The 144,179-nt window shown below is 36.5% G+C and overlaps 2 protein-coding genes across 9 annotated transcripts; both read right to left on the bottom strand.

Moving 5' to 3' along the window:
- Nucleotides 1-8,616: 8,616 nt before the first annotated feature.
- LOC103499359 (kinesin-like protein NACK2) lies at nt 8,617-17,014 on the bottom strand. Its single transcript, XM_008462341.3, has 15 exons — nt 16,860-17,014; nt 16,323-16,572; nt 16,144-16,233; nt 15,946-16,046; nt 15,733-15,846; nt 15,552-15,633; nt 15,244-15,311; nt 14,027-14,086; nt 13,827-13,951; nt 12,743-12,941; nt 12,070-12,204; nt 11,731-11,781; nt 10,738-11,646; nt 9,715-10,019; nt 8,617-9,126 (listed from the first exon to the last, which is right to left on the bottom strand). The coding sequence occupies exons 2-15, from the start codon at nt 16,543-16,545 to the stop codon at nt 8,799-8,801; spliced, it is 2,790 nt and encodes a 929-aa protein (XP_008460563.1). The 5' UTR covers nt 16,546-16,572; nt 16,860-17,014; the 3' UTR covers nt 8,617-8,798.
- A 28,525-nt stretch (nt 17,015-45,539) lies between these two features.
- LOC103499357 (phosphoinositide phosphatase SAC4) lies at nt 45,540-107,649 on the bottom strand. Of its 8 annotated transcripts, none has more exons than XM_017047089.2 (17): nt 106,890-107,639; nt 106,006-106,210; nt 105,744-105,909; nt 99,520-99,742; nt 99,012-99,088; nt 87,171-87,358; nt 86,999-87,096; nt 86,697-86,830; nt 86,439-86,543; nt 84,011-84,374; nt 69,832-69,953; nt 60,936-61,049; nt 56,829-57,020; nt 50,656-50,829; nt 50,410-50,509; nt 47,882-47,917; nt 45,540-45,930 (listed from the first exon to the last, which is right to left on the bottom strand). In XM_017047089.2, exons 1-17 carry the CDS (start codon nt 107,079-107,081, stop codon nt 45,811-45,813), a joined length of 2,610 nt encoding a protein of 869 aa, XP_016902578.2. In that variant the 5' UTR covers nt 107,082-107,639; the 3' UTR covers nt 45,540-45,810. The 8 variants fall into 8 exon arrangements, with proteins under 8 accessions (XP_016902578.2, XP_050946802.1, XP_050946798.1 ...); XM_051090842.1 differs by lacking the exon at nt 45,540-45,930 and adding an exon at nt 47,265-47,424; XM_051090845.1 differs by lacking the exon at nt 60,936-61,049 and having other exon boundaries at nt 106,890-107,649.
- Between the last annotated feature and the right edge of the window lie 36,530 nt (nt 107,650-144,179).

Raw genomic sequence — 144,179 nt, 5'->3', positions numbered from 1 at the left:
GCGAAGTTCTTTCTTCAAGATGTCCCAAGTATCTATTGTGCAACGCCCTTCCTGTATGTCCATGTATCGGGACCTCCACCACATCTTGGCATCCTCACACAGATACATCGTTGCCAATGTCACTTTGGCTTCTTCAGTGACTGTGTTTGTGGCTTTGAAGTACTGTTCGAGATCAAACGTGAAGTTCTCTAAGGCCTTTGCATCTCTCACCCCACATAAGGGTTTGGGTTTCGGAACCTTCACCTTAGTAACAGGAACTGCTCCTCTAACCGGAACTTGGTTTGCCATTGCTCACATTGTGAGACTCAGTCTTGTGTTCACATCTGCGATTTCATTCCTAACAACATCGAGGGTAGCTCGAAAATCCATTGACATGCCGTTTATCATCTCTAAGAGCGTCTTCTGAGAGCTATCTAGCTCGCTGACACATTCTTCCATGTGGATAGCAAAGCCCGATGAACTGTCCCCCCGCTCATAGTTAACAGTTCTTATGACGTTCGTGTTTGTTTCCAAGGTGTCGACTCTTGCCAACAACTCTTGTATCGGTAATCCTTCGACACGGCCAGCTACCGCATCGATTGTATCAGTTTTCTCAGAAATTTCATCGAGACGAAACTCCAAGTAGCAGATGGAGTCGGGAACTTCGACTAGGTAGGGCATCTGCTCTTCTAGCTCTGCTAGTCGATCTTTCTGGGCCTTGCCCGAGGGATTCGCAGATGACATGTTTCGGTCTTGTCGTCAATTTGTCAATTTGGATCTGATACCACTTGTCACAATTGTAACTTCACAACACGATTGTGCGGCACTTGTTTAGCTTGATCAACAAGTCAGCCGTTCGAAATTCGGAATCCGCAGACAAACTCGCAATATGATGTAGCCTTCCTTCACGTTCTTGGGAAAATATTTTTATAAAATGGGAGAGAGAAAGTAAATAGTTGAAAACATCATAAAGAAAGCATTGAAGACTGTCAATTGCAAAGAAACTAGCTTAGCTTGCAAAGAGTGCGACAAGGCTCGGACGGGGGTCGGACTAGTCATGTACCCCCTATAGTACATATTGAGATTTCTGGCCTTGGCACGCTTGCATATGAAAAAGCCGAAATGTCACACTGTGGCTCGGTGACACGAAAATGAAAGAATTAACCTAGACTACTTTCAAGACATAAAGATAAAGCAATTTGGGGGTATTCGGGCATATGGCCATAGGTAAATAATACCTTGGACAATTATGCCCTTGACATCTAACACGCAGGGATGAGTGGCAGGGCCTTGCCCATGTGCGCTGGGCTGCCTGCGTGCTAACCTCACACACAAGCACGTCGCATTTCTCACCTTGCCACATGCTCCTGACGTCTCGCATGGCCCCCTTGCACGAAAGGGTTGCTGCACGCCTCCTTGGCCACGCGCACCTTGCACATTGTCTGCCTTGGGCACAAGCTGTGCATCTAACACAGGCCTCAACGCATCAATAACCTCCCTTAACTTCAATTCATATTCCCATTTTGCCTAACACAACTTGAGACTCGGCCAACCTCCACCTTTGCCCAGAACTCATTTTTTGTCCAGAAACATAACCTCACCTTGAAAACTCATAACTAAAACTCCAAAGGATGTGCTTTGTAGCCTTTTGGAAAATCACCTCGTTTAGATTCGTCCAAAAACTGACCTTTCTTCCTTTCTTCAACTCAAACTCAACCCTCCCCTGCTCAAATTTTTCTGGCAGCCCTAGCCTTGAAATTAGACTCAATCTTTGATCTTTTAAGAGTATTTTCAGCTAAAACGAACGAGTAGTTTGGGAGAACAATCCCTCGCTGAAGTTACCTATTTATACCAAACCTTGCATGAACCTTTATTGACATCACCTACTTGCCGAAATTGAACTTAAGCATGCAAAAGACACCTGTAAGGCACCTCATCGACTCCACTTCTTCAACATCTCATCCAACCAAAATGCCTAATGTCCAAAAAAAAAGCCCAAAATGCCTTGTGTCAAATGCTTTGCTAACCTCCAAACATGGCCACAGGCCATAAGCTGCTCGCCCAACACCAAGCTCTCTAGCCTTCTCGCCTAGCCTCTTAACACTAAAATAACCTCTAAGTGACAAGTCTTCCTTGCCTAGACAATCACGAATTCAAGTTTGTCTACTCATGACACCCATTTAGAGGTTCTTCTTACCTAATGTCTTATCACAAAGTCTTGGTCGCCTAGTTCAACTCCAAACACCTAAAAATTTCTTTTAGAGGTTATTTTTCCTTTATTTGGCTGCCTAGACATGCCAAGTAACCTCTAAACACTTACCTTTAGGCTTTTGACACTCTAAATTTTTCTTCTTTTCCAATAACCATGACACACCTTTAATGATGCTTTAAGTTCTTTATAACCTTAACCCCATTCAACACTTAACCTTCAAGATCTTCAAGAGACTTAGGTTTCTCCTAAGATCAAGGGTTTACACCCATATTGGAATAAAAGATTTAATTTTGGAAATAAGAAGTTAAGTGAGAGGGTTGAAGATGGTTGTTAACCAGAGTAAGTGCCTTGGAAAGAGAATATTCAGAGGTGACTTTGTGAGACCTTGCTTGAAATATTGCTCGAGATTTGAGACAGAAGGTTGGTCTCAGGGAAAAACTTAGTCCAGCTTGACCAAAATGAAGGAAAAAATTCTTTTTGTGTAAGGATCTCGAATAGTCATGTGGAATCTTGAGCTAGATTAAAGACAGAAGTAAGAATCCCAGGCCAGCTTTGAGTAATCACGGGCGAGATGGAAATCAAAGGGCAAATCCCCATGTTAAGACAGGAGCATCTCGAGGCTGTGGCAGACCAAGATGAAAAATAGAAAGATTCAAGAAGTGTAATCTTGGGGCCATCTCGATGCTTTTTCAGCCAAGATGAAAGATAAAAGCTTAAGAAGTTGGAAGCTTAGGCAATCTCGAGATCGTGTTCGATCGAGATTGAAAGCATAAAGTAAAAATAAAAGAGCACTCAAGCCATTTTAAGTCTATTTTTTGTTGAGACTGGAGACATAATAGGATTTATTTAAGATCTTGGGCCAATCTCGATCGAGAATCCAGGTGTCTTATGCAGGTTTCGTGCATTTTCGGTCAAGCAGTAGGTGGATTAGGAAGTAGAAGGTATATTAAGAAAATTAAGAGGCAAATTAAGGAAGTTGAAGGTGTTCTTTCAGTTTCATGCAAGGATTCACTGTAAATAAAGGTAAAAGGTCGGTGGAAAGAATTATTATGCTAAATTCTCAAAGTTACTTTATAGAAAGGAAGAAGCTTTTAGGCGAGAAGAAAGGGGACTAGGCGTTCTAAGGATAAAGGTTAGTGTTTGTGAGTGATTTTCTGAAGTTAAACTTGTTTTAAAGCTTTCCTTCCAAAGTCCATGGTGTTTATAATGATGTTCATGATTTATGACTATGAAAAGGAATGATTTTCTAAAGGAAGCTTTTATGTTTAAGTTATGTTTATTATTTTGATGATTGTATGCTATGATTATGAGTAAACCATTAGTCTTATTCCTATCGATGAGCTAGCTAATTATGTGCACATAATGAGTCAAGGAAACCATGGGGTGAAAGGACCACATGGCAGTGAGAAGCTGGTCAATGCATTGAAAAAAGGAGTTGTTGAGCTTAGCTGTCTGAGCAATAGAAAATGAACCAAGGAATGTTATAGATGAAAAGGCCATCACAATACTCTATGTGTGGGAATGGTTCATGTTCCTTGTGAAAGGAATAGTGACAGACTAATGTGTGTTTTGTATGATTTATTATTTATTGAAATGTGGCGATGAAGCCTGTTTTATGAAAGCGGTTTCTGTAATTGTATTTTTGTTCCCCAAAAGATTTTCAAAACTATCACTCACTAAGTATTTGGCTTATGTGTTAAGTTTTTCGACCCCAAGATATCGAGCATTGAGACCAATTTAAGAAAGCAAGGCGAGCAGGCAAGGCGTTTAAAGTTTGGAAATTGTTGAAAGTGTTCAAGATTTAATTGTTAAAAATCTTGTATTACAGACATATGTAAAGTGTAATTTGTAGAATGCATAGTTTGAATATTAAGAAATGGTTTTTTTATTAGATATGTCTTGAAGTTGTCTTGATTCCGCTGCTTGTTAACGTTTAAGTTAAGTATAAAGACTTAATTAAGCATTATGGAATTTCAACTTGAGGCCTCGGGACTGCTCTAGTTGCGTCACGTGCCGCATAGCGAAGTTCAAGGATGTTTACACAGTAGGACGTGCAACATGACCAAGGTACAACTGGGCAGAATGGGGATGTGTTTGGCCATGTGCAGGGCCAGGCACGTGAGGAAGTGCAGGCATATGCAAGGCGAGATGTTGTGCGAGATGTTATGCGCGAAAGTGCACGCACGCGAAATGATGTTCAATGTAACATCAAGCGGCCATGGCGTGCAACATGTGAGGCGTGCGAGGCAAAAACGTGGCTAAGCATTTTGATGGCCTACAAGCATGCACGTACTACCTGCCATCGATGTCGCACCCCGTCCGGAACCACTTTATACGACTAAGGAAGGACGTGATCGCCTAGAAATTATACTTGTACCTCTCTATGAGATAACACATAAAACACCTAGTGAGCAGATTGAATGAATGTCAAAATTGAATGCGAAAGAGTTCAATTGCAAAACACAAGAATTTCATTGATGGTTGATCAAAACTACATTAAACATGAGTACAAGCTTTCTCTGATTTAGAATACAAGGTTTTTTTAAAAGAACAATCTTGACTCTTTTCACCTAACTCTACATGCTATGTGATTTGACAGTGGCCACTACCAAGTAATGCTTTCAAAAGGACACATCAGGCAATAAGGCGACAAGCTCGATGCAAAATGTCCTTCTCTACTTGGGGGAGAAGGGGGAGGAAAATAAAACAAAACATTTGAAAGATTAGACAAAGAACATTTAGTGAGTGGGGACACTTTTATAAATCAAATGTTGTCTTAACGCGTTGCAATCATTTTGTCAAAGCACGTGATATAAACATCTTATCTCTCAATAGATAATACATTAGATTGAAAGAAATTCCTTCCAATATGTTAGGTAATAACATAGTTCAAATTCCTTTAGTAACATTCATAAATCGAATGGAAAGACACTTTCTTTTTAAAATTGAGTTTAAGGCTTGTATAGCGTGGAGATGCATTTGTTCTTACAGTCTCATCATCTTATCGCAGAATCATTCTGCATGTTAATTACATTTTTGTACCCTTTCCTCTACTCAAGCATTTACCATACGCTTTTGCCGAGTTGTAGCTTTGCGGAGAGGTCTCAACGCATTTAGCAAATTTCCATCAATTCCAGTTTGCATAATGCATCTTCCAATACCAGAACACACAACAAGCAAATGGCATCCCATACTAGATCACATAGCAAGTATGAGACATTATATTCCAGAACACACATATATATTTTCTTTGTTTTGCTCAAATGTATTTGTTGAAATTCTTTGATACTTATGACTTATTTGATATGTATAGTCCTTAAAATCAATCACTCGTTGAGCTTTAGCTCATGCTTTCAAGGTAGAGTTCGTGGACCTGGCACTTGACTTCGACTGCCTATCTGCTAGTGTCTTTTGAGTTTCATGTCCAGTATGTATTATAAAGTTGTATCTTCATGTTTGTACATGAGTTTGTATTAGTAAATACTAGATGTGGATTATTTAGAGTTTTTATTGTTACTATGTTCGTGTCTATATCAAACTTGTTATTGTGTTTTGGGTTTCACTACATATAGATAGATATAATATAGACTTAACTCTCTAGCCCACATGGACTAACTTTTTTGACATTGAACTGGTGCCAAACTAACTAACACAACTTTGACTTCACTCCATAAGGACTGAGAAAATTTAAGATGGATTAGAGCCAAGTCAGAGTAATAGTTAGAAAGTTAAGTCTCATACATTATTTTAGAAGCATCGATAGCATGTCTAATAAGTTGATATGTTATAGGGAGTCATGCCACCGCATCCTAGCAGACATCGTAGGCATAAGCAGGATGGGACACGAGGATTTACTCAGGGACTGTCTAAAGAAGAGCTTAGGTACTGTCTGAAGAGGAGCCTAGTACCCATAGAGCGGCTGAGATAAAGTATGAGTAGTATTTTAGATATACCCAGAGATTTGTTAGGTCGTTGAGATCAAGATGCTATAGAATTTGGATGTCTGCGTTGCTTGTCTTATTTAGTTAAATGTGGCCATTAATGTCTTGTCTTATTCGAGAGAAAAGACAAAGTGTTAATTATTGTCACTTGATGTGTGATGACCCAGATTTAGCTAAATAGGTGGCGAAGGGATTGTAACAATGCAATCTTGTCGTCGAACTTATCCTTAGCATACATATCAGAAATGTGTGCGACGAAGTCACCAAGAAGTTTCTCACCTTAATATAGGATGAGTTGCTTATAATTCATTCAGAAAGATTAGATACAAATCATCTTTTAACTTGAATTATTTGGACCCCGAAAGGCGAGCAAGTATGGTGAAAACACCAAGAGGTTGCTCACTTAATTCTAATGTTAATAAATGCTTCGTGTCGCCTCGACACATTATTTATCCTTGCTTTACACTTATTGTTTAAATATTCCTGCATTCTATCACCTAATACGTGAGGTCACACTACATTTCATTTCATCACCGTCTCTATCTTGCTACTCCCTCGCAGTTAGTGTAAATACATAGGATAAAATATATTGTATAGATGCCGCATAAGTTTAGAACTCGTGACTAACGCATTAGGATTGCCAATTCCCTGTTTTCGACTTTGGATTACCTAGGAAACCTCTCGTTTTGCTTATACTTGGGAAAGAAAGAGGAAAATTTGTACTAAAATGCTGAATTAATGAAGTTAGCAATGCGTAGGTAGGATTATGTCTGTTTTATCTCATAACCTAGCCTAATTGCCGACTCTAATCGTATAATTAGAGCCTTACATGACATATTCACTAAATGATTCTGTAATTAAATTACATAAGAAGCACCTGTCTGTGTGCACATGCGGCATGCCCATGATAGTTTTAAGGCATGTGTAGTGGCGTTGGTGTCAAAAGTAGATTTTTTGAGTTTTTGAGATTTTTGGTTAATTTCTTGATATTTTCTAAGTAAGAGGAAGTTAATATGGAATACAAAATTTCTTTGTTTCAAACCAAGAAGAGGAAAAGAGGAAATTCTAAGCTAAGGAGTTGAGCTACTAGTTTGTGAGTGACATAATGATTTTCAATGTTTATTTATAAACAAGAGTTTAAAGTTAAATGTTTCTAAGCATGTGTTCATAATTCAGAATGATGTTTCTTTAATGATTTAGTAAATGATTTGCAAAGCATGATGTATAAACTATTTCCAAGCATGTCTTATGATTATGAGATCTGAAAGAGATTTAAAGCAAGCATGTGTTCAAAGCTAAAATTTCAAATATGTTTTCATGATTATATGCCCGTATGTTCTATGTTACTCTCTATGACTAGTTTATGTGCATGTAGTGGTTTTTGGTTAATGATGTAATGGTTGATGAGTCTGTGTTCCTTGTACATCAGTAAAGGTCCAATTTATTTTGCCTATGTGGAGAAGGTTACAGTTAGAATTATGCCTATGTTGAGAGAAGTACGTCATTGACGGTAAGGGGTAGCAACGCCCATGTTTTATGTTATGAACGGGTTATTGATTAATGATCAAGTAAAGTTTATTATATGTATTCCAAGTGTTTGTAAGTTCAAGTTACATGTTTATGAAATGTGATTTAATTGTTTAAATATTTCTAAAAGCCAAAGATTTATGCATAACTATTTTAAAAAGCATGTTTAATTTTTAATAAAACTGACACTCACTATTTTTGACTTATTATTTCAAATGTTTTCTCACTTTCTAGGTAGTGGTCATCGTGTCGAGCCTGCCCTACAACTACTAGTCCCTATTTGTGAGCTAAGATTATTTTATATTTATAGTTGCATGTTTATGTTTTAGCTTGAGTTATAGGTTTCAGGCCTAGTCAGTAAGTTGTTATCAAGTTTATGTTCCTGTTGAGTTTATGTCAAATGTTGCAACCAGTAGTCTGAGTTGTAAAGCAAAACATTTAACTTGCATTGTTTCTTTTAAGCATGCATTAAAAATGTTTTGACTACTGATGTGTTAGGTCAGGTTGGCTGGGAAGTGTTGTCAAGTTATGACAATGTTTGACAACCTTCACTCCCTCTTTTGGGGTTAAGTTAAGAGTTAAAGAAGGGGCTCCAGGAAGGAGTGTAACACAAGGTCTCCCCCATAGGTGCTCCTCTTGAGCTCTGTCTACCTCATGGGTCTCACAGAGCTCTTTCTTTAAGCTCTTTATAGATTGTGAGCTTCTCTTTAGCTCACCTTTACGGGTCCATGGAACTCTTCCTAGGCTCCTTTAGGCTCACCTCATGGGTCTATCGAGTTACCACTAAGCTTGCTTTAGGCATTCTCATTGGTTCTATTGCGTAAGCTAAAATTCGTCCCTCAACCTATTTGTAAAGAAGACCATTACACTTCATTTCCTTGTATTTGAATTTGATTTGCAATTACTATAGAAGTTTATAAAGGTATTAGAATTCGCCCTTTGCGTTGCATTACGACAGCAGAAAAAACTCAACATGCCGTTTGCACAGCTTGAGAGAACAATTTTACATATAAACTAGGTTAGTTCATTTCTTACCACAGCTCCCACCAGAAATTTCAGAAGATTGAACATTTCAAAGTGGAGAGCTCGTCAAAGCATTAAATCTTACCATATACATGTGTGCAGTGTAACAAAAATCATTATAGATTTAACAGATTAGAGATTAGATTCCACCCCATCCAAGTTTTCCTATCAGAAGGACAAACAAAGTTAAGTTCAAACATCTCCTTGCTCACATGTTCTCCTGATTCACAGAACCCGACCAGCCTTGCAACAATTTCTGCACTTTCCTGTATATGTTTCATGTTAAGAGGATCTGTCCACAGCTTGTTCACTAGTTGTAGCCTTCTCTGTTTTCCTACTTGTGGAACTTCCCATTTCACATACAACATCTCTCTTTCCTCTGCTGTTAGCTTAGAGCCCACCCTCTTTGCAAGATACTCCCTTTCTTGTTTCAGAGCCTTGACACTGCGCAGCATTAGAAGCCCGTATTATTGTCTTAAAATGAAAAACAGATAGCTTAGGGCTTGTTCGGTAACTTTTTTTTTTTTTTTTTGTAAATCAAGTTTTTAAAAATAAGTGTGTTCGGTAACAAATACACCTTTTTGTTTTTCAAACAAAAAACTTATTTTTTAAATTATGAAGGAAAACTGAAAATAAAAGGAAGAAGCTTTCACAAAAATACATTGTCTTCCAAAAACAGAAAAAAAAAATCAGTGACCAAATAGATACGGTTTTTGTTTGTAATACACAGAAATTTAGAAACAGAACTTACAAAACAAAAAAACAAAACAAAAACTAAAAAATGAAACAGTTACCAAGTGGGTCTTAGGTAACTGCTTCTTTTTCGGTCTTTGAAAACTAAACCAATTTTCTTTTATTTTTTTACAATGGTTTGCATGCTAATTGAATTTTGGCCTAATTGCAAAATCAAAAAGTTCAAACACTGAAGCATATAAGCTTAATTTTCAAAAATTAAAAACAAAAAACCAGTTACCAAATGGGGCCTTAGACACATCCCATTCTCAAGTGACCAATGGTTGGCAGTTTATATACCTTGCATAAACAGAGCTTGCAGGATCATCGCCTAAAAGTGCTGGACTGGCATTTCCAAGCTCCGCCAAGTGTTGCTCCAACCATGTCAATCTTCTCCATTCAACTTCCATATAAATTTGATCAGATGGATCCCCTTTAAATAGCAAGTAAAACTGTGTCCGATGTATAAGGGAAACATGGCACAGATGCCACAACACGATGATTTGCTTTCTCTGATCCTCGAAGATAGTATGCCAAGAAACTGGGGTATGCTCAACTGTATTTAGCGCACCACTTTCGTTCTCATTTTTCTCCAGATCTAATACCTAAAACACGTATTCAATAAAATATAAGTACATGGAAAGATGAAAAAAGAAAAGTCTCATTTCTGGTTTCAAAATATAATAATGAAACATATAAGTAAAGATAGACAACACTGACACATAAGTAAGGATAGACGACACTGACACATAAGTAAGGATAGACGACATCTGGTAGGTAAGGTTAAAACTCAAAATTAGTTTTAGTAGATTTTGACTAATAAAAGAATATAAGACGAGTGAGTTGTGGTGGCATACTTCCAAACAGGCTCAAGGTTATTTTTTATGATGATAGCACACTTCTACTTATGTTGTCAAAAGACAATTGCATAGGGAAACATCACACAAACGATATGAGGTTCTGAATTGTCAATGCCAATCCATAGATATCTTATAAACTACTGCCTAACTTATTTTTGGCTTAGTCAAAATTCTACATCAAAATTGTGTTAGAAGAATGTAGGTTATATATTCCTTTTATCAATTATTATCTTCCTCATACGTGAACTATCCTGCTATAATTTATCTTAGCAGTAGCATAGACATGCTTATCCCCTTAATTAATGACTGCTCATGTCTTTCCTAGATAATCACTGTAAAGGAGCGTGAATCCTTGCTACCTAACTGGCAGATCTTTTTCCACGCTTAACTGATACTCCATTCTCATGGTCCGGCAATGTACATGATTTATTAATGAGAAAAAATGTTTGAGAAATTTATACACCTGGCAAACCAGCAGTTGTTTCTGATATTGTAGCTTTGCTACCCGCTCTTTTAACTCTATAACATAAGCTCGTATACTCCGTATATTCTCCTCAGCAGCAGTCTTGAACATTCTTTGCATTTTTTTCACATTAACTGAGTTAGATTGCTTTGACAGAGTACTATCCCTTGATAAATTTCTGCAGTTTACATCACAGTTTGGCGTAACTTTACCTATCCCTGAATACTCATCAATAGCCATCATCACTTTATCAGGAACCCTGTTCTCTGTTTCATACTTCATCACACTATGAGAAGAGGACATAGAGCATGGGGATCGAATAATTTGATGCATGTTTGTAGCGTTACTCAATGTGAAAGGGAGTACTTTCTTCCTTTTGTACTGGTTTGTCAACACTGGTGTATCCTTATCGTCTGGACTTGGATAGGAAGAGACCAACTTGTCAATAGATTTCTGAACATTCTCAAGTTTCTTTTCAAGAGATTCAATTACAGTTCCTTCAGATTTGAAACGAATTATCTCTTCCATTAGGTTTGTCTTATCTCCAGCAGTGGTTTCTTGAGGAATGGAATTTAAAACATGCATATCCTTAATTTCAGATAGCATCTTCGCTATGGTTTCTGAAGCTTCTTGACTTCCAAGTTTATGGGCAGCAACCTCTCTATGCAACACTTCCAGGGCACGATTTGCTTCCTCACCAAGTTGCCTCTGACTATGCTCTAGCTTTCGGATTTCATGCACAATAATGGATGGATCTATTGACGTAGCTGATGGCCTCACAGCTCCTTGCTTGCCTCCTACTACGCTTCTTAGCTTGGATTGTGGAAGAATTGTAGTGGGAGTTCGATCATTGTCTCCTTGAAAAGATAGACACCTGACTACATGAGACGGTCCACATTCATCCACACCCTGAAAAAAATTTTTAAAACAATCAATAATAAAAGTGACAGTTATAAACCTCGATTATCAAAGTACCTTCATTTCCTTGTATACCTTTTTTTCTTGCTGAAGTTGACACCTTAACTCCTTTATTTCTCTCTCCATCTACAAAAGAGATTCTCTTATTATGGTAATTGTTATACAGACATAAGAAAGAAGTCAGGTATTTAGACACAACAAAAAGAACAGATAAGTTTAGGACTATTTTATTACAATGGAAACCTAAAAACTGGGCTCTCTTGGAAAGAAAGAATTCAATCCTATCATAGTTCTGTGGCTGTATAATTATAGCAACCAAGCACAATGACATTCTGACAGGAAACGGCCATTGGATACACATGGAAACAAAAACATTGAATAAGCTTCAAGTGAAAAGATTATCCAATTTGATACCTGCTGAATCTTTTTATCCTTTTCCAGTAGTAAAGACTGTAAACATGAAGAAGACACCTCCGGACTTTTGAGCTCAGCTTCAAGTCTGGCGACTTCACTTTGCAATTGTTTCAATAACCTGTTGTCTGAAACAACCTAGAATAGAAGAAGGTTGAAACAAGTAGTAAATCGACCATGCCAATTTCATCTTTGAGATCTTTATTACTTGAATGCCTTCTACAACCTAGCCAAATCCATTTCCAATTTCTAATTACAGTACATTATTCTTTTATACAAAGAAACCAAAGATCTAGTATGAAAGAGATATAGGTAGCTTCCTTACAAACAAGGATATGCAAAGGTAGGCAGAGAAGGTAGTTTTTACTTTTGGTTCTACTTTTGGTTCAACTTTTGGTTCATAGTTTTTTGTACTTTTCAACTCAGAATTGGTAATTCATCAATTCTTCTTTGTAATCTTTGAAGTATTTTCAATCAAATTAGAACACACCTACTTGGTGTTCTATCACATTTTTCTTAACTGGAGGCTAAATATAGCAAAGAAACTTTTTAAGGAAAACCTCTGAAGTCTCCAAATATGGTAATAAGAAAAACCAAATATAACTAACTACATTGTTATCAAAAACCACTACAAGATCTTACAGTATTTGAAGTGCAATTTAATATTTTAACATACCATGTTTACTTGGGCATTATTTGTAACTTCCTTTGCACTAGTTGCAAACGAAAGTGTATTCCTTGTTTGCTCCACATGACTTAAAGCAGGGCTCATGGTACAAATAATTGCTGTTCGAGCATTTCCCCCCAGCGAGGATTGCAATATTCGTGTAAGTTTAGAATCCCTGTATGGTACGTGGCCACCTCTTTTCCCACCACTGAAAAAAAAGAAAAGGATTGGACTAGATACTTACTTCTCCTTATAATATAAATAAAAAAAAAAAGGGTTAATTGGGTAATATTCTAGGTTAATTCCTCTATACCTCCACTTATAATAAACTCTACAAACACGAGTCTTTTCCCTCTTGTATGAATCACATTATCATTCTAATAAAAGATTCACAAGCGCTTTTAACTCCCGGAGATTACTCCTTGAGACTACTTAGGCTATATCGGAAGTTTTTTTTTCCCTTTGATACACGATGGAGAAAATTTTGAAGATAGAAATCCATGAACGATAGTCTCCTACTGCAATATACTTGTCCACCCTCTTCCCGAAGTGAAGATTATTCGTGCACGTTTTTTAAATCCCCATGCCACTTCCCCTCCACGGAAAAGAAGAAACCATTAATTCCATTACCTTAATAAGGAGGCTTTACAACTTTTTGTTTTCCTAATACATTTGCAGCCAGGAGATTTGAAGATAAAAATCTGAGAGAACTGTTTGATTTCTTATTGGAATTCCACCCCCCCCCCCCCCCCCCCCCCCCCCCCCCACACCACCACCACAACAGAACTCATACGAAAAAAGAAAAGAAAATAAAAGCACCTTGTATTTATAAACCTGAGACAGACGCTACCCTTCTTCAAGGAAATAGAGCTTCCCATTGATACTATGAGGTATAAGTTACAAACAACTCCCCTATTAGGAAAAAATCAGAACCCTAAATTCAAAGTTGCACAAGTCAAACTCTATAACTAGCTTCAGCAAATAGTGCTCATGTTGGATGTGAATCACGATGGAATAAACTGTCAAAACCTTACCTTCAGCCTTTCAGCTTATTCAAGAAATGAAATGGAATTACATTATATGGAATTTTTACCTTAGCTTTCGAATGACAGTTGTAAGTGTCAATAAACTACGGTTGATGTGGCTGCCTTCCTTTAATCTTGTACCATCTGCACTAGTTTGAGAAACACGTTCACTTCCAGCAAGGTCCACTAAGTTCTGAAAATCATAGTTCCAACTAACTTAAATAGTTCTCTATGTGTTAATAAAGTGTGAAAATATTGGCCTACATACCAAACTTGCTATGAAAGATTTCACACAGTTTGTAACTTCCCGGAGGCTACTTTCAATGGTCTGAAAAGAGACGAAAAGAAAGTGGGGTTACCGAGAGACAAGACCAGATGAAGCTAAGCAAAAAATATAAGATAAGAGTAGCAATTAGCCAAAGTTAATGAAATGAAATGATAGAAAAATGTTCAAAGGAAAACGAAATCCTAGGAGTGAGAAAAACAGAGCAAATAAAATAAAATCACTAATGAGGGAAAGTGAAAGCCTCTCAAATTCTAAAGCAAGTGCATCCGGAGAAAATGATTAGACAACTTATAAACAAGCCTATTGCTAAGCTTTGAAGATGGCTAAATCAAAACCTGCCATCCAAACTCAACTGATTTTTTTTCAATCAAAATTTCTGAAAATTATGAATTTCACAGCATGATAGATTGGCACGAGAAGACAATACAAGCCTGACTAGCAACTTTCATAGGTAGTTGTTCCTACTTCCAACTTTGAGAAAGACCCACTGGATTTTAAATAAGTTGTCTACAGAAACCAGCGATTAGCTACATATGGACATGAAAATAATACATAGGCAATCTGGACATTAATCAACCCCAAGAGAAATGAAATACTGAAGGGTGGAAAACAGTTTTGAAGAACTTCGGCAGTGTTTATAAGATGACAGGCATGGGAGGGAATCAATCTCACTTATTCTAATCTCATAGAGAGTTTAAGACTAGAACAAAGACGCATAAGTGTCGATGCTTATTATACCTCTTTCAATGCTCCACCATATCAATAAATGTCTTATATTGAGATGTAGAGCAGGAAGCTTAAAAGTCTTTGCAGGTATTAACGCCTCAAGGAAAAGATCAAGAACGTAATTTCTAAAGTGGTCTAAACGCAGAGTCTAACAAGAAGAACGTAATTTTATTAGCTACGAGGCTGTTTCTCTTCCTTTTGTCATATCTAGGCTTACCCTAAATGTCAAAACCCTAGAACCTTCCTTTTCGATTGGGTGGGACCAATTACACAGGTGTGAGGTTGTTTCACCACCGTTACATTTTTTGAGGTTTCTTAGTCTTTTGTACTTCTATTTTTCTGAAAGCTGGTTTCTTATTGTTTAAAGTAAAAAATAAAAACTGCTTAATAGAACCCTACAAAGGAGAAATATGATTTACACATTCAACCGGTAAATTACATTATTCTCATCATTAACATGTTTTGGAGCTTACCAGCCTAATTATCTGATGTGATCTTGAGCTTTTATCATTGAGTGCAGTTTCTCCAACTTGTCTTTGGGCTGTAGAGATAACATTGGCGAGACAAAATTACTAATAGCATAGCTCAGTAAAGATCATTATAAGATTCACTAATTTCCCCCTCAATTTTCTGCCACTTATCCAGTAAAACTGGTTGCTTCTTCAGGCGTGGGTTTAGGGGTCCCAAAAGAATTCCCAACTTCATGAATTTGCTTTCAAAAGTGATTATAATGAAGACAAGATACAAAATGAAGAAAAATAATAATAACAATGATAATTACCTTCACAAATTCCAATTAATTGCCTTAGGTGTTGACTGTCCTTGACCACTTCTTCAACCAGTTTTTCCACAATGGTTCCTTTCTGTATTTGAAAAAAAAAATGTTCTCTTCTTACTAAATATGTCTGTGGGTAAAGGTCAACATCATCTAACGACTTATAAAGAGAACTTGTTACAAATACCTCAGGGTCGTCCAAGAGACGAAGAGATCCAGATTTACAATTCAAAAGGTCAACAACAGTCTCGTTATATATTTCCAGAGCAGAAAATTTCAGAAGAAAATTTCCTTCTGGCGTCTACAATATGAAATGGTAGAGTTGAATTGAAATAATTTGATTCAGTTAACGGAATAGGATAAAGAAGAAGAAAGATATAAATAGGTTTAGATAGGTTACATTCTTGATGTGCTCAAAGATGTCATTGACAGCGTACTCAGTAATGCCTCTCATGGTAAATGTCTTACCACTGCTGGTCTGTCCATATGCAAAGATTGTGGCTGCAGGAAAATAAGAATTCAATAACGGTGGGTATTAACATCCAGAACAAAAGTTTTTTCTAAAAATGTTATATATTTTCTAAAGGAGCATTGTTACCATTCATTCCTGTCAGAGCAGATAAAGCAACATCCTTGGCACCCTCATCATATACCCGCTGAGTAGAGCATGTAGGATCAAAAACTTTATCTGTTTCGTGTAAGGAGAGAAATAAAACAATCAAATTTTCTGTGTAAAATATATTACTTATACGGAAAATAAACTTTCATAAAGATTACCAAAGCAGTAGGGATTTAGAGGCCTTTCATGATTGGGATTCTTGAAGACAAGGGTATGTTGATCCAAGCAATCCCAAGCAACGAGATCATACATAGCTTGTTCTTTCCGGTTGAGTGGTCTCATACGCACAGTGACAAGTATGTTCTCCTCACGAGCTCTGGGACACCTTCCTGGAGTGGTTGAAGGGGTCCTCTGAATTTTGGGCAACGGCGTTCTGACCATCTTCTTCGCTGCTGGGAAACCCTATGGCTAAGAGAAACAAAACAACAAAAAAGGGCAATAAGTAGTGTAGTCCAAATTTTGAATTGGCCCCAAGAATTCCAACATATTTAACAATCACTTGGAGTAAACTGCATTGATTATTAGAAGTAAATCTTGGAAATTCTTGAGGTGTGATCAAAATTGTGGAGGAAAAACAAGAATAGAGCGAAAGAGAAAAGATGAAGTAGAAATAAAGAAAAAAAAAAGCATAAGAGAGAATTAAGGTGGTTGTGCATTGTAAGTTGAAGTGGAAATGAGTTAGAAAGAAGGCTTACAGAAGGGAGAAAGGAGAAAAATGATGAAGAAAGCGGAGGGAAAGAAGGAGTGAGCAAAGCATGGGAAAGGAAAGAAAAGGAAACGAGAGAGTATTTGTTGGGTGGCCGCTTCCAAATGGATTTTCAAGAACAAATGAAGAGAGAGAGAGAGAGAGAGAGAGAGTAAAAGAAAGAAAAAAAAGAATTAATAATCAGTAACGGCTACATTAAATTTTATATGATAATAATATTACATTTCAGGGGAATTTGAAATAGAAATGTTTCCACTTACTCACGTTCATCTAGGGAGCGGGGACGTTTCCACCATTCTCGTTTGATTTTTTTTTTTTTTAATTTTTTTGGTTAACTAAATTATAACTTTATTTTCCATTTTGATGTTTTTTTTAATACATGCAAATTTCAAATTCTCATTTTATTTTATTCATTATGAATACGTTTTTAATAGACGAGGGTTCACACCAAATTTTTGGAGAAAAGATGATTTGTGGAATTGAACTTTGTACATTTATTTATAAAATAGATACGATCTCTAATAATTACTCATTTGATATTTTCTCTCAAATACAAATTAAAACTTGGAACTTCTTGTTCTTTAATTTATAAATCAATTTGAGCCTCAATATTCTGAAATTCAATCTTTTAGAAAATAGTAATCTCGGATTGACAAAGAGGTATCTATTTATAGAGAAATTTTATGGGCTTTAGGTGGGCTTAGGCTCATTTGCTTGTTGGGCTTAGATCCATTTGCTTGTTGGGCTTAGATCCATTTGCTTTTTGAACTTGAGCTTATACCTATTTCCTTGTTAGGCTTGGACTTGAGCTAATTGGCTTGTTAAGCTTAGACCTGAGTTTGGGTTCATTTGTTTGTTGGGCTCAAGTCTATTATCTTCTTTGACCCAAATTTTTTGGTAGAACTTGAATCGAATTGGAAATGGGAAAACTTAATTACCAAATCCCAATTAAATTATAATTATCACAATTTTTGCTACGTTGACTTGGTGGGATTTAATTGGCCAAAATTTATTGTTCAATAAATGTCTCTTTTTCGAGATGCGTGCACGTGTATGGGTGGGTGAATCTCGAAAATAATAAACTGAAACAAAAAAACTCCATTTAATATGTCAATTAATCACACTATGCATTTGGCAATAGGTTTGATTAAAATGTTATATGCAATGTTAATTCGTAGTGAAGTTTAAATTTTAATTCACAATTTTATTTTTCAATGAGTTTAATCGGGGGATTGAGAGTTAAAATTGATAAAAATTTGGGATATTTTGTCATTTTTTTTTACTTAATTTGAAATGAATTTATGATTCATAATGAAAAATTATAAATTTATCCTAGAGGAAGCCTTTTAAAAGAAAGTTTAGGAGAAATTTTCTCCCATATTTAAACAAATTTGTAGATTTGCTTAAAAAAAATTATTTTTTTTAATAATAAAAGTAAAATCCTAACCCATTTTCATTAAACTTAGAGAAAAATCTCCTATTTTGAAGAGGAAATATGAGATTTGATTTTGATGGCACAACTATATAAATCTCCTCATTGTGTCCCAAATTTTAAGCCTAAAAAAAAGTAACATATTCCAAAAAAATTATTTCTCCTTTTTGGTGGGTTTTTTTTCTTAATATGATTTTGAAATTGAACCGTGGGAAGGGAAGGCTATTTCTTTTTTTTTTTTTTTTTTTTTTTTTTGTTGTTGCAGATATATGATAACTTATAGAAATACAATTTATTATGGCTTTTTAGGTGAAACAATGGAGCCAAAACATGGGATAAAAGTGTCAAAATGTGCAGCTTCTATCGGAAATTCATAAATATAAGATACGACTTGCATAAGTTTTCATGCCTCTTTTACCCTGTTTTTTGTGTTTTATCGCAAGATTATAAAGAAAAGAAGAAAGATGTGAATCGTAAAGGATTGCGGTTGAAGATCTGTACTCAATTATTTTTTCTATGAATGAAGCGTTCATTTCAAAGAATGGTGTACATATATATTCAGCTAAGCTTAAAACCAACTTGTATGTATTAAGACCTAACGAAGCGAAAGCAAATTTAAATCATGAGATGTTTAAAACTACTAACACTCAAAATAAAAGGTAAAGAATTTCTCCAAATAACAATATTTATCTTTGGCATTTAATATTAGGTCACATTAATCTCGATTAGATCGAGAGATTGGTAAATAATGAACTTCTAAATGAGTTAGAATATGATTAATTACTTACATGTGAATCTTGTCTCGAAGGAAAATGACTAAAAGACCTTTTACTGCAAAAGGTTATAAAGCCAAATAACTCCTGTAACTTATACATTCAAACCTCTATGGTTTGGTGAATGTAAAAGCTCAAGGAGGTTTTGAATACTTCATCTCTTTTATAGATGATTGTTCATGGTCTCATTGTTTATACTTAATTGAACATAAGTCTAAAGCTCTTGAAAAGTTCAAGAGTATAAAGCTGAAGTTGAAAATCTATTGAGTAAAAAGATTAAAATACTTCGATCTGATCGAGGTGGAGAGTGCACGTATTTGAAATTCCAGGACTATATGATAGAACATGAAATCTAATTTCAACTCTCATCACCTAGTACACCTTAACAAAATGGTATATCAGAAAGGAGAACCTATTAAACATGGTTCTTTCAATGATAAGCTATGCTCAATTGCCTAATTCATTTTGTGGGTATGCAGTAGAGACTGCAATTCATATCTTGAATAATGTTCCCTCAAAGAGTGTTTCTAAAACACCCTTTAAATTATGGAGAGGACGTAAACCTAGTTTAAATCACTTCAGAATCTAGGGTTGTCCAACACACATGTTAGTGACAAATCTCAAGAAGTTGGAACCTTGTTCAAGGATATGCCAATTTGTTGGTTACCCTAAAGAAACATGAGGTGGTTTATTCTTCGATCCAAAAGAAAATAGAGTGTTTTTATTGACAAATGCTACTTTCTTAGAAGAATACCACATGAGAGATTATAAACCATGAAGCAAATTAGTATTAACTGAAGATATTGATGAATCAACCAAAGTTGTTGATGAAGTTTATCCCTTATCAAGAGTTAATGAAACCAACAATTGAAGCAAGTCTCGTCGTTCTCTATCGTTGAGAATGCCTCAATGCAGTGGGAGGATTATTTCACAACTTAACCGTTATTTGGATTTAACTGAAACTCAAGTTGTCATACTAGATGATGGTATTGAGGATCCATTGTCCTAAAAACAAGCAATAAATGATCTACACAAGGACCAATAGGTCAAAGTCAAGGACCTTGAAATCGAGTCTATGTACTTCAATTTAGTGTGGGAGCTTGTAGATCTACCTGAAAGGGTGAAACCTATAGTGTGCAAATGATCTATAAGAGAAAGAGAGATTCAGTTGGGAATATACAAACCTTCAAATCTACGCTTGTAGCAAAAGGGTATACCCAAAGGGAAGGGTTGACTATGAGGAAACTTTTTCTCCTATTGCTATGTTAAATTCCATAAGAATTTCCTTATCCATAGCCACATTTTATGATTATGAAATATGACAAATGGATATAAAGACTGCTTTTCTAAATAAAAATCTTAAAGAGAGTATCTTTATGTCTCAACTCGAGGGGTTCATAACCCAAGGTCATAAGCAAAAAGTTTACAAGCTAAATCAATCCATTTATGGGTTCAAACAACCATCAAAATCTTGGAAGATTAATTTTGATACTACAATCAAATCTTATAGTTTTGACCAAAACATTGATGAACCTTATGTTTACAAGAAAACCAAAAAAGGAAAAGTAGTAGGAAAAACCAAAAAAGGAAAAGTAATTTTCCTAGTACTTTATGTAGACAAAATCATTCTCATTGGGAATGATGTATGATACCTAGCTAACGTTAAAACTTGGCTCAAAGCCCAATTCCAAATGAAATATTTAGTAGAGGAACAATATGTTCTTAGGATTTAACTCATGAGGGATCGTAAGAACAAAATTCTAACACTGTCTCTAGCAACCTATATCGACAAAATGTTGCTTCAATATTCGATGTAGAACTCTAAGAATGATTTATTACCTTTCAGGCCCAAGGTTCACTTGTCTAAGGAGTAGTGTCCTAAGATACCTCAAGAAGTTGAGGTTATGAGACGTATTCCCTATGTCTCAACTGTGAGCAGCTTAATGTATGTTATGCTCTACACTAGACAAGACATTTTTTATGTAGTAGGAATAGTCAATAGATATTAGTTCAACTCAAGGTTAGACCATTGGACGATGGTTAAGGTTATTCTCAAGTATCTTAGGAGAACGAGAGACTACATGCTTTTTATATGGAGCTAAGGATTTGATCCTTACAAGATGCACTAACTCTAATTTCTAAACTGATAAGGATTTTAGGAAATCCATGTTGGGATCAGTGTTCACCCTGAATGAGGGAGCTGTAGTATGGTGTAGCATCAAGCAAGGATGCATTCGCAGACTCTACTATGGAGGCTAAGTACGTCGCTACTTGCGAAACAGTAAAAGAAGCAGTTTGGCTCAGAATGTTACTGCATGATTTGGAAGTCGTTCCAAACATGAACTTGTCCATCAATTTATATTATGACAACAGAGGGGCAATATCTAATTCTAAAGAACCTCACAACCACAAATGAGGTCGAGAGAAAATATCACCTAATATGGGAGATTATACAAAAAGGGGATGTAATTGTAACCAAGATCACTTTGGAAGCACCACATTATTAATCGGTTTACAAAGACTCTTATGGCTAAAGTGTTCAAGGTTCATCTAGAAAGTCTAGATCTGTGAGATATGTATATTAGGTAATCTAGAAAAAGTGGGAGATGTGTAATGGGTATGAGCATGGTCTAGTTTATTGTATTTGTATATATACGTTTTATGTAATATATTTGTACATTTTACCATTTCCAATGTTTGAGGATTACTTTATTATGTACATCCCATAGACTAACATTAGACTAGAGTTCTATCCAAGTGGGATTTTGTTGGGTTTTATGTTCTATAACTCGTAGATAGTAAATGTAATTCATTGACCGTTATTAATAAAGTGTTATTATTATAATTTCAATAAGCGTAGATTATATTATTAATTTTGTCTTAATAATCTAAATCCAATAAACTAACATCCTAAACTGTTTGTTGAGTTTTAAACAGTATGTAGAGACATACATGGATCAACATTCTAGATACAACTTAAAGGATTTATAGTATAGGGATAAGGTTAGGTACTTTATCCTAATAACACTATGGATACAACTCACTTTGTATTCAATACAAATACAATAATCCAACGCGTTCATGTAGGTGACACGAGTGAAGGTATCCTATACAATGAGTTTGCATAAGACCGAACCATAAAATTGTAACCACTTGATGTAACTCTGTTAACTAGTTAGGTTTCTATTTCATTAGGATAACCTAGGTAACCTAGTCTTATTCATGAGTGTATTATGAACTCCTGTTACCGAGGGATTGTCCTTTGATTTCTACGGGTGAGAATAGTCAAGTTGCCAACTCAATATGTTTATCATTTTATAGACAAGATCCAGGTGGGGAGCTAAAAATGTGATCACAGAAGATGGAATTCACTTATTCCCAACTTTAGGGTAAGTAGATGAGGATTCCCTTAAATGGTGTCTCAGAGATTTGAACAAACTGTCCTACCCTCTCTATGACACGATAAGGGTTTTTGTTTATTGGTTGAACCATAAACAAGTTGTTCATTAGAGAGCACGGGTGTTTAAGGACTAAAAGTAACCTACAGGTAAAACTGTCATTTGATCCAACTAGTGTTACGAACACTTTTAAAGGACTAACATACAATTATTGGTCTATATCCATGGATCAAAAACTATATCTACAGTGAGAAGATTTTAGCTATGAGTCTTTCGTGGAGTGTACACACACTTAACTGTGGTTAATAAGTTTAGCTAATTAATCTCATATTGTTGTAGCTTGTGATTTGTAGGTCCATTAGGTCCCCATTCCTAGCTCGTAAAGGATAATGGAGTTGATATGTATTGGTTGTAATTTGAAATGTTCAAAATTTACTTTGAGAATTAATATAATGTATAGTGATACATTATAATATAAATTTTATGTTTTAATTAAACTTTATTATATAAATTTAATTTTGGATATGTGTTTGGTCTGTTTCTTATGCTTAATTATGATTATGCATTGTAAAATTCATTCATGGATGTATCATGAATGGTTCTAATAATGTGACTGATAACTTGTAGAAATACAAGTTATTATAGCCTTTTAGGTAAACTAATGAGGTCTTATCACATAGAAATAGAAGAAAACAGAGAAAAAAGCGATTTGATTAATCTGCGAATCGCATGATACAAAAGAATCTTATCTTTGTTTTATTGTGTTTTAGTGCTCTAATCGTAGGATTTTAGGCAAAAGAAGTGACGCTCGGTGATATAATGCTTACTTGATGAGATACGCTCAACCTATGGGAGATAAACAGTGCAAGCTACGCAACATGATGCACAAACATACAAATTTGGTTAACGCGAATGTCAGAAAAAGGACAAAAGGATGTCTGCATGGCACTAATGCAGCTTTTCAAAGGCATTAATGCTGCATAGAATGTCCTATCAACATCAAGCTTTGCTTATATAAAGCCTCTCACTTCAAAAGAAGATGTGCACATTTTGGCCAGAGAGCAAGTTCTTACATCATCCGTCTTCTCCCTTCCCTTGAGTTTTAAGTGAGAGCTTAGAACAAGAGAGAGGGAGAGAGAGATTTATCCCCTTCATCTTCTCCCTCATCAATAGATAAAAATCAGTTAAATAGTATAAAAAATCGAACACTACGGCGTAACACCTTCTTTTGTATTTCAGTTTATATTTTTATTGTATTATTTTGTAAGATGTATACTATGGCCGAGAGGCCTAAAGTTATTTTTATTAAAGCAATGAATTTCTTCTTTCATTCTCCCATATTTCTTGTACTTTTCATGTTGATTAGCTAGCTAGCAATGAAATATGTGTTTAATATTTAGATAATCAGAATGTATGTACTATGAGTTTTGCTAAGTTAAACACGGATCTATAAGCATTGTACATTTGAAAGAAGAACAATGATATAGGTTGTAATTGCCTGACAAGTGAGAACCAACATTTAGCTAAGTGAGTGGTGAGAAGATTGTAGCGACACAATCTTATCGCCAAACTCATCCTTTGCATACATTACTGAGAGGCCAATGTGTATGGCAATAGCACCGAGACGTTGCCTACCTTAATTAATAGTCGAGCAAGTATGGCGAAAGCGCCGAGAGATTGCTCGCCCTAATTCAGAGTTAATATATGCTTTGTATTGCCTTGAAGTATTAAAGCACAACTTATTTGCATTTAGATAATTAGACTATTCCTTCCCCGCCATGCCTATAATGAGTTCATAATCTATTTTTCCATTTTGTCATGTCCGCCTTGTACCGCCAAGCACAATAGTGTAAATAGTTAGGATAATTAGTAAATTGTTCATAACTTTACTGTATAACTTATACCGTATGATTTAGTTGCGCAATAGGATAACTTAGGAGTTGTTCGACCCAGGACTTATCAGGAAACCTCTCTTCACTTAACTTGCATGATAATGTATATCTTTAGTGATTGAATAAGAGTGCACCTTTTAGGCATAACCTTATTTAGTTACCTAACAGTCGCTCAATTAGAGCCCATCATGTCAAATCTACAAACATAATACTTGTAAAAATATAACACACACGTAAACAAGTAAGTCTTCGACGTCGTTACCGGGGAATTTAATGTTTTCCTTTTAACTTAATTATGCGCTAATACCATATAGAAGTTCTGTTTCAGCTAAATCACGTGCTTTAGTCAAAGAGTACACGAACAAGTTTATGAGTGACGATGAACAACCTACATTCAGACTTAACCTTGAAATCGAGCGAACCTTTCAAAGAAACAGGAGAGAACGATAGAGGTTGAATAGAGCAAACAGAATGAAGAATCAAAATAACCAAAATAACCCTGCCAGCCAAAATGTCCAAGGACAGAATCCTGCTTACCTAGCCCATGTCTTAGACCGACCCATTAGATCATACGCCTCGCCAAACTTGTATAACTTCAATTTGGGTATCGTCTACCCAACTTGGAGGACATTATGCTCTAGATGATATAGAATGCTGGACAACTTGGAGGACACCCACACGAGGATCCTCATGATCACATCGGTAACTTTTACTCTATTTGTGCCTCGTTTAATATGCTTGGAATCTCGCGAGATGAGCTACGTTTCACGTTATTTTCATTGATGTCACGCGATGGGCAAACTCTCTAAAAGAATGAGGGGTTTTAACATGGGATGATCTGATTGAAAAGTTTATAAAGAAGTTCTTCCCTCCCATCAAGAATGTATGAAGAAGGCAGGACCTGATGACCTTCCGTCAGAGAGATAAAGAATTTATGATTAATGCATGGAGATAGTTTAAGAGGATGTCGATCACTACATTCCAGAGTGTGTTCTAATGGAACAATTTTATTTTAGGTTAAAGGAGGAAACACAGCAGTATGCTGATCTGTGTTTATTGGAGGGATGTTAAGATCTTCGTACAACCAGATCAAAACAAAATTGGATGCTATGGCTAACGATAGTCAAGAGTGGAGAGAGATGATGGCTTTGGATAGCGACAAGACAACAATAGCACCAAAGGAAATAGAGAGAGGATGGAGTAAATAGAAATCCAATGGTGGCGCTACAAGGACAAGTCACCGAAATGAACAAGCTCTTGCAATCAATTGGTATCAAAGCCTTCAATAAAAGTTTAATTTCCTTTTAATTTGTTTTCAAATTTCATTTTTGGGGGAGAAGAGTTTGATAATTTTAGTTCTCTTCAATAAATCTTATTCTTCAAACTTTTTATTATTTCAAGAGATTAAATTTTGAAGATCTAGACTCTACCTTCGTGTCTAAGTTTTTAGTTCCAATAGTAAGACGCAAGGCAGCGCAGTGAGACTGTTGGTCAACAGTAATCTGTCTTAGCACGTACAGATATTGATTCTCGATCCAAGAAATTTTATTTCTAGATTTAATAGAATTTTTGAAAAATAAATGTTATAGTGTGAGAATTTAAAAAATTTCAAATATTTAATTTCCTTAAGAAAATTTTATCTTCTAAATCTTCTTCGAAAGATCTTTCTCAAAAAGAAATTAAGGAGCAACATACTGCTTCCTCCAATACAAGTGATATTACAAATGAATCAATTTAGATTGCAAAAATAGAAAATAATTTTCTCAATTAGGGAATTCCCAAACTTGATAAAAACAATTTACTTTCAAAATACTTTTAACTTCAAATAAAATATTTGTGTAAAAATTGTTGAAAGAAGAATTTCAGTTTATGGAAAATTTGATTCCATACAGTTATTTCCAATAAATTATATTGAAAAGAATAAAAAAGAATTTTCATTTCTCCACATAGATGTCCAAGTAGCCTTAATTCCAATGTTTAGATCCATACTAGATACAACAGTCTTAGCAATTTTACGTGATAAATGTCACAAAGATTATTCAAATTCTTAATTAGGAATAATTGAATCAAATTTGGCCAATAGCCCTATCTATTTTAATTGTTTTCCAAATTTTATGGTGCCTCTTGATGATCCACACATTCTCAAAACTTTGAGCCTAGATATTACTTGTCAAAGATTAAGTTTTGAAGGAGTTAAAAAATTAACCCCTATTTACAAAGTCACTTATAAAGTTTTGACTACTACCATACATCCAAAAGCTTTATTATCATCAACTAAAGAAAAAACTTTGTTGATAGAAATAAATCGCAATAAATCATATGTTAGTGTTCTAAAACTCCTTTCTTGGGAAGAAGTTACAAAAAAATCCCAACTGGATTTTGGACAACGCTTTTATCCCTCAAAAGAAAGAAAATAGGTTTCCCATATCATTGAACATCCTGATAGGAAAGTAGAAATCAAAATTGAAAACGAATCGCCTAGGTTCCCTATTGTTAAAGAAAACACGAGTTCTCCAGAATTCATGAGTTCAAGACCAAGTACATCCAATATTAGAAGTGAGCCAATACCTAATTTAAAAATTAAATCTGTTAGATTAGATATATTAGTATTTTGGATTATGTCAATGAATATCATTGATAGATTCTATCAATACCACTGATAGAAATCTATCGATGTGTATTAATGTGTATCACGAATAGAATCTAAGGAATACCAAATATTATTTATGAAGAAAATCTTCCAAATTCTCCAACCCAAATAGAAATGGATACTAGTTCTCAATTAAATGTAATTATTTCATAATCAAAGTTTGAGCTTAACAAAGAATCCTTTCAAAAGGAATTTACGTCGAAGCAAACCATATTGAAAGAATTTTCTTGTTCAAAAACTACTCTGAAATAGAAAGGAACCTCTTTAGAGAAGAGTATTTCAAAACCTTTGAAATACTTCAAGAGCATATTGCATTTTTTAGATGGTTCAACCAAAGGAAAAAGTTTAACCATCGTTGTACAACCAAAGAAAAGGAATCGTGGGAAAACTCAAATAGGAGAAATCAAAGTTGATTATCCCCCAATGGAAGATGTTGAGTTCAAAAGCTTTTATAAAAACATTATAGCAAAACATTTTCAAATTATCAAAAAATCCGAAAAACACAAGGCTCCTACAAATAAGAAAATAAAGAGTATTCAAGTTCAAAACAATTATTCTAACAGAATGCTTTATTCAATTGCAAGCCAAATTTTCAAACTAGAAGAAATTATCAATCCTCCTACTCAAGAAGAAACTCCTAACCTTTTTCAACCCTTAGAAAAGATTAAGATAAAAACTCAAAAACAAAAACATCTTGATGAAATTAATAAATGCCTAAGCAACCTAAAGAGTGAGAGTTCGATCAATATGTCCTTAATGAAGAAGATGTAGCTCAATTCATGAAAGATTTTGAAAACCTCTTAGTTAATGAAGAGGAGAAACAAATAAATAAAATAAACTTTGGAAGATTTGTTAACAAAAGGGATCAAATTAACTTCCATCCTTGACCCCAATTTCCCGGAGAAGGTCTAGAGCAAAGACAAATATATGTCATAAATACAGAGTTCAATGGAGAATCCATATATGTGTAGAACATTGATGGAACTCTAAAGTATCAAATCTATGACATATTAAATAATATGTTAACTTGTGCCATAGCCTATGAATCCAACGGTCATTCAAATGAAGAAGTTGTTATGCTTCTAATCAATGAATTTAGTGGATGTCTCAAATTGTGGTAGGATCATGCCCTAACCAATGAACAAAAAGAAGCAATTAAAAATCATAGGGAATGTGATTTTATTTGGATGAATATTTCTTGTATTTACATCAAGGAAAAGAGGGTATAAATACAAGGTTGAATGAAATGAAAAAGGCAACAAATAATACAAGATAATACAAAATAAAATAATATCTAATACAAAATAAAATAATATCTTCAAAATTCTTAATATACATTAATACCCTCCTTCAAACTCAAGGTGGTAGAGTAGCTGTCAGCTTGAGTTTGATACGTATCTGATTGAAGCGAGTAGATGGTAAGGCTTTGGTGAAGATATCAGCTGGTTGCTCAGTGGTGGAGACAGGTTGCAGAAGAAGTGTGTGGCTCAAGAGATGATGACGGATGAAGTGACAATCATTTTCGATGTGCTTTGTACGCTCATGGAAAACATCATTGTGGGCAATTTGGATGGCACTACGATTGTCACAATGAAGGAGAGTGGGACCCTGCTGGGGAACACCCATATCAGCAAGAAGCCAGCGAAGCCATAAAAGTTCGGCGGTAGCATCAGCAAGAGCACGATATTCTGATTCAGTACTAGAACGAGAGACAACACTTTGTTTCTTACTACGCCAAGAAATGAGAGAATCGCCTAAGTAGAAGCAGTAACCAGTTGTAGAACGTCGATCAGTGGGATCCCCAGCCCAATCTGCATCGGAATAGCCCGATAATACAAGAGAGGATTGAGAAGAAAACTCAAGTCCATGTCCCCAAGGTTCCCTTAACATAGCGAAGGATACGAAGTACGGCAGTAAAGTGGATGGTTCGAGGAGCAGCCATAAATTGGCTAACAATGTGAACAGCATATGCAATGTCTGGGCGAGTCACTGTTAGATAGATGAGACTGCCAACAAGTTGCCGATACAGACTGACATCTTCAAGAGGAACACCATCATAAGGGGTTAAATGAACGTTGGGATCTAACGGCGTTGAAGCTGTGTTTGAGTCAGTAATTCCTGAGCGAGCTAAAAGATCAGAGGCATATTTAGCTTGGGATAATAGATACCTGTCTGAGTACCGAGAGACTTCAAGACCAAGAAAGTAGTTGAGAGACCCAAGGTCTTTCATTTCAAAATGTTAACCAAGGTAGTGTTGGAGATCGGATATGGCCTGTGGATCATTACCAGTGATAATCATGTCATCAACATAGAGAAGAAGAAGAACAATACCCTGGGGTGTGTGACGAGTAAAGAGTGCAGTATCATGAGGACTGGAAGTAAAGCCAAGTTGAGTGATGGTAGAGCTAAACGTGGCAAACCAAGCTCGTGGAGCCTGTTTGAGACCATATAGTGCGCAACGTAAGAGGCACACCTTGTGAGGAGGAGAAGAAGTACCAGGAGGTGGCTTCATATACACTTCTTCAGAAAGAGTCTCATTAAGGAAAGCATTTTTGACATCCATTTGAAGAAGAGGTCACTGCTTGGCAGCAGCAACAGCTAGTAAACTACGTACAGATGTCATCCGAGCCACAGAAGCAAATGTTTCTTCATAGTCAATACCAAATTCTTGGGAATACCCTTTTGCTACAAGACGAGCCTTATGACGCTCAATAGTACCATCAGAGTGAGTCTTGATTTTGTAGATCCACTTGCAGCCAATGGGTCTTTTACTAGGAGGTAAGTCAACATAGTCCCAAGTGTGCGTTTTTTCAAGAGCCTGTAATTCGTCATTCATAGCTTTCTGCCATAAAGGGTCAGTACTAGCCTCTTGATAAGAGGTAGGTTCAATAAGAGAAACAATAGTAGAGAAACAGTGATAATCTTGGAGATGACTAGGAGGTGCCCTTACCCGAGTAGAACGACGAGGAGGGATGTCTGGAGAAGGGTCAGGATTCCCATCAGAGATGGACGACTGGTCCGAGGTTGCAGAAGTAGGTGCAGATTGAGCAAGCTCATTATCAGGAGTGGACTCAGGGAGAGGAAAAAGATCAATAGATGTGTTAGTGAAGAAAGATTGAGGACTAGAGAAGGAAGTGTGGAAGGAGGATAAACGAGAGAACATAGTGTGCTCCCAAAAAGTGACATGGCGAGATATACGAAGTCTATTGGAAAGGGGATCCCAACAACGAAAACCTTTATGTTCTGTGCCATAGCCAAGAAACCAGCAGAGGCGGGCACGAGGTTCAAGTTTAGTGTGTTCATGAGGATGCAGGAGAACAAAACAAGCACAACCAAAGACTTTAAGGTTGGAATAGTTAGGAGGAGTACCATATAGTTTTTCGAATGAAGAGATGTTTTGAAGGACGGAGGAAGGAAGACGATTAATAGTATAGACGGATGTAAGAGCTGCTTCACCCCAACATTTCTCAGGACATGAGGCAGAAAGAAGAAGGGCACGAACTGAGTCAAGAATGTGGCGATGTTTGCGCTCAGCACGTCCATTTTGTTGGGAAGTGTGAGGGCAGGAGCGCTGAACAAGAGTGCCCTGTTGGGAGAGAAAAGATAGAAGAGTGGAGTCTTTATACTCCAAGGCATTGTCAGTGCGAAGGGTTTTGATGGGACAAGAGAATTGGGTACGAATCATATTAGCAAACTCAATATAAGTGTGAGATAATTCAGAACGGTGTTTGAGAAAGTAAATCCAAGTAAATCGAGAGAAATCGTCAATGAATAACACATAATAACGATAACCATGGACAGTGGTGGTAGGGGCAGGCCCCCAGATGTCAGAATGGATTAAATCAAAAGGTTTATCACAAATAGAAGTGGATTTAGAAAATGACAAAGCAGGTTGCTTAGCAAGTTTGCAATTTAAACAATTAAAAGGGACAAATTTGGTAATACTATTTAAATTGTTAATGGAGATTAAATGACGCAATTTTTCTGGAGAAGCATGACCAAGACGAAGATGCCACTGATATGTATCAGAGTTAGTGACAGGGGCAGAGATGGATGGAGAAGGAACCTGAAGTGATAGAAGCTTAAACAATCTGCCCACTTTGCGACCCGTCCCAATCGTTTGTCCCGTCTGTGGATCCTGAACCTGACAACCATTAGAAGAAAAAGAGACAGTTAAGCCAAGGTCGCATAATTGACCAACAGATACTAGATTAAAGGTTAAGTTTGGGACACAATAAGTATGAGGAAGATTCAAACTAGGGGTATTGATGGTGCCCATGTGAGTGATATTCATACAATTGCCGTCAGCAGCATAAATGGGCGGTAAAGATTTAGTAGGACTAGGAGTGTTCATAAGAGAGTAATTAGATGTCATATGATTGCAACAGCCAGAGTCAAGAAGCCATCGATTACCTGGTGAGACGGCAAGTGCAGAGAAAGGTGATGAAATCAACTGATTTAGTAAACTTTGAAGATCACTTATCTGAAACTGGGGGGTGGTGGAATTATCCGGAGCAACCGTAGCAGCAGAGGAGTTATTGGGTTTAGTAAAGTTCTTTGCTCTTGTAGAATAGTTGCGAGGTTTAGGTGGTTTTATGGGACAATTATCCAGGATATGACCTGACTTATGGCAGTACCTACATTCGATTTTAGGACAATTAATAAATTTATGACCAGTGAGCTTACAATTTTTACAAAATGTGCTTGATGCTCCAGGTGGTGAATAAGTGCTGGCAAGTACAACATCAGAATGTTTAGAGAGATTGATGCCAAGACGTCTTTCTTCAAATAATATTTCTTGGATAGCGGCATCTAATGAGGGCAGGGGACTGCGGTGTAATAAGGCAGCTTTAACGGATTCATATTCTGGACGTAGTCCCATAAGGACTTTAATAAGACGAAGATGATCTTTACTGATTGTAGCTTGATCAAGTTGAGTCCATATAGGTTGAAGCACGGCTAGATACTCATTAACCGATTGACCAGCTTCTTGATTAAGATTAACAAGGCTATTGTGCAACTGATAGTAATGTGCTAATCCGACGGACTTGAATCGCGTGGACAAAAAATCCCATAGCTCCTTAGCGTTGTCAAAAGCATCAAATTGTGTGTGGATAGCAGGGATTGACGTGTTACTAAGCCAGGTAATAATTTGATGATTTTTGCTGTCCCATTCTTCAAGGCGTTCTATGAATTTGCTATCATCTTCCTTGTCTTGTTTGGTTGGTTTGGTAATATCTCTCGTGACAATGCGCCATAATTTTCGTCCAATTAAGAAGCTTTTCATTTGATTGGCCCATGTAATATAATTAGAGCCATCAAGAATTGTGCTAATTGGACGAGCAATTTCACTTTTCTCCATCTACTCACAAGAGAAAAAAAAACCAAGTCAGCGAAAATTGATAAAAATAGGGCAGTTTTCGGGGGTTTTTTTTTTCTTCAGGATCCGGGTCGGCAAGATAATACTCGGGTCGGATTCGGGTCGGATGGAAAACCGCGGGTCTGTGAAGGACGGCGCGGATCTGTGTGGATGGTTTCGGGTCGGGTCGGTAAGGAGACAGCTAGATGGTTTCGGGTGTGGTGAGCGGCTTGGAGAAACGCAGCGGCTGTGGCTGGGTTTCGAACTGCGACAAACGAACGACAGAAGGGAGGACGCGACAGTGAGAGGCGCGACGGACGAAGAGCGGGGAACCTTGATGCAAACGAGACTTCACGGATAGGGACAAGCTTGAACGCGCGGATGGTTGGCCTTGCGGGAACACGACGGTGGGTGGACGCTCGGCTTAGGCGAAAGCGTGACGGTTGCGGCGGCTTCTTCGTCGGAGTTAAACGGACGAGAAAGAAAGACTGGGGGCGGCGACGCTGAAGAAGAAAACGAAGGAGTCGGTGGGGTTTGCTCGGGTGTTGGTGCTGCTGGTCGGCTGTTGCTGGTCGGCTAAGAGGAAGAAGAGGAAGATTGAGATGGGGGCGGCGCGGAGATTTAAAGGACACAGAGTGGGAAGAGGCAGATTGAGATGGGGGCTGCTTTCGGGTTCGCGGAGATCTGGAAGACACAGAGAGTGGCGCGGCACGGCTTCGGATGGGTTGTCGGCGGTGGTGAAAGCAAGCGTCGGATGGGTTGCGGCGGCGGCGGTTTGAACAGTAACCTAGTTTAAACCTTGCTCTGATACCATGTGATTTTATTTGGATGAATATTTCTTGTATTTACATCAAGGAAAAGAGGGTATAAATACAAGGTTGAATGAAATGAAAAAGGCAACACATAATACAAGATAATACAAAATAAAATAATATCTAATACAAAATAAAATAATATCTTCAAAATTCTTAATATACATTAATAGGGAAAGAGTTAAAAGGACAATTAAAGTTGAAGAAGGAACCTCATCGACTCAAGAAGATTAGGAAGAACTGAAGGATGCTGTAGAAGTTCTTCTCTACACAATTAAGAGACACTTTGGTCTAGGAAGTGACACTGAAGTAGACAACTAAAGGAAAATATTAAAAAATCTAAAATGTTCCTCTATGGGAAACTTTAGATGGTATAAAAGTATATGTTCTTATTACGGATTTATATCTTCAAGGATTGCAATGTCAAGCATTTGAAAGAAATGTTCATTGATGGACCTCCAAGCTTTATGGCAGAACGAGTTTACAACTCTCTCAACAAAGCTTATCCTGAGCAAATACCTTGGGAACATCTTACTTATGCTAAATTATAACTGCTAAGATTATAGTGTGGTCTAGATATTTGCAATGCGATAAAAATTCAAACCAAAGTTCAAAACTATTCAAATCTTCATAAGAGATAAATGAAGACTTTTTGTTCTCAATATGGATTTGAGAAAGTTAAAGAACCAAGATTCTTCAAGAAACTTTTTTCCAAAAATCTATAATATGAAACCTACATATTATAGAAAAACTTAAAAATATAGTAAACCTTACACCCCGAAGAGGTATCACAAGTATTCAACTTACAAGAAACCCACTGAAAAATAGCAAAAGGAAGTTCAAAAAATAGGAAAATCAAACAAAAAAGTTTTTTTTGCTACAAATGTAGAAAAGAAGCGTCCACAAAGAGGTATCCATGAAATAAATGAAGAAGAATATTATTTAGATTCATTCTATATTTCTGACTTTCAATTGCAGAAAATTGCAGATGAAACCAATTTAGAAATTTCAAGCCAATCTTCCTCAGATGAAGGACCAAGAGCTTGTGGTTGTATCAAGGACCCATGCAAATGTGTTTTAGATAAAATAAATGTTTTAACTTTCGAACATGATTTATTATTTCAAACAATCAACCATGTTTCAAATGAAGGGTTAAAAAGAAATATTTTAGAAACACTTAGAGTTTCTTTAACAAGAGAATCTTCAACCATCTGCAAAAAAGAAAATAATTTCTGAAAAAAGTCTTGCTAAAATTTTACAAATTCCAAAAGTTGTAACACCAGTTTCCATTGAAGATTTAAAGTTTGAAATCAATTGTCTAAAAGGGAAATTTTTCAAAATAAATATGAAATTTTAGAATTAAAAAAGAAATTTCTCAAATAAAACAAAATAGCAATTCAAATGATTTTGACTTAAGATTTTTTTTTTAAAATAGTCTAAATCTCGAAGTTAATCTAATTTCAAGAATAAGTTTTCAAAATGGTATTGTTTAATTGCACTAAAAATAGAAGATTTCCAAATTACTTTGAAATCAAAGCAAATCAAAATTATAATCAAGAGGATTTAATTCCTATAAAATATTTTGAAAAAACAACATAGGTTCTTACCAGAGAAAATGGAAAAAGATTAAATATCAAATTTAAACTTTAAAAAGTACATGTTTGTAATAAAGATTATTGTTTCAAAACTTCTTTTCTTTTAGTTAAAGACCTTCGCCAAGCATTAATTTTTGGAACACCTTTAATTACTCAATTATATCTTTTAACAATAACAGAAAAATGATTAGTAACAAGAAATTTGGAGAAGTATTGATTTTTGAATTTATCTCTCCAATTTTACTTCATAAATTTTTAGAAACTAATGTTTTGAAAAGTGAACAAATAAAAAGAAAACAAAAACAAATTTTCTTGATGAAATCCAAGATAAAACTCAACTTCAAAAGTTTTTGGGCTGTTTAAATTATGTATCTTATATTATCCAAAACCTCAGGCCCATTTGCAAACCACTGTACCAAAGCTTTAAAGAAAAATCCAAAACTGTGGTTGAATAAATACACCCAAACTGTTAAAAAAAATTAAGTATTTAGTCAAATCAATCCCCTACCTTAGTCTCATTAATCCAAAAGCAAACATTATCATTGAAACTGATGCATCTGATGTCGAATATGGAGGAATCCTCAAACAGTGTTTAGATAAGATCAAATCAATAATCCGATTCCATTCAGGAATTTGGAACAACACACAAAAAATTACTCAACGGTGAAAAAAGAATTATTTGCAATAGTTCTCTATGTTAAAAAATTCCAAGGAGAACTAATCAATAAAAATTTCATTATCAAAAGAGATTCTAGCTAGAGTTTTAAAATTTGTATTAGAAAAAGATGTAAAAAGTCTTGTCTCAAAACAAATTTTTGCCAGATGGCAAGGCATACTGGCTTGATTTTATTTCTAGGTTTTGCCTATAAAAGGAGAACAAAACCCCCTAGCTGATTACCTCTTAAGAGAGTTTCTAACTCCAAAACTCTCTCTTTCCTAAAAACTCTCTCTCGAAAGAAAATGAGTTCGAAAAAGGGAAGTGCTAGAGGAAGAGCAAACTTTACCTCTTCAAAGGGCAACCGTCCATATTCTTCTTCTAACTCTACACCTTCACCTATGAGTGTAGATCAATATGCAATGGATTTAGGGTTTACCACGGTAACCCGATCCAGATTTAGATTGTCTGACATACAGATTAGATCTACCACAAAGTCATCAACTCCACCTAGGCCTTTGTTTAATCTCATCCGTCCTTTTGGCGGAGTCATTCAAAATGAGGCCTCCTACCTCTCCTTCATCCAATAGGGAGTCTTCCACTCCTCCTTTTAAAACTTATTTCAGGCTGCCACTCTTAACAAAAGGTTCGGGCCAAGATCCAAGACCAAAACTTATTTTCAAAAATCTATTGTTGTCTATCATCCTATCATTGAACCCGAATATCAAAGTCTCACTCTAGAAGAGACAGTTTCAAAAATCTTCCCTGAGGGCTTCACTTTCCTTTCAGAAGACCTCAGAAAAACAAGAAATTTTATGAGTTTATTCTAGTAGACACCAAATCTGTAAGAATAACTCATGTTCCAGACAAAAATGATCCTTAAAAATCTTATTCAAAATTAAAAATTTTCAAAGCAATCAATCCAACTCATTGGAATCAAGGATATAGAAAAATCCCTTTCAAAGACTTTTATTCATCAATCTTACTCCTACGAAGATTACATTAAATCTTGGTTTAGAGTATTTTGGTTTTCAAATAGGAACCACTCATTGTTCATTTCTTTTTGCCAAAATGCCTACAAAATCAATTTTCCTTTATGGTTTATTCAACGGTGGAATAATTTTGGTCTTACAGACGATATTCTACCAACTCCATTTCAAGAATCATATTTTTATTTTTCAAGAAAAATTCAAAAAAATTATTTTCATAATTTGATGAGATTCTACCTTTATTTTCAAATCTCATGGATATTTTGTTGGAGCTACAACACAACATCATATCCTCAAGATTAAATGGTGGAAAAATATAATTTTGCGACATGTCACCATCAAACACATGAAAGAATGATTCGCAAAGAAAGGATACTACAAGACCTTGATCAAAGAAATAACGTCGAGTTCTTAAATGATAAATCAATCGTTCTTGCAGCACTTGCTCTAGCCACAAATGATGCAGATTTCCAAAGATTATTATCAACGACAGTAAATGCTTTTTCATCTTCAAAATTAGCATCTTCCTCCATACAAGAAGACGAAGAGAAAGCATATCCAACATATGATTTGGACGACCCATTTCTTAACTCACAGTCTATATGAGCTCCAAATCCAAAAACTTGTTTAAAAAAAAAAAATAGGTTCAATATAGAGTCTTTTGAAAGAAGATTTCTATTCAAAATTACTATATTAGTTTTATGTGTGTGTATATATATAAAATATATTTATATAAAAATTAAAAATAATAAAAAATAAAAAAGTTGTATATTCTCACTACTAGTATAATTGACGAGTAAACTTTCGTAAATATTATAGTTTACTCTATAAATATTATTCTGTCATCCAGAAATCCAAGAAAAAATTGAAGACAACAAGCGCAAATCAAGATCAGGTCCAATAGCTAAAATGAAATTGTGTATATTTTATGGAGTGTTCGACTACGTTTGATGATCCCAACCGTAAGTCGCAATGATTAAGTGTGATGAGTCTGTTGGTCAGTCAGTAATTCTCTGTAGGGAATATGATTAACAATATACATGATTTACTACTTGCAAAAAAGGAAACAAATATTTTTCAAGAATGGAAATAAATCTTCAAATTTTCCTTGGATCAATGGCCGAAAAATCCTTAGTTTGTCATATATCTTCCTACTTATTATGTAAATAATGATAATGTTAATAATAAATATGTATAATAAATAGTTGTATAAATGTGCATAATAATGGCACTTATTAAAGTTAATAGGTAATAATAATAAAGTAATTTAGGTCGTGGAAATTTCTAATATTCTAATTGCTTCTCTTGTAAACTATCAATCCTAATAACTTCTTGCGATGAGGGAGCAAAGCGAGATGATGAGGGAACAAACTAGAACACTAATTGGTTTTGTAGAGCAGTTGGCTGAGACAATTCAACGCATTATTAAGATATCAACACCTTCTGTTTTGTAGTACCATTCCAGTGTCTCAGGTTCTGCAGAACATTAGCCAGACCCCTAATGCATTTTGATCAGGCGGTTGGAGCTAGGAGGGATCAATAGCCTCTACCACCGCCAGGAGTTCATAACAACCACCTCCACCACCAGAACTTTAAAAAGGGAAATATTCTGTACTTTTTTTTTGTTATTTCCTTTTATAAATTTTAATTTTGGATTATGTAAATTATATTTCTTTGTATTTATGACATTTACAATACAAATACATACTTTGACACAATTATTATGTGTTTAGTTTTTCTTGTCGCAAGCTTAGCTTACCGCCTTTTTAGTACTTTAATTTTTTCCTGCATCTCAATGATAACTTCAATGAAATAAACCTTATGATAATATGGGTTAATCAACAAGGTACTACAATAGAGGTTGCCTACCACATACAATCTTGAATGGGCTTCTCCAAGTTGATGAATTCGTTTGAGCATTGAAACATAATTGGGTCACATTCAGCAGTTGAACTTAAATCTTTTATCTTGCATCCACAAAATGATGTAGATATTCTTCGAGCATACAATTGAATCGCTTAGTTTGGCTGGGTAGCTTAAGAATATATTTAGACTTGTCTCCAAGAAAGTAAATAACTCATTCCAGAAAGTGCTAATGAATCTACCATCTGTCGCTCACAATGCTTGTTGGGACTCCTCATAACTTTACAACATGTCTAAAGAACAACTGTGCTGTCAACTTGGCTGAACACAAAGTGGCATATTTCGAAAATCGGTCAATGATGACAAAGATAGCAATAAAGTTGCCTGCTTTAGGGCGATGGGTGATGAAGTCCATAGAAACACTCTCTCAAGGTTTTGTTGGAACTGGCAAAGGTTCGAGAAGTCTAGTAACTTTCACTTCCTCGACTTTATTATGTTTGTAGATAAGACATGTCTTCATATATTGCATGATGTCATCTCTCATATTGGGCCAGAAGTAGCCCTTTTTCAGCAAAGCATAAATCCTCTACCATCTAGGGTGGCCAGCCCACAGGGTGTCATGACACTCATGTTGTAGTTTCTTCCTCACGTCCCCTACACTAGGGACATGCAACCAATTTCCTTTGGTTACTAAAAGCCATCTTCGACCCAAATTGTCTTGTCTTACCAGCCTTTTGCTAAATATATGACGGTCTAGGCGATAGGATTTTTCTGCAAGAATTCTCTCAAGACATCGTGCATTGACAAATCAATCCTATTCATCTAAAGGAGAGCTAGCATGCACAAGGCCGCAATTCATTTTTTCGACTTAGGACATTGGCTGCTCGGTTGCTTGATCCCTTCTTATGTTCAAACCTAAAAGCAAACTCGACTAGGAATTCCTGCCATCTTGCTTGCTTTGAAGTCAATTTCGGTTGACTAAAGAAGTAACAGGTAGCACTGTTGTCCATTTTTACAACAAACGTAGAATCCAATAAATACTGTCTCTAGGCCCTTAGACAATGGACCACTGCAAGCATTTTTTTCAGATACCATATACCTCTTCTTTGTTGCATTCAATATTCGACTTTCATATGCAATGAAGTGTTCATTCTGTAGGAGAACATCCTCTAACACATAATCAGACGCAACAATCTCGACCTTGAAGGGTTTCGTCACATCAATGATCCCAAAAACTGACCCCTCGATCATGGCTTGCTTCAGACCATCAAAGGCGACCTGACATTCGGGATGTCAACCCTATTGGATGTCTTTTTCCAATAACTCAGTAAGCGTGCTTGCTCTTTTAGAGTATCCTTCCATGAATTGCCTATAGTAATTGGCTAATCCGACAAAGGAGAGCGTAATTCTATGTCTGATTTTGGTATTCCCCAGTCACGTATTGCAGCAATCTTCCCTTCTTTCATACCAATTCGTCCACACTTTATCACATGACCCAGAAATTTTATCCATTGTTGCGCGAAGGAGCATTTTTCTCTCTTGACATACAACTGGTTTTCCTTTAGTTTTTTAAAAACCATGAAGGTGGTTCTTGTGTTTTTCCATTGTTGAGCTATAGACCACTATGTCGTCTAGGTAAACTACGACAGATTTGTTAAGATATTCATGGAAGGTTTGGCCCAATAGTGTGCAAAAGGTTACAGAGGTATTGGTAGGACCAAAAGGCATTACGAGGAATTTGAATGCTCCGTACCTTATGACACATGTCGTCTTGGGCTCATCTCCATCAGTAATTCTTACTTGATAATATCCCGATCACAAGTCTAGCTTCGAAAAATATTTTTCTCCTTGTAGGTGGTCAAATAGATAAGTGATTATAGGGAGTAGATATTTGATACAAATCGTAGCCTTGTTCAGGCATGGTAGTCAATGCATAACCGTAAGCTTCCATCCTACTTCTTCTAAAAAAGAACTAGCGCCCCATACGAAGTTTTTGCAAGTCTAATAAATCCTGCATTCAACAACTCATCCAACTATTTCTAAAGTTCAGTTAACTTCAGTGGTGCCAAATGATAAGCATTCTTCGTTGGCAATTTTGCCCCTAGTAGTAATTCGATCTTATGATCAGTCATTCTTCTCGAAGGTAGAGATTTAGATAAACTGTCAGACAACACATCACTATACTTCTCCAAGACACACATAATGTCTTTGGGAACTATCTTTTTAGGGTTTTCCAACGACTCAAGCGGGATGGCCATGAACGTTGGTTCATTGCAAGTGAGGCACTTCTTCAATTGCATGGTCGAGATCATTTTTAACCAGTTAGGCTGGCGAATATTTGTCTGTACAATGGTGGGGGCAGATCCAATGATTACTAACATTTGGCTAAAGGCATCGGTATCACTTGATGTTCAAGTAGAAATTCCATTCCAAGTACCACATTGATGTCATCATCTTTACGACCATAAAGTTTGCAGAGCCATTCTACACTCATAACTTTATCATCGTTTGTTTCACAACTCCAATGATAGGTAAGACAACAGAATTTACAGTCTTCATTTTTTCTATGTCTTTCTCCCAACGGAGACTAAATCATCTGGCTTCTACCTCTGTTATGAAATTATGAGTTACACCAGAAGCGACCATAATACTCTTGGTTGGTTTCTGGTTGATCTAGGTGTCAACGTACATTAAACCCCTTTCTATTGACCCATTTGTCTTCGTCACCTTCTTCTAGAGAAACGATAAGAATTTCAAGGCTCCCACAAGTCAGCCATGCTAAATCTGAAAGTCCTGGACAAACTTATAATATGATGTAGACTCCCTTCACGTTTTTTAGAAAATTATTTTATAAAACGTGAGAGAGAAATAAAAGCATTGAAACATCATAAAAAAAACATTGAAGACTGTCAATTTCAAAGGAAGCTTAAATTGCAAAGAGTATGACAAGGCTTGGTTAATGATTCAACTAACGAGCTCCTCTATAGTTTAAATTTTTTTAGCTTTGACAGGCTTGCATATGAAAAGTACAAAATGTCACTTACAAGGTCAGCAACATCAAAATGAAAGAAATAGGCTAAACTAAGTACAATACATAAGGATAAGGTGGTTTGAGGATGTTCGAGCATGCGGCTATAGGCAAACAACGCCCTGGACAAGCATGCTCATGAAACTTTGCGGCCATGTCAAAAGAGGTTATTAAGGTGTTTTAAGTCTTTGGATGTTTTGCTTAAAGTTTAGGTGAGGAAGTAAGGTTGGTGGACAACCTAGGCAAGTCAGTTAGATGGATTTCAGGTGTCATCACCATGCAAGGGTTAAATTGCGGCAAGCTGGAGGTGTCAAGAAATTCTCGTGCAAGGCTCACTATAAATATGTCATTTTAGAAGAGGATTTCTCTCTTTCTACCTATGCATTTTGGTTCAAATTACTTCCAAAATGTTCTAATTTGAATCTAGTTTACAAATTTAGGGTGTCGATCAATTTTGAGGCAAGGAAAAAAAGGTTTGAATTGGAGAAAGGAAAAAAAGGTCATTCTCGAAAAGAAACTAGACAACCTTGACTTTTAGAGGGCTACAGAACACATTTTTAGAGTTTTTGGCTGCAATTTAAAGGTAAGCAATTTATGATAATTTTGAAAAACTTTATAAAAGGGAAGTTTTCTCATTTGAGTTATGGATTTTAAGATATTAACCTCCAAAGTGAGACTTAGGTTCGGCTGAGAAAGAAAATTCTAAGCAATGTTAAAGCTGGTCGAGTGTTAGGACGGGTATGGCGAGCAAGGCGTGCGTTTGAAGTTAAAAAAGGCTAGTTGAGGCTCTTAAGCACATAAGGCACAGGACAGTGCACTACCAGGTAGCACAAAGTGCGCGCCTATGCCACACGACCTACCCTGGGCGCAAAGACACATACACTGGCAAGGCACACTGCATGTTGCACGTTGCAACGAGGTAGCACGTGGTAAGGCTAGATAGGCCCAGCGTGCGCCAACCTCTACCGCCGTGCTCTCTATGTTAACATGCCAAAATGAGCTTTTTTAGGCCAAATTTGGGTGTTTTTACTATTTTTGAGAAGATTTTTGGATTTTTCTAAGGATAAAGGATTAATTTGAGCTTAAATGAAACTATTTTCAAAAGAAGAAGAAGAAACTGGGCAAATTTACAAAACCAAGGGTATAGCTATCATTGTGAGTAGCAAAATGATTTCTAAATAAGTTTCTAAGCATGTTCATTTAACTAAAAGTATGATTTGAGCTTTACTAATGTTTGATGAGATTTACAAGCAAGATTACATGTTTTCAATTAGACTATTTTGAATATGTTTGAGCTAGTAAACAATAATTTATGAGTATACTTTAAGTTTTTGAAATACGAATTGTTTATTGTTTTAGAAAGATATTTGCAAAAGCGAGAGGTTGATGAGAAAGGTTTTAAGTAAGAAACCCATTTTCGTTCTATATACCGAGATCTCAACAGTCAGTGTGCACAGTTAGAGGAATATGAGGCTTTGTTGACCACTTCGCCAGCTACCACCGACTATATAGTGGATGTTGTATTTAATTTGAAAATTTTGTTGCTTTTAGATAGATGTGATAAACATTACTATGACTATCTACCACCGATAGATACTGATAGTAGTTGATTAATGTCTATCAGTGATAGATGGTGATAGGCTACTATCATTTCCCTTTAAATGGATAATTAATTTTTTATTGCTAGTTGTTTGTTTTTTTTTCTTTTAGATAGTCTATGATACATGCATTAGATATTGTGTTTGAAAATTTTGTTGCTTTTAGATAATTGTGATATACATTGTTATTAGTGTTTATCAACATCTATCATTGATACAAGTCTATAGTTGTTAGAAGTATATTATTGATAAAAGTTGATAGAAGTTTATCTATGATAGAAAATGATAGAAGCTTATCATTGATAAAGGCTGATAGAAGTCTATTACTATCAATCAATGAAAAAATTAATATACTTTTATCAAGTGATATATTACTATCACTTATAGATAGTGATAAATTGTTCTCACTATTCATTGGTGATAAATTGTTATATATCTATAAAATAAAAGGCCTCCCGCTCGAGCTCTCGAAAGACAATCAAATCTATAACTAAATATGAGAAGTTCGTGTTTTGTTTTATTAATGTGGTACTTCTACTTTGTTTTATTTTTCGAGAGTTGACTATCAGTGATAGGCCACTATCATTATTTATCATTGATAGATATTGATAGTGATAATAATATATCATCGTCTATCACTGATAGATAGTGATAGATCGGTATCGTTGTGACTGATAATATTCTATCTTTGTCTATCATTAGATAGAACTAACCTTTTAGTTTTGTTGCTAACAAATGAGTTTTCCGTTTACTTTAATGGATAAGTTTATAGTTTATAGTCTGGAGAAAGACCAGAAACCCAATTCTCACCATTAATTAGACTGGCTCAAGGATACAAGATCGTTTAGGTTGGGTACAATATTGTTTAGACTGGATAAAAGATCATTTAGACTGGATACAAGAGTACAAGATCGTTTACACTATGTACAAAATCGTTTTTTCATGCATGTGTGACCAATTAATCGTGGGGTGTTTTGTTATTTCACGTTGTTGGCTTGTGAGTTTTTTCCTTTTTCAAAATTGTTTTATACGGTGGATATTTTCATGTTTTATTCTATTTTTCGAAAAACTCCATTAATTTAGGGGTCTTTAAAAAATATAGCAAAACGGTAAAATATTTACACTGTATAGAATAGTTCGAAAATGGAAAAAGCCCACGAACCCACCATGAAAAATACAAAAAATACCTCGTCAATCGCACCGTTAACAACGCGCGTGATATATTTGGTATACGATCGTCCATATTAAACTATTGTTTGGTACATGATCGTTTAGACTTGGTCGTTTAAATTTGAATAGCCAAATCTAAACGATTTATTTTTTAAATTGTCTTTACACGATCGTTTAATTTGATTATATAATCGTTTAGATTTAGTTACACGATCGTTTAGATTTGATCATTTAGATTTGGATAACCAAATATAAATGATTTATTTTTTAAATTCTCTGTACAAAATTGTTTAACTTGGCTACTCGATCGTTGAGATTTGATTGTTTAGATTTGTTTTTTTTTTTACACGATTATTTAGATTGACTAAACGATTTTTTGTAAGATTCTTTTGTTACACGATCACTTATTTTTTTGTACACGATCGTTTATATTTTGCTACCTCAATCTAAATACTTTTCTTCAGTATTTTTTATACACAACTTGCTTAGATTTTGCTTTTTTCGTACAAGATTGTTTGGATTTGACTACCAAATCTAAACGACGTTTTTTATAGTCTTTTATATTTAGTACACAATCTTAAACAACCAAATAAAAGTTTAAAAAAAAACAGATATTTTATATTTGATACACGATTTTAAACAATAATAAAAAGAATGGAAGACGATGGAACAGACAAAGACGAAAAAAAAGAAAAAAAAGAAAAAAAAAAGAAAGACGATGGAACAAACGAAAAAGTGAAGAAATATTGAAGGACAAACCTATAATATTTAAAAAATAGCTAATTTCATAAACTTTGTTATACATACCGTAAATATTTTACTTGTTTATTATATTTGTAAAAATTTCCCTTATGTTAATTATATGGAATAGGGAAAAAACTTTCAATATAATAAATGCATCAAACAAATTTACCGCATTTCCATAGGAAAAATCACAAAATGTTTAACAAATCTCGATTTGAAAATTTAAAGAACGGATATAGTGAAAAATATAGATAGAAGGGGCAAAGCTCTAACAATTGAAGCCTTCTTTGGGTTTCAAATTGGCTGTCATTGAAAAGTTGAAGATTTTATATAGTATTTCACATATCATTACACAATATAGAAATGAACTCTATTCAACAACCAAATATTAGATTGTCTCGAAAGAAAAAGGACCTCAAATGATTGAATTCATCAAAGGCAAACCTATGAAAGAGCTGGGGCTTGGCCACTAAAATGGTCACATTTTATATATATACAAATATTGTTTTCTAAAGTGGTTCTGCAATATGTATACAAGATATACAAAGTAGTATAATCATTATGTCCTGCTTGGTTCCATTCAAGAGACTAGTTTGTAATATTGACATTTGAGAGATGTAACATAAGTAGGAAGGAGAATTCCAAATTGAGAAGTTTATTTGTAGATTACAACACATTGCAAAAGCTTCATGAATCAATTAGAGCACGATGTTACAAAATGAAAACAGCAAAATAACATTGAATAAAAAAGAATCAATATTCTCCAGTGTTCTAAGTTCGATTTTAACAGGGAAATATTTACATAATTTTACCTAAAGATGCTTGTCGGACGAAAATTTGTACTCCCAAAGAATTATTGTTATTATTTTCACTATAAACTATTTTCAAGTGGGGAACAAGATGGGTGTTTTTTTTTTTTTTTTTTTTTCATTTTGACACTAATATTTTAACTGTGGAAAGATATTGGATTGTGAGGAAAGGTTCAATGGCAAAGTGTCTCTCCATAATTTACCCACTGCACAAAGCTTTCTGAGTAATCCTCAAGCACGTTAAGTTTCGGTATTCTCACTTGGGGAGCTTCCATTATGTTCTGCTCCTTTGCCTACACATGATATCCGGACACAACAAAATGTTAAATACGTAGCTACTTCGTTGGATAAATCATCATTTTTTCTCAAAGAAAAATTTTCATTGATAAAATTAAAATAAACTAGCTCTAGAAAAAAAAAAAAGGTTCATGTTCAAATACAAGGGAACAAAGAACAAAAGTATCCAAAATGACGAGACAAAAAAAAAAAAAAAAAAAGAGAAAATGACTAAGTAGGAGAAATAAAATCAATCCAGAAGAAGCTTGAACCCATGCTAAACTCAACTGAGCAATCCAATGAAGAAGTTTTTGACACCATGGACTGTGCATGTTGTTGAAGTTAGAGAAAATATGAAATAACTCTCTTTTTGATTCATTCTATACAATAGAGTTCAATATATATAAACATATATGGAAACCCTAGCTAAAGACTAGTAAATTACAATAAAAGACAAAAGACTAATAAGCTCCTATATATATTATAACACTCCCCCTCAAACCTTGCTATACTTTTTCTCGAATAAAATGACAATCAATTTCAATGTGTTTAGTACGCTTATGAAATACTGGGTCAGATGCAATATGGAGAATAGCTTGATTGTTACACCACAACTTAGTTGGAGTCGTAGTATTAAAACCCAACTCAATCAAGAGTTCATGTAACCACATTATTTCATACACTGCTTGTGCCATTGCTCTGTATTCTAACTCAGCACTTGATCGTGAAACTATGTTTTGCTTTTTACTTTTCCATGAAACAAGATTGCCTCCAACAAAAACACGATACCAAGAGGAAGCCAATCTTTTGTCTTCTTTTGATCTGCCCAAATAACATTTGGAAAACACTCAATGTTCATATGACCATGATCATTATATAAGATCTCACGTCTAGGTGCAACCTTAAGGTAACATAGAATTTGTTGTATTGCATTTAATGTCCACTGTGAGAGGTCATAAATTGACTCACGATACTTACTAAATAAACTATGTCTCGAACGTGTTACTATATCTCTTAGGATTTTCAAATGGTTCTCCATCTTTTAACAACTGTAGATCAGGTATCATTGGAGTATTGCATGACTTGGCTCCCAATTTCCCTATCTTAGATAGCAAATCAAGTACATATTTTCGTTTTGACATAAAAATACCTTCCTTGCTTGTCATTACTTAAATGCCCAAAAAGTACTTCAACACTCTCAAATCTTTAGTGTGAAATTGACTTTGGAGGAAAGATTTGAGAGACAATATACCCAATGTATCACTGTCGGTTATAACAATATCATCAACATATAAAACAAGTAGAATAATTCCACTAACAGATATTTGGTAGAAAACCGAGTGATCTGATTTGCTTTTCTTCATTTCAAACTACTCAAGTGCGTTACAAAATTTTCTAAACAATGCACGTGGACTCTGCTTCAACCATACAAGGATTTGTGAAAGCAACACACTTTATCATTCTTTCCCTAAGCAACAAACCAAGGTGGTTGCTCCATAATAGACTTCCTCCTGAAGATCACCGTAGAGAAAGACATTTTTAATGCAAGTTGATATAAAGGTCAATCTTGAAATGCTACCATAGAAATGAACAACCTAACAGAAGTAAGCTTAACAACAGGAAAGAATGCATCAAAATAGCCGACCCCATACGTCTGAGCATAACCTTTAGCCACAAGGTGTGCAAAACGAGCTATTAATCCATCAGGATTAACTTTAATTGCAAACACCCACTTACACCCAATAGTATTCTTTCCTGTAGGAAGAGACATTAAATCTCTAGTACCATTATCATCTAAGACATTCACCTCTTTAATCATTGCACTACGCCACCCAAAATGAGATAAAGCTTCACGAACAATCTTAGGTGTCGAGACAGAGTCAAGAGATTTGACAAATGAACATGTAGGAGATGATAATTGGTCATAATATACATAAGACACAGTAGGATAAGTGCAAGAACGTTTACCTTTACGAAGAGCATTGGGACGCTCGTCACTTGATCCTAGATTCGATAACAAAAAGTCTGTAAGGCCTACTATAATTAACACCTATAAAAGGAGGGGTAAAAAGGTAACTTAATGATTAGTTATAGGAAAGAAAAAGGTGCTAAAAAAAAGGACTGTTGCGGATAGTGCTGTGGGGCTGCAGGGGTGGAATTTGAGGAAGGCTATATATAGAAGCACTTACGTCTTTTTGTGGTTAGGTCATATTTTGTTTTCTTTGATGTAAAGGCTGCTATAGTCTCTTAGGATTCCCAACTCACTGTGAAGGGCTGCCATTAGTTAGTGTGTTTGGTGTTTTATTGTCAAGAATCTTAACAAAGTCTTTCGGGAAAAAACGTTCACCTGGAAGTTACTGCCGACGAGAGTAGACTTTAGGTATTGGTAAACAATTAGGGGTAGATGTTGGAGGAGACAACGCAAGGGAGGGAGTTGGAGACCCGCTCCTCCAACCACTCATACTAGGCAAAAAGGTAGTGAAAGGCTCATCCTAAAAGAAAGTAATGTCTCGAGAGACAAAATATTTATCCAAACTTGGCCTAACATCTGTATCCTTTTTTAACACGAGAACAACCTAAAAATATGCACTTTAAAGACTTGGGGTCTAACTTTAGTCAAATTAGGATGAACATCTCATACAAAACAAGTGTTGTAGGCCCAATAGAAAATAATGGTTTTTTTTAAAAGAGAACATGATCAGGAATATGACCTTGAAGAACAGACGAAGGCATGCAATTTATAAGATAACAAGCTGTGAAAATTGCATCAACCCAAAAATACTTTGGAATATGCATCTGAAAAGATAATGTCCATGTGGTTTCAAGAAGATGCCAATTCTTTCGTTCCTCGACCCCATTTTGGGATGGAGTATGAACACATGATGATTGGTGAATCATTCCATGTGTACACACGAATGAATTTAGTGCTTTGGAAAAATACTCACCAATCGTCATTTCTCAAGGTTTTAAGGCACACACAAAACTATATTCGAATTTCAACATGGAAATTGCTGAAATGAGAAAGTAACTCACAACAATTTTTCATACAATATAACCAAGTCATGCAAGAGTGATCATCAACAAAGGTCACAAAATATTGAAATCCAGTTTTGGACACCACTATATATGGACCCCAAATATCAAAATGAACTAACTCAAAGAGAGAGTTTGCTCGTTTATCGACTCTAGGCCTGGAGCTAAGACGATGAAATTATGCAAACTGTCATGAATCACAATTCAATGAAGACAAGTTATGAAACTAAGGACAACTTTCTTAAGGCTAATAGGGATGGACGACCAAGACGAAAATGCGCATCAAAAGGAGAAACAATTCCAAAACACACAACGATTGTTGACATCTATACTCGGTAATCAAAACTATAAAGTTCCCCAGATTCATGTCCTTTTTCAATAATCTTCTTTCTTAAAAGATCCTGATACAAGAAATAGACTAGATAGAATGAGAAACAACAAGGTCACGAGTGATTTGACTAATAGAGAACAAGTTAAATGAAAATCGAGGTAAATGGAGGATAGATGACAGAGAAAGGGATGGGGTGAGATTTACAATGCCAGATCCAATAACAGAAGACTTTGATCCATCCGCTAACATTGGTAATTGATGTAGATGACAAAGTTGTAGAAAATAACTTGGGATTAACTGTCATATGGGCAGTAGCACTAGAGTCTAGAACCCATTGTGTAAATGAGGAAAAGAGAATGATTCATGTTAACTGAATTAGCAATGGTCGTAATAGGGGCACATGCTAAAGATCAAGATGCTTTCAACAATTTAGTTGACAAACCATTGATAGATGGTGTGCATAATTGAGCCAAACTAGACATGATCCCGAGATTGAAACCAAGATCTGAGAAGATTCTAACCAACGACAGCCCAAATAAAAAAAGCAGCAACAAATCTGAAGAACAAAAGGGTATTTTTCCAAAGACTCACACTCAATTCGATATCAAAGGAACCAAATACACAAATCAATTGGAAAATAGAAATGGAGATGAACCCGACCAACAGAGCACAAAACGAATACTCCGCCCACGACAACCACCATTTAACCCATTCTTTGGGTAATTAGGTAATATTCTAGGTTAATTCCCTTTTTACCCCACTTGTAATAGAAATCTATAAATAGGAGTCTTCTCCTCTTGTATGAAACACATTATTCATTCTAATAAAAGATCCACAACTTTAGTTCTTATTTCTCCTTGAGGTTACTTACGCTACATCAAATAAGCTCCTACATATATACACATGTCAACACTATCTCTCTTTTTCTTTTTTTAACAAAAGTATTAGATTGAAATAAATTGTACATTTAGAATCTTTACATTTAGTTCAATTCGGAATCACAAGTAGAGTGCACAATGCTCTGCTCAGCAAGCTTCGAAGAACAAATTATTTCAATATAAAATAATTATAAGAATGGAAATGGGCAATTTCTAACATGTGAAAGGAAACCAAGAAAAGAAAAATAACTGACCATCATGCTTGAACCATATTCACTCAGGGAAGGAGTTGATTCTCCAGTGACAACATTTTCAGATGAATCCCTAGCAATTGAAGAGTTGAAGCCCAAGGACCTAAAATCATGATAGGCGAAAAGAAGTTGAGTTCACTCATCAATTCAGAAATGCTGTATAACTACCTCTCAAACGGACCTAACATTCTCCGTTGAGTATTCTTGGATATTCTAGTAAAAAACTATTCAACAGTGCTGTATAACTACCTCTCAAACGGCTCCTCCTCACATGGATTCCCAGAGGACGAAAGCCAGTCCAGGTCAACAAAGTTTGAGCAACTCATAGGGTCTTCTTCTGAAAAGAAAATATGGTCACCTTCAAGGCATGTTTCCCTTTGAATGGACCCAAAAAACCGCCTTGGAGGCATTGAGGGAATATACCTACATCAAGACATTCGACAAACACCATTCAGTTATCATTATAAACAACACTGGCTGAAAGATAACCAGTTAGTAGGATATGAAGAACAATCGTTTTGGAGGAAATAAAAAGTTACCTATATTTTATAAGGTTTCCCCAGTGAAGCACAAGAACTTTATGTGAGGCAAAGAATCCGTACACATGTATCCTATACTGATACTTCAAAATACTTCTTATATATGTATCTGACACGTGATTTAGTGTATTGGTTTTTATGTTGACGTATTTGACATGTGGTTTGACGTATCTTATTTTTAAAATAATAAAAACAATAAAGAATAAAAACATCAAAACTTAAAAGAAAAAAACCCGAAAGGAAATTTGATCTTTATTCTTCTCTCATTCTCTTACTATCTAAATCATGATTCACACCCCTTTTATCCTCATTCTTCAACCTTTCATCTTTTACTTCTTTCGTACTGTCTGCTCTAGTTGCTCAACTGCCAATCGAAGAAGTTTTTTTCCTTCAAATTTTTACTCTCTTCTTGAACCTTTTTAATTTAACTTAAAATAGGTATTATAACAATAAATTCGACATTTTATATATATAATAACAGATCTTTATCGTATCCGTATCTTAGTTTTTTAGAAACTGGTGTATCGTCATATCCAATCATATTCGTATCATATATCCTATATATGTCTCTGTGCTTCTTAGCATTTCCCATGACAAATTCTACAAAATATGACACGCATCTTCATTTCAAAGAATTCCTACCAGATTCTCCGGAGAAATCTATGAAAACAAACACAACTGTGCTTCTATTTGTTTATCCAAACATACCATTTGTTTTTTTGAGTAAGAAATGAAACCAGTAGTTCTAGGTGTGAATCCTAGAAAACTGGCCATGACCAAACATTGCATTTGTTAGCCCCATGGGTTCAGAAAGCAAAATCACAAATGGCAGAATCCCATGATCCATCACAGATGACAAATTGATTTTGACAACTTCCAAGCTAACCGGCTTTGTCTACTGAATCCAAAAACAAACTAGAAAAAAAATAAAAATAAAAAAGAGCATGCCTCCTTGTCTAAAATAATTTTTTCTCTTATTTCTCTAAAAACGAAAATGGTTTTCTTATATAGAAGAAATGCCCAAGACAAAGTAGGAAAAATACAAAATAACAAAAATATAAATACACAAATATTAACAACAAAGAAAATAATCAACCCTCCCTCCAAGTTGTTTGAAGATATCATCCATAGCCAGCTTGTCAATTAAGTTATTGAATTGCCAGTTATTGAATTGCCACTTTGGAAGACCTTTAGTTAACACATTTGTGATTTTTTTTGTTGTTGGAAGATAAGGAATGCATATTATTCCCTGATCAATCTTTTCCTTTATGAAATTTTTTTATCAACTTCAATATGTTTCGTTCTATAATGATGGACTGGATCGTGGGCCGTGGAATTTGTTTCCTTGTAGTGACAATATATGCGTTGTCTAAGAGAATCTCAACTATTCCCATAGCTTTCTTATCCATATGCCCTCACAAATACCATGGGCCAAAGTCTTAAATTCTGCTTCTACTCTACTTCATGCAAACATGCTTTGTTTCTTTTACTTTGCCAAGTAACTAGATTTCCTCTAACAAAGGAATAATAACCAGAAGTGGATCTTCTATTAGTTGTACTACCTGCCCAATTAGCATTAGTGTACATTTTAACATTTAGGTGGCCATGTTTTTTCTAAAAAATATATTGTTTCTCGGAGCACCTTTCAAATATCATAGGATTCTATAAAACGAATCAAAGTGAACCGGTCCAAGAGCATGTATGAACTAACCTACTATACTAATCGGAAAAGCAATGTCAGGATGTGTGTGAGAGAGATACATAAGTCTCCCCCCAAGTCTCGAGTACGTTTCTTTTTCTTTGATCTCATTTCTAGTTCCTAGGTTAAATCATCAGCTAACTTTTTCTTCATAAAAGTCAACCTTGTCTCATCATTGCCTGTAAGAATGATATCATAACGTAAACTATCAAAACCATAACCTTGTCATTTCCTCTATATTTATAGAATATAGTATGATCGGTTTGACTTTGACTAAATCCATAGCTCGTGACTGTTTTTTCAAAACGTTCAAACAAGGCTTAGGAGGCCGTTTAAGACCGTACAATGATTTCTTTAACTTGCACACTTTGTTAATCCCGAGATCTACCTCAAAACCAGATGACAAGTCCATAAGTACCTCTTCTTTAAGATCCTCATTGAGAAAGACATTCTTAACATCCAGTTAATAAAGAAGCCAATTAAAATTAACTGCAACAGATAGCAAATTTTGATAGAATTAATTTTAGCAAGGGAAGCAAATGTTTATTGATAATCAATTCCATAGGCCAACACTTTTTTTCTTTTGCAACCATGTCTAGGTATGCTTTTGATAACACTGAACAGCTAAGTTCTCTCGGTTCTCTCTCCTCTCTCCTCCCTCTTCTCCTATCCCTCAGTCACCCCTTCGTCTCTGCCTCCTCCTCCAATAGTCAAAGAGCCTTGTAATTTTCTGCCTGACCTCCCTTCCCTTCCCATCCTTTGCAACCCCATTCCTTTTTTCCCACCAGCGTTTTTCTGGGCTTTTTTGTTATAGAAGTGAAAAGCTGCAAAGTAAACGACGCTCATTTTTGCTCCTAGATTAAGGCTAGGAAATACTTTGTGGAAGAGGTGGAAGCTAACAGGCAATTTATACTTCCTGATTCGCAAGTAGTTTGGTTCATGGATAATATTTTGAAATTGACAAGGAAACCAACGTCAAGTCTTTCAAAAAAGAAGGAAAGATGCAGATGGTAGAATCAAGCTTTCAAAAATCAACACAACTGGGAAATGGTCTATGAGACATGTAGTCTGGCTTAAGGCAGACGGTAGACTTTATATTCACGTACCAGGTGAAGCCACTAGGGATTCGAAGGTTTTTGATGAGTCTCTTTGGGGGACATCAGATTGCTTCACCAGAGTAGCATAAAGTCGAAGGAGTAGCCCAAGATTTCAAAAATAAATAAATAAATGTAGGTGCTGGTCAATCTTCCATGGGTTGCTCTGTTTTGCCTACCAAGAATAGAGCACTGCCTCGACCTTCAACCAAACAAGATCTACCTTCCTTATTAAGAAGCCCGATGGTAAATTTTTGTCCCAGCATTGGATCAAAAACTTGGAAATTTTCAAGGAGGATTTCAACAATCTTTGGGTTGTCTCGAGGCTTTTTGAGTTTAGAAATGGCCGGAAATCTGTAATACACTAAAGTTATACTTTAGTTCAAATGTAATTTTAAATCCTCTCTCAGCAGAAGTCACCTTAATCAAACTAAGTAATGGAAAACTGGAAGAACTTATTGAACTACCTGGAAAATGGCAAACATTTGGTAAGTTCCATCAGCTTGTGAAATGGGACAAGATGAAGCATAGATGTCCAAATGTGGTGTGCAGTTATGGGGGATGGCTATCTATACGTAATTTACCTCTAGACTACTGGTGTAGAAAGACTTTTGAAGCCATTAGTGATCACTTCTTTTACCTTTGACTTTTTTGGTAAAAGATAAAGCCAAGAGAAATAGTTGTGATCATCTATAAAGGTAACAGACCAACGCTTACCACCATGAGTCAAAACTTTAGACGGACCCCAAACATTAGTATGAGTTAAGTATAAAGGTGAGGAGCTTTGTAGGGTTTGGGCAAATATGTGGATCGATGATGTTTAGCAAAAAAGCAGCTTTCACATTGAAAATTCGAACAATCAAGACTTTAAATAAATTTGGAAGCAATTACTTCAAATAAAAGAAATTTGGATGCTCTAATCTACAATTCCAAAGCATTATAGTTTCCTTAGCAGAAGGAGAAGAAACACAACTCAAGCCCTGAGCTACTTTATGACTAACCGAAGGTTCATCAAAGTAATAGAGATGGATCATCTTAACATGTCCAATCGTCTCCCTCAAGCTTTGATCCTAAAAAGTATAATGAGATTCAGAAAAGACAACACGAGAGTTAGCATCCTTGGAGATTTTACTAAAAAGTAACAAATATGTGGATCTATAATCCATGAAGAGGAGTTAACGCAAGAGAGGGCTTAAGAACAATTACCAACTTGTGCCTTGGAAACACTAGAAATACCATATGGTGAATTGATCTTTAACAGCTTCAGAATTTGATCAATTTGCAGGGGTTGGAACCCACAAAAGAAGCGTTAGAGGCATGTTGATGAGAATTTCTCTCGCCTTCCTTAGAACTTCTCCAATTCGCAAGTTTTCCATGGAGCTTCCAACAAGTTTCACACGTATGTCGTGGTTTTGTGTGACTAGAAACACGAGACTTCTGATGTGTCTTGTTAGATTGGTTAGACGCCTTCAAAGCAATATTTGCAATCACCAATCAAGAACTTTCAACTGAATCATAGTTATTTCTGCAATCATAAATTCTTGCGCTTTTCTTCCTTGCAAACTTCATAAAAAACATTAATATGTGGAAGGGTAGTTTTTCCAAGTATTCTACTTCTAACCTCATGGAACTCAACATTAAGGAAGATAAGGAATTTGAAAATACAACCATCTTTTACAATCTTCCCTGCTTTTGGTCTTCTGCAGACTTCCACTCATACGTATCAAAGAGATCAAGGTCTTGCCAAATCCTTTTTAGGGAGTAAAAGAATTGAGTAATGGTGTTACCTCTGTCGTATTTCACCCCGTTTAAGTTCAACTCGAATACTTGTCGGTTGCTCAAATCAAAATAAATCTGAGTCAACACTATCCCATAATTTCATGATATCTTCAACCATGGAATTTACAAGTCAGGTCATAACCTGGAGTCTTTAACATCCAACGCGACAAATGAAGGGTCAGTTGGGCTAAGGGTGGTTTTTTCTCTAGTAATGTAACCATTTTCTCCTTTTCCACGGATATACATCCGGACACTTTGGGACCAATGAAAAAAGTCTTCCCCATTAAGCTGAATGGTAGTGATTTGGACAGTGGGACTATTGGCTAGGGCGCGACTATCTACGACCTGGGTGGTAGTGGACTTGGTGTCTGCCATATTGTTGAAGAAACACAAACCCAAGAGAAAAGAAGTAGATCTGGAAAGAAAAACAAAAAAGAAAAGTGAAATCCAGTGGCGGAGATCGGAGAACGGCGACCGGCAGTGGAACGTGGCTGGAGACGAAATACTGGTGGCGGCGAAAAGTGGCTGAAGACGAAACGCTACTGCTAAGATCAAAGAAGCAAACCTAACGAAACAAAAAACACCGAAAAGTAGCTAATATTGATCGAATAACGTCGAAATGCGGCGGTAGTTGCTCGGATGTGACCGGCTGACGAGCAGAGGAAAAAACCGAACCAAAAAGCCGGCACTACCTGCCAGCAAAAAGTCAAGCGAAGGACGATTGCTAGGGCGGTTGAAGATTCCAACGAAAACGTGACATCCCACGAGCTTTTAGTGACCGGAGGTGGCGGTGGACGAGAAAGGGGTTAGATGATGATGGCAGCGGAAACAAAAACTAGGTTTTGTTTTAGTTCTTAAGAAAATTACGGTTGTCAGGGTTTCTAAGCTTATTTCCTCTCCGATATCATGTGCAAAATGCATTTTTTCTCTTATTTCTCTTATAAAAAAAAATAGGTTTTCTTAAATACAATAAATAACCAATTCAAAAAAAGGAAAAATGCAAAAAAAAAAAAAAAAAAAAGTATATATATATATATATATATATATATATATGTACACACATACAAATATTAGCAATAAAGGAAATAATCAACACTCCTATAAAATGCTGGATACAACCACCACCCAGAGTTGGATATTTTAAGTAAAATCATGAAAAACAAATGGGGATGGGTACTCAGCACATGTGGTTTTTCTACTTCTTGCGCTGGTATAATGAAGGCACGCCTAACTTGCTGGTAAGAACTGTTACATGGAATACGAAAGAAAGGAGCCTAAAACTTTCACAAAGATGAGATGGTGGTATCAAACCTTGAGAATGCTATATCACTTCGGGAAGTGGATATTTCTGGAGACGATTCTGACAGAACCTCACTGCCTCCTTGTGATTGTTTGGACAATACTGAGTTTGAATGTTTTTCTAGCCTTCTGTTTGTAGATAACGCTGGTGAGCAATTTTCATGAAGAATATTTCCATCTGACAAGGATCTTTTGAATGCTGACCTGAACATCGGAAGCTCATAACTCAATCAAAGAAGAACAAACATAACATATGAGAAACCAATGAAAACATCGTGAATAGAAAGCATATTGTCTCTAGTGAGCTAATGCACCTTCCTTTTAAACGGAAACAAGCATCATTCATTGTTTGAAATGAGACTAATGCTCAAAATCATTTATTATTGTCTCTATAGTGAGCCAATGCATCTATTTTTTTAAACGGAAACGAACCTCTTTTTTAATATAAATGAAAGAGACTAAAGCTCAAAGTACAGGAGACATACCAAGAGCAAAAAGGACAAAAAAAAAACACATACAACAAAAACCGATACAAGAGAAAATATAAAGAATTTCAACGAGCTGGACAAAACCCTCTAAAACCCAAGCAAAAGAAGAAGAAAATACAAAGCAAAGTGAAAACTTCAAGAAGCCCCAAATCAGCTAAAATCTTAATCCCAAATGGCTTAAAAAATGAATGGAAAGGGGAACACCAGGATAAGGAACCTGTCGAGCTGATTCATGGTTGATTTAAAAACAAAAACACAAACGTGTGCCCTGGAAGACTTGCTGAAATCTTCCATCTCACCAAAAAAAAAAGAAAAAAAAAAGGAAAAGAAAAAAACTGCTGCACGTGTACTATTGAAAAAGCAGCTCCAAATCTCGAACAAAATTCTGAAAGAAAGAAAGAAAGAAATACAAAGAAAAAGGCCAAACATGAAATCTCACTTTACAGAAAGCCACTATCTTGCTTCAACAATCCTTCCCTAACGCCCTGAGAAACACAGTACTCCCATTCAAATATTAAGATCAAATGTCTGAGGGACCACAAAACATGTCTACTTTCAGTGCTCAAGCCAAAACTAATCCACATTTCTCAACAAAGGACTTCAAATGATCTTGAATACCACATTGATGAGCTTGTGAGGGATTTCCAGCGGCTTGTTTCTCAAAAAAGAAATCTTCAACAATTGATCTTTCTTCTCATCTATAATTATCAAATCACCTTCCTCACTGCTCACACTAAATGGTGAGTTAAATTTGAAACAAGCTTATTTTTTGGATTATAAATGGAGAATTAAAATTTGAAACAAGCTAGGAGAACCTCTCAAGAACTTTACCTTTGAATTAGGTAAAGAAAAAACAGAGTATTTAAAATGCAGATGGATCGTGCTCCGAAGAACTGACCTGTTTGGAAAAGGATGGGCTTGAAAATGAATTCAAACTTAACACTTAATGGATCACTTCCGGCCTCTTCATCCTTCAAAACTTGATTTAATCTAACGATATCAACTGTGTTTGAAAAATCACAAACAGATAATTCCCCACTAACTTTACTTGGTGGAGTAACTGATGAAATATCACCAAAATTTAAGAAAATGTTTCCTCTCTTCTTGTCATTGATTTCTATTGTTGCTGAAATGAACTGACGTAGCCGAAGTAATCTCAAGGAGAAATCCCCCCAAGTATCCACCTTGCCTTATTAGAGTGTTCGAAGTGGAAAGTTGGTGTCATGGAAGAAATGAGAGCCCTGGAAAAGAACAAGACCTGGGATCTCTACACACTCCCTAAGGGACACAAGATTGTTGGATGCAAATGAGTGTTTACACTCAAGTATATAGTCATGGTACAATTGATAGACATAGGCTAGGCTACTTGCAAAAGGGTTCACTCAGACTTATGGGATTGACTATTCTAAGACTTTTTCTCCTATTGCAAATTTGAACACTATTAGAATTTTGTTGTCCGTTGCAACAAGTAAAGATTGGCCTTATATCAACTTGATGTTAAGAATGCATTCTTAAATAGAGATCTTAAAGAGGAAGTGTACATGAGTCCGCATCCAGAATTTGAAACTCAATTTAATAATCAGGTTTGCAAGCTTCGGAAGTCCTTATACGGGTTGAAACAATCACCAAGAGCGTGGTTTGACAGATTTTCCACTTTCATCAAGTCTTAGGGGTACAATCAGGGGCACTTCGATCAAACCTTGTTCACCAAAGTCTCCAAGGCAGGAAAAATTGCAGTATTGATTGTCTATGTTGATGACATTGTGCTATCAGGAGATGATACTGATGAGATCGTTCAACTAAAGAAGATGGAGTTTGAGTTTGAAATCAAGTACTTGAGAAATCTGAAGTTATTTCTCGAGATGGAGATTGATAGATCTAAAGAAGGTATCTCAGAGTCCCAAAGAAAGTACACCCTTGATTTATTAGCTGAGACAGGTATGCTAGGATGTCGTCCTGCTGACAAACTCATTAAGTTCAATGCTAAACTCAAAAAATCAGATAACAGAGTTCCTAATGATAAAGAAAAATATAAACGCCTAGTGGGAAAGTTTATTTACTTATCTCACACTAGGCTTGACATCTCCTATGTTGTGAGCATCGACAGTTAGTTCATGCAGGAACTCTATGAGGATCACATGGAAGCGGTTAATAAGATTTTGAGGTATTTAAAAGCAACTCCTAGGAAAGGTCTGAGATTTAGGAAGACTGATAGAAGTTGTGTTGAAGCTTATACTGATTCTAACTGGACAAGATCTATTGTTGATAGAAAGTCTACCTCAGGATACTGTAATTTTGTGTGAGGCAATCTTGTCACTTGGAGAAGTAAGAAGCTAGGAGTTGTGGCTAGAAGTAGGGCCGAAACCGAATACACGACTATGAGTTTGGGGATATGTGAGGAGATCTGGCTCCAAAAGATGTTGTCTAATCTTTGTCAAGACTATGAGGTGCCTATAAAGCTATTCTCCGATTAATAAGGCAACCATTAGCATTGCAAATAACCCGGTCTAACATTACAGGACTAAACATGTGGAGATTGATAGACCCTTTATCAAAGAGAAGCTTGACGATGGTAGAATTTTCATTCCTTACATACCCTCGAGCCAACAGATTGCTAATATCCTCAAAATGAGATTCCTCTGACAAAATTTTGACTTGTGTGTTAGCAAGTTGGGTCTTCATGACATTTACATCCCAACTTGAGGTGGAGTGTTAGAAATAATGGGCTTAAGTCATGTTGAAAGTCTATAGGTAGCTAAGATTTACTTTGCCCTAAATTTTTTTCTTTTAATTAGGCTCGTGTTGGCTTTAAATATTTCCCCTCTTTGTAGCTCTATTTTATCAAAAAATAATAAGAACAAAAATATCATGGTTTTTCTCCCGGTACTCGGCTTTCCACGTAATTCGTGTGTTTTTTGTCTCTACTTTCAATAGCAACATAGTATTTTTTGTACTGCATCCCAATGTTCCACTGTGGGTGAGGTCATAAGCTGACTTACAATGATTATTGAATAAGCTATGTTTAGACATGTTACTGTAAGGTAATTCAACTTCCTAACGAGTCTTCTATATCTATCAAGATATCTAAATGGTTCTCCATCTTTTAAAAGTTGTATACCAGACATCATTGGAGTACTGCATGGCTTGACTCTTAATTTTCCAGTCTCACATATTCTTGCGAATTTTTGTCCTTGGTGAGGTTCCACGTTTCTCTTTAGGCATCGACTTCAAAGATCTATTGTAATTACTCTTTAGGCAACATCTTACTTAGTTAACACCCGTTTCTTTAATGGGGTTTTTTTAGGTTTGATTTATGGTATGCACTTGTATTCTTTCATTTTAAAATAATGAAAATAGTTAAAACATATAGTTTAAAGGATAATTGTCTTAAATGACAAAACTACTGAAAATATTTACAATTATAGAAAAATTTCATAATTTATCAGCATACACTATGATACATCATCTATCATATCCTAATCTATATAATTAATAATTGAGTCAAAAACAAAATAGAGTGAACAAAGAAACAAGGAAACAAACAACCCATGATTTATTCAGGCAGCAGTTTTCAAAAAGAAAAAAAAGAAGTTCAAATTTATATCCGGCAATTTCTTGGTAGAAGATTTACCTTCCATCAACTTGCGCATGGATTCGCCCATTCCTCCCTACATTACAATGCTGATCTGAATCTATTTCCCAGAGTGCAGGCTTGTTCTTTTGTGGTTGAAAATGTCCCAGAAATCTGAGACGATTATAGTTAAAAATTTGACACAATATCCATGATATAATAAATAACATCCCCATATTTGTATTGGTCTGTTGTCTATACCCAAGAAGCATCTCCTCATTATCGTTTTCAATTAAAGATGCAATTAAGACAGTAATTTCACATAAAAATACTATTAGAAGCAATTATCCTAATCAATTTGCTCACCTTTTCTTATGCAGTGAGCAACTTTAATTTTATTTTATGTACTATGCAGTCACTTCTTCGGTCATTTATTCTTTGATCGATAAAACAAGAACGAATAATACAAAATAGAAAAATAAGCTAAGCATTTAGAGAATATTACTCAAATAGGAAATTTTAAGAATGAATTATAGATTGTTATTCAAATTTTGGTAGATTCTTTAAAGCCAAAGACTCGGTTGTTTTGGCCAAGATGAAATGGATTAGTATAGATGGAGCAACAATAGGAAAAAAGTAGAGTCATGGGCAGATTTAAAGGAGAGGACGTTTCAACATTTTAGAGACACTGGACAGAGGAGCAAGGCTAATCAGAATTACTCAAGATGAACCCTACAGAGATTATGTAAAAAAAATCTTAAACTATTCAGCCCCTCTTCCTAACATGGCTGAGAGTGTTCTTATGGATGCATTTGTAACTAAGTTAGAACCCTCCTTGCAAGCCGAAGTAGTTATTAGTCGGTACCCAAAGTAGTTGATTATCTATCTGGAATCTATATATATATACCATTTACCTTCTACTATCATTTTCCTTTCTACTCCTATATTGAAGTGTGTGTGTGATTGGTTTACTGTGCTCGGTTGTGTGTCTGTGGTGGCTGGATTATTGTGCTGTGTTGTGTGTCCTGTTGTGGCTGGTTGTGTGGTGTGCTGTTGTAACAGTGTCAAACCCCTTGGAATGTGGTAGTCCCTCCACAAAATCCATTGATATATCCTCCCAAATCCAGTTAGGAATAGGAAGGGGCTGTAGTAGTCCGGCCGGAGATAATGCTTGGACCTTATTCTGTTGGCACACATGACATTGCTCCACATATAACATAATATCATTCTTCATCCCTTCCCAAAACAACTCCGCCGCGATTCGTTTATAGGTACGTAATTGCCCCGAATGACCCCTGATGACCGAATCATGGAAGGTGTGTAAGATGGTAGGAATTAAACTCGATGTCTTAGGAATAACCAATCTGCCCTTATAAAACAACCTGCCTTGCCGAACTGTATAACGAGGAATACACTCGGGATCCACCACTAATTGGTCAAAGATTGCCTTTAGTTTGGCATCTTCTTGAACCTCCTTTTCAATCACTGCAATATCTAGTATGGATGGGACTGAAATCACGTTCAGCTGGGCCTCAATCAGAATGCGCGATAAAGCATCCGCCACTTTGTTTTCCAGTCCCGCTCTATAAAAGATCTCGAAGTCGAATCCCATTAATTTCATTAGCCATTTTCGAACACCCGGTGTCAGCTCCCTTTGTCCCAGAATATGCCTCAAGGCTTTCTGATCAGTGTACACCACAAAACGATGCCCCAACAAATAATGCCGCCATTGCTCCACTGCTAATACAATGGCCATTAGTTCTCTCTCATATACTAACTTCTCGCGTGCTGTTTCTGATAGTTTTTGACTAAAATAAGCAATCAGTCTCTTGTTTTGTGACAACACGGCCCCCACTCCGAACCCCGATGCATCAGTCTCTATCTCAAACGGCTGCTGGAAATCCGGTAAAGCCAAAATCGGCAGTGTAACCATGGCCTTCTTTAGTGTCTCAAATGCCATTGTAGCTTCCTTCGACCAATGGAAATTATTTTTTTTTGTTAACCGTGTGAGAGGTGTAGCAATGGCTCCATAATTTGCTATAAAACGTCGATAATATCCAGTCAGCCCCAAAAACCCTCTAAGCTCTCTTACGTTCGTCGGTAATGGCCATTCCAACATGGCTTTAATCTTCTCTTGATCTGCCTCTACTCCCTTGGCTGAGACCCAATGACCCAAGTATTCAATTCGATCTTTCGTGAATTGGCATTTCTTCCAGTTGGCAAAAAGGCAATGCTGACTCAAAAGACGGAATACCACCTTAAGATGCTCCAAATGAGTCTCCACATCATTGCTGTACACAAGTATATCGTCAAAAAATACCAAGCATAAACTTACGTAAATAAGGTCGAAAAACCTGATTCATAAGGGCTTGAAACGTTGCTGGTGCGTTGGTTAGACCAAACGACATGACTAGAAACTCGTAGTGGCCCTCGAGTGTTCAAAATGCTGTTTTCTTCACATTCTCATCACGTACCCGAATTTGATGATACCCGGATTTTAAATCTATTTTGGAGAAGATAATTGCTTCATTCAGCTCATCCAACAGCTCATCAATCATGGGAATTGGGAATTTATCGGGCACTGTCGCCCTATTCAACGCTCTATAATCAACGCAAAACCTCCATCCCCCGTCCTTCTTTTTTACTAGGATCACGGGACTGGAGAAGGGGCTAATGCTTGGCCGAATAATTCCCGACTCGAGCATCTCATTCACTAGTTTCTTAATTTCATTTTTCTGGGCATGTGGGTAACGGTACAACCTTACATTGATGGGGTCGGTCCCCTCCTTCAGTTGAATGTGGTGGTCAACCTGCCTCATCGGTGGTAATTCCGCTGGCATATTAAATATATCCGCAAATTCAAATTCGAGTTGTTCGAATTTCGGCCGTAACTCTTCTACCGATTCTTTAACTATTAGTTGTCTGTCCATTTTTTAGATGCCCATAGCTCTGAAATTTATGAGAAATCCTTGATCCTCTGGCTGCCAGTGCTTCACCAACATTTTCAGATATACTTCCATCCTAGTTAACGATGCCCTTTTAAGATTACCTTGGTGTCTCCGACCATGAACGTCATGGCTAATTCCTTCCAATCTACGGTCATTGCTCCTTGTTTTCGAAGCCACTTCATACCAAGGACCACGTCCAGATTACCCAATTCCAATGGCAGAAAATCATCCACTATTGTCAGCACCGGCAATCCCACTATGACCCCTTTGCGCATCCCTTTTCCTTACACCGCTTATCCGAAACCCATAATGACCCCGTAGTTGGTTGTTTCTGTTGTAGGTATATTTAGCTCTTCCACCAATTTCAAAGGGATGAAATTGTGAGTGGCCCCACAGTCTATCATGACCACAATCTCACGATCTTCCACCATACCTTTGATTTTAAATGTGCCCGGCGCCGTGAGACCTGCCACCGAATTCAGGGATAATTCCACGACGGGACTAACTTCTACCATGGCTTCCGCATTCTCTACATCTTCCATCTCCTCGTCGCAAGGTCGTCGGCTACCACATATAGTTGAAGCTCTTTATTTTTGCAGCAATGGCCTTTGCTAAATGGTTCATCACATCGGTAACACAACCCTTTATCTCTCCTTGCCTGCAACTTCGAGTCAGTCCATCGCTGAAAAGGTCGTTCGCGTCTATTTCCTCCTCCCATGGCTTTAGGTTGAAACGCGTTTGAATTATGTTGATGGGGGGAAATTTTTTCGGCTATTATGACCATTTTAGTGGTAGGGTTTTCCGAATTTTTTGGGGGTAAATTTCTGGGCTATTTTTGTCTCTTTCAGGTATGGGTTTGGACCGTTTTTAGCCACCTCAACTTTTTCCTCTGCTAGTTGGGCTGCCTCCATCATGTCTTCAAGGCCCACGACCCACATGGAAAACACCTCTGTCCTGATTCTTGGGTCCGGCCCATTTGTAAAAGTCCCCTCTAATACGTCTTCTGCCATCTCCGGCAATGGTGCCGCAAGTTCTTCAAACCGCTGCAAATATTCCTTCACCGTGCCTTCCTGTTTGATCGCTAGGAATCTCGCACACGACGTATCGTGCTCTCTGCTCCGAAACCGATGATACATTCTCTCCTTCAACTCTATCCATGATCTGAACCGTTTTCGATTTTCTGCCTACCTAAACTAGCTCAGGGCTTTTCCCTCCAAACTAACTACGGCGATCTTTAACTTCTCGCGTTCATTTAGGAGATGCATTTGGAAATAATGCTCTGCTTTATAGAACCAACCATCCGGGTCTTCCCCATTAAAAACGGGCATCTCCAGCTTTTTAAACTTTATTCGATCTTGTCCGGCCCCTGTTTTTGCGTTCAAAGACGTTTCTCCTTCTTCCACTTCCTCTTCGACATTCTTCAGTTCGGACCTTCCTCTTTCCCGTGCTCACCCCAGTCAGTTCCGAACCTCCTAGTAGTCGTTGACGATCCTCATACATCACTGTCAACATGGCGTGCATTTTCTTTACATTTTTCTCCAACAACAGCAGCCTCTGGACCTCTTGCTTAATCGCTTCAATCAGCTTCCGAAGCGGTTAAACGATCCTCTATCAGTTTTTGCGTCATCTTCTTCCACCTCCCCAGAGTGGCGACTAGCTCTGATACCAATGTTAAGCTTCAAAGTCCCTGTCACACATACAACAGCACACCACACAACCAGCCACAACAGGACACACAACACAGCACAATAATCCAGCCACCACAGACACACAACCCAACACAGTAAACCAATCACACACTCACTTCAATATAGGAGTAGAAAGGAAAATGATAGTAGAAGGTAAATGATATATATATATATATATATATATATATATATAGATTCCAGATAGATAATCAGCCATAAAAGAGTTCCAGCAATATCTCAGCCAAATAAGAGGGTTGCTCTCTCCCTAATGAACAAGGTTCATTCAAAATACCAAAATATTCCAATACCCAACCCTAGCCCAAAACATCCAAATATACATCCTCCTCCTGCTGCCACCACGTAATGCTAGGACCACTGGCAATCCTAACTACCATGTTGTCTATGCTGAAATACCTTTCTTACCCTTCTTACCCTTCTTACCCTTTCTTTGATAAACCTTGGTGATTTGAGGCCTAACACTTCTGAAGAATGTATGAGAGAAGCACAACTAGTAAATGATAGGAACGTAGCATTGAAACTGGCAGCAGAGGATCTGAACAATCAAGGACTTGGAGGAGCTATAAATCAAGCCTCAAACAAGATAGTGGGAGTTGGAAAAGGGAACACTAATAGAACAGATTTCCAGATGAAGCAAATATCTGGAAATTACACCAAAGGAGAGCCCTCTATAAAGAGACTATCTAATGTTGAATTAGAGCTCGGTTAAATAAGGGACTCTGTGTTAGATGTAATGAGAAGTATTCTCACGGTCACCGACGTAAAGTCAAGGAGAAGTGGGAACTCATGTTGTTTATTATGAATGAAGAAGAAGGGGAACGAGAAGGAAATGAAATAATAGAAGGAGAGGAAGATTAGTTGAACTGAGAAACCTTGAAGTCCCAACCAAGGCCGAGATTGAAATGAGAACGATCATGGGATTCTCCTCTAAAGGAACTATGAAACTCAGGGGAGTAGTGAAGGATAAGAAGATGTTAATACTGATTGACTATAGGGCCACCCACAATTTTATTCACCAATCCTTAATTGATGAGCTAGAACAAGCAATTGCAGAAGGAACTACCTTCGGAGTAACCATTGGAGATGGTTCAAACAGAAAAGGAAAAGAATTATGTCAAAGAGTGGAAGTGAAGCTACTTGAGCTAACCATCATTGCTGACTTCTTAATGGCTGAGTACCACGAGCCTTATGAAAATGCATTGGCCAACTTTAATTATGTCATTTAAGGTTGGAGACAAGAAAATCATATTGAGAGGGGACCCGTCGTTAATCAAGGCAGAATCCTCCCTCTAAACCACCAATAAAACTTGGGAAGAAGAAGATCAAGCTTCCTCTTAGAGTTCCAGAAATTTGAAGTGGAGAAGGAACCCAATTGGGAAGAGGAACAAGTAGAAAAAAGAGAATAAGAAGACCTTCCAATGATTAAGTTCCTCCTTAAACAGTACGAGGATCTTCCACCCAAGAGAGAGGTTGACCATTGCATCCTAACATTACCTCAGCAAAGACCTATCAATGTAAGGCCTTATAAATATGGCCACTTACAAAAGGGAGAAATTGAGAAGTTGGTGGAGTAAATGTTGCAAGCTGGAGTGATTTACCGAGCCATAGTCCCTATTCAAGTCCAGCTCTATTGGTGAAGAAAAAGGACGTTGGACGACGCTTTTATGTTGACTATAGAAAACTAAATCAAGCTACCATCTCGGATAAATTTGTAATCCCGATTATAGAAGAACTTCCAAATGAATTACAAGGGCGTCCATTTTTTCCAAACTAGACTTACACTCGATGTACCACCAAATCGGAATGAAAGAAGAGGATATTGAGAAAACTGCTTTTAGAATCAAAAGGGGCACTATGAATTCTTGGTGATGCCTTTGGGTTAACAAACACTCCAGCTACCTTCCAATCCCTAATGAACCAAGTATTTTGTCCTTTCTTAAGGCGTTTTGTACAAGTTTTCTTTGATGATATTCTGGTCTATAGCAAGAATGTGACTGAGCATGAGAAACATTTAGGGATGGTTTAGACCATTCTAAGGGACAAGCTATTTGCAAATAGAAAGAAATGTGTCATAGCACATTCAAGAATTCAGTACCTTGGCATTGGATCTTTAACAAGGGAGTGGAGGCAAATGGGAATAAGATCCAAGTCATGATGAATTTGCCCCAACCAAACGATGTGACAGGGATGAGGGGTTTCCTTGGTCTTATGGGCTACTTACAGAAGATTTTCTAAGGGGTATGGATAAATTGCGGCACCATTGGCCAAGCTTTTGTAAAGAAATACTTTTAAATAGGATGATGCAGCTACTGAAGCTTTTGAACAGACAGCCTTGATCTTAGTTCCTGTGTTAGCAATACCGGATTGGTCACATCCATCTGTGATTGAGACTGATGATTCAAGAAAAGGTTTAGGTGCAGCCTTATCTTAGATGGGCACCCTTTACTACTTTCTTCAGCCAAAAACTTTCTACCCAGGCTCGAACTAAATCAGTCTATGAAAGGGAATAAATGGTCGTGGTTCTAGCAGTACAAAAATGGAGACTAATTAAATAAGAAGTTCGAAAAGGTAAGTTCTCTCCCCTCTCTCCTCTCTCCTCTCTCCTCCCTCCTCCACCTTTCCCTCGATTTAGCCAAGCCTCTCTGACGAGCCCCTCAACATGGAAATTACCAGCTGCAAAGTTAATCAATCTCATTAATGTATTTGTAAAGAGAAAGAAGATTTCATCATTAAAGATGTGGAAGCTAACAAATCCATATCAATCTCCGAAGCTAAACTCCAATGGACTTTGCATACTATTTGTTATCTCCTCAATAATCCAGTAGACCATTTCTTCAAGAAAGATGGTGAAATTGACAGAGGACGAATGAAGATCTTCAAGTTCTAAGCCAACTCGGGGTGGATCCTCAGTTGTGACATTTTGCCTTATTCAGGAGGTCACTCAACCCTTAGAATCTGCTCAGGAGTCGATAGCTCCAAGTGCGGTTGAACTAGCATTCTCATTCACATAAGAAGAGGATAAAGCAGGGAACGAGGTTACCAGATTCTTACAATACATCGATACAGGAGTGTTGGATGTCGTCCTAGGGTAGCCTCAATTATTGCAATACGTTGTTGAAGCCCTTTCAGTTGTTGTTGAGCAATTCCTGAATAAGAAGAGGAAGCTTATACGTTAGGGTTGGAATGTGTCGAAGAATCACCAATCTCAAACATTGAGTGAATTTGAGGGTTCCTAACATCGAGATGATAACTAAGGTCAGTGGGTGGCAGGGCATACGAATTTGATTTGCAGAAGTGGTGGTGGTCGGTCGGAACTAGGTGAAAGCACATGAATCGGCACGTTGGCGACACTACAGGCCGTGGATGAAGACGAGGGTGGCACAATTAGGTCGGCAAGCAGTGCTTGGACTTCTGGCAGCGGCACGTGCAACGAGAAAATCTGCACAATTATGTTTCCCGACGTTTTCTAAAGGCAGCGGAACCATTCGTCCATGGCAGCGTTGATCGTTCAGGGTTTGTTCAATGTCTCGCTCTAATACCATATTGAAAGTAGAGACAAACAACAAACAAATTTACGTGGAAACCCGAGTACCAGGACAAAAACCACGATATTTTTCTTCTTATTATTTTCTGATAAATTACAAAGATACAATGATGGAGATTAAATAGAATACACTAGCATATAAGAAAAAAGGAAAAAAAATTATTTATGGAGAACTTTCCATAAATAACTTTTCCATAAATACCCTAAGGGTCAAGCTTACAAATGCTAACAACTATCCTCTCGGATCAAAAAGCACTCAAGTTCTTGTTAGAGCAAAGAGAGGTACAAACTCAGTTTCAAAAATGGCTCACCAAGTTGATTGGTTATGACTTCAAAATTCTGTACCAACCAGGGTTACGGAACAAGGCAGTTCATGCCCTATTGGAACAAACAGAAGAGGCAACCAAAAGAATTCTATGGTTGAGCATGATTAACATATATGCTCGAACTCGAGTGGAGTGTTATAATTCTATTATAGTGAATATACTTGTTATATTCTCCTTTTTTGGTTTCTTCTGCACTTTTCTTTTTTGGTCACCACTGAATCTTGTATATATAATTCTTGAGTGAATGCAATAAGATATTCTGATTATCTCTTAAACCTAAGTGTTTTACACAAATGATACACAATAATTCATAATTTAATCTACAACAAACAGTGATTGCTTGGGAGAAAAGATCTACAAGGATAAAATCCTTCTCTCTTGCGTGATCCTTATCCAATTTAAATATAGAAGAACGAATATAGGTAAGCTTACAAATTAATAGCATCTTGTTTCTCTGAATCCATGTAGGCATTGCTATAATATCTTTGAAGAGTTCTGAAGAATTCCTGAGACTGTGTTGCTGCTTTCCACTGTCCCCTTCTCTCGGAGAATATCTATTTGCCATCCAAGAAGCAGAAAACTTAGAAAGATGAGAAATGATACCTCTACAGTTTTGATAACGAGAACCATTCCTCGAGTCAAAAAGGAAAACCCCCTGATTCTTCAGAAGCATAGTGAGTCATGAATTCAACAAGGAACAATAAAACTGGTTAAATATAATTTCTATCTTACTAGAAAAAAAATATATAAAAAACCTCTTCACGAAATAGATCAAATCAATCATCTCATTGCACAATAGCTATCAAATTCACTTAAAAATCGAACATTTTCCTGAACAGTGAACAAGAATGAAATAGCACACGTTTCTGTAGGACGATACTGTTTTAACTGCACATTCCAAAGCATTTTTTGGGCTTTTACAATTTTCATAGCTTGTTTCATCTATTCTTAACGATTAAATTCCATTAGTATATTTCATTTTTTATGAAATACATATTCCCTATAAAATAATTTTTTTTTGTTATACTTATTTTCTTTGAAATGTTTGCCTCATCTAAAATTATCTTGCAAAAAACAAATAAAATTGTTAGAATTAGTGGGTTTAGCACATGAGGAGATTTTCCCTAAATATTCTTTCCTTTTTTATCTCTTTATACTTTTCTATTTATTCCCTCTTGTACCTATTGTATTATTATCAGAAAATAATAAAAAGAAAAATATCATGGTTTTTCTCCCGGTACTCGGGTTTCCACGTAAATTTGTGTGTTCTTTGTCTCTGCTTTCAATATGGTATCCGAGCAAGTGGTCTAGGAAGGTCCTATGTTCAAGCCCCTACATTGTCGTTTCTTCCCCAATTAAAATTGATTTCCACTTGTTGGGCCTTTCAAATATTCCAAGCCCACAAGTAAAGAGGAGTGTTGGTGATATATAATTAAATTTGCCTTTAACCACCCGCTTAAGCTTTTGGGTGAATTGGCAGTTTAAGTGTTTTCAAGCCCAATTCACCCAACCTTTTACTCTTATCCGTAGTGATATTTGGGGGCCATCCAAGGTCACTACCTCCTCCGGGAAACGATGGTTAGCGACCTTTATTGATGACCATACTCATCTTACTTGGGTTTTCATGATCTCCAAAAAATCCAAAGTTACCTCCACATTTTAGGACTTCTATCACATCATAGAAACGCAATTCAATACAAAGATTGCAATCCTGCGTAGTGATAATGATCGTGAGTTTCAAAACCATTCTCTTAATGAGTTCTTATCCTCTAAAGGAATTGTTCACCAAAGTTCCTATGCTTACACCCCTCAACAAAATGAGGTTGCTGAACGAAAAAATCGTCACCTTTTGGAAGTTGCTCGTTCCCTTATCTTGTCAACTTCTCTCCCTTCCTAGGGGTAATGCCATTCTCACTGCCGCTCATCTCATTAACTGCATGCCCTCACGTGTCCTTCACTTCCAGACACCGTTAGATTGCCTCAAAGAATCCTATCCCTCAACGCGTCTCATCCCTAATGTTCCCCTTCGGGTGTTCGGATGCAATGCCTATGTTTATAACCATGGTCCTAACCAAACTAAATTCACTTCTAGGACTCAGGATTGCGTGTTTGTTGGGTATCCTTTACACCAACGAGGCTATAAATGCTTCCACCCATCTTCATGTAAGTACTTTGTTATCATGGATGTGACCTTTATTGAAGATCGTCCTTTTTTCCCGTTAGCCTACTTCAGGAGGAGAGTGTGAGTGAAGAGTCTAACTATATGCTTCTTTTAGAGTCTACTTGTCCTATTGTGGTTACCTTACCTGATCCTAGCTCTTACAGTATACTCTTACCCACAAATCAAATTCCTTGGAAAACCTATTATAGGAGAAATCTCAGAAAGGGAGTTGAGTCTCCTGTTGTTCAGACGGCTCCAGTCCAGGATTCTGAACCAATAAAAGATCAAGGTATGACTGATTCCATTAACTCACATAATAATAACAGAATGAGTAAAAATGACAGGTCTAAGACGAATTCAACTGACTCACATACCAACAGTAAGGCAGATGAGAATGACAGGTCCGGAACAACTGTTTTGGAAGATATAGGTTAGCTGGGCAGTATTGATGGGGTCATTATCGACAGAGAGGATAAGATTGATGAGAACGAGGTTGTTGCTAAACATACTGAAAATGAAACTAAGTTAAAAACCATTCTGAAAATACTAGCAAGTATGGTCCTTCTCTTGATCTTCCTATTGCACTGAGAAAAGGTACTAGGTCCTGTACAAAGTACTCCATATCTAATTATGTGTCATACGAGAATCTCTCACCACAATTCAGAGCTTTTACTGCCAGCCTTGACTCTACCACAATATTGAAAAATAGTCACATTGCTTTAGAGTGTCCTAAATGGAAGAATGTTGTCATGAAAGAAATGAAAGCTCTTGAAAAGAATAAAACTTGGAGATTTGTGCTCTACCCATGGGACACAAGCCTGTGGGATGCCACTCTCATATATAAAGCAGATGGAACACTTAACAGACACAAGACAATGTTAGTTGCAAAAGAGTTTACTCAGTCCTACGGTGTAGATTATTCATAAACTTTTTCTCCCCTTGCTAAGTTGAATACTGATAGAGTCCTTCTTTCTGTTGTTGTAAACAAAGATTGGCCTCTATATCAGTTAGATGTTAAGAATGCTTTTTTGAATAGAGATCTAATAGAGGAGGTTTACATGAGCCTCCGTCTGGTTTTGAAGCCCAGTTTGGTTAGCAGGTTTATAAACTCCAGAAACCCTTATATGGTCTGAAAAAGTCACTCAAAGCATGGTTTGACAGATTCACTACTTTGTCAAGTCCCAAGGGTACAGTCAGAGACACTCTGATCATACTTTATTTATAAAAGTTTCCAAGACAGGAAAATTGCAGTTCTGATAGTTTATGTAGATGACATCGTTTTGTTTGGAGAAGATCAGGCAAAAATCAGTCAACTTAAGTAGAAAATGGGTAATGAAATTGAAATCAAGGACTTGGAAAATCTGAAATATTTCTTCGGAATAGAGGTGATCAGATCTAAAGAAGACATCTCCTTGTCTCAAAGAAAATACACTCTTGATTTGCTAACCGAGACAGGTATGTTGGGATGTCGTCCTGCTAACTCTCCTATTGAATTCAATTGTAAACAAGGAAACTCTGATGATCAAGTTCCAGTTGATAAAGAACAATATCAGCGCCTTGTGGGTAAATTGATTTACTTATCTCATACTCGTACTAATATTTCCTTTGTTGTGAGTGTTGTCATCTAGTTTATGCAGGCTCCTTAAGAGGAACACATGGAAGCTATCAAAAGAATCCTGATATACTTAAAAACGACACCTAGTCTCGGTTGATGTTTATAAAGACAGATAAGAAAACCATTGAGGCAAGATCTGTTGTTGATAGAAAGTCTACCTCCAGTTATTGTACCGTTGTTTGGGGCAATCTTGTAACTTGGAGGAGTAAGAAGCAAAGTGTTGGAGCCAGGAGCAGTGTTAAGGCCAAACATAGAGCTATGAGTTTGGGAATACGTGAGGAAATTTGGCTCTAGATAGTCATGTATGATCTTCATCAGGAATGTGAGACTCCATTGAAACTCTTTTGTGATAATAAAGCCGCTATTAGTATTGCTAACAACCCAGTTCAACATGATAGGACTAAACATGTTGAGATTGATCTGCATTTCACCAAAGAAAGACTTGACAGTGGGAACATATGCATTCCTTACATCCGTTCGACTCGATAGGTTGCTGATGTCCTCACCAAGGGGCTTCTCAGACCAAACTTTGACATTTGTGTTAGCAAGTTGAGCCTCATTGATAGTTACGTCCCAACTTGAGGGGGAGTGTTAGAATTAGTGGGATTAGCCCATTGGGAGATTTGCCCTAAATATTATTATTATTTTTTTTTTATCTCTTTGTACTTTTCTATTTATTCACTCTTGTACCTATTGTATTATTATCAGAAAATAATAAAAAGAAAGATATCATGGTTCTTCTCCCAGTATTCGGGTTTCCACGTAAATTTGTGTGTTTTTTGTCTCTACTTTCAATAAAAATCAATACAATAACGAATTCTATGCTAGAAAAATAAAAGCGCTCCAACACGATCAGAAGTATTGAAAAGATTCATCTTTGGACAGCATGAAGAGGATGCAGCGAGAAGGTGCTTCAAAAGAGCTGAGCACATTCGAAACTGACCAACCAAAGGAAGTGAAATACTTTTTTTTCTTTTAAAGGAAACAAGTCTCTTCACTAATAATAATGAGACTATTGCTCAAAGTACAAAAGGGTTATAACAAGCAGAGAGTAAAGAGCCAAAGGGATCAGGAGGCACACTGGGCATCTCAACTAGGTTGACGCCCCCTTAGTGCTCATATCCACATAAGCTACCAAAAATAATGAGTATCTTCCGGTTACCTGAATTAGCAGTGGTTGTAATAGGGGCACATGCTAATGATGAAAGAGATGCTTTCGACGAGTTTTGGTAATTTTGAGTTTATTAGACAAACCATGGATAGATAAAGCTCGCAATCGAACCAAATTAGACATCACCATGGATAGGTAATTTCTCACCCCACTTGGTTGTTTGATTTTCGCTTAGATCACTATCAGGTTACTGCTCGTTACTACCATACACTGAGCTAAAAGCATGGGGATGACTTTGTGTTGTAAGAGAAATTCCATACCGAGCACTACGTCAAAGTTACTCGTACGAACCACGACTAAGTAAACGTCTCCTCTCCATTCGCCTAATTTTAGGGATACTCTTTTTTATAGCCCAACAATTGGCAAGGCTTCGAAGTTCACAACTTTCATCTTGCTTGTGTCCTCAATTTTCAATTCTAATCGATGTGCTTCTTATTCAAAAATGAAGTTGGGAGTTGCACCTGAGTTTACCATGGTGCGCTTTGTTGTTTTGGAGTTTATGACTGCGTCAACAAACATGAGTCCTTTTTTCAAAAGCATCCTTTTGGTGAGATGCTTTCTTTTGGATTGTCGATAAGAATTTTAACGCACACATTCAAGGTGTGTCCCCTTCATCTTCCCTTTCCGCTTCTGTTTCTGCCTCTGAATCGTTAGAGCACTGTAAGGAGGCTTGTAAAGCTGTCAGCGAGCCTTGATGTGGGAATTTGACTACCTAATGGGGGCCTTTACACAAGAAGCAAGAAATGGGTTTTGTCTGATTCGAATTTGATGGGTGTGCTTGTCGAGGAGTGCTAAAGCTTGAGGTCTCTAGTTTCTTATCGTTTGTAAAGTTTCTTTGGGGATTAGCCTTTGAGATCCTATTCCCGGTGTTTAATGTAGTTGCATTCTTCTTTTGGGACCCTTAGTCGCCACTATAGTCAAACAGTCTCTCTGCAACAACAAGAGTAGATGCAAGATTTTGAACTTTCTGTTCATATAACTTAGTCCTGGCCCATGGCTTGAGCTCCTCTACAAAGCAGAATACCTTGTCTTTTTCCGACATGTCTCGAATGTCTAACATAACAGCGAAGAACTGTTCACATACTCTCAGATGCTTCCAGTGTGCTCGAGTTCCCGCAGTTTTCTTTAGATCTTCCCTCGTGTCAATGGTACGGGCTCTTTCTTTAGATCTTCCCACGTGCCAATGGTACATCGATCATTATGGACATCATTCACTTTCGACCTCCACCAGAGTTTTGCATCATCAGACAGATGCATGGAGGCTAACATCACCTTGGTTTCTTCAAAATTGGTTCCACTAACCTCAAAAGCCTTGGGTTCTGGGATCTTGAGCCTACTCGAAACATTACATACTTGATTCGAGGTCTGGTTCCCTACTGCTCGCAGCGTCAAATTTACTTGCATTTTCATCTCGACCATCTCGGCCTTGATTGTCTCGATCGTTGCTCTAAAGTCGTCTGACAGGTCACTAAACAACTTTAGCATTGTCTTTTAGGAACAGTCAAGCTCTTCGATACACTTTTCCATGTGCGCAATGGAGCTCGAAGAGCTACTCCCACATTCATAACTGCCTGCTTGGATGGTTTTGCGTTTCAACGAATCAACCCTCAGTGTCAGTTCACTTATGGGTAGCCCATCTACTTGGGCATTCAAGGCGTCTACTTCTCCAACTTTTTCTTCCAACCCCTCTAGCCGGGTCAGGAGAAATCTTACTTCGCCAGATCGATATGGCCGACAATGAAAAGCCAGACAAGTATGACATCCGACAATTCTCTCATATACAAGAATTGCTCCTCAATCTCCGTCAATCGCTCAGATTGCAACTTCGACAGTTGCTTAATAGTCGACATATTTGCGTTTCGCTCAGCCAAGGAGCTAACAAAGCTCTGATACCACTTGTCACAGTCGCAACTCTTCAAGCACAGGACAGACGATTGTGCGGCACTTGTTATAACTCGAAGAACAAGTTAGCCGTCTAAAATCCGAAAGTCGTGTACAAACTCGCGGTACGATATAGCCTCCCTTCACGTTTTGAGAGAAAATGGTTTTATAAAACGTGAGAGAAATTCATTGAAAACATCGTTAAAGAAATACTGTCAATTGCAAGGAAAGCTTAGATTGGTTGGAAATTCAACTACTATGTCTCCCATATAGCACATTTTAACAATTTTACCGTTGATAAGCTTGCATATGAAACTGCCGAAACATCATACTCTAGCTTGATGACAACTAAATGAAAGCAATAAGCTAAATTAAGTACAAAACATAAAAATAAGGTGGTTTGAGGATGTTTGGACATGCGGCCATAGGCAAACAATGCCTTGTACAAGTATACTCGTGACAACTAACACCTATGACCGATGCCCACGTGTGGGCATGCACATGGGCTATCGTGAGCATTAGACGTGGCACGCATAAGGGACCCGTGAGCTGTCCTCGAAAGGCACACACCAATGTCATGGGCGTGTTGTGGCCACCCGTGGGCTGTCTTGTGGCCACGTTAGGGCTCTCCTTGGCCTTGCTAAAGGAGCCGTGGGCACATTTTGACGCAAATTTGAGGGTGATTTTGGGGTCGTTTCATGGGACGTGACATTTTGCTACCTTGAAACCAAGTAAACCTATCTATTTTAGCAGATCAAGAATATACTTCCTTTGGTTGACAAGAATGACATTTTTGGATCTGGCAAACTCATGCCTAGGAAGTACTTTAAAGTTTCCAAATCTTTGATTTGAAAATCGTATGCTAATTTTTTCTTCACGAAAACCAGTCCCGTCTCATCACTGCCTACAAGAATGATATCATCAACATAAACAATCAAAACCACAACCTTGTCATTTCTTGTATATTTGTAGAATATTGTATGATTGTCTTGACTTTGACTGAATCCATAGCTCGTGACTGCTTTTTTGAAGCGTTCAAACCAAGATCTAGGAGGTTGTTTAAGACCATATAATGATCTCTTTAACTTGCACACTTTGTCAATCCCGAGACCTACATTAAAACCAGGTGGCAAGTCCATAAATACCTCTTCTTCTAATTCCCCATTGAGAAAGACATTCTTAACATCAAATTGATAAAGAGGCGTATCGAAGTTAACTGCAATAGACAGTGAAATTCTAATAGAATTGATTTTAGCAAATGGAGCAAATGTTTCTTGATAATCAACTCCATAGATCTGAGTAAGCCCCTTAGCAACCAATCTGGCCTTGTACCTTTCAACACTACCATCGGTTTTACATTTTACCGTGAACATCCACTTGCATCTCACTGTTTTCTTTTCTTTTGGTAGTTCAACTATGTACCATGTGAACATCCACTTGCATCTCACTGTTTTCTTTTCTTTTGGTAGTTCAACTATGTACCATGTGCAATTGTGTTTCAGTGCCTTCATCTGTTCCAACACTGCTAATTTCCAATTTAATTTATTCAAGGCCTCCAATAAATTCCTTAGAACAAACAGGTTGGTTATTTTTTATGTGAAGGCTTTATGACTGTAAGACAATTTTTCATAAGAAAGATAGTTTGTGTAATCAAGAATTCAGAGAAAAGTATATTTCTTATTCATTTAAAGTAAAAACAAAGTTACATAAACATAGAGAACAAAGAAACTTTAGACTGTATGTACAATTACGATAAAGGACGTATATTATAAATATATGTCATGACACTCTCCCTTGAGTTGAAGCAAATATGTTGATCATGTCCAGCTTGTTGCACAGATATCTTATCTTTGCTCCATTTACAGCTTTGATCAAAATATCTCCCAATTGTTCTCTAGTCTTCAAATATCTTATGGACACCAACCCATCGTGGATTTTCTCACGAATGAAGTGACAATCCACCTCAATATGTTTAGTTCGTTCATGAAATACTATATTAGATGCAATGTGAAGTGCAACTTGATTATCACACCATAATTTAGCTGACACTTTAATACTGAAACCTATCTCAGATAATAGTTGGTGAATCAATACTATTTTGCACACAGATTGTGTCATAATTCTATATTCTGACTCAGCACTCGAACGAGAAACCATATTTTGTTTCTTACTCTTCCATGATACCAAGTTTCCACCTACAAAGACACAATATCCAGAAGTCGATCTCCTATCCTCTTGAGATCCTGCCCAATCAACATCAGAAAAACATTCGACTCTCGTATGTCCATGATCTTTGTATAAGATCGCAAGTCTAGGAGCAGCTTTCAGATAACATAGAATATGCTCTACTACAGCCCGATGATCCACAATAGGGGAAGAGATGAACTGACTTACAACACTTACAAAATAAGCAATGTCTGATCGAGTCACTGTTAAGTAGTTCAACTTTCCAACTAATCTCCTATATCTCTCAGGATCTTTACATAATTTTCTTTATTTAACAAGTTGCTGAGTTGGCATTATTGGAGTACCACTTGGTTTGGCTCCTAATTTTCCTATCTCAGACAACAAATCAAGTACACATTTTCGTTGACACAAATAAATACCTTTCTTGCTTCTCATCACTTCAATGCCCAAAAAATATTTCAATTGGCCAAAATCTTTCATATGAAGTTGACCCTGAAGGAAAGTTTTTTATAGACGAAATACCCGAGATGCATTTGAAAGTAATGTTCCGCCCTATAGAACCATCCATCCGGATCCTCCCCGTTAAAAACCAGCATCTCTAACTTTTTAAACTTGATCCTATCCTGTCCAGCCCCTGTTTCCATGCTCAAGGACGTTTCCCCTTCTTCCACCTCCTCTTTGGTCGTGTCTTCATTCCTGAACTTCCTCTTTCCGGTGCTTATCCCAGTCATTTCCAAACCTCTCAGTTGTCTCTGGCGGTCCTCGTAAATCGCCGACAACATGACGTGCACCTTCTCTAAATTTTTCTCCAATAACGACAGCCTTTGGACCTCTTGCTTAATCGCCTCGATCTCTGCTTCTGAAGCGGTTAAACGATCCTCTATCATCTTCTACGTCATCTTCTTCCACCTCCCCAGATTGTCGACTCGCTCTAATACCAATATTACGTCCCGAATAACCTGTTACAATAATACCAGCACACACACAGAAACTAACAGATAACACAGAACAAGAACAAGCCTATCACACCATACACTGTAATAATAGGAGGCAATCTGGAACTTATATATTTATATAGGAATGGTCGATCATTACAAAGGTTCTCACAAAATGATTCCAGCCAGATGAGAGGGTTGTTCTTTCCCTAATGAACAAGGTTGTCCATTCAAAACATTCCAAAATATTCCCATGCCTAACCCTAGCTAAAAGCTCCCATATATATAGACCCCTTTTACTGCTGCCACGTACCCTTGGGACCACTGGCCATTCTAACTACCATTTTGTCTATGCTGAAATGCCTTTCTTACCCTTCTTCCTCTTTTTTTAATAAACTTGGGTGATTGGAGGCCTAGCAATAGCAAACACCCATTTACAACCAATTGCCTTGTTTGCAAGACGAGATACCAAATCCCAAATACCATTATCATCTAAAGCAGTCATCTCCTCAATCATTGCATTTCGCCAGCCAGTATGAGATAAAGCTTCATGAAAAGTGTTAGGAATAGATGTGGAGTTGAGAGACGTAATAAAAGCATATGTGGGGGGAGGCAACTGGTGATGGGAAATAAAGGAAGAAACAGGGTAAGTACACTTGCGTTTACCCGGGGTGAGAAGGAGGCGTATCAGTGGAAGAGGATGGTGTGGGACAGGTAATGGGAAGATCATCACTTGGCCTCAGATTGCATGAAGGAGGCATATTGATGGAGGACATAAGTCTGAAGGTTGTGTAGAGGTCGTCGAGAGTAGACTCGAGAAAGCAACGGGTGGAAAGGAGGTGCATCAGTGGAAGAGGATTGTGTGGGAGAGGTAACCTCATATATAAAAAAAATTGTCATCCTCCCCATGACACGAACTCGATGGTGATGAAGTAAAGGGTGTATCCTAAAAAAATGCAACATCAGGCAAAACAAAATACCTTTCAAGGGTATGACCATAACAACGAATCCCTTTTGAACATGCGAATAACCCAAGAAGATACATTTCAAGGATTTGGGATCTTAGTATGATGAGGACAAATGTCTTGAACAAAATAGACATGACCAAATATCTTAGGAGCAATAAGAAGCAAAGACTTGGTAGAAAAAAGAACACGATAAGGAATCTCACTATTAAAAACAAAGGAAAGCATTCTATTAATCAAAAAACAAGCCATGGAAACAACATCTGCCCAAAAACATTTCGGAACATGCATTTGAAATGATGAAGAACGGGAAGTTTCAAGTAAATGACTATTTTTCCGTTCGGCAACACCATTTTGAGATGGAGTGTTAGCACACAAAACTGATGAATAGTGTCATATTCGCACAATAAAACCCCGGAGTATGAGAAAAATATTCACCCGCATTATCAGTGGGCAAAGTTGTGAGAGACATTAAACTGATTTTTTATTTCAGTATGAAAGGCACAAAAGTGAGATAATAACTCAAAACGATTTTTCATTAAATATAACCAAATTATATGAGAATGATCGTAAAAAAAAGTAACAAAATAATGAAAACCTGTTTGAGATACAACTGGACACAGACCCCAAATATCAGAACGAACTAACTCAAATTGAACACCTGCTCATTTATTGACTGGACGATGAAATTTAGAAATTTGACACGAATCACAATTTAAAGAGGACAAAAACCTAAATTCGAGATAAAGTTTCTTCAACACGAACAAATATAGATGACCTAAACAACAATGGACTTCAAAGGGAGAAAGAACGATAGAACACGCCACAGCTTGTAGTACTTGATGATCAAAGAGATAAAAACCTTCCGACTCATATCCTCTACCAATAATCTTCTTCGTCACACGATCCTGAACCAAGCAATAACTAGAAAAGAACATGACAACACAATTTAGGTCATGAGTAAGTGGACTAATAGAAATTAAATTAAAGAATAAGTTAGGCAAATGTAACACAGAAGTCGAAGAAAAGGATGGGGTAAGGTGAATAATGCCAAAGCCAAGAACAGAAGATGTGGAGCCATCTGCCAATGTGACAGATGGAAAAGGGGCAGGGTACAATAGTCTAGAAAATAGGCGAGAATAACCTGTCATATGGGTTGTGCACCAGAGTCTATGACCCATTTGGTAGATGATGTAAGAAGACACTTTGTATTACCTAGGGCAACAGTGGATGCAAAAGGAGTAGGGGAAGATGACGCTTATAATGAATCTTGGTAGTTCTGAAACTTAGCAACTCATCTGCAGAAATAGTAACTGATGCCTCTGGTATATCACATGTGGAAGCTATCTGAGCATGTTGAGATCGTTGACTATTCTTATATAACAACTTCCAACAATCATGTTTCATATGGCCTGGCTAACAATAGTTACAAACAATCTCTACAGAATCTGGTTTTCGATAATCATAACTATTCCTCTGAACATTGCTATCCACCGCTCGAGGTGCCCGAGGGTTATTGTTCTTGCTAATGAGAGCACTACTGGATTGAGGAATAGACACAACAGTCGTAGAGCTTTCAATGCGAAGGACACGAGTGAAAGCATCGTCTAATGATGGAATCTTAGAGTCAAAGAGAATCTATGCCTTCGTCATTCCAAATTCAAGAAAGAGCCCATTAAAAAAGATCATAACAACCATCTTCCGTCGTTTAGCTTGTTGAACTTTAACATTAGGACTAAAGGGTAACAACAAAGCAAGCTCGGCAGTTATCTTCTTAAGGTGCATAAAGTAGCTAGTAACAGACTTTGCTTTTTGTTCAGCACAAAAAAACTGCATACAAACGTTAAACATTCTATGTACTTTCTCTTTACTTGAATATAGAAAATCTAAAAATTCCAGAAGTTCTCTAACAGACTCACAGTGATCAACCAATCCAATTATCTCACTCTCAATGGAGTTTTTTATCTGAAAATATAGACGAGCATCATCACGAAGCCAATCCTTCTTTGCATCTTTTGGGGAACTTCGGTCATATGATCATCCATATCAGTACTTCTCAAATAGAACAAGATTGTTCGATGCCAATCATAATAATTAGATCCAACTTATGTTCTGTGATCTTAGAGGATAAGGAAATAACGTTAGAAACCACTAAATTTTTTATGTCGGCCATACTGGAGGCACACACTGATTTTAGTCCACACAAACAAAAAAAAATCAATTCAAATAGCTGCAAAATTGGAACAAAACTCTAGAACGATGGCATAGCCTCCAGTTTTCGTCAAACCTAAATACTCTTCGATGGACCCAACTGTATAGACCAACCAGAGAAAAAGATTCAAGACAAGCCTATAAGACGAAGGTCAAATCAGAGGCTTCACGCGCTTCCACGCTGGTACGTGGATACTCTGCAGAGATATTCTGACGGTGTGTGAAGCTCATGCGCGGTGTATCTCGACGATCGGCGATATCAGCCAAGGACTTATAAGAAGAAGAACCGAGAGAATTAGAGCAAGTAAAAGGAGAATGTATGTTACCTAGATCTTTGGAATCAACTGTTTGTTTTTTATTCCTTTGAGGCAAGTCTCTTCTAGTATAAATGATGTTTGGGATAGGTGAAGCGTCCCAAAAATTAACTTCAAGGTTAAGTGGCTTCCCTCAAAGAGAATTTTAGGAAAAAGATGGTTGATTTTCCAAAAGACACATCCATACTCAAAATACTATTTGGTCAAACAGTCATGACATTTGTAGGTCTTTTTATGGCAGACAGAGCTAACAAAAATGCATGTAAGAGCTCGAGGGTCAAGTTTAGCGTGTGTAAGGTTGGGATTCTGAACAAAAGCAACACAACCAAATAATTTAATAGGTAAGTCAGAGAACAACCAAACAGTAGGAAAAGAATGTTTTAAATGATTCAAAGGAGTTCTAAAATTCAAAACCTTAGTTGGCATTCAATCGATCAAGTATGTAGCTGTAAACACTCCACTAGCCCCTAATTTCCAACAGTTTCTAATGCAGAAAAGTCCAATTTGAAGTCTGATCGGAGCAAAATTGCAGTTGTTGCGGAGACAAGAAAGAGAGGAAGAGCTGAGAAGGGAGGCAGAGGAAGGGGAAAGATGAAGAGGGGGGGAGAGGAGAGAGGAAAGAGAAGAGAGAACTTACCTTTTGCTTTCTTCTTTGGTTGGCAAAATTCCTATAAATAAATCTTTTTAAAATACTTTCTAAACAACAAGAGAACCCAATAACTTCAATCTTCTATTCTTTCTACTTTCTCATATTTCTCTCTTTTGCTCTTTTATAAGAAATAGACCATAAAATGAGTGTTTTGAGCTCAATCTTTCAATACTAGGTGGTTTGTTGAGCTACACTACATTTCAATTGAGTTATTATATCATGGGGGAGACATTTCTGAGGATATATGCTACATCGGCAGTTTATATAAATAAATATAATAGACGCTGCAGAGAGCTTGAATCTTCCTAAAGAGAGTAAGATACTCTCGCCTCAAACAAATTGTGTATGAGTTTGTTTTTCAATATCTACTCCATTATTCTTGTTTAGTCAATAGGATTTTATCTATAACATCAATGATTGAATTATCATGTTGATATGAAATTAAAATAATAATGATAATATTAACTAAAGATTGAATTACATTTCCCACAATGGAAGCACTTTGGAAGATATTGGACGTACCTTATTGTGGGCTGCTGAGCCACCATACTGGTGTGCGAGTGTGTCACCCATTCTCTCATAAAATGCCATCAACTCATCAGCTAAAGGGGCATCAAGATCGATTTTGGGGGAATCTAAAATTTCCATGGCATGAAGCTGGTGTCCAAGAGCAGCAAGCCCATATGCATATTGTGCAACATTTGTACGGTCGAGGCAGTCTATGCAATTGGTCCTGAGCACCCCACTTTGGAATAACGACTGCTTAATAACGTAATTCCCATTAGAAGTAAGGTTGTCAGCACTTATTTGCTTTTCCATGCTAGCAGCATCTTCAACATCATTATCTGAATGTAACTGAGAAGATATGCTACAATTTCCTTCACTCCTGACAGAAAGTTTTCATATAAAGTTTATTTTCGGGAAAAGTCAAGAAACTTGCTACCAGAAAAGTGACACCATTGCCAACCAGACTGTACTCCTTAGCTAAAATCTATCATTCATTCTTACATTGAGTGGGAGATATCAGCTCAGAAACATAACCATGGAAAGAAAACACGAATATGCACAGTAACCAACTTACTAAGAAGCACAAACACTTAAGTTTGACTAACGTGTTCATGTCAAGCACTCTAACATTTGTTTGACACATAAGACACTTGTTAGTGCAACAAATTTGTTAGACATGATGAAATATTGGTCAAGTGGAGATTAAAAAGGCATATATATCGGCAATAATAATAAACTCTTAGTGTGAAATGCATCAAGCTAATTTTTTAAACATCTAAATGCATCAAAACGTTTACTTTAAACCTTCTTTTGGTGTAAAAATGATGTATATTTTTTAAAAAGTATATTTTAATAAATCTGTCCTTGTGTTTTTAAAAAATATAGTGTTGTGTTCTATACCCATGCTTCTTAGCTAACCAGCCATCACTTTGGCCAAATGCATATAGATATTAGTTTTGGCTAAATAGGTTAGACCTAGTGGGTATGTACGAAATATTATCAGACAGAAGCAAGGGCCATGAACTATGTAAAATGTAAAAATATCTAATATAATCAGAAATCAATAAGAGGGCGTTTGGTGCAAGAAGTGGGTTATTATAGTTGAGTTATAATAATTTGTGTTTGGCGAGTAGGTTATTTTAGTTTGAGCTATAATAGTATGTGTTTGAGATGTAAATTGTTTTAGTTTGAGAAGGAAATAGTAAATATTGAAGCAAAGAATAAAAAATGATAAATGTAAAATAGTAAAAGTTGTAGCAAATAGGAATGGTAAAATAGTATTTATTGTAGCTAATTGAGAACTTTAATTTTTAAAAGAAAAAAGTCTCTTCATCAATAAAAATGAGACTGAGCATAAGAGGACATAAAATAAATGACCCAAGTATCAGTAGGCACACCCAAGCATTTTAATAAGGTTATTTAGATCCCTTAGTGCCCTCATCATCTCCAAACAAATTAATAAAAATGATAAAATACATCATACTTCAGCTGTTTCCTTTCAAGAAGACACCCTGCAATTATAGAGAAACAATCTACATGGAAACAAAAACTCTAAAACAGCAGAAAATGGTAAGCTCACAAAATCACCATTCAAAAAGGTATTTTTCACGTCAAGTTAGTAAAGCGGCGAATCTAAATTAACTGCAAGAGAAAAAAGAAACTCTAATGGAGTTAATTTTAGTAACAGGAGCAAATGTTTTCTAATAATCAATTCCGTATATTTGGGTGAATCCTTTAGCTATCAGTCTGACCTTGTATCTTTTATTTCCATCAGCATAACATTTTAGTGTAAACACCCATATACCAGCCCACAGGTTTCTTGTTTTAGGAAACTCTACTATTTCCCAAGTTTCATTATGTTTTAGAGCATTCATCTTCTCCCAAACAGTTAATTTCCAATTTCTCTCTCCTCTCACATAACCAACATAATTTTTTTCATTTCTTATTCTTTTTTATTATTATTACACTATTTCTCTTCTCCATTTTTGCTTCATCTTTTTTCTCAATCCATTGTTTTGTTTTCTTCCCTTCTTTTCACTCTTATTTTCCTTTTCATACTTTTTTCTTTCTCCATTTGTCAATTTCTCTCTATCTTTTTTATTTTTCATTTTCTTCTCTTTTCTCCTTTCTTCACTTTTTTTTGTCACGTTTCACAAAAAATAGGATCAAACAAACCCCCCCCCCCCCATCTCATGTGATGGGCTGGCCAACGTCTTCAACACCTCCATAAACCATCAGAATCGACCAATAAGAGTTGAGTTGTTGGCAATCAGCAGCGGTTTTTATCCAAAACCAACCCCTAGCTGGATTCCATTGATACGAGGATGAGATATTTGATGTGTTCAAGTTTAATTTCACATACAATTCCATCATATAAGTGGCCAAGAAAGTAATTGAATCTAAAAATGAATACACATACAAAAATGACAGGATAATTAAGTACCTTTCAGATCTTAAAGCTGGAGTAACTTGACAATAAAAGAATCCCGTAAGTTTCAACGCATAAGAAGCCACTTTCCCCAGAAGCAGTAAAACATTTGTAGCTTTACTGGAAGTTGAAAGGAACAATATTAAAACCAAAGTAGCTTTTCTCCAGACAAAAACTTAACGACAGGAAACCAAACAGAATACGTCAAAAGTAACAAACACTTAAACAAAAATTCTAGACAAGTTCCCAAAACTCATGTCACAAGACACAGACCTCCGAGCATGCTTGTGTAGATCCCAATGAAGAAACCTAAGACGGTTCTCCTCAGATAAATCATTATTAATGAAGTCAATAGCATTAGCAAACTCAGCACGAAGAATAGATTCTCGTGGCTTCTTCTCACGTGTCTGTTTTCATGAAAAGCCAAATATAACTTCAGACTGATTAATAATTCAATTAAAGCATGAATCTGAAAACACCAACAGGCGCTCTAGTATCGAATCTTCCATCAATTGAATGTAACCATTATTACGAGTACTGTTAAAGTATTAAAAAAATAAATTTAAACCAAGTACCTTTATCAAGTTCAATATAATTATGGGGTTTCCATATCTTTTAGCAAGATTTTCAAAATGAAGTCTTGTTGCTTCATAATTTTGATCCTTCTTTGACACTGGAAAAAAAGTTGGGTTCAAGGAATAATACAAAAGCTGATTGAGAACAAGTACAACGGAATCAAGGTCATACATATAATATCAGGCCTTAAGTTCAGGCGAGAAGTTTCCTGTGACCAGAAAAGAGGGATTGAGCCACGATTCTGGACAATAGAACTTAATTGCATAGGAATCCCTTCAGGGACATCCTCAAAAACGATCTGTTCAGTCTCCACGTCATTTGCCACTCTACCTTTTTCATTAACACCTCGTTTCAAATACCTACAAGATAGGGGAAAATTAAAAATATATATACGATAATCAGTGCATAGACTTCATCAAAATAAAATGAATAACTCAACTAAATTGTATTTGATCCCCTGAAGATTGAAAAAATCAGTAATCTGGTTCCAGGTGGAAAAGTGTAGGAAATCAAGCTTCAATACTCCGCTGTAAATTAGGCATTACTAAGATTGTTTCCCTATGTATTCTATGTATATTTTATTTCCATATAGACTTAGATTGATTGCTTCAGTCTAGCTATTTGATTGAGAATTCTTATGTATGGATGGGAGGGTTTTCTCACCATTCAATTATAAGAAATTCCATTCTCTTATACATAGCTTCATGGTATCAGAGCTTTAGGATTGCTTTTGTTTCGTCTTCGGACCCTAGCCACCGTTGCGGAACCCTAATCACCATCGCTATATCTATCATTCTGATAGACCAATTATTTTACAATATGGTAGGAGAAAAAAGGGAGAAGTTGTACGTGCAAAAGAGAAGGGAAATGGTGGAGGAATTGGAAACCACCTTGGTGGGGACCATGGTTAGTTACATGGGAGGAAGTTAAAGGGGAAGGGGGAAGGGAAGATGGGGGTGGTTAATCAGTATCTGGAAGTGGAAGGCTGTAGTTTCCTAGAGAGTAGGGAATGCAGAAAGTGTTCGGTTACTGTGGTCTGTAGCAAGTTATTTCCATTATCGTGAAGTACTTTTCTGTTTTGATGTTTTATTGTGAACTTGATTAATTTCTGTATTAGTTCTTGTGTTCTGTGTTTTCAAGACTGTGTTAGTACTGTTTTTCTATAAAAGTTCGGCTGTTTAATGAAAAAATAGAACACCCTACTTGGTGTTCTATTATTTTGGTATTAGAGACATTCGAATCTGTGCAGCGTTTTCACCATGGATCAAAATGAATTGAGGAAAAGTTGGAACGGTTGATCAAGAGATATCAGGCATTCAGGCAGAGTTACATGGATTACCATCTATTAAGGAATCGTTGGCAAAGAGCATTGAAAGGCTAGGTGTACAAGCTGAACAGCACCAGCAGCAACAACAAACTTTCTTGAAATATATCAAGGGAATGATCAAAGGAAAGACAACGATGGAAGAAGTACAAGAAGGATCATCAAGTAAAATTCACAGCATGGTTGATGTCAGTCAATCGATGATGATGGAAGGAAAGTATCAGGAAAAATGCACCAAGTTGGAGGGAGAGGATTTTGCGGGAGACAGAAGCATATTTAAGAAAATTGAAATTCCAGATTTTGTAGGAAATGATCCTGAATCATGGTTATTTAGGGCTGAGAGATACTTTTAGATACACAAGCTTACTGAGTCCGAGAAGATGACGGTGTCTATTATTAGTTTTGATGGAGCAGCCTTGGATTGGTATAGATCTCATGAAAAACGTAAACTGTTTGTTAATTGGGAAGATTTAAAGAGGAGACTGATTGTTCGATTTCGATCAGGCCGTGAGGGATCAATTATGGGAAGGTTTTTAATGATCAAGCAAGAAACTAAAGTAGAAGAATAACGAAATTTATTTGATAAATTAGTAGCACCGTTGCCTTTCCTGCAAAAGGCTGTCTTAGAAGAGAGACATTTATGAATGGTTTGAAACCATGGATTAAGGCAGATATGGAATGTTGGGAACCTATTGGGCTTGCTCAAATGATGAAGTTGGCCCAAAAGATTGAGAACTGAGAAGTGATAAGGGGAGAATCAAGCTTCAAACGCCTACTCGACGGGAAGGACCATTAAAATGACTTTCTAATAAAGAATTTCTGGCCAGACGTGAGAAGGGTCTCTGTTTTTGTTGTGAGGAAAGATTTTTTGCAAGCCACGTGTAAAGTGAAAGACCAGAAGGAACTTAAAGTACTAGTTGTTCAGGAAAACGGGGAGGAACTGGAAGTAGTGGAAGAAGAGGATTCAATAATGGAAACTGAGATACAGGACTTGAATAGGGAACTGAGATACAGGAAACTGGAAGAAGAGGATTCAACAATGGAAACTTAGATGATCCAAATTAGAAATTAGCAGTTATGGAGACGATGAATGCTCTAAAACAAAATAGAACTTAAAAAATAGTAGAGTTGCAAAGAAATAACAAACCAGTGGGTAGCTTTGCTACTCTGGTTTGAGGTAAGTTCTCTCCCCTCTCTTCTCTCCTCTCTCCTCCCACCTTTCCGGCCGGCAGCCAGTCCTCTCCGACGAACATCAAAATTTTCAGAATGGGAGTTATCTGGATGGGTCCTTAGCTGTGACCTTTGGCCTTAGTAGGTCACTCCATCATAAGAGTCTGTCCTGGAGAAAATCAGCAAGGTTGCTTGTCCTTCTGTAAGATGCTGGAAAAGTTCGAAGAAAAAGAGGATTATATCAGACGGTTCTCAAGCAACTCAACAAAGGTTCCCCCTCAGTCATCGGTGGAAAAACCAAGTTATGTAGAGATGGTCAAGTCCAGCAATTCTAACATACCAGCAACAAGGCCCAAAAAAAGGACCCCAGCCATTTTTTCAACCAAAAAGGAAATCATCAAGCACCCTGTCATCCTTCCTCCCAAAATCAAAAGCAATGGTTAATCAAGAATCACAAAGTGGTCAACGGTAATTTCGATAATATATGGATTATATTCAAACTATTTGCACCAGGCATATTCAAACTATTTGCATCAGATGCCTGGAGGATGATCCACAAGCAGCTGGAAAAGATATTATTTCAAACCAGAATAGTTATAAACCCCCTCTATAATGACAATGCTCTCATTAGCTTTGACCAAGGTTCAATCAGAGACATCCACCCATATGCAGCCTGTTTATCAGTCAAGAACCCTCCGGTCAGCTGTCTCTTTAAACATCCACCCATATCCCACTAATCATAGAGTTTAATCAAATACCAGAGTTTAGACCAACATAAGATAAACCTTCCATTGCTCTAAAACTCAACGAGCAGATTTTTAAAACTGCACTTGAGCTTAGGCCAATGCTTAACAAGGAAATTCACAGTAAAACCATCCGGACTGAACACTGGCTCTCTATGAAGACATTGCAATACTTGCTATTGACAACAATTGGATTAACAGTATACAGGCATCCAGGTATGTCTACAATTAGTTCGATGAAACCAGAGACTGGAAAATGAAAGCAATGAAAATCTTGTGGTGCCAATCGAAATATCATCATCGACCCATCCTTAAAAGCACTTGCACTTATATCTTGCCCTAAAGGACCTTGAACTGAAAACTTCCACCCCTTAGGTCGTCATCAAATGACTTAAATGCCATTAGTCAGCAAACAGCAGCACATACTGCAACATCACCACATTCCAGATGTGCAATTGCTCTAACACCAGGCTTCAACTCTCTTAAAAAGAATTCATTAAATGTCTTGAAATAATCCAAAAGGTGCTTCACCTCAATCATATTGATTTAATCCTTGAAAGATTCAATGGAACGTGGAATATCTTTTGCAGATTCCACTTAATCCATTCGCTTTCCTTGCTTTTCGGAAATGCTATCTAAGAGTTCCTTCACCTCTTTATCCACAAGAGTGAGACCTTTAGACTGATAGATGGCCATCGTCGACAAAACAATCTTTCCATCAATTGTCTCTTCCACTAGCCTTTTATTTTCCAATCATAAACAACAATATGAGAAGCACTCGAACCGGAGTTTAGAACATCATAAGATGAAAAATGCACCCATTCGCTTAATTTAAACATCCACCCATATGCAGCCTGTATTATCAGTCAAGAACCTTCCGGTCAACTGTCTCTTTAAACATCCACCCATATCCCACTAATCGCAGAGTTTACTAGAGTTTAGACCAACATCATAAGATAAACTTCCATTGCTCTGAAAATCAACTAGCAAATTTTTAAAATTGCACTTGAGCTTAGGCCAATGCTTAATAAGGAAATTCGCGGTAAAACCATCCAGACTCGGAGCTTTGTTTATTCCAAGAGCCTTTACTGCCTTGAATATTTTTTCATCTGAAAATAAGGTAACAAGTATTACATTTTGACTGGGGGTGACGCAAAGCCAGTCAGTGATGAGTGGAATGAATCTATCCCACGGAATTCTTTTGTAAAGAAAATCAAAGAAACTCAAAATAAGCCTTTCAATGTCCCGAAAGGACTTCGTTGCTGCCACTCGCTTATCAACCACCTCCGTGACTAGGTTCCTCCTCTTTTTTGCATTTCGAAAACAATGGAAGAAACCAGTGTTCTCATCCCCCACAGCCAGCCAGTTCAATTTACTTTTCTGAATGTAGTTTCTCTCTTCAATTTTGTATGCTAAGTAATTCTGCTAGCAGGGCAGATCTTAAAGCCACCTCATCTGTTAGACCCCCAATTAGATTTGTTTACAGCAGAAGGAAAAGTTAGTTATATCAGTAGTTATATCAGCTGAAGTTTGTTACATTAGTTTGTTATATTAGTTGTAGTAACACATCTTATATTCCTCACGTGTGAGTTAGTTAGAGGCTGGCAAGATTAGTATAAATACTAATAGAATTCAGGAGAAATGATATGAGAATTTTTTTAGAAGATTTACAGTAATTTCTTGAGAGAGAGAGAAAGGCAGTAGAGAGAGAAAGGAATTGAGTTCACTCAATTTGGTATCAGAATGGTCCACATTGTATCCTTTATCAGAATCTATATAGAAGAGGAAATTAATACCAAAAGGTGGTGTTCCATCAATTTGGTATCAGAGCCGACGATCCGTAGCTTCAGAATGGTCCAAACACGCATTGAAGAGCGACTGGAGGCAATCGATCAAGAGATCGCTGGAATGAAGAAAGAAATGAGCAAGGTACCTGCGATCGAAATTAGCTTAAGGGAAATTTCGAAGAATCTTGAATTAATGCGCCTGGAATCAGAAAAGCAGCAGTAGATGTTGTTAACGATGATGGAAACGAATGTGCGGGAACGATCCGCGATGAGGGAAAGAACGGAAGGAACACCTGCACGCAACGCCGAAAACGATAAAAGAAAGGAAAACGAAGCTTCATCGAGCAAAACAGAGGAATCGAAGCGAAATTTCGGAGACGACTGAAACGAAAAAACAGAGCGAACCGATGAAAGCTACAGTGACCGAAACAAATTCAAGAAGGTGGAAATGCCGGTCTTCACCGGCGAAGACCCTGACTCATGGCTATTCCGCGCCGAAAGGTACTTTCAAATCCACAAACTGTCCGAGTCTGAAAAAGTGTTGGTATCCACTATTAGTTTCGACGGCCTGGCGCTAAACTGGTTTAGATCGCAAGAAGAAAGGGATAAGTTTACAAGCTGAACGAACCTTAAAGAACGAATGCTAGTGCGATTTAGATCAAGTAAGGATGGAACTATTAGTGCACAATTCTTACGACTCAAACAGGAATCCTCTGTAGAAGAGTATAGGAACATGTTCGATAAGCTGGTTGAGCCATTATCCGATTTGCCAGAACGAGTGGTGGAGGATACTTTCATGAATGGACTACTACCTTGGATAAGAGCTGAAGTTGCCTTCTACAAACTGAAGATTTTAGCCGAAATGATGGAGGTAGCCCAGTTGGTAGAAAACAGAGAGATTTTCAGAAGAGAAGCAAATTTGAATCAATATTCCAGCAGGAAAAACTTCGTTCAAACATAGACAGGAAATAAGATCACCACTAACAATTTTGCTGGAGAAACTACAGGAAATACCTCATTTCCTATAAGAACGATCACCTTGAGAAGCCCAGGCCCAACTGAAAATCGAAAAGAAGGAACCTATAAGCGACTACCGGACGCAGAATTCCAAATACGGAAGGAAAAAGGTTTATGCTTCAGATGCAACGGGAAGTATTCGGCACACCATAAATGTAAAATAAAGGAGCATCCTGAGTTAAAAATGTTTGTAGTAACAAATGATAAAGAAGAGCTCGAAATTGTCGATGAAGAAGAGATAGAGAAGGGAGAATTGAATATCTTAGAAGTCAAAGGGGACACCACCACCTTTGTTGAACTGTCAATTAACTCAGTGGTAGGCTTGAATGACCCGGGCACCATGAAGGTGCGAGGCAAGCTGCAGAATGAAGATGTGGCAATACTAATTGACTGCAGCGCGACTCATAACTTTGTATCTGAAAAATTAGTCAAGAAATTGCTCATTCCAATTAAGGAGACGGCACACTACGATGTTATCTTAGGCTCAGGAGTTGCTGTCCAAGGTAAGGGAATTTGTGAGAAACTGGAAATACATATGAAAAACTGGACAGTCAAGGAAGACTTTTTACCCTTGGAGCTCGATGGTGTTGATATTATACTAGGGATGCAGTGGCTCCACTCCTTAGGGGTAACCACAGTGGACTGAAAAAACTTGTTATTAACCTTTTCCGTTGAAGGAAAAACCACCAAAATTCAAGGAGATCCAAGCTTGACTAAAGCAAGGGTCAGCCTCAAGAATATGATCAGGGCTTGGGGAATGGAAGATGAAGGTTTCCTCGTTGAATGCCGAGCAATAGAACTTGCAAACAACGATTACTGCAAGATACACATGGAGATTGAAGTCGATAGCGCCTTGAGCACGGTGTTGAAACAATTTCAAGATGTGTTCGAATGGCCAGAAAAACTTCCTCCCAGAAGGAAAATAGAACATCAGATACACTTGAAGCAGGGAACTGATCCTATAAACGTAAGACCCTATCGCTATGGGTTTCAACAGAAGGAAGAAATGGAGAAACTAGTCAAGGAAATGTTGGAATCAGGGGTTATAAGGCCCAGCATCAGCCCTTTCTCTAGCCCTGTCCTACTAGTGAAGAAAAAGGATGAAAGTTGGCGCTTTTGTGTGGATTATAGGGCTGTGAACAATGCAACGATTCCAGATAAATTCCCAACTCCAGTAGTTGAGGAACTATTTGATGAACTAAGTGGAGCAGTTGTGTTCTCCAAAATTGACTTGAAGTCAGGGTATCACCAAATTAGAATGGTGGATGAGGATATTGAAAAAACGGCTTTTAGAACTCACGAGGGTCATTATGAGTTCTTAGTCATGCCCTTCGGGTTAACTAACGCACCAGCCACCTTTCAAGCATTGATGAATACAATATTTAAGCCCTTTTTGAGAAAATTTGTGCTAGTATTCTTTGATGACATACTCATCTACAGTAAAAACACAGTTGATCACATGGAACATATGAGAAAGGTGCTATCCGTACTAAGAGAACACGAGTTATACACAAACAAGAAGAAATGCAGTTTTGCCAAGCAAAAAGTGGAATATTTAGGCCATATTATATCCGGAGAAGGGGTTGAAGTGGATCTGGAGAAGATTAAGTCAATCACTAAGTGGCCAAAACCCATGAACATCAAAGAAGTTAGAGGTTTTCTGGGACTCACAGAATATTATCGACGCTTTGTACAAAACTATGGAGCTATTGCAGCACCATTAACACAGTTGTTAAAAAAGGGGGGATATAAATGGTCTGCTGAAGTCGAGGATGCATTTGAACGGCTCAAAAAGGTAATGTCATCTCTTCCAGAACTAGCACTACCAGACTTTAATCAGCCTTTCGAAATAGAAACTGATGCTTCAGGCTATGGTGTTGGGGCGATACTAATTTAGGCGAAGAGACCAATTGCATACTACAGTCACACGTTAGCCCTAAGAGATAGAGCCCAACCGGTGTACGAAAGGGAATTAATGGCTGTTGTATTAGTCGTCCAACGCTGGAGACCCTACTTATTGGAAGGAAAATTCAAGGTGAAAACTGATTAAAAGTCTCTGAAATTCTTATTGGAACAGAGGGTTATACAACCTCAATACAAAAACTGGACAGCAAAACTTTTGGAGTACTCCTTTGGAGTAATATACAAGCCAGGTGAAGAAAATCGAGCTGCAGACGCCCTTTCTCGAATACCAGCTGAGGTAGAATTAAAAGGCTTGTCTGTGCCGGTGACAATGGATTTGGAAATAATCAAGAAGGAAGTACATCAGGATCCCAAATTCCAGAAGTTAATGGCTGAATTAAGAGAGTTGGAAGATCAATAGAACAACAAATATTCACTCCAAAATGATGTTCTGAAGTATAAGAATAGGTTGGTGATCACTAAAACCTCCTCATTAATTCCCATAATTTTAGATACCTACCATAACTCTGTTGTTAGAGGGCACTCAGGGTTATTACGAACCTATAAGAGTATATCTAGTGACTTATATTGGGAAGGAATGAAAGCAGATATTAAGAAGCATTGTGAGGAATGTTTGGTATGCCAAAGAAACAAATCATTAGCATTGTCCCCTACTGGATTATTAGTACCCTTGGAGATTCCACAAGCCATTTGGAATGACATATCCATGGACTTTGTGGAAGGACTGCCAAAGACTAATGGGTTTGAAGTAATTTTGGTAGTGGTGGACAGATTGAGCAAGTACGGTCACTTCTTACCTCTTAAACATCCCTTTACAGCAAAAGTTGTGGCCAAATTGTTTATAAGAGAAGTTGTGAGGTTGCACGGGTTTCCTTTGTCCATTGTATCAGATAGGGATAAAGTTTTTCTAAGTCATTTTTGGCAAGAACTGTTTCGATTATCTGGAACAAAATTAAACAAAAGTACGGCTTACCACCCTCGGACTGATGGGCAAACAGAAGTAGTCAACAGGGGAGTTGAAACCTATCTCAGGTGTTTTTGCAATGAAAAACCAAAAGAGTGGGTAAAATGGCTTCCTTGGACCGAGTACTAGTATAACACTACATTTCAACGAGCCATTGGGATGTCCCCTTTTCAGGTTGTTTACGGCAGAAAGCCACCTACCTTGCTATCCTATGGCAATACACAATCAAAAAATTCGACAGTTGAGGAAATGCTACAGGAGAGGGATGAGGTTTTAAGTGCTCTGCGAGACCATTTACGTCTACCACAAGAGCAGATGAAAAATTATGCGGATCGGAAAAGAAGACATGTAGAATATTGTGTGGGAGATTATGTATTTCTAAAGATTCGTCCTTATAGGCAACTCACCCTGCGGAGAAAACGAAACGAGAAACTTTCTCCCAAATTTTTTGGTCCCTACAAAATTTTGGAGAAAGTTGGATCTGTTGCCTATAAACTTGAGTTACCGCGCACTACTAGCATTCATCCAGTATTCTATGTGTCGCAGCTCAAGAAATTAATCGGGCCACATGAAAATGCACAGCCCACTATTCAGCATATTACTGAGAAGTTTGAATGGAAATGGGTCCTTGAAGAAGCCCTGGAGTATCGGCAAAACAAGGCTGAACAGTGGGAAGTTCTAACCAAGTGAGAAGGATTGCCATTACATGAGGCAACTTGGGAGTCATACGAGGAAATGCATCGTTTGTATCCTACTCTTCACCTTGAGGACAAGGTGAATCTGAAAGGGGGGAGAGTAATGTTAGACCCTTAATTAGATTTGTTTACGGCAAAAGGAAAAGTTAGTTATATCAGTAGTTATATCAGCTGAAGTTTGTTACATTAGTTTGTTATATTAGTTGTAGTAACACATCACATATTCCTCACGTGTGAGTTAGTTAGAGACTGGCAAGATTAGTATAAATACTAATAGAATTTAGGAGGAATGATATGAGAATTTTGTTAGAAGATTTACTGTAATTTCTTGAGAGAGAGAAAGGCAGTAGAGAGAGAAAGAAATTGAGGAAATTAATACCAAAAGGTGGTGTTCCATCATCATCATAATTTAAACCAACCAATTCTGCAATTGAGCCACAAGTTTCCAAATCCTTCAACAAACCGTCTTCTTTCTGTTTAAGAGAAGCCTGAAAAGATGCATGCTGCTTTAACTGCTGCTTTAACTTCTCAACTGTTCATCCAAAATGAAGGCGGCCAACCCATAACCATTAGGACTATTCAGGAAACCTTTGATGACTTGTGCCACCCTCTCTAGCCCAGGTGTATCTACCATTTTGAAGTGAAATTTCCATGATGTTTGCTGAATCAATGATATTATTAAATAAGCTCATTCCTCTTATGTTTCTGCTTAAAGGAAAACGTTCATGGGCCCAACAAGTAACATTAAAATCACCAAGCCTCAACAAAACAGTCTGAAAGAGAAGCTCTAACCAAAGGAATCTTCTCTCTGTAACCGCAAGGACCATACATATTTGTAATCCAGCAACTCTTTTTGAAAATCATGGAGCATTTAATTGAAAGAAAACCGCCCTTTAATGGTTTCAACCACCAAAATCTTGCTCCTGTCCCACATACTAAGAATTCCCCCAGAAAATCCTACAGATTCCACAAAGTCCCAGCCAATTTCTTTGGAGCTCCATAATGATTTTATAAAAACAGCATTAGAACTTTCCATTTTAGACTTCTGTATCATGACCACATCCAGATTAAGGTTTATAAGGAATTTCTTGAGGGCTATACGTTTGGGGGGATCTTTCAGGCCCCTTGTATTCTAGGAAACTACCTTCTTTGGTGAAAATAACTAAAATGCAGTGACGGGACAGCCTGCTTAGACCAGAACTATACCACAATCTTTGACTATAGCCACCAGATCTATCGGAAAATCTGATGATTTTAGAGGGGAGGACCAAGGGGCATCAATTAATGGGGCACAACTCAATGTGCTTCAAACAGAATATTCAAATCCACTCCCTCTACTTTCGCATCAGCCTTATGATCATAAGGACTCTTCAAACCTGTTGATTCTTTGCTACTAACACTGAAAGGAAAACCTATCTCAACATTTGCCTTCTTCTTTACAGTACCAGCAGAGTGGCAACGAGAACCTCGTAATAAAGTGACTTTTGTATTAAGGTCCACGAAACTCAAGTAATTGAAAAACTAAGGAGCAGGGGAAACAGTGACTAACCCGTTAAGACGAACAGATGCTTGAGCTTTGGAGCTGCAAACTTCCAAGAGATCCTGATTTTCTTCAGAAAATGAGGGCATGAGATGTAGTTTCCGTTCCGGAACCGAATTTGAAGCCTTGAGAGAGCATGCTCCAAATGATTCAGATTTTGAAAGGGCAATCTAGGCGTTATTAAAAGAAGCCTATTTCCAAATAAAGTGTTTTAGGAAGAACTTTGGGGAGTTTGCGTTTTCTCTTTCCTTTGATATGACAGAATCTGTTTGAAGTCCCAACTTCCGGTGAAAACTGGGCGACAACAGCTGACAAAGAGCGTTTGAGGAGACCGTTGCGTTTCTGCAAAGATTGCGATGAGTTGGCAGCATTATTTCCTGAGCTAATCTCATAATCACTCGTTATATTTACTAAGGGCGCCGTTTTGGTCTCCTTCCCTCTTTCCGACTCTTCAACTACCGGATTTCTAAAAGAAGAATAAAAATTGTGGGGCCCATGACACATCCGGAAAGATGGCTTTAATGGGTTTGACAAAGCCCATTAAAGGTGACTCTTCATTCTCCAGCGCATTTAATGCTATTTCGGCATGCCTGAACACCTCTGTCTTCTTCTTTGGGCCGGTAATATTTTGGTTGCTCTTTTATTCCTATTTTATGTATTATTTTGGTTTTTTATTCTCCTTTTATCGATGTTATCTTGGCATTCTTTTCTTTTCTTCCTTCGAGATTTATGTACTTTGAGCATTAGTATCTTTTCATTTCATCGGTGAAAGTTCTTGTTTCCTTTTCAAACAGTTAAAAATCAAACAAGGAGTGTAGAGACTTGAGGTTAGAAGCTGAAAGGACATACCTTGTGCCAGCATAATGACGAGAACGTCTAGCAATTAAGGTCAACTTGAAATCTCTCCCATCTAGAGATACTGTACCCTATAAGCAAGAAAGAGTGGATCCTTTGTAAAATAAAATGAGACTCAACGGAAAATGAAACTAACAAGCATATTCTTCAAATAAAATGCGCTACGAACATTTAAAGTGCAGTGATGGCACCATTTACCAAACAATAAATAACAATGTTATCTTCCCTACCAGTGAGTCTTATTGAACAATCACCTTCCACTTCAATAATACGCTACCAGATCAATCAAATATTAACAAATTCCCAACTCCTTTCTTGGTTAATTATAGAACAAGATTTCATAAAAGAAAGAATGAAATTTTAAAAAATGAATTAAAAAATAAGAATTGAATAAAAAAAATAATTCATCAATTGAATAGAGGCAAGGTTTTTCAAGTCCACACACTAAACTATTTGATTCCAACGGTATCAGAAGGCTATCCAGGAAGCACCAATTCCTCACCTGCTTGAAAAAGCCATAGACCAAAGCAACTGTCCAAATGGTATTATGCAAGTGGTTTCGGATTCCACGAGTCAAAAATTCATTCCACACAAACATGGTTTCATAAAGAGCGTGACCTGTTTCATTATCACAGATATTCTTTTGTAGACTACGCATAACTTGGTATGAGTAGCTAAAGAAGAAGTCCTTCGTGAGATCCACCGAGCATAGGAGCTTCTTGTATCTAACATCACCAAACAAACGAAAAATAAATAACAGATAATTAAGTTTTAATGCTTACAGTAAGCCCACCATTAAGTTTCCTACATCAAAAATCCATATAAGACAAAGGATTCTTTTTGAAACGGAAACAACTCTTTTCATTGAAGTGGTGAAAAGAGACTAATGCTCAAAATACAATATAGAAAATGAAAAATCTAAATAGATTTTTGGAGAAATTATATATGTTCTCTTATTTTTGGACAGGACCCAATAATGGGTAAGTATAAAACAAAGCCAAATTCTAACTAAGGAATTCATTAGAAAAGGAAAGGACATCTAAAAATAATTAAAAGATATAAATGAACTTACACAACTCGACAATCCCCCTTGGCTAGGTTGTATATAGAATATAATCCAAGCTTGGAATCAAATTCATCAAAATTTCTTCTCGATAAAGCTTTGGTAATAATTCGGCAATTTGATGGCAAGATGGAATATAGTTTAATTCCACTAAGTTCTTGTCAACCTTCTCACATATGAAATGTCGATCTATCTCGATATTGTTTCGTTGTCATGGTGTATAGGATTCTTCACTATGTTGCTTGTTGCTTGACTTTCACAAAGTAATTTGATTGAACTTTGAGTTTTATCCTTAGCTCGTTCAAGAACTTTTGAATCCACATTCCTTTAGAAATTTCCAAAATTATTGCTCAATATTTATTTAGCCTTTGCATTGAATCTAGCAACAATTGGCTGATCCTTCCCACACTATATATACATCTAAAAACAATCTTCTCCTCATTCACTTTCTGTTCAAGTCTCCCGAGCTGTGTGTGTGTTTGTCGAACTTTTGAGTGATTTATAGATTACCAGTTTGATTTCTGTGCAAGATCAACTGACAAGTGAGGCTGTTTTATCCGGGGGGACGACGGGGCAACAATCTATTTGCACAATTCAAAGCAGAGCCGTGAAACGTCTTAAAGAGAGCGTGTTTCGCGACTCAGTCATATACTAACCTTTTCTTGTTTTGCAGCTTTTATTTTCTCAGCGGATCTATCTTGCCATTCCTGTTTTACCTTTGCCGTACCAGCTGCTAGATCTAAACGTATTGCGTATTGGAAGACCGAAGTGCAACAACAATGACAATTTTCAAAATATTTATCATTTATTATATTTTTTTCTTTCTATATTTCTAGGAGGTATTTCTCCTATATAAGAAGACCTAAATTGCACGTATTCAATAGAAAAATTATATTACTCCCTACAAATTCAAGATGGTATCGAAGTAAGTTGGTTTAGGAAGTCCTATGTGATGTAGGGTTATCAAGGGTATTTTGGATATTTCTTGAATTTGACCATTTATATTCACCTTCAAATATTTTAGATTTAACAGGTGTGACAAAACCCTTCGTCTTTGGGTCTATTTAAAGGAGGTTAGGTTTAGTTATCTAGTTAGGTAGTTTAGGTATGTAACCTCCCTTTCCCTTTGGGTCTATCTAAAGGGATCAATGTTTTCATTTTCTCTCATCATTCACAATTAATAAAACTTCTGCTCCAAAATTCTTCCAAGATTTCACCGAGACTCTTTAGCCTTCACCAATTGGGGACATCATGACGAGTAAAGGGCTCAGTAAACTCTCAAATCTTCCTTCACTTGCACCCAATGATGCAGAAGCATCCTTCACCACCTCTTCTCAAACCACCAGCTGAAGATTAGGCAATGTGGACAAACTACTGCGAAAGCCATCATGGATAACATGAATCCTGTGCAAACTTCCATGGCAGAGCTGCAGCAAAATCGAGAAGCTGGCCTTGTATGTGGGACAAATGGTTCAAAATCAACTAAGAACTCATCAAGAGGCATTGGCGGGGAATCAACCAGCCGAAAATGTACAAAATCTGCAGCAAGAAGCTCATCAGAGACCTAAAAATCAGCAGCAAATACTGCAAGAAAACCAAGATTCGCATCAGAGTCCAGAAAATCTTCCAGGAATCCAAGAACCAGCAAGAGACAGCAAAGAATTGATAACAGAGGTGTGCAGCGGCCTAATCTCATTCTATACCATCAACATATGCTACCTCCAATCCTAAAAAATATCTCAAACTTCCCAAGTCCTTGATTTCAAACTCAGTTACATCCGTGAAGATGAAGTATTTTCCGGAAGAAGGGTGGAAGCATTTATAACCTCCCTGGTGAAGGAGATACCTAACAAAGACACATTTCTGAGCACGAGGGGTAAACTTAGTTTGGGTTAGGGCCACGACTTTGGATAAAGGCAATGTACTCAAAAACTCGGAGAGTGACTTCAGAGATAAGTCGTGTGGTAGAATACGACTCCTTGAAGCATTCAAGAGGTGGTTTGAAGTTGGAGGACAAGGGAATGCATTCGATTAATAAGATGAGTTGAGGTGAGAACTGCATCCCCCCATAAGTACAATGGAAGTGAAGTAAAGAGCATGAGAGACAGTGCAACCTCGAGGATGTGACCATTTTTTCTTTCAGCTACCTTATTTTGTTGCCGGATATAGGCACACGAGCTTCGGTGAACAATGCCTTTAGAAGACAAGAAGTCATGAAGGGTATTATTGAGAAACTCACGATCATTATCACGACGAAGAATAGCAATTTTGGTGCTGAATCGAGTTTCAATGTAGTGTAAAATTGTTGAAATATTGATAAAGCCTTAGATTTATCAGTGAGGAGAAAAAACCCATGTGAGATGGCTATGATCATCAATAAAGGTCACAAACATCGTTTCCCTAAAGAGATGGTAATTCTCGAGAGACCCCAAACATCACTAAGAATAAGGATGAAAGGCTGAGAAGGTTTGTAAAGTTGGGATGGAAAGGTGGCCCTATGTTGTTTTGCACGAATGCACACACCACAAGACAGAGAAAAGACATCAACATTATTAATAAATGAGAAAATAAATATTTCGTATATTGGAAATTTTGGTGACCAAGGCAAAAACTCCACAACATACAATCTTTTTTTTTGAAGTTGAAAAACAAGAAGACAACAAACTAGTCCTATAACAATTCCTAGAGGGAGCGTCATCGTCAAGGAGATAGAGTCCCCTATTGTGTCGGGCAATGCCAATCGTCTTCCCCAAGCTCAATTCCTGAAAGAAAACATTATCTGGTGAGAAGGCAAATCGACAATTCAGATCTCTAGTTATCTTACTAATAGATAGTAAATTGCAAGATATTTTAGGTACATGCAACACATTTTGTAAAGTTAAACCATCAAAGGGAGAGATATGACCCTTGCCCACAAACGAAGTAAAGGACCCATTTGCAATCCAAATCTTTGCATTACCAGCACTCGAAAGATATGATAGAATCCAATCAAATGATCTATAGCTCCTGAATCAAGTATCCATGGTTTCTTACCATTTATGCTGAGGAGACGTAAGGATAGAGGGGTACCTAATTGAACAACGACCCCAGGGGAAGAGACACCAGGTTCACTTTGACATTTTACCTGAGGTTGTGATTCGGGAGCACTCGCTGATTCATTCACAAGAGCCCGACCAGGGTTGGGCTTGTCATTTGGAGGACATCTTTTGCAATTTGGTGGTCCACCATGTAACTTCTAGCATTGTTCTTTCATATATCAGGGTTTCTTGCAATGTTCACACATCGAGGTTTATTTCCCATTTTTCTTGTCACTATCAAAACCAAATAATTTAGCACTGAAAGCGTAGAATCAATAGCAGATACAATCCTGATGTACATAGCACTGACTTTGTCTTCCTCTAGACACACCTCAGAACTCTTCTCCTTTTCAAATGCGCACTGTAACTTCTAGCATTGTTCTTTCATATATCAGGGTTTCTTGCAATGTTCACACATCGAGGTTTATTTCCCATTTTTCTTGTCACTATCAAAACCAAATAATTTAGCACTGAAAGCGTAGAATCAATAGCAGATACAATCCTGATGTACATAGCACTGACTTTGTCTTCCTCTAGACACACCTCAGAACTCTTCTCCTTTTCAAATGCGCACTTAAGGATCTCCTCGTCTAGATCTTGGCATCTCACTAGTTAGATACCCAAACTTTTAATGCCCCTCAAGGATCATTTTAATAGACTGAGACCTGAACAAATAATTCTAACCATTCAACTTTTCTCCTAAATTTCCCATAGAGGCAGACAAATAGTTTACAGTAGTTAAAGTAGGAAAAGAGGTTATTGGATTCTCTAGATACATCGGTAGACCAGAAAGAATGTCAGAATTCAATGTACTGGAAGTTAGGTTTGTGGAAGCACCTAGGGCTGCCTCAAGAGCTAAAGTAGGGAAAGAGGTTATTAGATTCTCTAGATACATTGGTAGCCCGGAAAGAATGTCAGAATTCAATGTATTGGAAGTTAGGTTTGTGGAAGTGCCTAGGGCTTCCCGAAGAGCAAAGATTTGTTGCTAAAAACTTGTTTGAAGATTAGCTAACTATTGTTGTACCATTACTGAGGATAAACCAACCAAACCTTGATGTTCATAACTAGGGGATTCGTGATAAGGAAGACCTGGTTGCTGCGGCAGGGAATTTACCTCTGTGGTAGGTGGATGACTCGCTAATCTCGATTTCAAGGTGTATGTGTCGACTAGGGTTTCTATCAAACGGTTGTAGCAGCACTAGAATTGGACGGATATGCAAGGACTGAAGATAACGCTCAACAGCGGCTTGGACAACATAGGCAATGACGGCAGCAAAAAAATCGGTGGCTCCAACGACGATTCTGGCGACGGCAGCAGCTGTGCCTGAAGCAACTGAAGCCTTCGATTTCTTAATGATCGCTGTTGTTTCACACTTAAACGCAAAGACTATCTCCTCTCTTGCATCCAAGCCTTCCTTATCTGCATCCTCAATCCCCTAAATCACTTTCATTTCAGGCTGCTCCATCCTCTTCCTATCTTCCTTAAGCAACACCATCGAGGAGTTATTAAACTTCTTTCTTTTTCGACCAAAATCCTTAGAAGATTGGGATACTATCTCCACCATTTGAGGACCTAAGCTGGAACGTGGCAGCAACCCTGAAACTTCCTTAGCCAAGAAGCGTCAACCACCACCTCTATTGCCTTCTAGTATGGACATATTGTATCTTGAGATTTTTTTTCTCTTTTCATTATATCAATGAAAAGTTCCATTTATGTTCCAAAAGAAACAACTTGGAGGGATTTGATCGGGGGGATATCTGGGAGAACTTCAAACACAACCTTTAACCTGGTTTATCCTTCGCTGAACTTTGGAATAATGCTGTAAAATCTTCCCCAAAAGCTTCATCAGAATTGACTTCTTCCAACACTAAGTTTACGGCCAAAATATCATGTTCATCTAATTACACTAGGAATTATCATCTGGGTCTTCTTAAGGCTAAGAAACTTCAGGAGAAGAAAATTTTGGCACTTCCTTAATCAACTTAACCTTTGAATCTGGAAAGGAGATGAAAGTTCTAGTTAAGACTTGAGATGGACGAGAGCTTGAGGAATTGATCATTGACATTTTTTATGCCAACGCTAGAATTTAACAAGAACAAATTTTTCTTCTAAAACATCCAAACTTACCTCATTATCCTTGTGAAAATGGGCACAAAATCCTTCTGAGAGTATTGTTTAGGAAGGGCAGGGATGGGCAGACTTTTTTTCTTAGAATGAAGAGATTAAACATAGTCTAGAGGAGAATGAAAAACAGGGGATAAAAACGCAACCCCTTCATTTGCGCGTAGATCTGACCATGGCTATTGGGATTCCAAAGTGATCTTATTAGAACAAATGGGAGAGGCTGTATTTATTATTTTGAGCTTCCAATTCTTATATCTTGGAGCTATTTAATATATTGTTTTTGTTTCTGGATATATTAATTTTTTTTGCTCTTTCTACTGTACACTTAGAAATAAACACCAAGGAACACCAAGAATTACAAGAATAAGAAGAGCCAAAGAAATCGCTATGAATAACAGTTGCTGTTCCTTCCTACTATACCACTTAGAAATAAACACCAACGAATGAAATTAACTAAGAACCTGTTCTCAGTCTTTGAAATGGCTATTCTGGACAAAACAGCAGCATTTGAAAGTGGAATCATCTCACTTCTGGAAACACCATATATAGGATGACCACATATTGTACCAATTTGACATCTCTTTGTAATAAGCAGCATGTAATAGGGTCCTAGAAATTTAATGAATCCTAGAACAAAAAGAAAGAAACAATGATATTGCAATAAAAATATCACATTGTTATAGCAAAATTAGAACCTTACAGATAAGATAAGATTTGGCTTACCAACAATACCATAGCAAGTGGACACGAACTTCAGTCCACCAGTAGATTTATTACCCTCGTGTATCCGTCTCAGCAGATCAGAACATTCAGTTTCTGTATATACAGCAGAATCTTCACGTATGTTTAGCTCGGACAAATCCATCCGATCAATTTTGAGCACCCTCCAATATGTTCTATTCTTGTTCCTTCCTACCATGTAAAATTTCTAGAACCAAGGAAATAAGCATAAATGGGAATACTCCCACAAATACATAAATACAGTTAGACAACCACACTACATCAAGAAGTGACATTCATCACCAACATAACGTTTCTTCAACCTTTGCTAAACAAAGATTTCAACAGAAGAAAGAATCTGTTTAGAGGGAAGGAAGAAAAATAATAAAGATCGGAATTCATCAACTAATGCCACCACAATCAAAGAATCTATTTAGAGGGAAGGAAGAAAAATAATAAATATCGGAATTCATCAACTAATGCCACCACAATCAAATTGTCTCAATCAGACAATATCAGTTATCACATAAATAACAGAATCATAGCAAGTTGATGACCAAAAGCATAGAAACGTTGCTACAGAAGAAAATTCTGTCAAAACTTTTAAGCTCATAGTAATATATTTAGGAAATGTGTGAATACCTAGGTAGCTATAAGTTACAGAACAGCAAACAAAAGAAATATGTACGAAAGCTATAGGCTGTAATGGCAACAGTATGAATTAGCATGACAAAAACATAAAGCACATTGTAAAGTTACTGATTAAAAGCAAAACCAAGGAAAGATGAAGAGTAAGAGGGTAAAGAAAAAAAGAGTACGAGTGACCAGTATGATGAATATGGGGAAATGGGTATGTAAAGATACAACTCAAAAGAAAGTGCAGTTACCGATCGAGTCTCGTAAAGCCTGAACTTGTGCATACAAAAAGGAGAGGCAGAACGGAGGTCATCAGAAGATGCGGCAGAGTTGGAGTATGCATCATGTTCTGATGATGGGAGAGGAAATGTTGAGAATGAGTTATTCTCAGAGGATGCGGTTGGATTAGAAGAGGAGAAGGGATCGGTCTCTGAGGAAGCCATTTTACAGATCCCCGAGCCTTGCACCACAGGCCCAGGCTCAGGGAATCTAGGAGAAGGGCATGCAAATCACACAATTTAATTGTATTGAATTGAATTGAAGAGAAAAAAAAAAGAAAGAAAGAAAGAAAGAAAGAAAGAAGAAGGAAGGAAAAATGATATGATATGAAATCAAATCTAATCAAATAATAGTCATATACAACCAGAACCGAGAAACCACGAATTCACAACTGCCGACACCTTAAATCAACCCCAACAAAGACGCTAGGCTGCTTCAAATACAACATAGAAGGATTTACACAAAAATAGAATGACTAGATTGGGTTCTTGATCATATCATCATCATTCATTTTCTAACGGAAACTAAATGATTAACAACGCAGCAAAACAACAGTTCACTCCGTAATGTACATATATACACATATACACAAATACACATATACATGTAGAAAGATAGAGATAATGAAGGTTTCTTTTGGAGAGGAAGAAGAAGGAAGTGGTAGGTAATTATTGTTGTTGTTGAAGTTTGTTATTAAATTTTTAGTTTAAAGCGAGATACAGATGGGAGAGGGAGAAGAATGATTCGGGCAGATCCAGGGGCAGGGCTGGGCAGGAGAGGGAATGGAATGAAGACCACAATTTGGGTGACCGTGCCGTCCACAGTCCACAAAAATAAATTATTTCATAATTGTTTTTTTTTTTTTTTTTTCCTTTTAAATTAAATAAATGAAGTCAAAAATAAGAACATATTATTTAAGAAGGTATGTGTATGTGTTGGCGATCTGGAGTCATTATTTTAATTAAACTTGGAAACCTCAGCTTTCTGCCTCTCCCATTGACGCATTAATGTGTAATCATTTCTTTTCTATTTTATTAATTAATATATGTCTCTATTGGTATTTTTTCTTTCTTCTTCTTTTTTATTTTTTTTATTTTTTTTTTATTTTCTATGCCTCTTCTCATCAGCATTCTACATACAAGAGGTTGCAATCTTTCCCAAACTAACCTGCAAAAAAAAGAAAAAACTAAAATAGTACTAACGTGGAGCTCAGTCAACTACACTATGATTCTTAAATATGGTAAATAAATTATAGTTCCTTGTAGAAGTGATAGTTGGGATATTTATTTTAGAAAAAGAGATTTAGATACAATTGATTTTTAAACCATACCAAACTTTAATAGTGATTTCATATATTTACAATTGATTTTCAATGATTGTGTTTGATTTCGAAAGTTAATTTAGAATTTCCGACTAATAATTGTATTTTTCATTTGAGAACTAATTATAGTAAAAATCTATTTCTATTTATTTTATTATTAAATTCTTATGTTCATGGTTGATCCAATACATATAGATATATATTGAAAGAAAATTGAAAACATATATAATTGTTTGTTTTATTATTACCAATGTAATGACAGACAATTGTCATCTTTTGTTCCAATATTTAGAATTTTAAAAAATTTACAAATCTGAATTAGACAACCATTTTTTGAGTGATTAACCGAGAACAAAAATCACCTATAACCTAGTTTCTCAAAAATCAATGTAAAATGATTTTATATTTTTCTAAAATCAATTTAAGCTCACGTCAAAGACCATCATTCAAAGAAAAAAAAGATGCCCACTAGTTCATTTTTGCGGCAAGTAGAGGCGTAAAAGAGTTAGCATGCAAGGTGCTCTACATATGGGTAAGTTTAGATGAGGAGTGTGTTCAAACCACTCATGTGCTTTCCCTTAAACCACTTGAAAATGCTTCCAAAACGAGTCTATTTTTTAGAGTGGGCTGCCGAACAAAAACTACACTACAAGAAATCGGGAGGTTCCCGAAGCACAAATCGGGAGGTTCCCGAAGCACAAAAACTACACTACAAAAAAATGCTTCCACTCATGTGCTTTCTTAGTAGTTTTGAATAACTTTATTGTTGATTTGAGACGACTATCCTGCAATTATGGTAGTCTTTTTTATTTTGAATTTTTTTGTATTTTTAAGGGTTTGAAGATGTGGTAGTAGGGTAGCTTGTAAGGTAGCATTGTTGGAAATGGTGGGTAGTATGCGACGATTGAAGTTGTTTATGACTAATTAGGTTGTTGTGGCTATCTTACAGTTATGGTAGCCTCTGTAGTTTGAAGTTAGTTTTAGTGAAAAGCTTGGGAGATTGTTTATTCAGGGGAGTAAGTTTAGGATATGAGAGGAGGAATATACTTCTAATCAAAGCTATTTATGTTTTAGGGGTTTTAACAATGGATAATGGTTGGATGAAACTTAGGAATAAGTTTTCGATTGAGTATAAAGAGGGAGTGATCCAATTTTTAGAAGCTGCCAAGTTTCACGTTGATGCCTACTAACAAATAAGGTGTCCATGCAAGACATGTATGAACTCAAATTAGAACTCATTAGAGGGTGTGGAACGACATAACTTACTATTGGAATATCCCTAGTACACATAATGGGTGTATCATGGAGAGCCTATTAGCTTTAAAGGTATAGAAAACTTTGATGAAAGAACTAGTAGTAACTCGTTCAATTAAGGAACTAGTAGTAACTCGTTCGATGAAGGAACTAGTAGTAACCCTTTCGATGAAGGAACCAGTAGCAGAAATTTTCATGAAGAAGATGATATGTCTGGTATGTTGAATGATTTACAAGCCCCGATTGAACAGAAAGAGAAAACAAAGAAGGTCATTTGAAGGATGAAATGTTGAGGAATATTGGGATAGATCCACGAAACATGCGTTTGGGGTTAACTTCAAATGGATTTAATCCATTTGGTTATATGAGTATCTTTTACAGTATGTGGCCTGTTGTGTTACTTCCTTACAATTTTCCACCATGGAAATGCATGAAAGAGACAATTTTTTTCATGTCATTGCCCATACCTGGTCTTAGATCTCCTAGTAGAAAAATCGATGTGTATCTCCAACCATTGATTGGGGAACTAAAAGAGTTATTGAATTTCGGGGTGCGTACGTATGACTCTTTTATTGGTCAGTTCTTTCAGATACATGTAGCCTTGTTGTGGACGATTAATGACTTCCCAGCGTATGGTGGCCTATCAGGTTGGAGTACATAGGGGTATCAGGCATGTCCCATATGTATGGATGATAGATCGTTATTTGAGATACGAGGTAGAATATCCTTCATGGGACATCGACGTTATCTTCCAGAGAACTATGTGTGGCATAGAAGTAGGCTACATGATGGAAAGGTAGAGAGTAGGCCTCATCTAGTGGTGATGAATTAGCATGGAAACTTAGAACAACTAGATCAGTTGGAATTTCCAGTTATGATTAAACATCTTTTAGTAAAGGATAAGAAAAGAAAGAGAGCTCTTAATTGGACAAGGAGAAGTATTTTTTTCGAACTTTCTTACTGGTCGAGACTACTGTTACCTTACAAATTTGACGTAATGCATATTGAGAAGAATGTTTGTGACCATTTGGTTGGTACGTTGTTGAATATTTTCACTTGCTTTCTTCAACGTTATGGTACACATTGTCGTTCACTTACCATATGAAACCAAGGTTACTGGTCCGGTTTCTTACATTTGGATGTATCCCATTGAAAGAAGTCTACGCACTTTGAAACAGTATGTTAGGAACAAGGCATGTCCTGAGGGGTCTATTGTAGAAAAATATGTGATAAATGAATCGAGCACCTTTTGTTTACGTTACCTAAGTGGTATTGAGACTCGATTCACTAGAAATGAGCGAAATGATGATACCATTCCAGAGGATAAGGTGATTGGTGAGTTTCAAATTTTCAAGCAGAAAGTACAACCATTAGGTGCGTCAAGTCTTCGACTCTATCACAGGAAGAAAAACGCCCCTTCCATTGGTACATCCATAACAATGTAAACGAAATATTGGAGTATCACAAGTAAGCATTTTTTATCTTCATATTTCTTAGGTATAGTTGTTCAGTATTTGTTATACATTATTGTTACACAAATTAAACTCATAATCATCCTTATCAAGAAATATTTCAAGCTAATATGTCGGCATGCTTAAAACACTACTAATTTGTACAAAAGACATCAAGGAAGATTCCCTGAATGGTTTCGAAATCAGGTATATACGTGCACGTATGACATGTATGCACTAACGTATTTACACGTAAATGTATATAATCATTGTTACATGGATTTAAGGTTATAGAATTGCATGAGACTGAAAATCTATCTCACGATTTCTTCTCACTTGCAATGAGACCATCATTTGACGTTCATTGTTATAATGAATATACTGTGAGTGGGCTGAGATTTCACACGTCATAACATGATTCTCAATGCACTACACAAAACAATGGAGTGGTGGTAATTGGTGAAAGCAATGCAAGTGGAAGTAGCGACAATAATTTCTACGGTGTTCTAGACAAAGTGTTGCACGTTCAATATCCGATTAGAAGAAGTGTTTGGCTATTTAAGTGTGGGTGGCATGACACAGACGTCAACAAAAGTCAAATGACACATGTGGAATTGGGGTACAAAGCTATCAACACATCCCATTTTTGGTTCGCCGAGGAATCGATAATTCTTGCGACGTAGGCACATTAAGTATTTTACCTATATGACCCAAAAAATGGTAGTAATTGAGAAGTTGTCCAATTAGTCCAGAATAAGCATATATGGTAAGTGCACGAAGTAGACGATGTTAAGAACGAGCAACTAAATATACTCGAAATCGTTGTCGGTCATCAAGTAGATGAACACATCGAGGATGACACTCTGTGCATGACTGATGTTGATCCCACAATCGTTGAAAAATCGGTTGTGCATCTTGTCGCTAACGATTTCATAGGTGATGAGGATGAATAATTGTCACATCAAAGCAGAACAAGTGACAACAAATGATAGTGACAAACCACGTACCCACATATTTATTTAGTTTACATTTCGAATCTGATTATGTGTTCATATTTGGTTATTGAATGTTTGTTTCTATGTCTACAGGCACTATGTCGTCATTCTCGAGTAGTTTCAACGAGATAAATGTGATGTTCCTCGAGTTCACCAAGGATCTAAATAACCCTATAGGAGGGTTGTCATCGTTGGGCGATAATTCAAGTGAGTCTAATGGTACGTTAACTCACAATTATTTAAACTTTTTTCTCACATTAACTTGTTTTAATTTATTCAGCAAGTACTGCTCAACCATTTCCGACTTCGACTCCTAGGAGATGTACACAGTCTCGACTCTTGGAGTTGGAGTGTTGTGTTCAAGATAATGGGAGTACTTCCATGTCAATCGCCTCTAGTGCGGAGAAACCTATTTTGCCACATGTTGTCCACTTCAGCCAGGCGATAAGGGTGTGTGTAAGAAAGACATTTCCAGTTCGTTGCCTTAGGTGGGCGGACATAGATAGAGAATACATCGACCTATGGTATGTCTACTACACATTTATGTTTTCATTTGAAACATATTTAAGATAATCAAGCTAATGTGTTATTTTTTGTAATGTGTAGCATTTTTTTGTGCTTTATTTCAATGATCAAGTAATGAATAGGTTCATTGAGCCTCAAATACTCAATACCTTTAAAGAGTTCGGGAGCGACTATCACAGGCACTTTAAAAAGTATAACGACCCTGAGGAGGCACGTGCCAACCCACCATACATATTGGTGGGACGTATAAGGATTGACACTACCTCTGTAATCATTACATGATCCGTGCATTCCAGGTGAGCAACGATATGCTTTATAATGGTTAATTCTATTTTCAACTTTTAATATGTATAAGAAATAAACGATATAATTGTTTTCATGTAGAAGCAATCACGGACCAACAAGGCTGTTAGACATAAGCATCCTTACAATCATAGCAACGGGTCAAAATCATTTCTACAATGACAGTACGAGCTCGCTGAACAAAGAGGGAAGCCAACGATCATGTGGAGTTGTTTGCAATCCACAGTAGAGCTCCAATTATGGGTCGAGATTGATGAAGCTAAGCGAGCAATTCCTGTAACTGCACCTTCAGTTCTTTCAATTCTGCTGGGGCCATTCTGTATGGGGCTCTGGATATAGGAACCGTACCCGGCTCCAGCTCTATGGCAAACTCAATCTCACTGTGAGGAGGTAACCCTGGAAGTTCTTCAAGAAAGACATCCGAATAGTCCCTTACAACTGGTTCTGATGACAGGGATACATCAACCTCTCTAGTATCCACCACGCTCGCTAAGATACTCCAAGTACCCTGACTAAGCAGTTTGCTGGCCCTCATGGCTGAGATTACCTGAGGTAACGACCTTGACCCTTCTCCCTTAAATTTAAAACTGGCCATCGAGGGAGGGTTAAACGCTACCTCCTTACGGGAATAATCTATGCTAGCATGGTTAGCAGCTAGCTAATCCATACCCAAAATTACATCGAAGTCGAGCATGTCCAGGACTAACAACATTACTTCAATCACATGACCTGTTATCTCAATCTGACATCGTTTCACCTTTTCCTTCGACAACATACACTCCCTAAAAGGAGTAGATACTGATAGCACATGGTGTAGGGGATCTACCTCTAAGCGGGCATGCAACACAAATGCAGAAGAGATAAAGGAATGTGACGAACCCGAATCAAACAAAACTAGGGCATAATGCCCCAACACTGGAAGCGTACCTGTCACCACCGTGCCTGATCTCTCAGCCTCTGTCTTATTGGTAGCAAATACTTTACCTTGATGTGGAGCACCTGCTCCCTGATTCTGTGCATTCCCGGTAAGTTTCATCGGGCATCTATCAGCTGTATGTCCCTCTTGCCTACATTTGAAGCAAATTCTGGTCCCAAATAAACAACGGCCCAGATGGTGCTTCCCGCAAGTGGTACACAACGACTTCCCTCTGGCAGCTTCCCCTGCCTCAAAAGGTTTCTGCTGGAAGCGGCGAAACTCAACACCTGATCTGAAGTTCCGCTGTGGCACTGAAGTAGGCTGCTGCTCAGCCTTCCTTTTCTGTATTGAGGTCGAACCTCTACCTGCAACCTTAGACGAGTTAGCCATCTCCTGTAAACTGAGATCCACTGCCAGACGCAGTGCATCGGCATGAGTGGCGGGTCGGAAGGCTCGAACCAAACCCTGGATGTCAAGCCTGAGGCCTCTAACAAACTTATCAGCTCTGGCCGCCTCAGTCGCTATCATCTCGGGAGCGAAGCGGGATAACATGTCAAACTCTGCATCATATTGCTCTACTGTCATGTCGTCCTGCTCTAAGTTTAGGAACTCCTGCCGCTTGGCATCTCTCAAACTAGCAGAGAAGAATTTCGCATAGAAACTCTCCTTGAACTGTTGCCAAGTGATCTGACCCACGTCACCCCCTAGCATTCTCTCTGTCGTCTCCCACCAGGCAATACCTCTGTCTGTCAACATGAAAACGGCGCACTGAACTTTCTGATCCTCAGGGCACTTCATATACCGAAATATGGTCTCCAAAGAAGATAACCACAGTTGAGCCCTGGTGGGGTCCTCTAAAGACCCATCAAATGTCGTGGGGTTATACTTCCTGAAATCCCTCAAGTGCTTGGCCTCTGCCGACAACTGATCTGGCACGACTTGGGGTATAACTGAAACTAGAGCAGGAGCTGGAGTAGGAGCTGGAGGGGAAGGCTGCTGCTGCTCCCGCATCTGCATAATCAAATCCCTGAACCTCTGCTCCATAGCAGCAAGGTCCGCATGAATAACTAGCGCAGCCGGGTCGGTGGCTTGGGTTACAGGTTGCACCTGAGGTTGAACACGTCCTGCTCCCCTTCCTCGGCCTCCTCGGCCATCCCTGCGAGCACCTCTCCTTGGCGGCATTTCCCTAACAACCACCAATGATCCCTTCAGTCACATGTGATAATTAACTCCGCAGTTTAACTTAGGTAAGGTAATGCATATAGAGTTATACATATAATTTCATGAGAGCGTACCTGACGAGTGGCAAGGATCATTTTAGCCATAAGGACACAAAAACACAGACTCACATCATAAGTCAGTCTACAGAACCTAAAACTTAGGCTCTGATACCAACTGTAACGACCCAACTTTCTAGACTAAGCTGAGGTCATTATTCAGTACTAAGACTCGACCACAAAACACACAAACTCAAAAAGGACCGGTTACGATTCATTAAAGATGTTTTAAAATATGACAAAAGCAGTTTCGGGCCCTATTTAAAATCACATTCACGAGAGTTCCAAAATACAGTGCTCAAATCATCAAACACAAAATCACAAACCAAATATTCTAACCGTAACTCAATCTGACAATGAAAATAACGAGTAACAAAAATACATCAGCAGAAGCATAAAGAAAACCAGACGCGTCCATATGGCCTTCACGCATCCTTCTTGCCCCTCGTTGTACCCTTACCTGAAAAGTTAAAGAGAAAAAAGGGTGAGTATAAGATATACCCAGTAAGGGACCCACTACTAGGCCCGTTAGGGAATAACCGTTAACTTCCTATTTAGGGGTACCCTACACAAACAGTCTAGTGGTTCCGTAGAACTCACACATCAGTCTCGTGATCCCAAAGGATGCATGTATCTGTCTAGTGATCCCGAAGGATACATGTATCAGTTTAGTGATCCCGAAGGATAGACTTATTAGTCTAGTGATCCTAAAGGATGCACATATCAGTCTAGTGATCCCGAAGGATGCATATATCAGTCTAGTGATCCCGAAGGATACACATATTAGTAAGGTACACTACCCCATAGATGAAGCTAACCGTTACCCCTAAGAGGGGGTTTGACAATTTCGTCCCAGTGGTTCTTCCAAGTATAACAATTGAATGAGTAACTTTGAGATAAATATTTCAAGTTGGATATGGTTTTATGTTAAGAGTTAATTGTTAAAGACTTGTTATTTCAAAAGTATGTTTTTAAAATTGTCACTCACTATGCTATTTAGCTCACTCTTTCCAATGTTTTCCACTTTCCAGGAAGAGATCATGATCTAAAAGCCTAACCGTTGTGTCTAGTTTGGTATGCAAGTTGTCATTAGTTTTGATACTTTTGGGTAGTACCTAGGTCAAGCCATGTCATACACATATGTGTAAAGATAAATTTGTCAAGTGTAAATTTCTATTTGGTTTAAAGTGTGGTCTCTAATCAATGACATTTAGCCTTAACTTATTTTGAGGTTTATGTAATGAAGTTTGTTTAATCAATGTTTATCATGTTAGTCCTCTGCATAAGTTAGCTTACTCAAAGTTGTTTAGCATTATAAGAAGGTTCAGTAGTCAAGGTCAACTGGTGTTGTTCAAAAGAGGAATGATATCGGTTGACTTCATGATGTCTCTTGGGTTGAGAGTAGGTGATCCAGGAGGGGGCGTGACAAGACTAATTAAAAGGCTGTTATCATGTTATGTTTTTCGCTAATGTTTCATAAGAATTGCATTCATGTTATTACTAGTAAAAGTTTATAGCATGTGTTGTTCTTTTCAAGCATGCATTCATGTTATGACTGCTAGTTAAGTTAGACATGTTAGAAAGTTGGTGAATGTTGCCAAGGTCGGCAAGCTCTCACACCCTCTTTTGGGACTAGGTTATGTGTTTAGAGGAGCCCTAAGAGGGGGTTTGACAATTTTGACCATTTCAAAACCACTCCTAAACACACCTAACTCGTGATAAACTAAGCTTGATTTGTTTTGTCTATTGTTAATGAAGAACAGTATTTTATTGTGTTATTTGCTGCTGATGGTATTTGTGTTTTACACTTATTTTGTCATGTTATAGGGATATGTGCCAAGTTTGTCAGCAAATATTCGATGGAAATGAACTCTTCATTCCTCAGTACAAGTATCAATTGACATTGATTCTCAATTTATCAAGTAGGGGATCCTTAAAATGGAGTTCCAAGTTACTTAAGAGATGTTTTGTGCACACACAATACTCAACATCAAGAAACACTCTTAAAATTCCTTTCAGGATGCTAAATGCCTATTAGAAACAATGATTAAATTATCTCGCTCTGAAAAACTACCTTGAATCTTCTAAAAAGACCATATCCATGATGCATCATTGTCAGAATCTAAAATAGCAAAAGTAAGAGGGAAGATTTGATTGTTACCATCTTGTGATGAAGCTGTTAATAGGACTCTACCAAACTTATACTTAAAAAACGTGTCATCAACAGAAATAATAGATCTACAATATTTTCACCCCTTAATTGATGCACCAAAAGCCATAAAGCAAAACTTGAAATGACCACTAGAGTATTGCACGTACCTATCTGTAAAGCAGTGCACATACCTATAAAACTTACAAAACAATTCTATCAACACTAAGAAAAGAGAACAATTAGACTGTGATAGATGCTAATATTTGTCTATCCCCACCTATCTGTAAATGAATAAATTTGATACAGGAAGCTGATCAAACCTGGGTTAGATTTAACCAATATATCAAAGAAGCTTGGAATCAACATGTACACTTCAACTACGACACCTCTTAATATCTTTACCCTATAAGCTTTTTGATAACTTATATTAACTCCAAACCGCTTTTGGAATGGAATGATCGGTAGACATGAACCTAAAATCATCTATCAAGCAACTGCTAATTACTGTTGAAGAAGCTTGCATGTGACAACTTTGGATAGTATTCAATGAACAATCATGGTAAAAAATGTATTTTCGTGGCATCCACAACTTGCTCTTCTTATAACGAGATGCCTTAACCTACCATTTCCACCCTTCTTGCAAACATCTAAATTCAAGAGACCTCAAATTTGATACTGTAAATCTAAATTGAAAGTTTTTCTTCATTGCTATTATGCAAAAGAACACTTTTTTGCCTTTAAATTTGATACTGTAAATATAAATTGCAAACATCTAAGCACTTCTTTACTTTCAAATAAACTTTTTTTTCCTTCAAATCACCATGATAAGAAATCTCTCTTATAACATCATCATTTGAAACAGAAGAAGAAGAACCTATATTCAATGACATCTCAACATTCTCCTGTACATTACTAGAAGAAGACCTTTCCAAAAATTAACACTTACATGAGCAACTAATGGATCTCTGCTAGTTGAATCTTTAGCAAAAGCTAAATACCAAGCAACATCAGTGTCTTTCTTTATTGGCACCACAGTTTGAACGTTACTTTTACCAAAATCAAATAAAACAAATAATTCTATCGATCCATCCAATTGAATCTCTTCATATATTAAACCAACCAAATAATTAAAGGTGATTTGGACATTTACCAAAATTCCAGCAATTGAGTAATTCTTATAGACATTACATCCACTCCCTTGACCTCTATAGAAAACAACGATAGGAATAGACATTGAATTATGTAAAAAAAAATACAATTAAGTATTTAATAGTGATAGAAAAAAATAGATAGACATTGATATACATCTATCATTGAATAAAAGAATACAATGTACAAAACAATAAAAATAAACACAATGCAAGAATAAATAGACGATCGTGCAGTGAAATAATATACATTAACTGATCACGTCAACAATGATAATTGATTGTTTGACCACGGTAAACGATTGCATTGAATGAAGTAAACGATCGTGTTGGCTTAGGTACACGATCGTTTGGTCATGGTGATCATATTAAATATATTAAACGATCGTGTTGATATTGGTAAATGAATCGTGTTGATATTGGTAAACAATTGTGTTGGTATTAGTAAATAATCGTGTTGATAGTGATAAATAATCATGTAGTTCAATGTAAATGATCGTGAAAAACTTCAAACCATCGATCTTCATAATGAAATACATAATTCTTACATTAATATTTAGATCTTTTAAACATTTGAAATAAAAAACGAAATTTAGAATTCTTACGACAAACAAAAACAAAAATGACCCTCATAATGAAATATAAAATTATTAGTTCAATGTAAATGGTTGTGAAAAGCTTCAAACTAACGATTTTCGTAATGAAATATAGAATTCTTACAGTAATACTTAAATCTTCTAAACATTTGAAATGGAAACGAAATCAAACAAAAACAAAAAGGATCTTCATAATGAAATATGGAATTCTTAACGAAATTTTATGATAATCTAAACAATCTAGACAAAAATGATATTTAGAATTCTTACTAAAAACAAACTCTCGGTAACGATCTTGGCAAAGGTGTAACGACCCAAATTTTCAGACTAAGCTGAGGTCACTACTCAGTACTAAGATCGACCACAAAACACACAAACTCAAAAAGGACCGATTACAATTCAATAAAGACGTTTTAAAATATGACAAAAGCAGTTTCGGACCCCACATTCACGAGAGTTCCAAAATACAGTGCTCAAATCATCAAACACAAAATCACAAACCAAATATTCTAATCGTGACTCGATCTGACAATGAAAATAACGAGTAACAAAAATACATCAGCGGAAGCATAAAGAAAACCAGACGCGTCCATATGGCCTTCACGCATCCTTCTTGCCCCTCGTTGGTCTGCCCCTCGCTGTACCCTTACCTGAAAAGTTAAAAAGGAAAAAGGGTGAGTATAGGATATACCCAGTAAGGGACCCACTACTGGGCCCGTTAGGGAATAACCGTTAACTTCCTATTCAGGGGTACCCTACACAAACAGTCTAGTGGTTCCGTAGAACTTACACATCAGTCTCGTGATCCCAAAGGATGCACATATCAGTCTAGTGATCCTGAAGGATACACGTATCAGTCTAGTGATCCCGAAGGATACACCTATGAGTCTAGTGATCCCAAAGGATGCACATATAAGTCTAGTGATCCCGAAGGATACACATATCAGTAAGGTACACTACCCCATAGATGAAGCTAACCGTTACCTCTCAGTCCATACTAAACCGTCTACAACAGTCACACTCAGACAGTATAGGTTTAAACAACTATATCCTCAGTTGCTATATGCATATCCATTTCACACATCATTGTGACATTCTTTAGATCCAGTCAACTAGTCAAATCAGAATCAGACTCTTAATCCTTCCACGACATAACTCCATAACCAGTATCCGGACAATAGACTACCACATACCTAACATTAAGACTTTAAAGTCCATCGACATACAATTCCAGTTCACAACGTAGCCCATTAACATAACTACAATACACAGAACATCCGGACATCGGTGTCTATCCGTAAACATCTCATTACACACGATGGCACACGAGCTACAACTAGCGGTCACGCTACCTTTAATCAGACAAGAGCATATATGCGATATGTATTAGTCCAACATACGTCAATTCATTCAGTACAGTTATCAACGTATAATCCCCTGTGGATTACTACGTTTCCAGCCTCGATCCGAGGTCCAGTAGTAAGAAATCCCTTACCTGTCACTTGGTTATGCCCCTTGATCGAGTCCACGCCCAACGAATCCACCTAAACGAAATCATAAGGGTTTAAAGTCACTTTTTAAATCATTCGTAACAACATACGTCGGCTTACCCGAGTAAAGGGAGCTATCCCCAAATAAACTTACCGTGGGACCCGAGAACTTGAGCGTCAATTCCCTAATACCTTCAAGGAACAAAAGATAGGGCCATGTCTTACTCCAATATCTAAACTCGAATCGATTATAGCAACATTGGGGAACCCACGAAAATAATTCTTATCGAAGACTCACCGTGACCGGAAGTGGAGGGAAGAAGGCTCAGGTGGTTTGGTGAACAGGGAGCTCGACTTGGGTCACAGCTCGGCTCGGCTTGCGGCTACCGGCTCAGCTGGGTCCTCGACTCGGCTTAGCTCGCGGCTTGTGGCTCGGCTCACTCGCGGCTCGCGGCTCATGGCTCGGCTCGGTTTTCGGCTCGGGTACGGATGGCGGCTCGGCTAGCTCGACTCGGTCCTTGAAAGAAAGGGTTGCTCGGGTCGGGTGTGCAGCACGAACCGGTTTGAAGGTGGCAGAAGAAGAACTGGCGTCGGTGACGACTGGGCGTAAGCGGCCGGTCAATGTTTGGGGATGAGGAGTCGACGGCCTGCTCGGATGCACGAGATGAAGAGAGGGATCGTCGGGGATGGCGGGCTTGGGAACGGTCGGATGGCCGATTTGAAGGACCATCGGCGGTTGGCCATTCATGGACGGAAGACGAGGTCGTGCAGACGGTGAAGAACGATCGAGCTGGAGACGAAGGATGTCGACGGTGATGCAAAATGATGAAGAAGAAGGGATGGAGGTAGTGGACGACAGCGTCGGGTGAAGGATGGAGGAAGAAGAAGAAGAAGTCGGGGAGGGGGGCGCACGACGTGCTTATGGTTTTAAAAAAAATAAAAAATTATATATATATATATATATATATATATTAAATAATAATAATAATAATATAAATAATAATAATAATAATATAATTAATAATAATAATATAATTAATATTATATTATTATTATATAAATTTACACTATATTATTTTTCAAAAATTCATATCCCTCAATTTCTTTTTCTTCCCTCTTCAAAACCAACCAAGAATTAACACCAAAATTTTAAATTCCCGAAAAATCACATAAAACGATAAAATTTACCTCGAAAAGTTTTTGGGGCGTTACAAAAGGAATATAAACGATCTTGATTGTCGAAGATGAGGAAGAAGAGAAAGAATATTCAAGACGAAGAATATTGTCGAAGATGAGGAAGAAGTGAAAGAATGTTCATGAGAAAAAATATCTAAAAAAGCACATGAATAACTCGAAAAGAAAGTGAAGAAATCTGAAAGAAGAAGAAGAGAAAGAAGTGAAAAATCGTTATAAACCAATAAGGGCAAATATTGAATTTTTTAAAAAATAGGGGATTTATAATGGATATCTCTCTCGGCATAAAATATAAAGGATATAGCAACCTTATAAACTATTTGCAAAAATAGCAAATCTTTTATTTCTTTTTAATATATTCCTAAAATATCCCTATTTTAGGTCAAAAATATATGGCTTGATTTTCTCTCCTCCACGATCTTGATATATATATCATTTTTTTCATTCTCTCAAATCTGATCAATTTTTTCTGACTTTCACAATTCGTCCTCTCTCTTTTCTTTTTCTAATTTTATCTTCGCTTTCAACTGGTCGATTTTTCGTTCCATTCTCGCCTCCAACGACCAATCGTCGTCCTGCGTTCAACAATTTTTAGCCTTCAAAGATTTTCGACGAGTAGCAATTTTCTACAATTTTCCGTTTGCATCTACTTCGGTAGGTCAATGTTATGGTTTTGATATTAATTTTTTAGTATGTAATCAAATTTTCTTTAAAAATGTGAGATTTGTTTCCCAGTTTTTTCATCCAATTTATGTTCATCATCTCAGTTAGATATTTGTTTTCAGATGTGATTCTTCCCTAAATTTTTCATTCGACGTCATCCAATTTTTACAATTTGATCTAGTTTCATCTTTGTAGGTTGATTTGGTTCAATTCAATTTGATGATTTACTAGTATTTTTATATAAAAAATGTGTTTATTTACTTGTATTGGATTTCATCAGTTTGAGGCTTTGTAGAATTGAACATATTATGAATTTTTCTATCAATTTTACGTTTTAGGTTAAAAGAATACAAGTTATCACTGTTAGTTAGACTAGGTAGTATGAGCATGGTGATATTAGTCTATCAGCGATAGATTTGTATCCTACATCTAATATTAGTCTATCAGTGATAAACTTGTATCCTACATCTAATATTAGACTATCAGTGATAGACTTGTATCCTACATTACTGATATTAATTCTAAGTTATCATTGATACTAGTCTATCAATGATAAACTTGTATCCTAGTCCATCACTGATATTAGTCAGTCAGTGACAGACTTTATCTTTTATTAATGCAATGAGTGTTACACACTAGGATGATAATGGTATATTTTTGTTTTTTGTTTTTTGTTTTTTTTTTTGCAGGAATTCAGAATTATGATTATTCAATGTTATGAGTGTAACACTACCTCTAGTTTGCAAGGGTCAAGCAAAAGGACCATGAAAACAAAAAAAAAAAGATTGATTGATGAAAAGAAAAGTCACTCAAAATGTAGTTATTGTTGTCGTGCTGTTCTCAACCGTAGAACGTGCACACTTCCATTATTTTTACAATTATGTGACATTATGTTGTTGCCTTTTTTTTCTTTTGTTAGAAGGAAATACTTTCTATTTGTTTGACTCAAACCTTTCGATAATAAGCCACTTTTTTTATCAATACATTTCAAGTCTATACATGTTACTTTATTATAAAGTAGTAATGTCATAATGGAGTTTAATTTAGTTGATAGTTCTATTGCTTATAGACTTTACTATGAAGTTTATCGTTGATAGCTTCTATCAATGATAGACTTCAACATGTATATTAACAAAACTTTTCCTCAATAAAATGCACTCATTAATAATAATTTGCAATTATTCAACATGTATAATTCTAATTTCTCAATGGGAACACAAAGGCACATAACTTACAATGATTATTCCACCTGTGATCCAACATTTTTCTATATTAATATGTAAAATCAATTCTTTCACCGTTATGGTCTATCTGTCTATTATTAATAGATTTTAACATCAATTAAAAAGTCACAACTATTTAAGAATATAAAAGGCATAACTTGCAATGTTCAACTTGTGGTCCAACCTTTTCTATATCAATATAACAAAATCAAATAAAATGTGAAGTCTATCATTGATCTTTTCTATCATGAAATATTCACAAAACTAATATACAACAATATCCATTTACTCGATGAGAGAGTTGCAATCAAACTAGGGACAAATCAATAGGTCTCTTGCAATTTTCTAGTCTTCTGCAATCACCAACATTCTCTTTGATCGGTTAAGTTGTATCTTCGGCCTAACATTTTTAACATTCTTCGCTATTTCCATAGTTTTCATCTTTTTTTCTTTTCTTGAACAACCTGAAATGATAATATTGAATGAAAGTTTATAAATATATATATCATAATGCAAGCAATCTAAATATCTTCCAAGTCTACTAGTGATAGAAACCTATCACCAATAGACCCTAAGCAACAACACATAAAAAATACATATTAAACTAAAGTATCTACTAGCATCCCATTGCAAGCAAGCTAAACATCCTCTAAGTCTAAGTGATAGAAATCAATCACCGAAAGACCTTTAAGCAACATCACATAAAAAATGCACATTAAAAAAAAGTATCTACTAAACATCCCTAAACATATTCCAAATCTATCAATGATAGAACATATCATTGATAGTTTTTAAGAAAAATCGCAGAAATAAATGCACATAAACTATAAAATATTTACTAACACACCTTAGCGCAAACAAACTAAACATCCTCAAAATCTATCAGAAGTCTATCAGTAATAGAAACATATCACTGATAGATTCTAAGTAATAACATATAGAAAAATGCACATTGAACTAAAGCATCTACTAACATCCTAATTTAAACATGTTAAACATCTTCCAAATCTATCGGTGATAGAAACATATGAAAACATATGATCGATAGAACCTAAGTAACCTCACATAAAAAATGCACATTAAACTAAAGCCTCTACTAACATCCAAAATCAACAAGTTAAGCATCCTTAAAGTCTATCAAGATAGAAACAAGTTAAACATTCCAGCACAAACAAGTTAAACATCCTCCAAATCTATCAATCAGTGACAGAAACATATCACTCATAGACTTTAAGCAACATCACAAAAAAAAAAAAAAAAAACACATTAAACTAGACTTCTACTAAATTCCCAAGTCAAACAAGCTAAACATCTTCTAAGTCTATCAAGGATTGAAACATATCATTAATAAACCATATCATTGATAGACCATATCACTAATAGAACATATCATCGACAGACTATATTACTGATAGACCATAAGCAATAGCGGATAATAAATGCAGATTAAGCTAAAACATCTAATACCAAACCAACACAAACAAGTTAAACATCCTTTTTTAAGTTGATAGAAACATATCACTGATAGAACCTAAACGACAACGCATAAAAATTTACATTAAACTAAATTATCTAATAACATTCCAATGCAAACAAACTAAACATTCTTCAAGTCTATCAGTGATATTATATATCACTGATAGACCCTAAACCCTAAGTAACAACACATAAACTAAAAAACAAAGCAGAACCAAACATAAAATGAAGAAATCGATTTCAAACAAATAGAAAAAGAAAAAGAAATCTATTTCAAACAGGTTACGACTAAACGGAAAACAAAGATACCTTATGAAAACAACTTATTATTTCAAAAGAAAAACAAATAACTTACAATTGAAGTGGAGAATAACGAAAAGCAGAGAAGTCTGTAGATGATGAAGTCGAGAACGTGAAGCGAAGCGGAAAACGAAGGCACCGGCAAGAGAAAACCAAATCGGAATACGAAGAAAGGAGAAGAAAGTGGAAGATGGAAGGAAATCGTGAAGATCGAAGAAATCAGAATACGAATTGTGCGTGAAATGTATCTACTTACAGGGGCATTTTCGTCTTTTACTTGGGATTGTATTTAAAATTTGTCATATTTGCAATTTTTTTATTTTTTGCTATATCCTTAATTAATTTAAACTCAAATGTTATATCCCCGGTCGCCCCAAAATAATAGGGTTCATGGGCTTTTCTTAAATTGTTATACGAGTCATAAATATTAATAATTTTTGTTATATTTATGTAAATTTACCTTTTTGACCTCTATTTTCATATCTTCGTATTCATTTTTACATTTTGTACTTCAAATTTGTACAAATTCTCTAAAACTAATAAAGTCTCAATTTCCTCTTAAGATTATGTCATTTTTCTACTATATTTATGCAGAAATTGCAATGGTTTTTGTAGGCTAAGGTAAGATAAAGGGCATTGGGTTATTTCTTTACCATTCTTTGAAGGTTTAATTTTTGGTTGTTTGATGCATGCTTGTGATTTATAATTACTTAGTTCTTCTTTAAATAAAGTATTTCTTTAGTTTGAATGTTGCAAATTTAATCTTTAGAGATTCAAGTTTAAATTTAGTATACAAAATATATTCTTAAGAATTAGGGCTAACAATCTCTTGCAATTATCTTTCCAAGGTTTGATTCTTGCAATGTTGTCGTTATATTGATTATAAGTTCATGGAATCTCAAAAGAGTTTAATTTCAATCTTACCCAATTGAATCTTGATTTGAAACTCATCGATCTTACCGCATCGTAAAGAACTTTGTGTGGAAAATGAAATTTTAGAAACACTAAATGCTTTACTTTTGAATGATTAAATTTCTTGATGAAACATTAATCATGGGAATTGAGCAATTAATTCAAGAATCAAATAAAGCTTTTGATTTCTTGAATTAATTGACCAAGAATCAGGGTCATTCCAACCTTTTTCTTCAACCTATGATAATAATGGTTGGAAAAATAACCAATGGCCTTGTCTTTTAATTCAGGAAGAAAACCCCTTTTACTTTGTTAATTTCAATTCTTGAAGTGCAATCTTTCTCCATTAGTAGCATCTCAATTTACTTTTTTTTTTTTTTGCATATTACCAAAAAATCTTGGCTTATACTTTTATAATTCTTTTCTTATCTTCTTGAATTTTACTAATAATTTTTTTGTGAGATCTAGATTCTAAAAATTCTTACTCACTAGTTCCAATAGGTTCAACCCCGATTTTCCTTTACTACGGTAAAATCTATTAAAGTTGGGTTTACAAATTATTTGGAAGGTTCGTTTGAGTGGGTAAAACCCTTCATTACTTTCATTTGTAATTGCCTTGCTACTCTATTTCGATAATTAGACATATTATTACAATAATTTCAATTTTCTACATATTTCCAGCAATTGTTTCATATCTTACGACCCTACCCCAACAAATGTCTCTTTCGACGTGTTTTTTCATCAATCTTTGAAACACAGTAGCGCTTGACCATTTTCTTAACGACCAAGGTGACTCTTGACTTAGGCATTGCGGAGCTTCGAGTTTTCAAAGCTATTGCCTTCAAGGCGTTTTTCTTCGACACTACGGCGCTAGGGGTGGCACTTGTCTTTAGAATATTTACGAAAATGCTATTTGTCTTGTCTTGGCCTGTTCTTGCTTATTTTAGCTTCGTTTTAAGTAATTTTGTTGCAATGTCTAGAACAATATTTCCTATAAAATAGTGAATTTAATGAATAAGTGGTGTGATGTGGGGAGAGGTAAGCTATAAAAAGTATGTTAAATATAGTCTCAATACTTTAAATATAGTCCCAATATTAAGCCTTTCAGCTCATGTTTTCAAAATATTTTCATTTCTCAAGTAATGATCGTGATCCTAGAGCTTAGCCTATTGCTGCTAGTCGTCCAATTTGTCTAGCAAGTTTTCGGTTGTTATTGTCCTCGATGAGTGATGATAAAGAGTTGTTTCGGTGGTTTGGGTAGGTGGATGTTGTTGGGTTTTATTGTAAACTTTAGTTTCATGATTATACAATAAAATCCTAATATTTTATATAACAATAATTGCCAATATCTTTGACTAGATAATTTTACAAATTGAATTTAGTTAAAGAACAACATACCTTGATCCATGAATAATCTTCTTGAGAAATTGTGTTTCTCTCACTTGCCTTCCTTTAGGACTTAGTTTAGGTTTCTTGATGGGAAGAATAAACTAATGAAGCAATGAGAGGACCAATCCCTAAGGTTCTATTTATAGACACCATCCATCATGGCGTTTAATTAGGGCATTATCTTTTAACCTAATGGGCCTAATAAAATAATAAGCCCAAAAGAGATAAATAACATATAATGCAATTGGGCCACATTAATAATAATATTATATTTAATAATAAATCTAACATTTATGTCCTAAAACTCGTAGATAGTAAATATAATCCATTGACCGTTATTAATAAAGTGTTTTATTATTATAATTTTAATAAGTGTTATTGATTATATTAATAGTTTTGTCTTAATAACCAAAATCTAATAAACTAACATCCTATGTTGTTTGATGAGTCTTGAACAGTATGTCGAGACATACGGGGATCAATGTTCAAGAATCAGCTTAAAGGGTCTATAGTATAGGGTTAAGGCTGGGTACCTTATCTTGGTAACACTATGGATACGACTCACTTTGTATTTGATACAAACGCATTGATCCAATGCGTTCATGTACGTGACATGCGTGTGATGGTATCTTATGCAATGAGTTTGCATAAGACCGAACCACGAAATAGTAATCACTAGATGTAACTCCGTTAACTAGTTGGGTTTCTATTTCATTAGGATGACCTAGGTAACTTAGTCTTAATCCTGAGTGTATTATAAACTCTTGTTGTGAGAGATTGTCCTTTGATTTGTACGGATGAGAGTGACCAGATTGCCAACTCAATATGCTTATAATTTTGGAGACAAGATCGAGTGAGGAGCTGGTAACATAATCACACAAGTCGGAATTCACTCCTTCCCACCTTTAGGTTAAGTAGATAAGTGTTCCCTTAAATGGTGTCTTTGGAACTTGAACAAAGGGTCCTACCCTCTATATGGCACGAGAGAGATTTTTGTTTAGTGGTTGGATCATAAACAAGTTGTTCATTAGAGGAGCACTCGTATTTAAGGACTAGAAGTAACCTAGGGCTAAAACGATAATTTATCCAGTTGTTGTTACAAACACTTGTGAAGGACTAACTTACTGGCATTGGTCTATATTTGTGGACACAGAAATATATCTACAGTGAGAAGAGTTCAACTGTGAGTCTTTAGTGAAGTGTACACACAGTTTATGAATATTAATTAATGTGGTTAATGAATTTAGCCAATTAATCTCATATCGTTGTAGCTTCTGATCTGTAGGTCCATTAGGTCACCTTCCTAGCTCGTAAAGGGTAATGAGATTTATTTATATTGGTTGTAATTTGAAATGTTCAAATTTAATTTGGGAATTAATATAATATATGGTGATACATTATAATATAAAATTTATATTTAATTAGACTTTAATATATAAATTAAATTTTAGATATGATTCAAAATTAATTTATGAGGCAATAAAATATTTGAATAAGTTCAAATATTAATTTAATGTGAATTAGATTCATACTAAAAATATAGGCTAAAATTTAATGTGTATATGATACATATTAAAACTATAGGTTATGAGAGAAATTCATATTTAATATGATTCGAATTTGGATTAAATTAAATATAAGATATTTAATTTAGAAATTAATTTATTGGAGAATTAATTAATAGTTTAATTTATTTTTATTTAATTAAATTTGATTAAATTAAATTAATTAATTAAAACTATAGGTTATGTGAGAGATATTCAATTTAAATATGATTTAAATGAAATATTAATTAAGTATGATTTAATTAATTATTTATTTTAATATTAATATTAATTTAATATTTATTTATTAAATTAATAGGGAACGTGGATGGTTCTCCCATGTTCCCACTTTTCTCTCAACTTCCCTATTCTTCAATCTGAAGAGGGAGTTACTGGTACGATGATGTAGAAGAGTTCTATGAATTTTTTACGTACGGATTATTCTCTCTAAATTTTTTTTCTCTGGAAAAAGTTCTCTGTACAAAAAACTTCCCTACCAATTGGTTCCCACAAACCATCTCAATCCAGAGAATATGAAAGTTTCCAAGTGGTGGTGCCTTAATTTGGTGTTTTGTAGATACAGAGACGTCAACAATCGTAAGTTTCCTCTTCTTTTTTCTTCTCTGTAATTTTTCTTGAAAGCATGCTTAGCCATAGAAATTAATTTTATAATTATTTTGCCAATGTATTGGTATTTTTTAGGTTCCAATTAAAATTGGGTTAAGGTCTTTGTAATTCTTTCACTGTGCAAAGGGCTTTCATCCCTTTAGGTTCATGATGACCAAAGAAAGGGAGTCCTTAGACTCATTGGGTCTAGGTTTTTTCTCTCGTGTTTTAGACCTAGATGCCTCATCCTTGCCCTTCCTTTCGCGAGCGAGTGGGGAAAGTGTTTCCTTTTCTCTTCTTCTTCTTCTTCAACCTCAATGTCTTCAACAAATGTCTTATTCTTTCTAGTTTTGTGGCGTTTATCTTTTACATGCCTTGTTTTTATGGAGGTTGATAATGCGGTTTAAATTTGTCATTGTGCAAATTCCATCTTTTACCGTTGTTTGAGGGGAGTTCTTCAACACAAGAATAACTTTGAGGCACAACTGTTTAATTAGAGATAGGAATGGTCTTGCGCCACATGTCGTGTAGGTATCGTGATATCATGTCGTGTAGGTATCAACGTCTTTTTCACAAAAGAAAGCCAAACACTGGCTTGCGTGTTGAGATTGTTTGGAAAGAGTTGATATTTCCTAGTTGGTGTAATGTCCCACTTGGTTCCTGGCCATACAATGATTTTTAACGCGTCCTCCATGTATTTTTGGGTTGAGTTTCTGAAAATGACTTGCCAACCTCGTTGGCTTTCAATTCATAAAACATGTTAATGTCATCCGACTCAAAGTATACGAGTTCATGCTTGATCACCACATAGTTTTCCTCGTTCTGAATAAAGCCTTTGTAGAAGAGGTTTACTATGTTCACCCTTATATCAAAACTTCTAGGTCAAGTTTATACTTGTGAATGTCGTCGGTGCTTATAAACTTGTTCACGCGTTCTTTGATTAAACACACAATTAAGCAAAAGTTTAGCATTTTCTTGAAATCAAAGTAAAACATTATATCTAGTTGGATAAACAAATTCTCCAGCAACAGTGCTAAAAACTTGGTTGTTGATTTCTCTACATATGGAATGTGGAATGGGGCACACGGTTTGGTTACTATGTAGGACGCATCTCAGCCCTTACGTAATAAATAATTTCATAAATTTTCCATGGCTACGCAAGGAGACATGGCTATGCAATAAAACAAAATTGTTGATGCATTTTGCGATGAAGATAGATACAGTTATACGTTACAAAAGCACCTATGCGTTTAAATTCTTGAATGTGGATGACTCGGTCTTATCGCGATTAGTCCTAATAACCATCCTAACGTGTTGTCCCTTTATAAACGACTTTGATCAATTTCTACATGACTCTCTGCTCCACGATCATTCATTGCAATAAGTCTCTGCAACAATCATTCATCGCAATGTTGCAATTGATCTTTTGGTTCTTTTATCGTGTAGTCAGTTAAGACAAGGTGTCATGTCGGGCTTAACGCGTGGACACTCTCTTTGATGCCTTAGTAAAAGTTTTTTTCTATAAGAGATTAGATATTTTCTAACTCAAGGCGTTTGAGGTACTCAATTTCATCTGTGTTTTGTCGCATCAACTAAGGTTCCTCTTATCTTAGTCGAAAGATTCACTTAATCTCTGGAATGAGTCCATCCATCACATAATGCTCTGGTACCATAGAATTTTTCACACGATCTTCGGCTAAACACGTGACTCACCACTTTGAGTGTTTTACCCAAATTCAAAGTAAAACCTTATCTCTAGTTTTGAAAAAGAAATTCCTCGACAATGGTGCCAAAAACTTGGTTTTGAGTTTTTAGTTTGGGATTTAGGATTTGGTGTTGTGTTTCATTTATAGTCTTGTCTCATGGGTTTGCACAATTGAGATGTGTAAGTTGAATTCATATCGCAAATCTCTTTATGCTTTATCATTGTATGTGGATGCTCACTATGTCTCTAGGTTAGGGCTATGCAATAAAAGGTACAAGCTCCTGTCCTCGAGTAGTTACTAAATCCTTGTTGGGTACAAGTTTTCCTATCACTTGTCCAAGTGTAAGTGAAACAATAGGTTTTCTGGGTAAGCCAAGGTCAAACACATGGAATTTCTATCAAATATTAGTTATAAAGCTTACGTATCATCTAAGCAGTATATGAACTCTACACAGTATAAAGTATTAGTATGCATATGTACTGAATCTAATATCCACACTATAGATTCTGTAAAGGTGGCAAGAAGTGGGATAAGCGTGGAAAGTGAGCTAACTAGTGTTAAGAAGGTGTGAAGGCAGGTCTTCGCGTTATGCGTGATTAAACGACGCGATAAACCTTGATTCTGTATAAGGCAGCTAACTATCTTTTAATTAAGGCAAGCATCTCTCAGTGCCTTAAAATGCCACACTAGCTCACTTCTCGAGATGCAAATGATAAAGCTTAAGCAATTGACAACTATCTAGAAGTTGTTGTTTATAAGACTCATATTACCTCTTTTTTAAGGGTGACAACCACTCCGAGCTAAGTGACTACAATTGTTCTCATTTTGGGATACAAATGATGGAAGTTTAATAACCAAGGTGGAGTTTGTCTCCAAGCTCCCTCTTGGGTGCATTAGCTATGTCCTTGCTACTTACTCTCTCGAGTAGTTGACGACAAATGCTGGCCAAGCGATGAAGTAAAGCTCAACTAATGTGATAAACCTTATAAGCTATACTTCTTATCAAGAACTTATCACAATCTTAAACTACTTATAACACTTTTAGAGATGAATAGTAAAGACATAATGGATTGAAAAGGGATAAATTTGCAATGTATTAACGAATGTAGGTCTAAACATCGTACATTACTATGAAATACAAAAATGGAAAGTAAAGAGATGAAAGATGTTACAAGTTAGGGGGAAGAAAATTGTGAATCTTTCTCTGGTTTTCTTTATAAACTTTCACTAACAAAACTGATCGGAGAAGAGGATGAACTTTAACGGAGCGAAAAGGCTAGTCTTTTCCATCGACTCCAATGGAGTTCTCTAGATTTTGGTCCATTCAGACCAATTTAGTTACTTGGTGTAGAAGGAGGATTTATATATACTACTTTTAGCGGAAAACTTTTATTCTTCTGATCATGTCAGCATTGATTGAAGCCTTTATCAAGTCACATTAACTCCAACCATCATTCTTGTCTGCTTGTGAATTCTTATTGCGTGTTGATATGGTTCCTCACCTAGATATGTTTAGTCGTTAGACAAGCTTCTTATCACGTAACATGCGCTCCTCTACGATTCACTATCTTTCTTCTTTTTCTAACAGTCATGCGATAAAACACTAAAGATAGGGTAAAACAGGCGTGAAGACTTATGCAGGTAATATTCTCTTATGTTTATGAATTTGTGATAGAAGCTACACATTTGACACATTTATCTCGCGTCTTAGATCCATTTTTCTACCTAAAAGGCCATAATACTTTGTATTTCTACAAGTTATCAATGCTAACTATGCCTATGCGTTGCTACTTCTATTGAGTCTGCATTGAGTACAAGTTTTTCTCTCGCTTCCCTAAATGTAAGTGAAACAAGAGGTGTCCTAGGTAAGGCGAGGTCCAACACAAGGAATTTCTTATTAATCATAGCTAGAACGCTTACCCGAATTTCAGGCGATATAAATCTATACAGTATAATTAGAAATGTGTTGCGTGAAGTAGACTAATTCTATTATTTACACTAAGTGGTTCTATAAAAGAGGGAATGAAGTGGAATGATTATGGAACCCGAACTGACTTGCGGTAAAGAAAGTTGCAAAAAAGTCTACGCGTTGCAGGTGATCTAAGGTATGTTATATTCCTTTGTTCGGTATAGATCGTTTAACCATCTTTTAATTAAGGCAAGCAACCTCTTGGCTCCTAAATGTCACACTTGTTCACCTCCTGGGATACAAATGATGCAAATGCGTTGCACAATATATTCCTAGGTTTTCTTACTTATAAACATTGTGTTTTCTCTTGTATTAAGGCGAGCAATCTTTCAATGCTTAAATGTCATACTTGTTCATCTCTCGGGATACAAATGATGGAGGCAAAACGCTAGAATGAAGCTTGTTTCCAAACTCTTTTCTGCATGCATTTAGCGAGATCTTCGCTACTTAGTCTCTCGAGTAGTTAGCGACCAATGCTTGATTCCTTCTCTCACTACTACAAATTTGGGTTTTAACGATGCAAAATATGTGTCATAAAGAGTTTCAACGACATTTTGGAAAATGTATCGTTAAATATGATTCGATGACACCAAAATTGTGTCATTAATATCTTTACCTTGACTCAATAAATATGTCACTGTCATCTATAACTTGACACCAATATATTGTTATTAATACTCTTACATTGACGCTTTAATTGTGTCACCGTTATCTATACCTGGACACAAATATATTGTCATTAATACACTTACATTGACACAAATCAGGTGTCACCGTTATCTATATCTCGACACTAATATACTGTCATTAATACTCTTACATTGATGCTTTAATTGTGTCACTGTTATCTATACCTTGACACAAATATATTGTCATTAATACACTTACATTAACGCTTTAAATGTGTCACCGTTGTCTATTGTGCAACACGAAAATATGGTCATTAATAACCTTATATTGACGCTTTAAATGTGTCATTGTTATCTATACCTCGACACGAATATATTGTCATTAATACCCTTATATTGACACTTTAAATATGTCATCGTTATCTATACCTTGACACGAATATATTGTCATTAATACCCTTATATTGACGTTTCAAATGTGTCACCGTTATCTATACCTCGACCCAAATATATTGTCATTAATACCCTTATAACGACGCTTTAAGTGTGTCATTTTCCAATATAACTCGACACTAATATATTGTCAATGTAAATGTTTCGTTACACATAGTTCTTATCAAGAAATGTGCTTTGACGACATTGTTTCTGTTTGATAAAGATTTATATGTCGACGCATGTTTGGTGTCATTATTATTCATTTTTCTGCACGTATTTTCTTGTCATATATTTCTTCTTTCAAAAAAATTAAATACTAAATTTTAACATTATGCACATTTGTTTGGAAAGATATTTATATTGATAATAAAAAATATAAATTACATTGTCGATAAAGATTTTCCAATAATCCAAAAGATAAATTAACTGTAATATTATATATATGTACGACCTAATATAATCAAACTAATGCAGGAATGAACTTGATCGATACCATGATCCATGGATTCTTCAACTACCTGCAAATTTGAAAAAAATGAACCTTAGCCAACTTTCATTACGGAAAATGCATAAGCATAAGCATAAACATTAAGTACATGCCAAACATGAACTTTTCAACATAAGCGTCCAAGATTCATACGACAAAGGTTTTTAATAAAAGACCCATAAGAAACACAAAATATGAAAGAAAAACACCGACTACATAAGCATAGTTGCAAATATAAGTTTTGAGCAATCTTTACAGACCTAACAATGTTCTAGTTTGCATCAAGTTGAAACTTAAGTATAGACGTACACTTAGTCCCCCCCCCCCCCCCAAGTCATTACTAAATTTAAGCATAAACTTAGCACCTCACTCCATCATTTGAAGGTCATTATTAAACATAAACATATCACTCCCTCACCCCTTCTAAAATCAAAGTTGAGCTTAAACATGAACTTAGCACTCCCACCGTCCCGCTCCCCACTTCCAAGTTCATTAATAAACCTAAACATAGACTTACCTCCTCCCTCCTCCCTCCTCCCTTCCACAAACACCTATGCTACATATAAAACTTTACAAGTAAACAAAGTCAATGAGAAATTAATAGAACAAAACAATGTCAACATGATTCCTAAAATATGTGTAAGTGGATTGAACAAAATAGCTAGCTTACCAATGACTACCATAACTGTAGGATAGTCAACGCAACTATGAACAGAGATCCTAAGTACATGTCAACATGATTCCTAAAACATATGTCTAAAAGGATCGAACAAAAGAGCCTTTCAATGACTACTATAACTATAGGATAGTCTACGCAATAAATTTGTCTCGTTTACAAATTTTACCTTTGAGATTGAGAATAGAAAATATATTGGTTTACAATTCAGCCCACTCCGTTCTTACGACGTCTAAATCGTCCTGTAAGTATGTCGAGGTTGATCCTTCCATCTATTCATCATTTAAAAATGATTTAATATGCAACAGTTGTAAATAACATAAGTAGTTCAAAAAGGTAAAATGAAATACTTACTACTTCAATGATTATCTTGTTGCTTGACAATCACGCATGAATCGCATGACATAATACTCGTACTCCACAATGCCACCTTGCTTCAGACACTATCCATAAAAAAGAAGAACAAAATACTTATGTTACAGTTGCAAAACATAAAGTATGTTTACCTCTTTCTTCTACTAAATCCCCACCCCTCATACCTTGATTATCCTCCAAACAGGCTTCTTCTTGTTCGAAATGTCGAAAGCCTTAAGAATGCATAGCAAACTACGTAAGTTATACAATCATTGTCTCATATGCAACATATTAAATCATTATTGTTTTATCATAAATAAAAGTTCAATATAAATCCGGATGACATCAGAGGCATCATTGTTAATTCGTTTTCTCAAAGGATCCATCCAATATGCAGTGCCCCTTGAAAAATCGATGGCAACTAGACACCAATGGTTTCTATATTGACATGTAAGTGTGAGTTAAACTTAGAATGAAGGTCATATAGTTTATTAGGTGTATTAGCTGAAAAAAAAATTGCACATACCCTGAATTGTATGGAAACATCAAAATCTGAAGATGGTCGATCCCAAGTAATCTAGCATTAAGGATCTGTGCTCGATCTTCTTTACTTTATACCAACTGAAACAGAGCCAACGTTTGCAAACTTGTAGGATCCCAACGTTCCTTTCTCTTTCATCACTTTGTAGAGGTGACTACAAATATGAACAACATAATCGACTTTAGTGTGTGGGTACATGTTATTATACTATGTGAGGTAACTTACAACATGAAGGCATCAATGCATTGGGTTAATATAGGCTGCATTTGACAAAATTCTTGGAGTGCCTCGAGGAATATGCAACATTTTCGTTGATACCCAAAAACTTTAGCAGGTACGTGAATTTGAATTTTTGACCCAATATAATCAAGTTCCCATAGCAATAATTGTAGTGTAACTAGTGCTCTCTTTGTATTCAGTGTCAATGATGGTAATCGCGGATAAGCTTGGTACACGCTTTTCATCTGCCACAAACATAAAATGTCATCCATATGAAATATATGTAAACCAAATCGATTTTAAAAACACATTACCTTCTCATCTAAAGGAATGACTAAATGACAAGGCCATAACAACCGTGAACCAACTTCTTAGGAAAACATAGTCCTACCTTCCCTTGTTGGAACAGGGACGAAGCAATTACCATCGACAACCATGTCCATTGATACCTTCACGTTGTCACCGTCCATGTCGTAGTCGAAAATAGTTTCAGCACCGACGACATTGTCCTTAGTCCCAATTGCAAGTCAATAAGAAGTGTCATCCTATAATATACAGTGAAAGAAAATATGATCATATTAATATATTGCATCTGAAAATTTGGGAACTATAGGAATCAAATTCATACTGACCTTCACTTTTGTCAAAGTCTAATTGATGCACAAACATATTTATTCTTGTCACTAACCTTCGCCACACATAAGTGTTAATTGATCAAATATTTAATAATTAAAAAAATAACGTTTGAGTAAAAAAAATAAAAGTAGATGCCTTTTATCTTATCTTATTTTTCTATTGTCAAGTCCTCTATTTCAACTTCTTCTTCTAGAACTTGTCAATTTTCTTCTTCCACATCATGGTCATTTGCATCATCTGACGTGTCAAAGCTTTTAGAAGCCATTTGACTCTTGATCTTGCTCTCGTCAGTTTCTCCCTTTGTGGCCACTTCAGGAACCCTCTTATGGTTCATTAATTCCGCTTCCAGTTTTAAGATACGAGCAGCCATTCTCACTCACTCTTCAACATATTCTTTTTCTTTACTGACCTTCTTTCGTTTCTCTCTTGCAGTGTATTTACTTGGTATGACATATTGACCCACCCCTTGAATCCTTCCCGATGGATTATTCCCTCAAATGGCTTACGATAGTATGTCACAAGTTACGTTGTCCATTAAATGAGTAGCACGTTTTGAACAAATAGGTTGTCCTATCATGGAAAGGTTATAGTATTTTTAGTAAGTACAAAAAGAAAAAACACCCTTACAAGAAGAAAGTACTTATGATTTTTATTGGCCACCTTCTTTGTGTCTGTATCCGGAATCTCTCCATCTTTAGTAGTTCGTGCTTTCTTCCATACTAAAGCACGATCAATTAACCCACCACTAGATGTGCTTGCTTTTTGAAAAGGAAAAGAACATTATGATTAGTTATAACGCATTACATGTTGCATTATTCAAACTCATATGTACTATTCCTTGCGTACCATCTCTTCGGCAAGGTTTGCATAACCTTTTTGCGACATTCGGTGGTTGTACTTTTTGTTCTTTCTCCGCTCACGATCCTTATTGCAAACCATCTTCACACAAAAACTACATTTTAGTATAATTACTGTCATGTATGAATGAAGGGAATGGTGATTATAATTACCTCAAATTGTTCGGTTAATCTGGAAGCGACAAATATATTCCAATGCTCATGATCGATGAAATAGTATTTTGTTGGTGGATTTTTCAGTTTCTCCAAATCTTCCTTATATGGTAAAACATGTTTTATAGTTAGCGACGACTTGAAGTTTCAAAAACATATACTCGCATTTTGTAAAATACTTTTTTTGGATTTGGGGTCTACTACGAAGCCACCCTATTACATGACATTATATAATGAACGTTAGTGACAAAATACGAACAACGTTACTAACTAAGGGTGAGAAAATTACCTCGATTAGTTCGTAAATTTTATCTTTGAGCTCCTCCGTAGGTACATCCTTAGAGGATTGGTAACTGATCGGAACATGAACTCGCACGGTTGTTCCAATGAAACTCTTTAACTTGGTTGCACTTTCACCAATGGGCTGATCGAGCTCATTGTATTCAACCACTCTCTTGTGTCCATCACAACTAACCCATGTGATCTCAGACATCCCCATAGATCCACGTGTACCTTTACCTTTATTAATGAATCTTTCGGTACTCGGTACGCTCGAGCAACCAGCTTCCAATCTAGCTTATTTTCCAAGTGTCATTGTTTGAGAAGTGATGGTCCACTTGCATTAAATGACACATAATTTTCAGTATAGTACACTATCCATCAACATATCAATTATTTAGGCGGAATGAAAATGAAAAGCAGTAATCATAAACAATAATAATCCATTAGTGAGATCCATCAGAAAGTTGACAAAACATATAGATCAACATACATGAACATTTGATAAGTTTGTTACAAGACGTAAAAGAAAAATATTTACAACTATCAGTAATCGCTCAATGGAAAGACTAAAAAACGGAGATAAAAATATCAAGTAGAAACAATTAACATCAACACGAGGCTTACATGAAACCCAAGAATCGAGAGAAAAACCACGATATTTTAGTTTTTATTATTTTTCCGATGAATGAATACAATGGGTACAAACAGAGAGAGTAAATAGAATACTATATGAGTAAGAAACGAAAAGATATATGAAATAAAATCTTTCATTTTATTCTTTCAAAAAATACTCTATGGTCTAAACCCACTAATTCTAATATGAACATCAAAATTAAAGATTTGGTCTTCCAGCCTTGAATTAAAAGTGCCCTGCATAGAAAGAAACATTAACATTATTTATTAGGCTTAAAATGAATGTTTTTCAATGACTAGAATGAATGATGGGAAACTTTAGAGGAACATTATATTACCAAATGTTTATGTGTTTACCCAAGTGCTTTCACAGTCGACCCTGATATATGGGATCTCTTCATCTTCTCTAGTCATGCCTGTTGGACATTCTATGATCGCCAGACAATGAAAGGATGTATGGCCTAGCTCGTCGTTGTAACAATTATCAACAAAATCTTTTTCTTGTGGCTTCATAACGACGGACCATCTGCCATCACTGGGATCTTTAACATAGAACACTTGTCTTACTTGTGATACTAATATAAATGATTCCAAATAATGACCTGTACGATTGAGGTCAACTAGTGTGAATCCAAGATTGTCTACTCGTACTCCATTCTTCGTATCGACCCAGTCACATCTGAAAAGTGTAACCCTAAAAGTGTTGTAACTAACTTCCCATATTCCTTGAATCACACCATAGAAGGACATGTCAGCAATTGTCGGGCTTTTGTCTTTGGGACTAGCCACATGCATTGTTGATGCAACGAATATAACCCCACTGTTTTGAACCGTTCTAATGTCATCACGGGGCTTTGTGTTGTAGCAAATTCTATTGAATTTATATCCTTCATATATCATCATAATGGGATGTGGGCCATGTGCAATCCATCTAATCGTCGTGCTCACGACTTGACCTTCCTGGATTTCACGCATGACCTATTATGGCGACCATAATTAGTCACGATTGTTCATACTTTCTATTTTGTGTCAATAACATGAAAGTACATTTAAACAACATACCTCGTCTTGTATCCAGTGAGGGAATGATCGATTATGCTCATCTTGCAACCATTTCTCATTTCTTGCCCTTTATGGGTTGGAAGATTTTAAGATTTCCATATGTCCGTCTATGTAAGGCCAGTCGAGATGAAAGTAGTGAGCACAATTTATTTAAAAGAATGTATATAAGAGAAAAATGTCATGTCAACGGTAATGAATTGTACTATCTGTATGGCTGAACTTCTTCAATGTTTTCTAATATGTGTAGATGGGCTTGTTTTAGTAGAACTTGACTAGGAGTAACAGATGTTCCAGCAGATAACGGTCTTTCGATCCGATGACCTTCCTCTCGAGATTTAAATGAACCTAGTCCAAGGGGTCAAGCCCAGATAGAAACTCAGAACAAAATTCAACAGCTTTCTCATATATGTATGCTTCTGCGATTGACCCTTCCGAACGATTTCTATTACGGACATAAATTTTCAGCACTTTCATATATCTTTCGAATGGGTACATCCACCGTAGGTATATAGGTCCACAAAGTTTTGCCTCTCGCACAAGGTGGATGCATAGATGTACCATAATGGTGAAAAATGATGGTGGAAATTACTTTTCAAGCAAACATAATGTTTCAACAATGTCTTGCTGCAATTTAACTAGATTTGATATTCGCAAAGTCTTGGAGCAAATAACGTTGAAAAAAGAACACAATCTAGTGATAGCCACTCTAACATTGTTAGGTAAAACTCCACGTATTGCAATTGGGAGAAGTTGTTGCATTAGAACATGACATTCATGTGATTTAAGACTAGAGAGCGTTAGGTTCTCTAAAGATACCAGACTTCTGAAATTCGACGAATAACCTTCTGGAACCTTAAGATCAGACAAAGTTTTGCAAATAGAGACCTTCTCCTCTCTTGGTAGTCAATAACATGCTGCAGGTATGTAAGTTCTACTTCCATCAGACACAGGGGCCAACTCGGGTCGAATGTTCATTTCTACCAAATCAAATCTAGAACTCAATCCATCCTTACTCTTCCCTAGTATGTCAAGCAGTGTACCAATTATATTCATCAATACATTCTTCTGAATATGCATAACATCAAGACAATGTCTTACATGCAATTGTTTCCAGTACGTTAACTCATGGAATGCAGAAATCCTCTTTCAGTAGTTGTTCGGAATATCTTCATTCAACCTCCTACTAGACCTTTTACCACATGGAAAGGTCTTATCCTTAAGTCTATTATAGATTGTCTCGCCTGATAAAGGGAGAGGAGGTGTCCCGTGCTCCTGATTACCATCAAATGCTTTCTTTTGTCTTTTATAAGGATGATGACTTGGTAAGTATTTTCTATGTTCCATGTATGCATTTTTCTTCTCATGTGGTAGTCTTATAGAAGAAGTCTCCTCCCCACATATTGGACAAGCCTTATACCCCTTCACGCTACACCCACACAGGTTACCGTATGTAGGAAAATCATTGATAGTCCACAGTAAAACAACTCGCAAGGTGAAAAATTCTTTTTTATGTGCATCAAGACACTGAACACCTTCTTCCCACATAAGTTCGAGATCATCAATCAAAGGTTCTAGGTAGACATTTATGTCGTATCCTGGTTGCTTAGGTCCTAAAAGTAACATAGTTAACATCAAATACTTCTTCCTCTTACATAGCCACGGTGGAAGGTTTTATATTGTAGCAATCATAGGCCAACAACTATATTTCGTTGATAAATCTTCATATGGATTGATGCCATCTGTGGACAACCCCAAGTGGAGATTTCTCGGTTTGGACCTAAAATTTGGCTACAAATGGTCTACCAACTTCCAAGATGGAGTATCAGCTGGATGCCTTAACACATCGTCTACTTTTCTGTCATTTACATGTTTGGAGTTCTTGAACATTCTTAAGAACCTCGGAACAATTGGAAAATACCACAACTGTTTAGCTGCAACTCCCTTAATCTCTTCATTTGAGTTCTTACTTGTCTTCCACCTCGAAATGTTACATTTACGACACCTAGTGATGTCTGCCAAATCTTTTCTATACAAGCAGCAATCATTTGGGCATGCATCTTTTTTTGATAACTAAGGCCCAACGCAGTAAGTGTTTTTTTTGCTTCATACATGGATACCAACATTTCATTATTTTCAGGCAAGAACTCACTAATCGTTGCCAGTAGTTCGGAGAAGTTAGCATTACTCCATCCAAATCTAATCTTTAGGTTGTATACCCTAACTAATGCTAATAACTTTGTGAATCTTTTACAACCAGAAAATAGAGGCTTCTTTGCATCATCGAACATATTGTCAAACGTATTAGGTACTTTAGAAAACTGATCGCAGAAATTTTGAACCATATTTAACACATGAAATAAATCATCGTCGATCATTTCTTCATTCGTGTAAGACTATCGATTACATGAAGTCTCTGATGTAAAAGATTCGCCATGCCAAAACCATATCTATGGTATCTTACTATTGATTTGTCTTGTGACAAACGGTTCCCACATTTCAAACATGGACACCTAACTTAATTGGTTAAGACATTTACCCTTGACTACTCGAGTAGTCACGTCTCAACTCGCATATTTTGTTGAACTCATTTAAGTAAGGAAAAAGTCAAGGGAACTTCAACCCGACAAAGTAATTTGAGTTTAAAGAGAAGGGTTAATGAAGTTGATGGCTTTGAGTTGGACAGGTGGAACTTATAGCTCCTGAGGAAGTTGCAAATGGTTGTCCTTTGAAGTCATTCAAGTTCTTTTGGACCAAGGTGGTTTCAATAGATTCCCCTTAACTTAAAATTGGGATTCTAAATACAAGAACACCTTGGTGGTGAGTATTATCTAAAATTTTGTGGGTTGTGAACAGATTCTTTGGCTAAAGTTCTTTTTACATAATACTAAGCTTATTCTAGACGTTTTTTTTTTCACATAACAACGAAATGTTTCTTGTTTGTAGCCCAAAAAACAAACAATATCCAAGTACAGTTACATTCTTGACATGGTTTGCGGATGTTCTAACCTACAGTCACATCAGAATTCAACAGACAAGAATGATGTCTTTGTCAAAACTTCATTCTAGGATGGCATCATCAGAAAGGAAGAATTATAAAAGAATTGAAGTTTAATTTTGTATGCTTGGCAGAAGATAAAGAACCCCTCATTAGTAGTAGAATTATTCATAACCACTCAGCTGTTAGGTTGGACCCCAAACTTCGCTATCTTAAGACATTTCAATGGATGAACAAATGATGATAAGTTTAAATCACAATAGTTTTCCACTCAAAACACCAATTCAGGTAATGAAAATTAGAATTAGATACATAAACCATTCCGTAAGAGAATTAAGCATTAGGATTAAGCTCTGGCTAAATACGATGAGTCTTATAAATAAAGAATACTTCTCAAGGACATAACCCAGGTACTTAAACTATTTATAGCGCTTAAACAAGATCATGTATAGTAAAGTGCCGAGAGAATGACATTGATAAGAAGGGTGATTGTATTGATTAATGTATGCTTTTTGGTAATGGAAATAACAACATTCAAATAATACAAGAAAAAGATATAAAAATGGAAAGTAAAGAATAGTGTCAAGCCACAAAATAGATTGATATGCATTGCTTGGCTCTTTTACAAGTTAGGGAATGGTTTGTGAGCTTCTTTCTCTAATCTCTCTCCAAGCTCTCACCCAGAAATTGATTAGAGAAGTGTTGAAGATAGGGAAACTTCTACGGAAGGGGGGGGGGGGGCCTTACTGCACAACTTGTCCTTATCCTCTGCATTTGTCAGTGTTAAAAGTAGTCTTTTCAAGTCACATCAACTTCACCTACTTTTGTCTCCTAGCGAATCAACACGCTTTATGAAATTATTGTCAGAACGCCTCATGATTTGGATTGGTAGG

This window comes from Cucumis melo, chromosome 10 (genome assembly GCF_025177605.1).
Source record: "Cucumis melo cultivar AY chromosome 10, USDA_Cmelo_AY_1.0, whole genome shotgun sequence".
Classification (NCBI taxonomy): domain Eukaryota; kingdom Viridiplantae; phylum Streptophyta; class Magnoliopsida; order Cucurbitales; family Cucurbitaceae; genus Cucumis; species Cucumis melo.
This window is presented reverse-complemented; position numbering and strand designations above follow the sequence as displayed.

Excerpts from the sequence above, each read along its gene's own strand:
- LOC103499359 (XM_008462341.3), bottom strand. The coding sequence starts at position 16,545 with ATGGTCAGAACGCCGTTGCCCAAAATTCAGAGGACCCCTTCAACCACT. Across the intron at positions 11,782-12,069 it reads AGGATAAAAAGATTCAGCAG|ATGGAGAGAGAAATAAAGGA; the intron begins GTATCAAATTGG and ends TCTCTTTTGTAG. Across the intron at positions 11,647-11,730 it reads AACTTCAGCAAGAAAAAAAG|GGTGTGGATGAATGTGGACC; the intron begins GTATACAAGGAA and ends AATTTTTTTCAG.
- LOC103499357 (XM_017047089.2), bottom strand. The coding sequence starts at position 107,081 with ATGGCTTCCTCAGAGACCGATCCCTTCTCCTCTTCTAATCCAACCGCA. Across the intron at positions 61,050-69,831 it reads AAACAAGATGCTATTAATTT|ATTTCTGGGACATTTTCAAC; the intron begins GTAAGCTTACCT and ends TAATCGTCTCAG. Across the intron at positions 57,021-60,935 it reads CATGCGCAAGTTGATGGAAG|GTCAGCATTCAAAAGATCCT; the intron begins GTAAATCTTCTA and ends TCCGATGTTCAG.